The sequence below is a fragment of the Salvelinus alpinus genome, chromosome 27 (genome assembly GCF_045679555.1).
Source record: "Salvelinus alpinus chromosome 27, SLU_Salpinus.1, whole genome shotgun sequence".
NCBI lineage: Eukaryota > Metazoa > Chordata > Actinopteri > Salmoniformes > Salmonidae > Salvelinus > Salvelinus alpinus.
In genome coordinates this window covers 34,198,473-34,324,924 of record NC_092112.1, presented here as the reverse complement: position 1 = coordinate 34,324,924, position 126,452 = coordinate 34,198,473, and the positions used below count along the sequence as shown (strand labels likewise).

The following is a 126,452-nucleotide window of genomic DNA, read 5'->3' as shown; positions in this document are numbered from 1 at the left end:
AAAATACATGATTTAGGCATCAACCCTCTTTTATTTACACTTAATGCAGTTCAATGAAACAGTTAGTGCACATGCAAAATATAATATTTAAATATATATATTTGCACCAAGTGCCATAAGTAGGTTTTTTGAAATTGTGAAATATTTTAAAAAGAACAATTACGAAATCAAGTTAAACATATAAAACATGAAATATTACTCAAACAACACGGACCACAATGAATTCACTCCAAATAAAGCAGAAAAACTCTGATAAGAAACATTGACACTTAACTTTGTCGATATAATTTCTCAGAGAATAAATTCAAAGAAAACACTAATTCCGTGTAAGACACACAAAAAAATTCACAATTGAACAAATTGCTTTGCAGTATAACCGACAATAAATGCATAAACTAAAATAAATCAGGGGCGTTAAATAGAAATTACAATTTAAACCCCCTTTCTTGAGAACATAAGCAACAACTGATATTGTCACAACCTCGTTGCTTGTAATGGATACTGAAAATACTCGTCAAGCATTTGAATTGTCAAATAAAATGAAAAATAGATGTATTTTTTGTCTTGCTCTCATCTATCACAAAACAATATTCCATGCTCTCAGAAAGGTACTGTTGGAAGAAAAGAAAAGGTTGCAGTTGCAATTTCAAGACAGAGTACCCAAAAAAGTGGTATCAAACAAGTATGTATTGAAAGGGAGATATAAGATGCATTCTATCCCAAAGAGAACTCCACCGAAATTGACACTTCCGATATTCATGGAACGTTTGATATGTTAGTGCCTTACGGGCATGCCAGCACGCGCGAAATGCAGATTTTTGTTGTTGTTTTTTCTTCTTCACATAGGCCATCGATGCTGTATGCGCTACAATGATGCAGCGTGACATGCCTACTTGCCACACGGTGATGGAGGTATAATCGTCGCATGGTGTTATTATGGTAGTATCCAGCATTGACATGATTGAGAGACCATCAGTGCTGGCAATGTTTTTAAGAAATTTGGACTCTTCACCAAAAAACTGTTGATGGCTTATAGGTTTCAGTTAAAGGCGCAATCTGTATGTTCTGTCTTTCAATGGTCACTTCGATTAATGATATGTACCCAACTTGGTACAACTGTCTTACTCCGTCATAACCCCAAATCTACAATTTTATTAATCCATGATGTATCATCTTTGTCGTAAACAATGCATAGCTACAAAATATTTCCTATAATGATCATGTTGCTCTCACTGACTGTCGCTCCATGCATCTGTAGGTCAGTCTATGAATTTCAGAGGGGTTACTTCGAAGCCCCATCCCTCACTTTTCCAAACAAAGTGACTAGGCTGTTAAAATTACAGATTGGGCCAGTGAAAGGGTTTGATACCTTATGACATAAGGCACCAATGTACTGCTATGTAAACTTATACAGAGTATCAGTCCTTAAACACATGAGTTACAGCTGTACAAATCAAGACCATCCAAAAGGTAGGAGGTAAGCGCCAACAACTTTTGGTGGAGTTCTCAGTTAAGATTTTGTCTTAGCAGGGACAATGCATGGTCAATGAATCTACCAAAATCTAACTCATCTGGATTTGAATGAAGGCAGACATCAAATAAAAGATTGTCTCATAGGAACAAAGGCAGAGGGGAGAGTGTGTTCAAGTCTGGGGTTATAGATTTAAAGCTGGACTCCTTAATGGTTAAACAGTCACGTCCGTTTTTGATATTACAACAACAAGAAGTCACTGCAAACAACGAACACTGAACACTGTTTTTCCCCTCCGGACATCATTGCACGCACGATAGAACCTCAGAATATGTACTGCATTTTTTAAAACCACGTTGGGGCAACGCTACTTACCTCCACTTAGGCAACAAAACAATAACAACGTCCATGGAGCGGACAGTGGCGGACATCGTTTCCCCTACAGTGGACTCCATCTTTACGGGATAAACTGTAATGGTTAAGACAACTAAGTTACAATAGTTCCCTGATAACACGTTTAGCCTTTGAAGCCTAACCCAATTTCACTTTAGAAATACTTACCATGATTCAATCAGCGGCGCAAAGGAAGAACAAAACTCATACATGTTAAAGCCTTCAAGAGCGAAAGAGTAAAGAAAAATGTGTCTGTTCTGCTATTTGTATAAACTGTAAAACTATCTAGCTAACTAGCATGAGTATAGGGATATCTTTTTTTCCTCTAAAATCAATTCTAGCCATTCCAGCAAAAACCATGCAATCCTGATACTTGATTGACGAATGATTCCAAATAGAGGAAGAATAATTTGGGAAAACTACATGCTCAGGGGAAAGGGCCCACCTTGGCTATGGAAGACCGCAGTCAAGTCCTTTTGAGGTCAATAGGACTTTGATCAAGTCCCCCCCCCCTTTACAATGTTATGATAAAGCAAACACGCCTGGTTAAAACTATTTAACAGTTTACCTTGCTATCTAACAGCATCATCATTACTGATATACTCCATCTATCCACACACCATTATTAGAGAGGTCACTCATTTCAACTTGATATACCTGGGCTTTACTCTGATTTCCCCACAACTTTTCCTACACCCGGAATGCTCTGACCGACATGGATCAAGGTTGAGTTACCGTGACTAAATATTGAGTTTGAACAATGGCTGTTCTACTCACACGGCGAACATAGCAGTGGACTAGAGTGTATTAGTTGCATCTCAAATCTGTCAGGAAATGTATGGGTGATGTAACAGTGCAGTAAGAGCCTTACAGATTAATTGTTCATTCAAAAGAAACTGTGGCTTGTAACAGTTGGACCATCAAACCAGCTGGCTGGGCAAAAAAATACATTATTTTCTGGTGGTAAACTGGTTCTCTGTCTGAGAAGACATCAGATAAAGGCAATTCCATGGTGACGGAATTACGCTGAGTCTCAGATTTTTCACTTTACAATGTATGCCAAACAAAAACTATTGATATCAAAGTTTAACAAACCATACAACTCTATGCACAATGACTGCTTTGATTAATTTACACAGTACATAAAAAAAGGAAAAACTGCAGATTAAAGTTTGGTAAAAGAATTACAGTAAAATCTCCCTCAGTTTTACTCGGTTACCAAAATTTGTATCTGCACAGTTCTTCCTGTAAATGTGTTTTTGTAAAATGTTCAGTGGAAATTGTTTAAAGTAGTCCTCGTGCATAGAGTTGTGTTAAACTTTGAAATCAATGGTTTTTGTTAAGTATACATTTGAAAGTGAAAAATCTGAGTTACCCGTCATCATGGAATTGCCACTAACCAAATATAACTGGCCTCTTTTACAACTCTGGGAAACCGAGCCAGTCTTCCACAAATGTAAACAAAGCTCATGTATAATATTTTGATGTTACATCAACTGCTACGTTAAGACTTACGTGGCTATGGAATGATGACACCCAGAATGCAATTACAGGCCAATTCAGATAAAGCTTAACCCAATGTGATCAAAGTTAAACTAGGTAGCTAGCTGTACAAGTCCAAAACAAGTGAACGACTATGTATTAAGAACTTGCTGTTTCCGTATTCTACCAACTACTAGACCTTGCTGTTAAGCCTTCGGTTAGGAAGCCAAGAGTTATTTTCAAGCCAATAGTATATTTTCAAATCGTTCTGAAATTGAATTATAATTGCTAACTATTTGGTTTTGATTCTTATATTGCCAACGCTTCATTGATTTTTAACAACTTATTGTGGAAGGAGCCATGAATCCACACACTAATATGTTGCCAAAAGAAAGGTTTTTCATGAGAAGATGTGTCAATTTACCATTTAGGACTTCAACAGGTCATAATATTTGAAAACTATATAGAAATGTTACTACATCACCACCATACACAATGGTTAAAAAGTCTATGGCCAAGACGGTGCAGAATGGTGATCCCTGAATGTTACCTCGTCAAGGGGGGAAACCGTTTGGACCTGAGATGTTAAGCAAGTGCTTTTGAGATTGATTGTTGTCTTAAGCTCCATTTGTCCCAAATAGGGTTGCAAATCCCAGAACCATTCCCAAAATTCTCAGGGTTTTCAGAAATCCCGGTTGGAGGATTTCCAGTAAAACTGAAGGGAATCATCAAGGAGGGAATCCTCCAACCGAGATATCTGAAAAACCTGTGAAAACCTGTTTTGCAACCCTAGTTTCAAACCACCATAAACTTGGATAGCTGCTGCTGTTGATTTCTGTGGAAATGGGGGTGTTTTGAAGAGGTCTGGCCAAAACAGGCATAGGGAAAAGAGGGGTCTGTCTAACTGTTGGGCCATGTCTCTCAGATTCACAGGTTAAAAAGCGCAACCATTTTACTTCAAGCCTCACAGACGGTGCTGGTATCAACAAAACCCTTCCGCCCCTGCCGTCAGGTTCAAAACAACAAGGGAGATCACAAAACACAGCGCTAAGGGCTCCGGGTGCTGTTCCAAGAAGTTGGGTCAAGTAGCATGCTAAACTTCCTCTTACATGTTACAAGCTAGGTTTTCAGTTTCCTAAAACAAAACTCCCATTGACCCTGCTCAAAAACAAATGTCTGAGATATACATAACGCTCTTGATCTCGGCCAATATCGGTGAAGCCTTCCTGCTAACACGCACGTATAATTGTGAGAGCAATTGTCCACCAGAGGGTTCTCACAATTAATAATATAGTGGTTACTAGTGTTATCAAAATGCTCAGTATCATGATACTCAGAAGTATCATGATATTACAATACTTTCGAGTATTGTGATACTGAGTATTGTGGTGCTGGTATAGTGACAACATTAGTTGCTGTAATAAATCTCCCCAGTGTAGAGGTAGGTCATATTCCCGTGGTAGTTAAAAGAAGCCTCTATCGAACGTACAATTTAGTGTGACCTCGTAGGAGCACACAGTAGTGACACCCCTGGATTCAATGCAATGCTTACAACTTATCTAATCGCCTCTGCTAACTGAAATGTTGATTTGTTTTAAAATCAGACCATGATCAAACTACCAGCTATCAAGTATTGCTTAGAGAAGTGTTTCCCAATCCCGGTCCTGGTGGATCCAAAAGGTGAGCAGATTTGTGTTTTAGCCCAGCAATAACCCAACTGACCATCAAGCCATAATAACTAGTGGAATCAGGTATGTTAGTGCTGGGCTGGGATAAAATCGGCACCGCTCCAAGACTGGGGAACACTGGCTTCGAGGCTGAGTAGATCGTGAAGAAAGTAAGCAAGGCGCGCCTGGACCAGCTGCAGTAATCAAACAGACTCAGCAACGGCCATCGTATGTAATAAGCCCTGGCGCTGACTAAGCAACAACATTTTTGCATTCCTGGAACATGATCCAATCAACGGTAGATGAGCAGCTCCGAACGAGAGCGCTATCATGTAGCCATCTTCGTGAGATTGCACCCTGGACCTCTCAGTGAGGAAAAGGTAATACATTTACAGTGAAAACTAACAACGAAAAGTGCTGCTGGCCACCAGCATATGGCAAGTTTTAGAGGAAAAGTAGTAAAGACCAAGTAAAAATAAAAAGAATGAGACAAACCTCTGAAAAATAACAGTTAGTAACGAGAAAAAACAGTCGCCCTGGGGCCAACTTATATGGATAGGGGCAAAGGCGAAGGGATTGGGAGTAGATTGAAGTTGTCCCTAACCACTGACAAAGGGTCAGATTTTTCTCTCCATCCCCCTAATTGTATAGATTAGGCTTAGGGGTTAGGGTCATTGATCCCAGATCTGTGGTTAACTGCAACTTCCACCTCAGGCTGAAGGGGGCAGGGACGGGGACAGGTGTTGGGTGGGTTAAACGTTGGTGGAGATCTTGTACTTGGGCGACATGTTGTTGTGGAACCAGATGAAACTGAAGATGACGCCCATGGTCTTGGGGATGCTCTCATCATAGGCAAAGGTCATGGCCTCGTGGAGGGGCACCTTGACCACCTCGATCAGCTCGCCCTCCTGTGGCTCGCCGCCGCCCTCACCCACACAGTTCTCGTCCGACACCTCGGCGTAGAACATTGTCTGCTTGGCACCTGTCACGCCTACACCGGACCTGCAGAGAGAGGTAACACACACACACGGTCAAAGGACCGTAAATCTATTCGCGCCAGGTTAGCATTTCACACAGCAATGCGAAACAGAGAAGCATGCACAGCTAGGTCACTAGCTCTTCCGACAGCAATAACCCTACAACTAATTGTTTCTTCTTACCACGGCTGTATAAAAATGACCCCTACTATGCTGGTTCCTACTTCGCATACTTTCCCCCCCAGTCTTAGTTTGATAGCTGGTAGTTTGATCATGGTCTGATTTACAAACAAATCAACATTTCACTTAGCAGAGACGATTAGACAAGTTGTAAGCATTGCATTGAATCCAGGGGTGTTGTTGCAGAAATGCCATGTCCCTTAATTACAAACTTGTATGGGATCCGTAAATATGAATGTTAAATTATAATAGCCTAGTTTAGCCAAGGAGAAAGCGCTGCGCTATATAGGGAGAAAGACAGGGCTAGCCATGATTGTTGTTGAGGAACCAGATGAAACTGAAGATGACGCCCATGGTCTTGGGGATGCTCTCATCATAGGCAAAGGTCATGGCTGAGAATGGCGGGGATGGACATGATTTGTCGGTCATGTCTATAACTCCACGTCACAGGCTTCTGTCGCTCTACTGGCATTGACACTTTCCCCCCAATTTTTTTTATTTTTTTATATTGACACCATTTACATGTTTTATATTGATACTGCGCTGTTGAGGAAGTAAGCATTTCACTGTACAGTTTACACCTGCTGTATCCTGGTCATGCGAACAAATAAAAAATGTAATTTCATATACAGAGTGTGTTTATCAGAGACAATAATGTGAAGAAAAACATGACCTGCACCAAAGTCAGGTTAAAGGCTAAGGACTATATAAAGTGTATTTTTTACATGGAGTTATTCCTTATTTTAGGCTACTACTTTAAATCTTGAAATATTTTGGCTGTTTTCTACACTACCTCTGTTTAGCATATAGTCATAGACAGTCACATGTTTTACATGTGAATTCTTAAAAAGATGGGTGGACTAAAGGCATCCATCCGTATGCTTCCCATCCGAAACGTGCATATGACGACATTTTTGTTTGTTTTAGTCTTCGGCAAGGATTTTTTTCCAGCTGTTCGCGCACACAACATTTCTCCTCGAGGCAACCCGAAGTTCGGAAGCAGAAGTCTACTCCCCTTCGTCAGTGGTTGGTCAACAGTAGGGATTCTTCAATGAAGTGTTTGTTGTCATTCAACGATAGACGACTTGTTTTCATGCACATTTTCTCACTGGAGAAATAGTGCACCAAATATCTTAGTTGGTTGCAACATTTTAAATCTAAGACCACCTCGGCAAAAACGTAAAAAATAATGACAGATATCTTGAGTTCCCTTATTAATTCTGACGATTTTGAGGAAGTGTATACTGGCTACGGCGTCAAGATGGGCAAACAGCACTATTAACGCCTTTTTCTTGTTTTTCAAGCGAGGGTCTTTATACTTGCCATTCTAAGAAGATAGTCTCTCTCCTCCCAAAAATTCTGGTTGGTTTTTCTTTGGATTTTCTCCTACCATATCGTGTTATATTCTCCTACATTATTTTAACATTTCTACAAACTTCAAAGTGTTTTCTTAAAAGGTGTGAACGATGCTAAATGGGTGTAAACAAAGAAGAGCTCTCTAGCAAGTGTGAAATCACCGCACTGAATGTGATCAGGATGGCACAGGAAACAATATTATACTGGTTTAGGGGTAATTCAATCTCCATAACGCTTAAACAGAGAATGGTGTCAGCATAGCAAGAAAAATCACATCCTTGGAATAAAATACTGTAAAATATTTATTAAAGCAGTGTTACAAAAAGAAGTGTTACAATGTTAATTTAAATTTTACTACTCTGGAATCAATTGTCTCAGCTTACGGCTGAGACCTCACACACAGACAACATTCGTTTGTCTGGCTCTTGTTTTGCCACTATGGAAGAATTCAAACATCCATTGTTAGCCAGTCGTGCACCCAAGGGGGCTGGGGCCTGTGGGCGCCTGTCACCACGGAAGCACCCAGAGCACAGTGTTTCAAGCTAAGTACTTTTGTCAGGCACTCCCTCATAGGGGGCCATGGGGTTAGCCATGGGGGTTAAGACGATACCCATCTAATAAGACGGGAAGAAACCTACACATAACAATGCCGATAAACACACCGCCACAAGTCGTGGAGCTGGTGGGGTCAAATCAAAGGCATGTTTGGAGAACGGAAGTCTTCACTCTCCAGGTGGGGGAACATAGGTAGGGGGGGAGGAGCGGCTATGGATCTCAGCTGTTTTCCGTTGCAGTGTTCTACAGTGTCAGAGTACAGACCGTCGTTTGTAATTGTTTGAAACCGTCTTTGGAAATCATGATGGATGGATAGTTGGTACTCCAAAGGCCCTGGTTACCATCTCCTTTTCCTGTTAGTCTTACCTACATGAATAAATGAATCTACAACACTACCATACAAACAATATAACTGAGTGGATTTTAAAAAATTAACTAAGCTTTATATCACTTTATGAACAAGCTGGTGATGGCTCAAACATGCAGTTAAGGTCAAATAGCTGGTTACGGTTGGTGATAATGTACAGTGTGTTGTAAATGTGTGTGTTAATGAAAAGCGCGCTACAAAAAAACAATTTTATTAAGGCCCAATGCAGTCTTTTTAATTGTATTTTTAAAATCATCACTGTATGTCTAATAGAGCACTGTGTGTATTTAAAGAAAATAACTCCAAATATAGTTATCATTTTTCCATGAGCCTCCTTTTGCCATTTACTTGTTTGTTTTTTTGTTGATATTTTTCTTAAAACTGCATTGTTGGTTAGGGGCTTGTAAGTAAGCATTTCACTGTAAGGTCTACTACACCCGTTGTATTCGGCGCATGTGACAAATAGAATTTGATTTGGGCGTCTTGATACAAATTTTTATACACTTACATACACAGCCCTGATTGGCAGACAGGATCATCTAGACCCCTCAAACTCAACTCTGGACCATGAAGCCAGTTCCACAGGGTACACTAGGTGGGTGCAATTAATTATCAGGTAGAATTTTAAAAAAAACAGCAGGCTCCGGACCTCGTAGGGTAAGAGTTGAATACCCCTGGTCTAGACTCTAGAGCAGGACTGGGCAACCCCGAGGGCCTGATTGGTGTCACACTTTCTCCACCCCAGCAAACACAGCTGATTAATCAAATTGCATTGAAGATCATGATTAGGTGATTATTGGAGTCAGCTGTGCTAGCTGGGGCAAAACTGACACCAATCAGGCCCTCGAGGACTGGAATTGAACACCCCTGCTCTAGAGAGTACCATGTGTACCCTTTCAAAGTAGGAGGATACATATGCAAATAAAAGATGACTGGTCATTGTTCAGAATAATCAGATCAGATTGTGTTGTCATGCTGTGGGCCAAAAAAAAGTATAATTAAAGCTTACACTAAAAGGGCATTCTCATAATTTTCACAATTTCATTGTTAATTTCGACCTCATACAAAAACAGGAAAATCCCATTTCACTGGACTGCTCCTTTAAATGAGTCAACAAGGAGTCACCACTTGTACCGCGATAGACAACAGCGAAGTGGAAGGAGATAAAAGTGTAAACGAACACCATTGTTATTGACGCAGAAAAGCTATGTTACAGATGCAGATACGACTTCAGCAAGTTATTTTGCCGTAGGTTCGTGGGTGGACAGGGAAATGCAAGCAAATGCTCATGCAAATATCAAGGAGAAAGCTTGTCTGTCCTTTAAACTTGATGTGAACACCAAGGTTCCCGTCGTTCCGTTTTGTTTGGGGGGGGTGGTGAAGTCACTCTTTACGTATTTTAAGTGCTTTATTGACAGATAAATGTGAAACTAAGTGGGAGATGGGAGAGGAGAGACAGTCCGAAGGGAGCACACAGGGATTGAACATTGTCTCCAGCGGGGAGCCACACGTGCATGGAGCCAAGAGTGTTACCAACTGACCAAGGTTCCTCACCCCATGGCTCAGTTGATTGGATCGAGGTGCTTAAGCCGGGGTGGCGCCAGTGAATTCTTAGGGTGCGTTCACAACGAGCAACGCAGGGTAAAATGACAGCGCCAACTCAATGTACTTAAATGGGAAGGTGCGTTGGAGTGGTGAAGGGGTAGGGTCTTGCTTGCATGAGATTGCGCTAAACGCACATCAAACTACACATAGCACATACTCCTCCGTCAGCTCTGCATGCGACTGCGTCGCCAGTGTGAATGCGTCCTTACCCAAGATTGAGCTTCTCAGTTAGTCACATATTTGTCGATTGTGAAGAAAATTTGCCACGGAACATCTGGATGCATGCATGACTCCTTTCTACGCGCACCAAAATTACAATCCGTTTCTCTGAATTGCCCTGTGAAAGCCTAACACTACGATGGTATTTTATAACTGAGCTAGTCATGTTGGCAAAAGAACAAGCATTCAAATGATGCCCTACTGATAATAATGGTGTGATGACGGGGATGGAGGGCTGTGTTTCAAACAAAACAACTACAAGTCCCTCAACAGCACAGCTAGGAATGATCAAAAAAGCATCTTATAGTTGAAATCATAAAAGGAACTGTGCACACTTTGGAGAGGTGTGTGGCCACTTGGAGGCATCAGTTAGTCCTTGGTCTTATGTTGCATCTACTCCACATTCTTCAGGAATATTCTTATCATGTTACTGAATGTAATCAAGAGTATTTTCAGATTTCGTTATCAACAAATAGTGAAAAGTACAGAATATAAAATGCACAAAAAATCTAAAGTGCAATGGATTCAGTCTTATATCAGGTGAACAGCAGTGTCCTCAACCTTGGTCTAATAACTTCTCCATCTCCAAACTGTTCCTTTTCAATTGCTACCATGCGTATGCATTTTTCATAGGCCAATTCCCACGAGTTTAAAGGGTTACTGAGGGTCCTTTGGTCATATCAGAAGGGGTGCCTTCACTCAAGTAAAAGAAAGATTTTGAATGTTATATAATTTGTGGGCATCTCTGAGAGATGTTCAATAGATTCCCGGGGTCATTTCATGTTTCATGTGTATCTGAGCTCTTGCCGTTCACGCAGGCAGAAATACAACCGGTCTGACATAGCATTGTGATGAAGCCACTCTCACTATACTGGAAGTTAATAGGAAGATTACTCTTAGATTGTGAAAACTACTATCATACTGTACATGTCAGATTTCTGGCCAATGTCATAACGCAGGAGGTTGTCGGCTCTTGAATGAGCCATTGATCATATTTTTGCAATATTTCTACCTCGAGAAATTTGTAATTTAACAGAAGGTCTACCACATTTCTCCTATTTGTCTGCCTCTTCAGTCCAGGGTGCAAAATGCATTGTGCCGTTGGAAATGTCAGACTCAACTTTGAGAAGCACACAATCTGCAGGTTGAACATGGCGAGATTGTAGACTCCTAAATTGATAGTGCAGTTTGTTAGGTGGTTGTACAGCTAACTAGCTACTTCACATGATGATATTGACTTTAGCATTATTGTGTGTAGCTACGTTTGCTAGCTACTTATCTAGCCAGCCAGCCCATAGAGAGCATTGTGGGTTTTGTAGTCGACTTGATTGAGCTGCAACAGATTTCCACAACGATTTTCCAGTTGCAACCAACCTTATAATAACAACAAAATTAAACATTTGTAGCTTCCCACAATAAGTTGGGTGAATTTTGGCCTTACTTATGATGCCATCTATTTTGTGAAGTGCACCAGTCCCTCCTGCAGCAAAGCACCCCCACAACATGATGCTGCCACCCCCATGCTTCACGGTTGGGATGGCGTTCTTTGGCTTGCAAGCCTCCCCCTTTTTACTCCAAACATAACGATGGTCATTATGGCCAAACAGTTCCATTTTTGTTTCATCAGACCAGAGGACATTTCTCCAAAATGTACAATCTTTGTTCCCATGTGCAGTTGTAAACCGGAGTCTGGCTTTATGGCGGTTTTGGAGCAGTGGTTTCTTCCTTGCTGAGCAGCCTTTCAGGATATGTCGATATAGGACTTGTTTTACTGTGGATATAGATACTTTTGTACCCGTTTCCTCCAGCATCTTCACAAGGTCCTTTGTTGTTGTTCTGGGATTGATTTGCACTTTTTCGTACCATGGTACATTCATCTCTAGGAGACAGAACGCATCTCCTTCCTGAGCAGTATGATGGCTGCCTGGTCCCATGGTATTTATACTCGCGTACTATTGTTTGTACAGATGAACGTGGTACCTTCAGGCATTTAGAAATTGCTCCCAAGGATGAACCAGACTTGTGGAGGTCTACAATTTTTTTTCTGAGGTCTTGCCTGATTTCTTTTGATTTTCCCATGATGTCAAGCAGAGAGAGGCACTGAGTTTGAAGGTAGGCCTTGAAATACATCCACAGGTACACCTCCAATTGACTCAAATTATGTCAATTAGCCAATCAAATTTCTAAAGCCATTACATAATTTTCTGGAATTTTCCAAGCTGTTTAAAGGCACAGTCAACTTAGTGTTTGTAAACTTCTGATCAACTGGAATTGTGATAGTGAATTTTAAGTGAAATAATCTGTAAACAATTGTTGGAAAAATGACTTGTGTCATGCACAAAGTAGATGTCCTAACCGACTTGCCAAAACTATAGTGGTTGAAAAACGAGTTTTAAATGACTCCAACCTAAGTGTATGTAAACTTCCGACTTCAACTGTATGTTGCATAGCCGCACAATGTCTATAGGTATGCGCATGCTTGTATGCATATGTGTGTCTGCTTGTATGCGCCTGTATGAAGTAATGGGTGTGTTGAGCCACACTGTGTAGAATGAACACGGCCCTAGACGCTGATCTTGGCTCAGTTTTGCATTTTCCTCACTAACGGTTAACCTCTCTAGGCTAGGGGGCGGTATTTTCACGTCTGGATGAAAAGCGTGCCTAAAGTAAACTGCCTGCTACTCAGGCCCAGAAGCTAGGATATGCATATTATTAGTAGATTTGGATAGAAAACACACTGAAGTTTGTAAAACGGTTTGAATGATGTCTGTGAGTATAACAGAACTTATTTGGCAGGCGAAACCCCGAGGACAAACCAGAGGATTTTTTTGTTGTTGAGGTGACATTTTCTATGTGGATCTAGATTTCTAAGGCACTTGCTTGCAGTTCCTATCGCTTCAACGATGTCAACAGTCTTTAGAAATTGGTTGATGTTTGTCCTTTGAACAGCCCTACTTCTTCATTACACAGACTGAGGGTCGAGTCTAGTGTACTGTTGTGGTTGGGGCGCGCGACCTGAAAGCTCGCTCCACTTTGTTTTTATCCGCTATTAAACGCAGTTTATCCCGTCTTAAATTTTATTTTATTATTTTACGTAAAAAAATACCTAAAGTTGTATTAGGAAAGTTGTTTGAAATGTTTGGACAAAGATTACAGGTAACTTATTAGATATTTTGTAGTCATGTTGCGTGAGTTGGAACTGGTGTTTTTCTGGCTCAAACGAGCCACATAAATTGACATTTTGGAGATATAACGATGGAATTAATCGAACAAAAGGACCATTTGTGATGTTTATGGGACATATTGGAGTGCCAACAGAAGAAGCTCTTCAAAGGTAAGGCATGAATTATATCTTTATTTCTGAGTTTTGTGTCGCGCCTGGCGGGATGAAATATGATTGTCTGTGTTTGTTTGATGGGGTGCTGTCCTCAGATAATAGCATGGTTTGCTTTTGCCGTAAAGCCTTTTTGAAATCTGACACGGTGGCTGGATTAACAAGAAGTAAAACTTTAATTTGGTGTATTGCACTTGTGATTGTATGAAAGTGAAATATTTCGAATAATTTAATTTGAATTTGGCGCTCTGCCATTTCACCGGATGTTGTCAAATCGATCCCGTTAACGGGATTTGATCCCTAAGAAGTTTTTAAGGTTAAGATTAGGGGAGTGGAAGCTGATCCTAGATCTGTACCTAGGGGAAACTTCACCTCGAAGCCATAGGTACACACACACCTGTACGAGGTGATCCTCCGCAGCTTGGCGACTGGCACGTCGTAGCCGCACTCCTCCAGCACCTCCTGCCTGGCGATCTCTTCCAGCGACAAGTCAGCCTTGTCCACCAGGCCCGCGCATAGCTCGTAGGTCATCCCCACTGAGCCTGGGGGCGTCTCCTCGCCCCCGACCGCAGCCCCCTCTTTCTCCTCCGTCGCCTGCTCGCCCGAGTCAGGTGCCTTGGGCTTGGTCCTCTCCCACTCGCACATGTACACAGCTGCAAGAGGAGAGAGGGAGAGTGGGTGGAGAGAGTGAGAGGGTAGAGCTAGACAGCAACAGATGTTACAGTATAGTGACAGCGACTTGGGAGGCCTATATACCTTTTTCTCAGTGATGTATCGTTCCTTTCACTTATTGACAATTGAGACTGTGATAGTACGCAGTTCATATCAAAGTCTACATTTTAATCCTTCAAATAGGCCACAATTGAGATATAATAATTGTCTGAAACTTTGTTTCTGTGAACTGCATGTCTAGTAAAATCCTACCCCTATAAAATCATGAACAGCATAACCCCTAAACTCATAAAAAAACCTTACTGGTGGAAGGAAAAACCATAATAAGAGTGCGATAAAAATAGGGTGACACATTTACTTTATTCAAACAAATCAGCTTTCGACCAAAAACGCCTGTGAGCAATTTTGTCGCCTCACAATGGCCTCCAAACAAAGGCTGACCTTTTTAGACACATTGTTTCTCAAGCAATGGGAAAAAAGTAACTGAATGCATCCCAAATGGCACCCTATTCCCTTCATAGTGCACTACTTTGACCAGAGCCCTAAGTAGTGCACAATACAGGGAATAGGTTGTCATTTGAGACACACAGACATTCAATGCGAGGCCTTCCTTCCATTCTGTGGAGCGCACTGTCCCCAGCGCCTTAGCGGCGAACAAAGGACGTTCCCTGCCTCGCATAGTAACGGGGGCCTTTTGCGCACTATTACACAAGGAAGCATTGTGTTCGGAGGTGAGCTGGAGTAAACAAATGCATCCAATGCTTTTTTTCATAGAGTGCAGACATGAGGTGTGTTTGTATGAAATTAAACTGGAAGATAAAATCAAATCAAAGTCTACAGGTCGCGTACACAGTTTAGCAGGTGTTATGACAGTGTAGCGAAATGCTTATGTTGCAAGCTCCTAACAATGCAGTCAAATGTCATGCAATTCAAATGTTAAAAAAAAAAAAAAAAATCAAGAATACTGCACTGTAGCAGTATTAAAATGCAATCTATACATACAGTGCATTCGAAAAGCATTCAGACCCCATAACTTTTTGTTATGTTACAGCCTTATTCTAAATGTTTTTTATATTTTTTATTCCCTCATCAATCTACACACAATACCCCATAATGACAAAGCAAAAATAGATTTTTAGAAACTTGTGCAAATTTATAAAATATAAATAACTAAAATAGCACATTTACATAAGTATTCAGACTCTTTACTCAGTATTTTGTTGAAGCACGATTACAGCCTCGAGTTTTCTTGGGTACGATGCTACAAGCTTGGCACACCTACTTTTGGGGAGTTTTGCCCATTCTTCTCTGAAGATCTTCTCAAGCTCTGTCAGGTTGGATGGGGAGTGTCGCTGCACAGCTATTTTCAGGTCTCTCCAGAGATGTTCGAACGGATTTAAGTCTGGGCTCTGGCTTGGCCACTTAAGGACATGCAGAGACTTGTCCCGAATCCAATCCTGCGTTGTCTTGTCTGTGTGCTTAGGGTTGTTGTCCTGTTGGAAGGTGAACCTTCGCACCAGTCTGAGGTCCTGAGCAGGTTTTCATCAAGGATCTCTTTTTACTTTGCTCTGTTCATCTTTCCCTTGATCCTGACTAGTCTCCCAGTCCCTGCCGCTAAAAACATCCCCCAGCATGATGCCGTCACCACCATGCTTCACCGTAGGGATGATATTGGCCAGATGATGAGAGGTGCCTGGTTTCCTCCAGACGTGACAATTGGCATTCAGGCCAAAGAGTTCAATCTTGGCCAGAGAATCTTGTTTCTCATGATCAGAGTCCTTTAGGTGCCTTTTGGCAAACTAAGTGGTTTGTCATGTGCATTTTATTGAGAAGTGGCTTCTGTCGGGCCAATCTACCATAAAGGCCTGATTGGTGGAGTGCTGCAGAGATGGGAGTAACTTCCAGTAGGACAACCATCTCCACAGAGGAACTCTGGAGCGCTGTCAGAGTGACCTCCGTGTGTGTGTGCACTGCTCCGCTTATGATACATCAAATGGAAGATGGATGAGATCTGCATCTGCACCTCATTGTAACCTGCACCAAAGACATTACTGATGGGACCGCCATGGCTTTAGCAACCTTCCCTAGAATCTGTTAAGCAGGTGAGATATGGGCCCCATTCCATTTTGGTCCCAATCCCCTACCCTTTGACACAAACTCTTCAGGGTTTGCAGATCTAAGAGGATGGGATACATGTAAGCACCCAATCCTTCTACATAATATGGGGAATTCCCCACAGCCTACCACAAGCAGCCGAAAATAATATATAATTAAGCGCCTGTTTTCCCCCCTCATCAGTCCACACCAGGGTTGGGTTAAATTCCATTACAATTCCATTTACATTCACAAAGAAATCGCCCCCAACCCTGGTGAATACCACAGGGGTGGCGGGAGATGAAGGTAGGCGTTAGCTGATGGAATGGAACAGGGCCGCGTGCCATGGGATGACTAATGGCTTTTAAAGCCTTGATGGGGCGGTGCACCAGCCGGGTGGAGAGAGTCCATCAGCATTTTTCACAGTAGTAGACAAGACTCGACAGTGCCAGACAGATCCCAGGCCACGTGGCAGGGGCATATTGTTGCACTTGACACGCTCAAGTGGGAGTTCAGCATAATACACAGGTGTTGGGTAAGAAGCTTGGAATGTGACAATAGCAGGGTTTCCCCACAGGGATAAAGCAAGGTTGTGGTGGGTTCGAATCAGACCCACGCCCTTCTAATACACTTTCTCTGCCTTACTTTCCTGCCCCTCTTCACTCTCTTAATAAAAAAATATATGGTAAGGGATGTGAATTTCCAGTCCTTAGAAAGAAAGAAAAACTGTCCTTGTGGATGAAAGATGATTTGAGCAAAAAGGGGGTATTACCTGGGCGGAACTGCTTGACCAAGACGAAGCAGTGCGAGGTGGTGTTGAAGATCAGAACCGAAACACTGGAAAGAAAAGGGAGCAGAGAAAAAGAGTGAATTTATTCAGTTTGATTCAATCATTATGTTTCGGGGATGAATAAGTGAGAATCACAAAGGTTTATTGATTCAAAATTATATTGGTTGCTGTACCGGTACCCCCTGTATATAGCATTGATACTGTTATTTTATTGTTGCTCTAATCATTTGTTATTTTTCTATTTTTGTTATTTTTGTTAATTTTTTACTTCAGTTTATTTTAGTAAATACTTTAACACTTATTTTTCTTAAAACTGCATTGTTGGTTAAGGACTTGTAAGTCAGTGTTTCACTGTACACTACTGTAAGGTCTACTACACCTGTTGTATTCGGCGCATGTGACAAATACAACTGATTTGATTTAATAAACTAAATTAACTATATTACATGACATCATCATACGCAGTGGGACAACTTCCTGCTTACAGAAATCAACGAAATACATATCTACCCAGACTGCCCCGATTGCATGTTCCCAATGTAGCCATGTGAGGGCACAAAGTGGGAAGAATATTCACTACTTGAATTACGTTGTTCTAGTCTAAGTAGGTAAGAACCCTGCTATTTTGATGATACTGTTGAGTGTTAACCCTTTACACTCTTACCTGTATACGTGTTGAAAATGGCGCCTAAATTGGAACGTAGTGGTTGTACAGTAACATCCTATACATGAAGCCAGAGCTCGGTCTCTACGATTCACAGCGCTCTATGGGTTTTGACTGACAGCCGTTCTAAACTTGAGCACCATGCACAACAAGAAGTTACCCCCAATCCCTCCCGGTAATTGGGCAACTTTAGCAAATTTCTTGTTGTCCGAGTCAGGGAAATGCTGTAAATGAAGAGGACTCAATGTATTTTGAAAGATGAGATGTTGAGGCGCTTTGATGCCAAACACCCATGAGTCCAAATGTGCACTTCACAATTCCATATCATAAAACTCATGTCATATACACTTTCAACGTTTATGATCACCATGTTTGATGTACAGTTACAAAATGAAAGGTTATCATACCCTGGGTTGTTATGAACAGAATGAGCCTTTTTGTTTATTGTGAAGAAATGGCACAGCGGCACATGCACCTGAATGCACCCATGTCTCCTTTCTATGTGCCTCAAAATTACGATCTGTTTCTTTAAATTTCCTTATGAAACTCTCACACCAAGATCGTATTTTATAAACTTAGCTAGTCATGTTGGCAGTAGTGACGCTTTGAATTCCAATTTCGCCTAAATGGCACCAAAAAATGTATCCCTTTTTATTTTCCCACCACAATCTGTTCTTAAGACGAAACTGAAAAATAACTTGTGTAGAAAGTAAATTATGCCCACCTGACCCAGATTGTGATTATATAATGGACTGTATTTGGATTGAGTAAACAACAGTAATTGTGTGATGGCAGGGATGCAGGGTTGTGTTCCAAACAAAACAACTAAACCCAACAAAAAAAGAAACGTCCCTTTTTCAGGACCCTGTCTTTCAAAGATATTTAGATTTTTACAAATTAACGTCACAGATCTTCATTGTAAAGGGTTTAAACACTGTTCCCATGCTTGTTCAATGAACCATAAACAATGAATGAACATGCACCTGTGGAACGGTCATTAAGACACTAACAGCTAACAGACGGTAGGCAATTAAAGGTCACAGTTATGAAAACTTAGGACATTAAAAAGAGGCCTTTCTACTGACTCTGAAAAACACCAAAAGAAAGATGCCCAGGGTCCCTGCTCATCTGCGTGAATGTGCCTTAGGCATGCTGCAAGGACGCATGAGGACTGCAGATGTGGCCAGGGCAATAAATTGGTACATCCGAACATCACAACTGAGGGACAGGTACAGGACGGCAACAACTGCCCGAATTAACACCAGGAACGCACAATCCCTCCATCAGTGCTCAAACTGTCTGTAATAGGCTGCGAGAAGCTAGACTGAGGGCTTGTAGGCCTGTTGTAAGGCAGGTCCTCACCAGACATCTCCGGCAACGTCGTCGCCTATGGTCACAAACCCACCGTCGCTGGACCAGACAGGACTGGCAAAAAGTGCCCTTCACTGACGAGTTGCGGTTTTGTCTCACCAGGGGTGATGGTTGGATTCGCATTAATCATCGAAGGAATGAGCGTTACACCGAGGCCTGTACTCTGGAGGGGGATTGATTTGGAGGTGGAGGGTCCGTCACAGCATCATCGGACTGAGCTTGTTGTCATTGCAGGCAATCTCAATGCTGTGCGTTACATGGAAGACATCCTCCTCCCTCATGTGGTACCCTTCCTGCAGGCTCATCCTGACATGACCCTCCAGCATAACAATGACACCAGCCATACTGCTTGTTCTATGTGTGATTTCATGCAAGACAGGAATGTCAGTGTTCTGCCATGGCCAGCGAAGAACCCGGATCTCAATCCCATTGACCACGTCTGGGACCTGTTGGATCGGAGGGTGAGCGCCATTCCCCCCAGAAAATGTCTGGGAACTTGCAGGTGCCTTGGTGAAAGAGTGGGGTAACATCTCAAAGCAAGAACTGGCAAATCCGGTGCAGTCTATGAGGAGGTACTTAATGCAGCTGGTGGCCACAGATACTGACTGTTACTTTTGATTTTGACCTCCCCTTTGTCCAGGGACACATTATACTATTTCTGTTAGTCACATGTCTGTGGAACTTGTTCAGTTTGTCTCAGTTGTTGAATCTTATGTTCATACAAATATTTACACATGTTAAGTTTGCTGAAAATAAATGCAGTTGACAGTTTCTTTTTTTGCTGAGTTTACATGTGTGCTTGCTTAGAGTTCCTCAACGGCACAGCTAGGAGAGCGAAAAAAAAGTACCTTCTAGTTGAAGACTCTTCTTTGATTCATAAAAGTGCATTAGAATTGCTTAGGAACTGTGCACACTTTGGAGAGGTGTGTGGCCACTTGGAGACACCAGTTAGTCCTCTCACTCAAACCCTTGTAACTTTTTGGTCTTGTTGCACCTACCCCACATTTTCCAGAAATAGTCTTATGTTACTGAATGTATCCAGAATATTTTCAGATTTCACTATCAACAAATGCAGCGAAAAGTACAGTAAATGTAAAATGCTCATAAAATCAACAGTGCAATGTTTGGATTCAGTCTTGTGTCAGGTGAACTGTTGTGTACTTAACTTTGGTCTAATAATTTCCCCATCTACAAATTGTTCCCTTTCAATTGCTACCATGGTTATGCATTCGTTTTTCATATTTCTGTAAGAAACATTTCAATTTAGCCCTATCCATATAGGCCAATTTCCACAAGTGTAAAGGCTAACTGCACAAAATGAAAACTGATTTGAAACCAAAATTGTGTTACATAATTTTTTTTTACATCTATACATTTTGGCAGTGTAAAATGTCCATGGATAGTCCTCAATTCCAAACTAGTTGGTGTGTGTGTGTGTGTGTGTGTGTCTTCGTGTCAGTGCAGGATTAACACCTGGGCCAGTATCCACAAAGCTTCTCAGAGTAGGAGTGGTGATCGAGGATCTGTCCATATAATCTTATTCATTATTATCTAAAAGGCCAAACTGATCTTAGATCAGCACTCCTACTCTGAGATGCTTTGTGGATAAGGAACACTGCCGCTACCTAGCTCTTCAACCAAGGTGCATGAACTGAGGAGTAAACTGAAGAAGATAGGAGATTCAGCACATCTTGGAGGACAGTGGAAGTTGGTAAAAAATCATATTTATTGTTAAATGTAAAATTATTGCGTTTCAGCTCACCCTGATGAAGGCCAAGAGCCAAAATCATGTTGGTTTTACCTTAAACAATAATTAATTTCTCTCATCACCTTCCACTGTCCTCCAAGTTGGTGAAGCTCCTCTCTACTAAAGGGATAGTTCACCCAAAATCCATATTGGTTTCATTACCCTTTAACAGGAACGGAAACTGGTGAGGACTAAAAAAGGGAAAGAATATGATCTACATGATCAGTCTGTAAAATAAAAAGTGGCTAATGTGAATCTAACTCACAGCTAAAAATGTAAAGAAAGCAATCCAATGTTATTTGTTGCCTAGACTTTACTGCAACTGACACTCAAGTCTTGAGTAAAAACTATACACTAATATTGCAGTTAGCCATGACAGTCTTTATAATAGAATGCTTGTGACCACACACATCTAAATATTGCACTTGGGGAAAAAAGCATTAAATTATAAATAGAATGAAACAAACAGCCATTCTATTTTTATTCTATTATAGTGGCCACTACAGTAGACATTGATCAAGTGCAAAAGGCTACATGTGTGCAAAAATAACATTCACTGAGTACATTTTTTTAATAATCCACCCTCACTCACAAGTGTTACTGTCAAGTTCAACACAACAAAAGCAATATCTTTGGCCTACACTGTACATTATTACATTGTACACTTCCTGCCTGTGGACATCTGTTCTACAATGTGCCAGCAGAGCATGATACCCTTGTTTTTTCTTATACTTATTTGTTACAAAAAACACAAGGGGTAACATTAAAGTATTAGAACATGAAGGACAAACAATACAGCATCAAGACACTATCAAACACGTATCAGTCTTTCCACAACAGAGCCATCCTTATGTGTGAGGGTGCGTGTGCATGATAGTGATATAAAATGTCAGTTTCCTTTTTCATGATCACAATCTTGTGAAACCCGAACCCTCCAAGATCTCCCCACAGTTCCCCAATAGCTGTCCCTCAACCATTCGAGACCCCTTCCACGGCCCCCCCCCCCGAATTTTTATTTTTTAATACAATTAATTCCATTCCCCACCCCCAAGAACCCCCCAATGCACCAACAACCAAGATAATGAACTAAAGAGAAAAAAGGAAGACAGACAAAAACAGCAAACAACAATTTACCCTTTGTTGGCATAACTGATCTCTTTCAGGCAGCTACACCTGGCATAACCCTTTTTATCCACTGTATTGAAAAAGTGAGAAAGAGGGGAAGTGTGTGGTGTTCCTTTCACCTCTAAATTTTTTACAATGCTTCTTTCTGATCAAAAGTAGTTCATTGCATCCACCGTGGAGCCCAGTTTCATAATATTACCCTATGTCCCAGCTGCTTGCTGTAGTTTCAAAGTAATCACGAAAAATCGGGCCTTATTTTATGGCATTTTTCACCCTGCCAGCTCCTATTAGTTCTATTGAGCACCGTGGCACCAACTCGCCTTCCGAACGTTCTATTCCCAGCCTATTTTTCTACGCCACAATGCCTGCTTGCTATTGTTGGCAATGAGACCTGCCCACGTTGCTGGTAATTAAAATGTAAACAACAAAAAATTACCCATGGAACTCTGAGGTCATCCCACTGTTTCCTATAGGGAAATATAGGTATGTCTGTCTATTTTGTCAAATATTTCACAATGTGTATATTTAGATTTTTTCAAATTGGACACCATTTTAATCATGAGAATCTCCTCTTTCTAATTATGTAAGGCTGGGCAGCGTACTCTGTTGTCATCAAACGCTAGCCCCGAAATACAGTTTGCCCTTGGAACGATGAGCTCCCCCCATTGCTTTCCTATGGAGAAGCATGCTGGTATATTTCTGCCAAATATCTCGCAATGTGTATATTTAGATTTTTTCAAGTCGGACACCATTTTAAAATCAGGATAATCTCCTCTTTCTAATTACATAAGATTGGGCAGGGTACTCTGCTGTCATCGATCGCTAGACCAGAAATAGTCAAAAGTTGCAATTTCTTCCCTACTTCCTCGTTATGCAGACATAAGCACACTTGGCACCACCGAGGGGGGGATGTTAACTTTCTACACAAGTTGATATTTTTCAGTTTCGTCCTAAGAACAGGTTGTGGTGGTAAAATAAAAAAAGGGATACATTTTTTGGTGCCATTTAGGCAAAATGGAATTCTAAGCATCACTCCAGTCAGAAGAGGCTCTGCAAATGTTTGATTCCATTCATTTGCTATGTGCTCGTGCTAGTGTTCCAGCTTAGCCAACGTTATTTTGCCATTTTTCAGCCTTGGGTAAATTTTGACTCGTTCTGTCCAGCCTACTATAGTGGCATCCAGCTTATGCCAGGTCCAGCTCCAGCACACTTGATCCCTTAATCCACTTGTTTAACAAGCAATGCCTCATTTTCCCCTAATTATCTCATTCTGAAAATTAACCACATACTGTAGAGAGAAAACATTAGTTAACAGATAGTGGTTAGTTCGTTAACTAGTTAACATTTCACACAAATTGTTATGGTCCAGTAAGCAACTTTATTAGCAAGCTAATTTTCACACCATAAACTCAATTATTTGATCAGATAAGTTGGTTAATGTTGCTCAACATTTCTCAAACTAGCTAACGGAGAACTCGATCCAGCTAGCAAGATACTTAACAATGCTAACAATACTTGTTCCACCACACTTTCTCCCTCACCTCAAACTTTCCAAATGCCAGTTTTTTGGTTACAGCTCATGAAGTACGCTTCATCACCTTCTCACCACCATCTCCGATGTCAGGCTTATCACCTAACGTTACCTCTTCGTTATCGTTCAGGGGACGCGCTGCTGTAACTGGCAAGCTGCCTTTCCACTCAAGCGTCTTTCCAGAGCGCTCGCTGATGCTGTAACTAGCAAGCTGGTTGTCTCTTCTCTCTTCAGTCGCGTGCTGCGCTGCATTCTGTTATGTGAACGATTGGCTGAGCCTTGGATACAGCAGGTTTTGCTCCAAACGCGCATCACTCATTTGCTTACAGCCAGTAGTGATCAAAAGCCCCCCCCCCCACCCACACCACAAAAAAAACTTCTCATCGGCGCTACACGAATCACGTAGGTCAACTATTTCGGTTTCAAAACTGCGAATTTCGCCTAAAAAGGTGACTTGTTTGCATCCCTGCTTTAAACATTCTATGAACAAAGAAAGCAATAATCCATGTTTTGGTTTTGTTTACCAGGCCACAGTTTCTAAAACCATATTTTTTTGCCATTTGTGGCACAAAGTCAATATCCCCAAAATAAGCATTTTCCATCAATGTTCCCTCAAATTTTTTCATGCACCAAGCAAATGTCTGATCTGCTGACCACAAACTTGACCATTGTGAAAATTCTGTGCAACTTCCAGCGCACCTATACTGTGAACACAGAGGCTGTACCCCCTTTAAGTTACAGTTTTAACAGTGGCCATGTAGGCTACTGTGGCTATTTGATCAGAATCTAGGCCTACCAGAGTGGCCTACAATCAAAAACAGTGGAGAAAATCCATCCCATAACATTTTTACATAGAACAGCTATTTCCATCATTCAGCCTACAGTAGCAGCCAATGTGTGGTGTTCAATGTAGGCCTACATTCCATTAAACTTTCGGGGATAAACATGCAGGGCTTGTCAGTAACAAATAATGCTGTTGTGTTTGATGCAAGAAACCATCAAATGCATTATTCTCATACCATTATTACAGAGAATCAGATAAATTATGCTACCCTCTGCCTATTGGCTACTTAGCTTATTTGAAAATGTCTCAAAATACAACACTGCCCTATTTAAGACCAAAAAAAAGCTCTTTACCCTACTCGCTTTTCAAAGATGTCTAGAAATGTACACGTTTTGTGCTCTTGTAGGACGCAATCCTTCTCCGATTGCTGACTACAAATGATCTAAAACTGTGCTAATAAGTCACTAGCTAGCAAAGGATATGAACAAAACAAGCTCATCTACTCACGACCGCTCATGCTGTAAACACAATTCAGTTAAAAGTAAATGGCACAGATCCATATATGGCAATGGTCTATTTGTATATAGGCCTACTGCAGCTCTGATTGTTTATGCCGCACCAGTTTGTGTAGAGTACGGGCCGAGTAGTGAGTGGCAATGATTAGAATCCTACTCGGATGCGTTCTGCCTACAAAAGATTGAACTCTGACTTGAATGCCAAGCGTCACGTCTGGAGGAAACCTGGCACCATTCCTACAGTGAAGCATGGGTGGCAGCATCATGCTGTGGGGATGTTTTCAGCGGCAGGTACTGGGAAACTAGTCAGGATCGAGGGAAAGATGAACGGAGCAGAGTACAGAGAGATCCTGCTCCAGAATGCTCAGGACCTCAGACTGGTGCGAAGGTTCACCTTCCAACAGGACTACGCCCCTAAGCACACAGCCAAGACAACGCAGGAGTGGCTTCTGGACAAGTCTCTGAATGTCCTTGAGTGGCCCAGCCAGAGCCCGGACTTAAACCTGATCAAACATCTCTGGAGAGACCTGAAAATAGCTGTGCTCTGTCCAACCTGACAGAGCTTGAGGGGATCTGCAAAGGGAGAAACTCCCTAAATACAGGTGTGCCAAGATAACTTTAAAAAGCAGTAGGCTACACGCTAATGTTTGTTGCATAATGCAATTAGCGGGAAAACACCAGTCAAAAGCGCACTGCACATGCGAGCGTTCTCATGTGACAGAGATGGAAATATCCGTTAGAAATGTTGAAAGATCTAAAGATGCAACTAGCATGGGTTGCTAATATAACTAAGATTGTGCCTTTGGACAATGAAAGAATTACATGAGAGAAATATGTTAGTTGTTTCACTGGCATTTGGAAGTCTTCGAAAACAATGTAAGACATGCACCATCATACAGATGGGAGAAAATAGTAGCTCTTTAATAGTGACGTCAAAACCGTTTTTAACACACAATTGCATTTAGAATTGTTGCACAATGATTGCTGCTGGAGTGAAACGTGCATTTATAACAGGACCTGTAGCAGCAGCAGCTCTCGCGTTCTTACAGATTTTCCACTCAAACTAGACTATCTGTATGCTGTGTGATAAGAATCATAACGACTAATTAAAACACACACACTAATTTAATTTCACTCAATTATGCAAATTAACCTATAGACCGATAAGCTTGACCGGTCAAATGTATTTATGTTGACCTGTGGCAATTTTATTTATCGTTTTAAATTATTTATTTTTTAATCGTCCAAAAGCCAGCTGAAGGAAACCCTGCACATACAGTACACACATAACCATTATAAAAAGGAGCCTGGGTGGGGAAAGTTCTTTATCGCCAGACATGACGATTGATTTTGGCCTCAGGGCACTGATTAAGAAAGGCTATGTTCCATTTTAGGGCCCTCTATCCCTTCCTTCCTGCCTCCTTTCCATCATCCCTGCTCAAGAAGAGGAAGTCACTTCCTAGGAGCTGAGCCCCTCGCCCTCTCCAGTAGGAGGACGGGAGACTGAGGAAATCAATTCCATTTCAATTCAGTGAATTTAGAAAGTAAACTCAAAAGCTGCATGTTTTTTATTTCCAATGTGGATTTCAGATTTTTGTTGATTTTTTACAAACATTAGATCAAAGTTACCCCAGGCTCTCAGTCCAGTGATAGCAAAAGGAGGAAGGGACATAGGGGCAGTGTACGGTATGGCTAGGCCAGATCTGGGCTGAAGCGGGACAAACCAGCCTGCTGCTTTTACCTCACGGCAGGCCCGGGCTTGTCGACTGTTCAACGCCGCTTCCCCCCAAAACCTGTGCTAATGGTTAAACCGTGGGACAGCTAAATGGGCTCTCTGAACATTTCACGCACAGTTAGGCTTGTGGCCTTCTCCGTGGGGCTTCTGGCTAGCCAGTAGGGAATAGTATAGGGTGTTGAGGACAATCCTCTATGAAGAGATGCTTCAACTGGCTCAGTTGGAAGGTGCATGGTTGCTTATAACAGTAGTTGTGGGTTTGAATCCCACATGACCCACATATCCTACTGTATATGTGTTAATTGGATGTCCCTTCAGATAAAATGCAAAATCCTCTCCTAAACTACCAAAAGAACAAAAATAATTAAGACTCCAAGAAAATCTCTTTCAATTAATGAGATGGGAATGGATGCCCACTCCAAACTAAAATTTAAGAGTGTTCTCTCCCTTTCCAAGTCACACCATTACAACTATTCCACCCATTCCTTCACCCTTCAGATAGCCCAGAGTTGGTGTCAATCTCCCCTTGCCTTCCCAGGGCCCGTGGTGAGGACTAGTGCAGCACAAAGGACTGCAGTGGGGCCTGCTGTAGTGGTAGTAATGACATGAACAGATGCTACTTCTAATGGCTATACCCTTCACCGCTCCCCCATTAAAAAACACCCAAACACGCATGCAAAAGCCCCCACAAATACACTTTAAAAAAAACTCAGCACAATAAACACGTGCTGTTACACAAATACTCCAATAAACAAATGTGCTAACATAACACTGAGTTATGTAGGTAAATGCAGTGCATTCGGAAAGTATTCAGACCTTGACTTTTACCACATTTTGTTATGTTAGAGCCTAAATCAAAAATGTATTGATTTTTTTCCCCCCCTCAATGACAAAGCAACAACTGTTTTTTAGAAAAAAATATTGTTGATAAAATAAAATAAAACTGAAATATCAAGGAAGTTTATAGTGTTTATACAGGACGTACCGCCCCCACCGTCTGTCAACCAATTATGTCAATGTGGACCTATACGGAGAAATACAGTGCCCTCCGCATTGTTGCAAAATTTGGAAAGCACACGTCAGTACAGAGCGTGATTTAGCTTCTGCAAGCCTCCGGAGGTTCCGCAATTGCGTCACACCCTCTGTACAGAGCCTCCGGACAGCATTGTTAGATCAAGCATAAATTGTCTTTCAGCTAGCGCTAGTCGGCTGTACCTACGCCAAAACTCACGTAATTTTCATCCTATAGCTTGTTCTCCATCTTCTTTTTAAATAGTGAGCCAACACGTTTTCAGCACTTTTATTTTCATGACTGATCAAAACAAATTCTCTCTCATCTCGACATATAGTGAAAAATATGTTTGGAACATCAAAACCACTATCAAATCGCGATTTAATAAAAAATAAAAATGGGGAGATTCGTGAGAATCGCAATATATATCGTATCCGCACCTACAGTTGAAGTCGGAAGCTTACATACACTTAGGTTGGAGTCATTAAGACTCGTTTTTCAACCACTCCACAAATTTCTAGTTAACAAAACTATAGTTTTGGCAAGTCTGTAAGGACATCTACTTTGTGCATGGACACCAGTAATTTTTCCAACAATTGTTTACAGACAGATTATTTCACTGTATCACAATTCCAGTGGGTCAGAAGTTTACATACACCAAGTTGACTGTGCCTTTAAACAGCTTGGGAAATTCCAGAAAATTATGTCATGGCTTTAGAAGCTTCCGATAGGCTAATTGACATCATTTGAGTGAATTGGAGGTGTACCTGTGGATGTCTTTCAAGGCCTACCTTCAAACTCAGTGCCTCTCTACTTGACATCATGGGAAAATCAAAAGAAATCAGCCAAGACCTCAAACAAATAATTGTAGACCTCCACAAGCCTGGTTCATCCTTGGGAGCAATTTCCAAACGCCTGAAGGTACCATGTTCATCTGTACAAACAATAGTACACAAGCATAAACACCATAGAACCAGGCAGCCGTCATACCGCTCAGGAGGGATGAACGTACTTTGGTGCGAAAAGTGAAAATCAATCCCGGAACAACAGCAAAGGACCTTGTGAAGATGCTGGAGGAAACAGGTACAAAAGTATCTATATCCACAGTAAAATGAGTCCTATATCGACATAACCTGAAAGGCCGCTCAGCAAGAAAGAAGTCACTGCTCCAAAACCGTCATAAAAAAGCCAGACTACGGTTTACAACTGCACATGGGGACAAAGATCGCATGTTTTGGAGAAATGTCCTCTGGTCTGATGAAACAAAAATAGAACTGTTTTACCATAATGACCATTGTTATGTTTGGAGGAAAAAGAGGGAGGCTTGCAAGCCTAAGAACACCATTCCAACTGTGAAGCACAGGGCTGGCAGCATCATGTTGTGGGGGTGCTTTGCTGCAGGAGGGACTGGTGCACTTCACAAATAGATGGCATCATGAGGTAAGAAAATGATGTGGCTATATTGAAGCAACATCAGTCAGGAAGTTAAAGCTTGGTCGCAAATGAGTCTTCCAAATGAACAATGACACCAAGCATACTTCCAAAGTTGTGGTAGAATGGCTTAAGGACAACAAGGTCAAGGTATTGGAGTGGCCATCACAAAGCCCTGACCTCAATCCTATAGAAAATTTGTGGGCAAAACTGAAAAAGCGTGTGCGAGCAAGGAGGCCTACAAACCTAACTCAGTTACACCAGCTCTGTCAGGAGGAATGGGCCAAAACTCACCCAACTTATTGTGGGAAGCTTGTGGAAGTCTACCCGAAACATTTGGCCCAAGTTAAGCAATTTAAAGGCAATGCTACCAAATTCACTCAATTAGTATGTAAACGTCTGACCAACTGGGAATGTGATGAAAGAAATAAAACCAGAAAAATCTACTATTTCACATTCTTAAAATAAAGTGGTGATCCTAACTGACCTAAGACAGGGAATTTTCACTAGGACTAAATGTCAGGAATTGTGAAAAACTGAGTTTAAATGTATTTGGCTAAGGTCTATGTGAAATGTAAACTTCCGACTTCAACTGTAAGTACTGTGATATCATATCCTGATATCCCTGGCAATTCCCAGCCCTAATGAACTATCAAATACCCTTTTCACATTATTATGCCGACCCAAAATGCATTGGCTCAGCTTTTTTATTTTTACATTGTCCTTTCTAGCATGGTTCCAGCAACTATGGTGGATAAGTAGGCCTAACCAGGCCAGCACAGCAGTACAATTCAGCTTGGCTCAGCTCAGTGTGAAAATAGTTAAAGATACTGATTGCTCAATACAAAGCCCACCCATATAGATTATCCCATGCAGATAGATGTTCCAAATCTAAACATATCTATCCAGTGTAGGCTATTTGGGGTTTATGAAAGTATGAGACCCACCACCATCAGCCTCCTATTTTAAGATGCTACCATTTTCCGCTCCCTTTACTCCCTTTCTTTCTATTCCATCCCCTCTCCTCATAAATTTGGTCCCTTTCCCTGACCTTTTTTCAGAGAGGAAACCTGAAACAACCTCCACTTTTACCTTCACATCTCCATTGGAACCCACCCATGTCTTGCCTCCACTTTCAACAAGAATTTCCATACCGTTTTTTGAACACTGATTAAAGGTGCAGGCCAATATTTCTCTAATTATAAACATCCGTTTACCGTTTACAAAAAGGACCATTATACAAACCAACTCCTAGAGGTTAACCCCATGGTCCTGTCATCGTCCACTCTGGAAATGTCTGCAGAGGCACTTCGACTGAAGGCCAGATTCGGATGTGCCAGGGGGGCTTTTCACTGGGAAGTAGACCTGCATTTTTCAGTTTACTGCTCTTTTCTCCAGATCGCCATTCTTTCCCAGTAAAATGATCTCTCAGGGGTTGGTGGGGGGAGATGCAGGAATGAGGGCTTAAACGGCCCATGAAGTACCCCAAGGGCACAACACTACTGCTCTCTGAATAGCAGGTGGGAGCCTGGCGATGTGCTTTGACACTAAGGTGCGATATTACCCTTCCACTGGCCTTGTCGTTCGTCAGGATTTTATAGTCATTGTTCAACAGTGTAATAAGTCCACAATTAAGACCACCTTGTTTCACCCAGAATGTTACTGTATTTTGGCAATTTATAGGGTGGCCATTCTATGAGAAGTGATTGCTTCCTGAAAGGTCAACGACAGACAAGGGAGTCATGATTTGTCTGACACCGGGACCCTCAAAGGTGATACTTATTTGGTGAATTAAAGCTTCTTCGGTGGGAGAGTAGTTTCTACCTTCCTCTGTACTGGTAATGTGGATCACACAGACTTTTTACCCTGCAGTGGGCGGTATTACCATGTGCTTACCATCATCCTTACCATCATCCACATTCAGACTGATAAGACTTAAACGAAGCAAAGAGCCCCTTTCAGATATGCATAAGAGACTGACAGCATGCGACCAAAGCTGTGGTGATGGGACTGGAGTGACTTTACTCTGATATAGAAAAAGTGGTTACAATAGTGTCAACACACCTCAGTTTTTAAATCTCCACGATAAATACCCAGAGCTTATATCGACTGAAGGGAGAAATTGTCAGGATGTTGCCTCTTTCCCAAGCTCATTGAAATGGCATTAATATGATATTTTTGAGGTTACTAGGTAACATGTCAAAGTGAACGGTATGGGAAGGCATTGGGAAAAGCGACAGAGGGGAGCCATGTGGGAATTTAAAAGTCTTCACTTCTTGACCACTGACCATTAGGGACTCCTCCTCTCAGCTGACAGCGAGGGCGATGAAACAATTGAAGAGTGTGTGTGTGTGTCAAGCTCTGGCACAGAATTTTCTCTTACCAACAATGAAACAGGTCAATGGCAGATAGAAGCTCACCTGTCATGAGTTCGCATGAAGTCCCACGATTTCTTTGTCCCATTCTGTGAATGAAACAAAAACAGAAAACAACAAATGACATTCACATTCTGAAACCATTGTGCTAGGACTAGCTGTCCTACACGTCGGTGGGCTCGGATGGATATCAAATCATCCGTGAACGCATATAAAAGGCTCTTTTGTAAATCCAGGTGTAGACTGGGGAAAGGAACTAAACAAATAAAAACAATGGCTTCACACAAGACATCGGCCTCCTCTTCAGTGCGTCAAACATAGCTACCACATCAATAAACACACTAGCCTACTCCCACAGAAAACATCTTGACGGACAAACAGAAACCAGCATAGCACCTGCACCAAAAAAGTGCCTATTTACAAAGTCCTTTGGGCTATTGATGAGTCGACTTTGGCGATTGGCTATGCCAAGACTAATCAGAATTAATTTCCTCTTTTGCTATCAGTTTCTGGCTTGGACAGTGTTAAAGCTTGGCACTTGGGAGCCAGGTCCACCAACTGTAGAGCCAGGCCCAGCCAATCAGAATGAGTCTTTCCCCACAAAAAGCACCTCCGCAGGTGAAGAAGCAGGATGTGGAGGTCCTGGGCTGGCGTGCACGCAGTCGGGTGCACGCAGTCTGCAGTTGTGAAGCCGTTTGGACATACTGCCAAATTCTCTAAAACAACATTGCAGGCGGCTTATGGTAGAGAAATTAACATTCAATTCTCTGGACACCCTTCTGTTGGACATTCTTGCAGTAAGCATGCCAATTGCACACTCCCTCAAGACTTGAGTCATTAGTGGCATTGTGTTGCCTGACAAAATGGCACATTTTAGAGTGGCCTTTTACAGTCCCTAGTAGAAGGTGCACCCGTGTAATGATCATGTTCAATCAGCTTCTTGATAAGCCACACCTTTTAGGTGGATGGATTATCTTGACAAAGGATAAAATGCTCACTAACAGGGATGGCACAAAATTTGAGAGAAACACGTTTTGTGCGTATGGAACATTTCTGGGATATTGTATTTCAGCTCATGAAACATGGGACCAGCACTTTACGTGTTGCATCTATATTTTTGTTCAGTGTGCATATTCTGCCATTGAGCTGAGAGAAAATGTTTTAAAGCAAATTTCTTGCAATTCTATGCATTTTGCCATGGCTAATGCTCTGTTATTTTGCTCAATCATAATAAATACTGCTAAATTAAATAGTTTTGGGAATTTTAAATTCTCCCCGTCTAGCTTTTATTTTGTTGATTGATAGTTGGCAAAGATGATATTATAAAACAAAATAGGTCCATTATCTATTCTACATACTTTATATCTGGTTTTAGTCCTTTTAAGTTTACACTGAAAGTGTTTGTTTTTCATCCCGAAAATGTATATATTTTTTTACACTGCTTGGACTTATGAAGCCTGAAAAAACTCTTAGGTGGCTCGCCTAAGGATTTCAATCCCTGCCTCTCTCCGCTACAGTTATGTAAACCTCTACGACACACATACACACAGTCCCTTCTTAGGTAAATCTCTGGCATGTTTGATTACTTTGACGCCTAGGGATAGGAATTAAGCAGAGCAGAGCAGCACAAGATGGGGCATGTAGGAGAACACTACTATAATACTAGGCGGAAGGCATGAGTCTTGTATGTACATAAATGCTATTGTATAGCAACACACACCTAAAAACATACTGCAAAACATTGTCACCTAGCACCGGCTCACAATGAACTGTAGCCTACTATGTGAGCCGGCCAACAAAAGGGGCTTACTAGTGGGTGAGTAGGGAAATTAAAACCCCAGCGGAGGGAGGGCTGTGGGCCTTCACACCTGCAGACTGACAAAATGTCTGTCTGTGTATGTAATTTTTTGTCTCAATAGAAAAATGTATGACATACTGGCTCAGTGGCTTGCATCATGTCAAATTTCAAATATCTAAAATACTAATAGCAAGACATTGTAATATTGTGATGCTAGTTAAACTCCGCTGTGTAAGAATGGTAGACTGGATAAATAGGGGTTGGGTTGCACGATAAGCATTTTGCCCATATTTGGGCTTAGCAGATGCCCATCCTGCCACACCCATCTCAGACTGGACAGGCCCCAACAGAGAGTAGGAGGGTTGGAGGGAGGAAGAAACCCCTGTTAGCTCAGATGACAGGAGTTTACTAGAAAAACTGAAGTAAATGCCAAAGATGCCTCATGTGGGTGTATGCTGGCACTGGATTCAGAACCACCCAGGTTTTTTAAGGACTTTGCAGTGCCAGCACAGGGCAAAAGTAAAGGCCACATTCCTTCCCTATGTTGACTCAGATGACAGGCCATCATGGACTTACCCAGCATCCAAGGGCTCCATGCTACTAGTCCTGCTGTTATATGGCGCTATGGCAACCTACTGGACACACTGCTTTTCCTACGCAAGATTGTTGTTTTATCTATATGATTCTGTTAGTTATTGATTATCCATCTACCCACACTCTTCTGCTATACAGGAAACAAGCCTATGGCTGGCTAGTCAACTCTTCTGCTCCCGAGTGGCGCAGCAGTCTAAGGCGCTGCATTTCAGTGCTAGAGGCGTCACTACAGACCCTGGTTAGAGTCCAGGCTGTATCACACCTGGCTGTGATTGGGAGGCCGTCAATGTAAATAAGAATTTGTTCTTAACTGACTTGTCTATTTAAATAAAGTTACATAAAAAAATATATGTAAAAACACTGGTGATGTTCATTTCATCACAGGTTATAAAAAAAAATATATCCACAATTTTGATTTTGACAGGACAGGGCCTTTAATGCAAGTCGGGTAACTGACCATGCAATCTGATGGTTGGTTGGACGGATGGTCGATCCAGGCTGGTTTGGTCATTAGGTGATGATTACAGAAGTTACTTCTCGAGACAGAGACAGTTGACAGGCCATCGGCTCACTGAGCCAAACGAAGCTTTGCAATTTCAGAAACTTATCCCCATGTTATGGTTAAACAACTTCGGCATGACCTAACAAGTCCTTGGTCGTCAACATAAGAGGCTTGATCTGTTAATAAGAAGCTTGCATAATGGCCAATGTGCATCATTAACTGCTGGCTCTAGCGTAAAATGAGAGTGTGGAAAGTGAGTTTGCATACTGCTCCAGCAACCGAAGCGCAGCAAGAGAGGCCATCCGGGTCATGTTTGCTTTAGGGCCCCTTCCGTCATCCCTGATAATGAGTATTTTGGCTCCAAAATGTGGCGGGAATTGCCGTTCGTGCCAGCGAGAAGCACATCCAAGGGTTATTACCCCAGAGAGCCAACAAATGGCTGAAGACAAACAAACAAAATCTTCTGGCCATCACAACCTTGCGGCGCATTCACAAACCGAGAACGTGTTAAGGTGAACTAGTTCCTAGCGAGGCGCGCTCAATGAGTGGTTCAACATCAGCCCTCACCTTTCTGAAAATAAAGTCCTAATCAATTTCATGAGGGAAATTAGAAAGCACATTATAGGCCTGTCTTAGATTATACAGTACCAGTCAAAAGTTTGAACACACCTACTCATTCAAGGGTTTCTTAATTTTGACTATTTTCTATCTTGTAGAATAATAGTGAAGACAACAAAACTATGAAAAAACACATATGGAATCATATAGTAACCAAAAAAAGTGTTAAACAAAACTAAATACAATTGAGATTCTTTAAAGTAGCCACCTTATGCCTTGATGACAGCTTTGCACACTCTTGGCAGTCTCTCAACCAGCTTCATGAGGAAGGAGTTCCCACATATGCTGAGCACTTGTTGGCTGCTTTTCCTTCACTCTGCAATCCAACTCATCCCAAACCAACTTAATTGGGTTGAGGTTGGGTGATTGTGAAGGCCCAGTCATCTGATGCACTCTATCACTCTCCTTGGTCAAATAGCTCTTACACAGCCTGGAGGTGTGTTTTGAGTCATTGTCCCATTGAAAAACAAATGATAGTCCCACTAAGCACAAACTAGATGGGATGGCGTATCGCTGCAGAATGCTGTGGTAGCCATGCTAGTTAAGTGTGCCTTGAATTCTAAATAAATCAGACCGTGTCACCAGCAAAGCACCCCCACATCACACCACCTCCTCTATGCTTCACTGTGGGAACTACACATGCGGAGATCATCCGTTCACCTACTCTGCGTGGTGTCCTTTAGTAGTGGTTTCTTTGCAGCAATTCGACCATGAAGGCCTGATTCACGCAGTCTCCTCTGAACAGTTGATGTTGCGATGTGTCTGTTACTTGAACTCTGTGAAGCATTTATTTGGGCTGCAATTTCTGAGGCTGGTAACTAATGAACTTATCCTCTACAGCAGAGGTAACTCAGGGTCTTCTTTTCCTGTGGTGGTCCTCGTGAGAGCCAGTTTCATCATAGCGCTTGAGGGTTTTTGCGACTGCACTTGAAGTAAACTTAAGTTCTTGGAATTTTCCGGACTGGCTTACCTTTGTCTCACAATAATGATGGACTGTCGTTTCTCTTCAGTTATTTTAGCTGTTCTTGCCATAATATGGACTTGGTCTTTTACCAAACAGGGCTATCTTCTGTATCCTACCCCTACCTTGTTACAACACAACTGATTGGCTCAAACACATTAAGAAGGAAAGAAAATTCCACAAAATTAACTTTCAACAAGGCACACCTGTTAATTGAGAATAAACACCTCAGTATCATACAATTGCATTTTTTACTTAAATTTAACTAGGCAAGTCAGTTAAGAACAAATTCTTATTTACAATGACGGCCTACCCCGGCCAAACCCGGATGATGCTGGGCCAATTGTGCGCCGCCCTATGGGACTCCCAATCACAGCCAGATGTGATGCAGCCTGGATTCAAACCAGGGACTGCAGTGACACCTCTTGCACGGAGATGCAGTGCCATAGACCGACCGCTGCGCCACTCGGAAGCCCCACAATGGACAAGTAAAGTAAACACAAAAGCCAAGCTGAAGCAAAGCGGTTGAGTCTTTTGGAAATGAATAATCAGTATAGTTGCCTAAGAAAGCCAGGCTATCAGGTGTGTGCACACCTCAAAGGAATCTACACATATTTGTGTAGGTGTGGAAATATATTTTCTCCTGTATGAGACTGGAAAGGGGGAAAGGTTCAAAAGGCACCATTTCACTACAAGCACGTGCTTGCGTGCATAGTTGTGGAGGTGGGCATGTTTAGATCTGCGGGCCTGTTTGGAAGTGAGAAACTGGGAAATTAAAATGGTGACTGCCCCACATAATGACCTGCCTCAGAGGTCATGGTACAAAGCATGATCCATCAAAGCACACTTTTCCAGCTTCTCTACCCAATACAACTGAGCAAATTATTGCATACGCATGTACAAACCAATTACAAAGAAGGGGAAGAATCAGGTTTCTGGAGCATCAATGTCAGACTTAGCTTTTACTGTAAATGACAGTAAATACCCCAGCCCAAATTCAAGGGGAAATGAGAGTCCCGCAGAGAAGCTACAAGTTCAAGCAGAACAGACATGCCAAACGCATGAAAAGCGATGACGAGCACTGAAAGTGAAAGCAGGGTAAATCCACCGCCTCTGTACATGCGCCCTGACATGCTTACGGGAAACGCAGGTATTGACACGAGTTCCCGATTCAGTGGAGGCATGTAATTACTGACACAAAATCCTGCAGTGTCAACTAACAGCGCGAGTGTCTGACACGCTTGCTGCGGTTCCTCCCTGGGGCCAAGCCAACTGCACCCTTCTCACTTTCCCTTGGCGAGAGCAAACTACTGATGAGGGAGCCAATGATAGAGCACCTGTCACCATTAAGGTTGAATACGCTTTGCACTTGGGGGCTTTGCAAACATAGTAGGTGGGTGATCACGCAACATTTTAGCATCATTTTTGTAGTATACATTTGATTATGATCTTTTAGTAGCCTCACGAGTCCAGGAAAGGAATGAGTCAACTCAAAAGATAGAGAGCTGCCAAAGTGTAGGAAACACCAGGTGAAGCTATTTTAGTACAAGGCATTATGCTTTAGAAATTCATCAACCATTGATGATGGGTAACACTGCAATGACAATGCCCCACTGATGCGTCTTCAAAAGGCTTGTTCAAATCATGTAAAATGTGGGAATTAGGCTTGTTCTGTAAATGCCCTTTTATGGCAATGATGAAGGCAGCTTGTAGAAATGGGTTTTCTAAGCGACCCTCAGCAAAAGCTATCAAGGCACAGCCAAAGCAATCATCCCTGACCGTACACACTTCCAAGTGTTTGGTGCGCCACGTGCTGTTCCAACTCCTCTTGTCTCCTTCAGTGCCTCTCTGAGGGTTTTCTTTGGGGATGAGGGGACAGCTGGCAAGCTGAGAGGGGTGCGAAAGTGGCACTGTGGGAAGGGTCTTGGCTCAACTGCATGGGGCAACCAGTGGAAGTCGCACGGTGCTGGGAGGCAGGGGGAGGGTATCCGGGTATCAAAGAATGAGCCATGGTGACACAATGAGCTCTTTTGAGAGGCGCAATGGGCCTCTAGGAAGATCAAAGGCGACAGAGTCGAGACCTGTGTCAGCTCCAAGACAAATAGGCCAGGTCCATTGGGTGCCTCACACACACGACAGCCATGTGTTCGATTCAGTGTAGAAATTAGATACTGACTGTCTATTAATAAAAGTGCTTACCTTTGAAATATGTAAGCAGCATAAAAGCAATGAGCCTGTGTCTATACTGCAGTCAGAGTAACCCACCCTACTACAGATTCTAAATGTGCAGTATTGAGGACAACAAAATATAGCTTGGCCTACAGCAAAACTATCATTGTATTCAGAAACAAAAGAATACAGAGCAAGCTTCGTTTTCAGACAATCTTCACCTGCATCAACTCCACATGTTCCCTCTTTTTATGACTGGTCTCAAGGTGAGGAACTGATGTTCCCCTATGAGGGACAACCTGTTTGGGGCCCGCCTGCCTGTCACCCCCCTCCTCTGGTACCCTGTCACTACACCCAGATGGTGGCGGTCCCTCATTAACAGAGGCCACTTACTGGGGCAGCTTGAATAGCCCTTGGGGACCCCGAGAATCACCGGTGACACAGATTGCAATACAGATCACAGGGAAGAGGGGAGCGCAGGGAAGCTGCAGGAACCTTGAAGTTAATGTGGTCCCCCTGACTCAGGGCGCAATAAAGACAGATCCTCGTGTGAATGGGTATTAAAGGGAGGGGGAGCCTTGTTCTTTTAGGTGCTTAAAGTCTAATTACCATCGTTCCCCTAGTTTATAGTGCTTCGACCCCGGCAGCTGCCGAAAATTTCAATTGCTGTCACGCTGCCGGGTACAATGGCAGTCTTTAATTCCAACCATGTGCCATTCAATTTCCCAGGATTTAGGCCCCGCTCCTTGCCGGGCTCCCTGCGAGTGACAGTGGGTGTGTCATGTTTTGAAGCGCTTCTGACACCATTCATGTGTATTCTCATAGTGTGCATCAAGTTTCACACTGGCAAAGAGTGGCATGGTTCCTCACAACTTAATTGGGGATTCAAGCAAGAGGACACCGCAGCCCCTTGTGGCACTCAACCACAAGTAGCCTAACATGGGCAACAGCCTTAGTAACCATCTACATAAAAACTCCCTGCTTCTTATAAAGTCCAGCAAAATTAGAGATGACGACCTGAAAGAGGTTGTCACTTTGTGGAGTGACTACCTGAAAAACAAAAACAAAAAACATACTCCCCTCCGTATTCATTTGTACAGTGAAGCCCAAACTTTTTAATTTAGCTCTATACTCTTTTGGATTTGAGATCAAATGTTTTATGGAGGCGACAGTACAGAATGTCACCTTTAATTTCATACATATGTTTTATGTTTAAAAACTAAAGCACTTTATGTATCTAGTCCCCCCATCTGAAGGAATCATAAGTATTTGGACAAATTCCCTTGGTGTATTACATTCAGTCAAAAGTTTAGTATTCCTAGCACGCAATGCCTACATCAAGCTTGTGACTCTACAAACTTGATGGATGCATTTACAGTTTGTTTTGGTTGTGTTACAGATTACATTGTGCCAAATATAATTTAATGGTAAATAATGTACTGTATAATTTGTCACTTTTATTGTAAATAAGAATAGAAAATGTTTCTGGAAAATAATATTTTTTTATTTTATTTCACCTTTATTTAACCAGGTAGGCCAGTTGAGAACAAGTTCTCATTTACAACTGCGACCTGTCCAAGATAAAGTGCGACAAAAACAGAGTTACACACGGAATAAACAAAAGTACCGTCAATAACACAATAGAAAAATATATGTTACAGTGTGTGCAAATGTAGTAAGATTAGGGAGGTAAGGCAAAAAAATAGGCCATAGTGGCGAAATAATTACAATTTAGCATTAACACTGGAGTGATAGATGTGTACAGATACTGGGGTGCAAAAGAGCAAATAATAATAATATGGGGATGAGGTAGTTGGGTAGTGCTATATACAGATGGCTGTATACAGGTACAGTGATCGGTAAGCTGGTCTGACAGCTGATGCTTAAAGTTAGAGCGTGAGATACAAGACTCCGGCTTCAGTGATTTTTTGCAATTCGTTCCAGTCATTGGCAGCAGAGAACTGGAAGGAAAGGCAGCAAAAGGAAGTGTTGGCTTTGGGGATGACCAGTGAAATATACCTGCTGGAGCGCATGCTACGGGTGGGTGCTGCTATGGTGACCAGTGAGCTGAGATAAGGCGGGGCTTTACCAAGCAAAGATTTATAGATGACCTGGAGCCAGTGGGTTTGGCGACGTATATGTAGCAAGGGCCAGCAAACGAGAGCATACAAGGTTGCAGTTGTGGATAGTATATGGGGATTTGGTGACAAAACGCATGGCACTGTGATAGACTGCATCCAATTTGCTGAGTAGAGCGTTGGAGGCTATTTTGTAAATTACATCGCCGAAGTCAAGGATCGGTAGGATAATCAGTTTTACGAGGGTATGTTTGGCAGCATGAGTGAAGGATGCTTTGAGAAATAGGAAGCCGATTCTAGATTTAATTTTGGATTGGAGATACTTAATGTGAGTCTGGAAGGAGAGTTCACAGTCTAACCAGACACCTAGGTATTTGCAGTTGTCCACATATTCTAAGTCAGAACCGTCCAGAGTAGTGATACTAGGCGGGCGGGCAGCAATCGGTTGAAGAGCATGCATTTAGTTTTACTAGCATTTAAGAGCAGTTGGAGGCCACGGAAAGAGTGTTGTAAGCATTGAAGCTCGTTTGGAGGTTTGTTAACACAGTGTCCAAGGAAGGGCCAGATGTATACAAAATGGTGTCATCTGCGTAGAGGTGGATCAGAGAATCACCAGCAGCAAGAACGACGACATTGATATATTCAGAGAAAAGAGTTGGCCCGAGAACTGAACCCTGTGGCACCCCCATTGAGACGGCCAGAGGTCCAGATAACAAGCCCTCCGATTTGACAAACTGAACTCGCTGAGAAGTAGTTGGTGAACCAGGTGGTGAACCAGGTGAGGCAGTCACTTGAGAAACCAAGGCTATTGAGTCTGCCAATAAGAATGTGGTGATTGACAGAGTCGAAAGCCTTGGCCAGGTCGATAAAAATGGCTGCACAGTACTGTCTTTCATCTATGGCAGTTATGATATCGTTTAGGACCTTGAGCGGCTGAGGTGCACCCATGGCCAGCTCGGAAACCAGATTGCATAGCGGAGAAGGTACGGTGGGATTCGAAATGGTAGGTGATCTGTTTGTTGACTTGGCTTTCGAAGACTTTAGAAAGGCAGGGCAGGATGGATATAGGTCTGTAACAGTTTGGGTCTAGAGTGTCTCCCCCTTTGAAGATGGGATGACCGCAGCAGCTTTCCAATCTTTGGGGATATCAGACGATACGAAACAGAGGTTACGAACAGAGGTTGAACAGGCTAGCAATAGGGGTTGCAATAATTTTAGAAAGAGAGGGTCCAGATTGTCTAGCACAGCTGATTTGTAGGGATCCAGATTTTGCAACTCTTTCAGCACATCAGCTATCTGGATTTTTGTGAAGGAGAAGCAGGGGGGGCTGGGCAAGTTGCTGCGGGGGATGCAGAGCCGTTGGCCAGGGTAGGGGTAGCCAGGTGGAAAGCGATTATCGTAGATTTAATCGGTGGTGACCGTGTTTCCTAGCCTCAGAGCAGTGGGCAGTTGGGAGGAGGTGCTCTTATTCTCCAAGGACTTTATGGTGTCCCAAAACTTTTTGGAATTAGTGCTACAGGACACAAATTTATTTTTGAAAAAGCTAGCCTTCGCTTTTCCTAACTGACTGTGTATATTGGTTCCTGATGTCCCTGAAAAGTTGCATATCGCGGGGGCTCTTCGATGCTAATGCAGTAAGCCACAGAATGTTTTTGTGCTGGTCAAAGGCAGTGAAATCTGGAGTGAACCAAGGGCTAGATATGTTCTTAGTTCAAAGTTTTTTAATGGGGCATGCTTATTTAAGATGAGGAAAGCACTGTTGAAGAACAGACCAGGCATCCTCTACTGACGAGATGAGGTCAATATCCTTCCAGAATACCAGGGCCAGGTCGATTAGAAAGGCCTGCTCGCTGAAGTGTTTTAGGGAGCATTTGACAGTGATGAGGGGAGGTCGTTTGACCGCGGGCCCATTACGGACACAGGCAATGAGGCAGTGATCGCTGAGATCCTGGTTGAAGACAGCAGAGGTGTATTTAGAGGGCAAGTTGGTCAGGATGATATCTAAGAGGGTGCCCATGTTTACGGATTTAGGGTTGTACCTGGTAGGTTCCTTGATAATTTGTGTGAAATTGAGGGCATCTAGCTTAGATTGTAGGATGACCGGGGTGCTAAGCATATCCCAGTTTAGGTCACCTAACAGTACGAACTCTGAAGCTAGATGGGGGGCAATTAATTCACATATGGTGTCCAGGGCACAGCTGGGGTCTATAACACACGGCAACAGTGAGAGACTTATTTCTGGAAAGGTGGATTTTTAAAAGTAGAAGCTCGAACTGTTTGGGCACAGACCTGGATAGTATGACAGAACTCTGCAGTAGATTGCAACTCCGCCCCCTTTGGCAGTTCTATCCTGACAGAAAATGTTGTATTTGGGGATGGAAATTTCTGAAAGTTTGGTGGCCTTCCTAAGCCAGGATTCAGACACGGCTAGGATATCAGGGTTGGCGGAGTGTGCCAAAGAAGTGAATAAAACATTTAGGGAGGAGGCTTCTGATGTTAACATGCATGAAACCAAGGCTTTTACAGTTACAGAAGTCAACAAATGAGAGCACCTGGGGAATAGGTGTAATGCTGGGGGCTACAGGGCCTGGGTTAACCTCTACATTACCAGAGAAACAGAGGAGGAGTAGGATAAGGGTAGAGCTAAAGGCTATAAGAACTGGTCGTCTAGTGCGTTGGGAACTGAGAATAAAAGGAGCAGATTTCTGGGGGTGGTAGAATAGATTCAGGGCATAATGTACAGACAAGGGTATGGTAGGATGTGAGTACAGTGGGGGTAAACATAGGCATTCAGTGACAATGAGAGAACTTGCATCTCTGGAGACACCAGTTAAGCCAGGTGAGGTCTCCCCAATATATTGTCACCTTTATCGTAAATACGAATAGAATATGTTTCTGAACAGTTGTGCATTAATGTGGATGATACCATGATTACGGATAATCATGAATGCATCGTGAATAATAATGAGAGAAAAAAAAACACAAATATCATACCCCCCCCAACAATGCTAACCTCCCCTGTTATTGGTAATGGTGAGAGGTTAGCATGATCTTCGTGCATCTGTAACTTTCTCATCATTATTCAAGATTAATTTATGATTATCTGTAATCATGGTAGCATCCACATTAATGTGTTCAGAAACATATTCTACTCGTATTCATGATAAAGGTGAGAATATTATTTACCATAAATGTATATATTGGGCACAATATAATCCAAAACACAACCAAAATAGACTACAAATGCATCCAACAAGTCACTAGCTTTATGTAGTCATTGATTGCATGCTATGAACATGGGACTAAATACCAAACTTTTGCCTAAATGTATTTGTCAAAATACTTCTGACACCTTCAAATACGGATACAAAGTTAATAAACAGTAAAACAGATCTGTATGAAAATACTTTCAAATAAAAAGGTGACATTCTGTACTTTCGCCCCATAAAACATTTGAACTCAAATCCAAAATGCTGTAGTACAAAGCCAAATTAAAAGTTCTAGCTTTACTGTCAAACTAAATACATAGGGGAATGTACATTTAAGCCTAGGCTATATGAAATAACCGAATATTAGGCTACCCAAGTAAAACATTTTAATAGGTTCTGGAAATACAGCCTACACACTGCATTTTTGGGCCTGATGAGAATATAAACTCTGTGGATTGTCGAAATCTCTCGGTGTGCATTGCAATATTGGGAATTTTGCGATAATGATAATACACATTATAAACTGGGTGGGTCGAGGCCTGAATGTTGATTAGCTGAAGGGCGTGGAATATTAGACCGTATACCAGAGGGTATGACAAAACATTTATTTTTAATGTTCTAATTATGTTGGTAACCAGTTTATAATAGCAATAAGGCACCTCTGGAGTTTGTGGTATATTGGCCATATACCACACGTCCTCATGCCTTATTGCTTGAATATAAAATCATCCAGCCAGTCCCTTTAGTTCTGATGGCACACAGGGCATAATATAATAGGGAATACTTTATTAAAGAATTCAGATTGCCATGGTTAATTGGAACACAATGAACAATTAAGCACAGTAGTGCCACCTGACAAGAGACGAGAGGGGGTTTCTCAAATAGTCCACGGAGACAATCGGCTGCTTTGTGACGAAGAACTAAGGCGGCGACAAAACAAGCCATAAACACTAATTAAGGAGAGAGCCTCTTAGATTTGTCATTAGCTTCCTTTTTTGTGAGGGAGAGGGGGAAGAGGGAAGGGAGTAAAACAGAATAAGTGTTTGTGTGTGTATGTTACAGGGGGGAGGCATGGAGGGAAGGATGCAGATGCACTGTGGAGAGAGGGAAGCCTGGGAAGAGATGCCAGCTCCTTTCAATTGAAAGGGGTCCCCCCCCTTCGCGCTCCAGAAGACAGAGCTAGGATGAAAGAAACAAGAAAACAGAGGGAGCCTTCCATCCTCTTTTGTCTTCCATCTGCTGTCTTTTGCAACAGTAGGCCTAGCTCCCAAAAATTACCCCCCTGGTCATTCTCTATGCCCTACTTCAGCCTCTTAAGGGGACCTGAGGATAAGGCTACCCCAGGAGAGTTCAACCTCACACCACCACTGCTGGGCCTACCTTCAAACCTTCAATTACTCACCCAACAGGGTCCTCAATTACACAGCTGCTTGATGGGGACAGTCAGAACAAAAGCTTATCTCCTTTCCCACTGGAACAATGTGATGCATTATAAAACAAGTTCTGAGAAATCTGCAATCTGATTGGATGGAATTGGGTTCTAAGCCTTTAACAATTCCCCGTTATCTGCACTGTCTGAAGTAGCCTAATGACTCGCTGAATTAGTATGTTACGTCAAAATATCAATACACCAACTCCAAGCCTTGACCCCCAAAAAAACCTGACAATTTCTTTCGCCTCAGATCTGTAACCAGTAGTAACTACAAACGTCAACAAAGGTCATCATAAAAGAAATCTAATCTAACGTTCCCATCCTCCTCCCCCCCAAATAACATTGTGCTGAGGTGGCATTGCTAGCCAGCGTCAGGTTTGGAGATCTCAGCCGTTTAAAAAAAAAAAAAAAACTCAACTAGCAAAATAATTCACGATAGCTAGCTGTACTCGGAGCTTACCGGTATGCAGCTGGTTAGCTAGCTATGATTACACCATGGTCATGTATGTGACAAATAACCATCTAACTAGTGACTAGTTATTGTTCTGTAAACTATGTTCAATGGGGCTTTCTCCATTCTGATTGTTTTATACTGTTCAATCAAACGTTAATCTCATTTGCGATCATTTCCACACTGTCACATAGGGCTGGACAATATGGACAAAAAAATCTAGACCTTATTTTAACCAAATATTGCAAATTACTTATCATTTAGATCTAAACACGTAGGTGAACTGTTGGAATCATGGAAATAGAATGATTATTCTAATTCTATAGTTAGTGTTGTTTGACATGACAACTAATGAAAAGGCCAGGAAGGCTTTCATAGAATTAGGAATTAGAACACTAATAGGATCTCTATGGAGGCATTATTGTGACAAAGTAGTAACCAAAGTGTTGGTGAGCATTTCCCAGGGGAGTGGGACCCTATAGTCTTTGGCTACATTATAAATGTTCTCTCTTACTTCATGTATCTAATATATTCATGCTTATTCATCTCTGATTTAGAAGACACTGTTGTACTAAAAACATGCTGATTTAAGCCTACACCAGCACTGGTGCGCTAACTCAGTACATTTATTAGCTAGCTAGCGATTAACATTAGCAGCTTACACAATTTATTTTAGCCACAACTTGATAAGAAAAGAAACTAGCTGTTTGCAGACAGTAAGATACAAAATCTAAGTGTTAATATAGCTTGTGGATTTATATTAAAAAGCAAGGTGGAAAGCAACATCATTGACATTAACATATTGTTGTATCTGCTGCATTGACCATGCAGAGTGAAGAGTGAACGGTCTGCAATTGATCTTGTGGTCGAGCAATAACAACTGCGCTGCGCTCATTGAGTGACGGGGCCGGGGTTTGGTGAGGAGGGAGAGAGACGACTCAAGTAGACTATAAAAACGGAGGGGCGTATCACATTTAAGAAACCAAACATTGAAACACTGCTATAGAAGCTACAGTAAAAACCCAACCGGTCCATGCATCAAAACCAGTATATAGTAAAATACGGTATACAGCCCAGCCCTACTTTTTGGTGGTCTGAGCATCATTGTTTACTGGAACAATCCAGTCTCGCAGGGAAGTGCTAGACAGGATGTAGACACAATGCCCCCAAATGGCGGGCGCAGGAGGAAAAATGGCCCGTCGTCAGCAACATGTCTCCGTCGTACAGTGAGAAAATGTTCCTGCACTGCAGCCTCGTCACCCCTGCAGACAGGTCCTACAGTATGGGAGGCGGCGAGAGCTGGCCTGAGTGTGTGTGGGTGCGTGTGTGAATGGGTGCAACAGTGCTTCACAATGTTGGGAACATTCATGCTGAACAAAAACATTAAAACGCAACATGGTCCCATGTTTCATGAGCGGAAATAAATGATCCCAGAAATGCTCCATACGCACAAAAAGCTTATTTCTCTAAAATGTTGCTCTATTTTGTTTACATCCCTTTTAGTGAGCATTTCTCCTTCGCCAAGACAATCCATCCACCTGACATGCGTGGCATATCAATAAGCTGATTAAACAGTATGATCATTACACAAGTGCACCTTCTGCTGGGGACAATAAAAGGCCACTAAAATGTGCAGTTCTGTCACTCAACACAATGCCACAAGTTGAGGGACACATGTACTCAATCAAGGGTTTTTCTTTATTTTACCATTTTCTACATTGTAGAATAATAGAAGACATCAAAACTATGAAATAACACATATGGAATCATGTAGTAACCAAAAAAAGTGTTAAATAAAAATATACTTTATATTTGAGAATCTTCTTACAAGTAGCCACCCTTTGCTTTAACAGCTTTGCACACTCTTGGCATTCTCTCAACCAGCTTCACCTGGAATGCATTTCCATTAACAGGTGCGCCTTGTTAAAAGTTAATTTGTGGAGTTTCTTTCCTTCTTAATGCATTTGAGCCAATCAGTTGTGTTGTGACAAGGCAGGGGTGGTATACAGAAAACAGCCCTATTTAGTGAAAGACCAAGTCGATATTATGTCAAGAGCAGCTCAAATAAGCAAAGAGAAATGACAATCCATCATCACTTTAAGACATCAGTCAGTCAATCCAGAACATTTCAAGAACTTTGAAAGTTTCTTCAAGTGCAGTCGCAAAAACTATCAAGCGCTACCCTCTTAGACCCAGAGTTACCTCTGCTGCAGAGGATAAGTTCATTAGAGTTACCAGCCTAGGAGAGTTGAAATAACATACATCAACATCTGGGTGAATCAGGCCTTCATGGTTGAATTGCTGCAAAGAAACCACTACTAAAGTACACCAATGAGAAGAAGAGAAGTGCTTTGTCCAAGAAACATGAGCAATGAAAAGACCGGTGGAAATCTGTCCTTTGGTCAGAATTTTTGGTTCCAACTGCCGTGTCTTTTTGAGAGGCAGAGTAGGTGAACGGATGGTCTCCGCATGTGTAGTTCCCACCGTGAAGCATGGAGGTGGTGGTGTGATGATGTGGGGGTGCTTTGCTGGTGACACTATCAGTGATGTATTTAGAATTCAAGGCACACTTAACCAGCATGGCTACCACAGAATTCTGCAGTGATATGCCATCCTATCTGGTTTGCGCTTAGGACAATGACCCAACACACCTCCAGGCTGCGTATGGGCTATTTGACCAAGGAGAGTGATGAAGTGCCGCATCAGATGACCTGGCCTCCACAATCCCCCAACCTCAACCAAATTGAGATGGTTTGGGATGAGTCGGTCCGCAGAGTGAAGGAAAAGCAGCCAACAAGTGCACAGCATATGTAGGAACTCCTTCAAAAGCATTCCAGGAGAAGCTGGTTGAGAGAGTGCCAAGAGTGTGCAAAGCTGTCATCAAGCATATTTGAAGAATATCAAATATAAAATATATTTAGATTTGTTTAAGTTTTTTGGTCACTACATGATTCCATGTGTTATTTCATAGTTTTGTTGTCTTCACTATTATAGAAAAGGGTACAAATAAAGAAAAACCCTTGAATGAGTACCGGTAGGTGTTCTAAAACTTTTGACCGGTAGAGCGCGTATGTAATAAATATATATATATTATATACAGTGGGGATAACAAGTATTTGATACACTGCCAATTTTGCAGGTTTTCCTACTTACAAAACATGTAGAGGTCTGTAATTTTTATCATAGGTACACTTCAACTGTGAGAGACGGAATCTAAAACAAAAATCCAGAAAATCACATTGTATGATTTTTAAATAATTAATTTGCATTTTATTGCATGACATAAGTATTTGATCACCTACCAACCAGTAAGTATTCCGGCTCTCACAGACCTGTTAGTTTTTCTTTAAGAAGCCCTCCTGTTCTCCACTCATTACCTGTATTAACTGCACCTGTTTGAACTCGTTACCTGTATAAAAGACACCTGTCCACACACTCAATCAAACAGACTCCAACCTCTCCACAATGGCCAAGACCAGAGAGCTGTGTAAGGACATCAGGGATAAAATTGTAGACCTGCACAAGGCTGGGATGGGCTACAGGACAATAGGCAAGCAGCTTGGTGAGAAGGCAACAACTGTTGGCGCAATTATTAGAAAATGGAAGAAGTTCAAGATGACGGTCAATCACCCTCGGTCTGGGGCTCCATGCAAGATCTCACCTCGTGGGGCATCAATGATCATGAGGAAGGTGAGGGATTAGCCCAGAACTACACGGCAGGACCTGGTCAATGACCTGAAGAGAGCTGGGACCACAGTCTCAAAGTAAACCATTAGTAACACACTACGCCGTCATAGATTAAAATCCTGCAGTGCACGCAAGGTCCCCCTGCTCAAGCCAGCGCATGTCCAGGCCCGTCTGAAAATTGCCAATGACCATCTGGATGATCCAGAGGAGGAATGGGAGAAGGTCATGTGGTCTGATGAGACAAAAATAGAGCTTTTTGGTCTAAACTCCACTCGCCGTGTTTGGAGGAAGAAGAAGGATGAGTACAACCCCAAGAACACCATCCCAACCGTGAAGCCTGGACGTGGAAACATAATTCTTTGGGGATGCTTTTCTGCAAAGGGGACAGGACGACTGCACCGTATTGAGGGGAGGATGGATGGGGCCATGTATCGCCATATCTTGGCCAACAACCTCCTTCCCTCAGTAAAAGCATTGAAGATGGGTCGTGGCTGGGTCTTCCAGCATGACAACAACCCGAAACACACAGCCAGGGCAACTAAGGAGTGGCTCCGTAAGAAGCATCTCAAGGTCCTGGAGTGGCCTAGCCAGTCTCCAGACCTGAACCCAATAGAAAATCTTTGGAGGGAGCTGAAAGTCCGTATTGCCCAGCGACAGCCCCGAAACCTGAAGGATCTGGAGAAGATCTGTATGGAGGAGTGGGTCAAAATCCCTGCTGCAGTGTGTGCAAACCTGGTCAAGAACTACAGGAAACATATGATCTCTGTAATTGCAAACAAAGGCTTCTGTACCAAATATTAAGTTCTGCTTTTCGGATGTATCAAATACTTATGTCATGCAATAAAATGCAAATTAATTACTTAAAAATCATACAATGTGATTTTCTGGATTTTTGTTTAAGATTCCGCCTCTCACAGTTGAAGTGTACCTATGATAAAAATTACAGACCTCTACATGCTTTGTAAGTAGGAAAACCTGCAAAATCGGCAGTGTATCAAATACTTGTTCTCCCCACTGTATATATATATTATATATAATATATATTATATATATATATATATATAAAATTATCAGGGACCCAAGGGGATCAATACACACACATTGACAGGGTCAGAGGTCAACCCTACGGACCACCTGTCTATCAGAGAGGAACCCTCCTGTGCAAACTTAACGAGGCCCACTGCCAGCCACGATGCAGTCTGGTAGTAGCACCCCAGGACTGCACTGGGGCTTACTCTCACCCCATTTCCTCCAACTTCTCCAGTCTCCACATGGTCTTAAAGGCCCAATGCAGCTGTTGTTATATCAATATCAAATAATTTCTGGGTAACAGTTAAGTGCCTTACTGCAATAGATTTTCAATAAAATGGGCAAAAAAGTGGAGGGGGGAAAACTGAAGGTTTGGAACTCTTTGTTATTGGTCTATTAGCGAATTTACCGCAAGGTGATGTAACCATGGAAAGAAAACTTCCGCCCATGCAAACCTACTGATTAGAAGGTCCTGTGTAGTTTGTATTTTTAACCAGCAACTATCAGAAAATAACACTAATCAAATTTTTGGGTTTCATCTGTTGACTGCACTGGGCCTTTAACCATAAGCTACCTCTAATGAGCTCATTGGCAGACGAACGGTGTGGGAAAGAAAGCATTTCATGGGAAGCGCCACCTTATCTCGCTCATTGAGCCCCCATGCATTCATCACCTCCCGCCTGCCACATCTGCCTCCCCTCCCCGCAAATCCCATTTCCTGGGCGTCTATTGAGCGTGCTCAGTGGTGAGGGTCGCCACACGTTTTCCCATGGCCTTCTCACCCCTGTGCCTACCGCCCCAGATGAAAAAACACACACTACCCCCACTCACCATTGTCAGTGCCTCAACTGTTGTGCTTCCCCATACACTGCTGGATGCACACTGCGGTCCGCTCACCGGCCTTGCCTTAATCCAGCCCCCCACCCTATTTTCCACACACACACACACACATACTTGACATCCTAAATTCCAACACACACACAATCTTGAGAGCCTAAACCCCTTTGATAACCCCACTCCACAACACACACCCTTGCTCAGCTTTGATACCACCCCCCCACTCCCCCCAAGAACACCACTGCTGAAGCAGTAGCTGGTTCAGCCTAATCGCTGGGATATGTCGCCTCACGAGACGTAGGTAGTGTCTAACAGCTCCGAACGACCTAACCCACTGGCCGAGCCTCAGAGCTGTGGCCTGGGTTTCATTATTCCACTGGTTGCCTAATTAATGGAGTCTTAATCCGGCAGGCCCAACAGTGCCGGCGACTGATGATCAGGCTACCTGTGCCGAGATGGGCAGGGCGCACTGCATGTGTGAGAGAGTGAGGTGGAGAAGGAAAAGAAATAGGGAGAGAGGGTGTCACCATGAATATGTTTAGAATTCAGGATGGCACAAAGGCAGCTTAAATTTAGACACGTCTTTCACCTTGCTACCTTGCTACCGTAAGCAATTCTAACCAAGCATTTAAGCCTATTTTTGTTGCTAAACTAAACATTGATCCAAGATTGCTGCATTCTTACTCCAAAAAAATGTCATACAAAGAGACACAGAATTCCTAAAATGGGTCAGAATCTATACAATTTTACCATATCAACAATGTAGCACGTTCCATTTCACATTGTCCATTCTGTAGACCTAGAATAAGTTTTGTACTCCATCACATTGATATAAACATAGTTAGGTTACCCTTTCAATATTTCTATCCAAGAGTTTCGGCACAACACTTCTAAAGTCTCAAGGACCAGGTCAGTGAGGACTAAGCTCTACATGCTTTCCACATGTTTCTCAACTGCCTAAATGGCACCCAGAAATAGCAGGAGGATGTTGGTTTACTCTAACAAGGAAACTAGCAAGTCATCCTGGATTCCAGCATCTGTACGGCTTGGTTACGCTTCCTCACTGCGAAATTCAGCAAAAATCTTAGAGCGCGGAATTGGATCACGGAAAGCACCTGATGATGATGCTACCTGACAGGGGACACACAAGGGGGCAGAGGACCTATCTAGGAGGGCTCCTGAAGAGAGAGGCTGCCTACAGGTGGTGAGGAGTGTGAGTGTGGGCAGGAAGGCGGGGTGGGGGAGGCTTCTCAGTGGCAGTGCCAGCAAAGAGTGGGTGGCAGAGCGCTGTGACTCAGTGCTGCGGCTGTGGCTATTGAGACTTAGACTCCTTGGAAGGAAGGAAGCTGGAGAGAAATTGATAAGGGCCCCCTTGAAGCTTTGGTGCCGACTGCCAACAAAAGGAGTAAAACCCCATAGGCCTACATGACCACTCTCTAGGTAAGCCTCGCGTCCCACCAAGGCCACATAGCCGTCACACTAGCAGCAGTGTGAAGCACACCGCATCCGTGCATACACACACACTCCAAAAAAACATGATTTTTGGTTCTTTCAAAATGTGATCAATGGAAGGAGGATTATTGACATACAGTGGGGAGAACAAGTATTTGATACACTGCCGATTTTGCAGGTTTTCCTACTTACAAAGCATGTAGAGGTCTGTCATTTTTATCATAGGTACACTTCAACTGTGAGAGACGGAATCTAAAACAAAAATCCAGAAAATCACATTGTATGATTTTTAAGTAATTAATTAGTATTTGATACATCAGAAAAGCAGAACTTAATATTTAGTACAGAAACCTTTGTTTGCAATTACAGAGATCATACGTTTCCTGTAGTTCTTGACCAGGTTTGCACACACTGCAGCAGGGATTTTGGCCCACTCCTCCATACAGACCTTCTCCAGATCCTTCAGGTTTCGGGGCTGTCACTGGGCAATACGGACTTTCAGCTCCCTCCAAAGATTTTCTATTGGGTTCAGGTCTGGAGACTGGCTAGGCCACTCCGGGACCTTGAGATGCTTCTTACGGAGCCACTCCTTAGTTGCCCTGGCTGTGTGTTGCGGGTCGTTGTCATGCTGGAAGACCCAGCCACGACCCATCTTCAATGCTCTTACTGAGGGAAGGAGGTTGTTGGCCAAGATCTCGCGATACATGGCCCCATCCATCCTCCCCTCAATACGGTGCAGTCGTCCTGTCCCCTTTGCAGAAAAGCATCCCCAAAGAATGATGTTTCCACCTCCATGCTTCACGATTGGGATGGTGTTCTTGGGGCTGTACTCATCCTTCTTCTTCCTCCAAACACGGCGAGTGGAGTTTAGACCAAAAAGCTCTATTTTTGTCTCATCAGACCACATGACCTTCTCCCATTCCTCCTCTGGATCATCCAGATGGTCATTGGCAAACTTCAGACGGGCCTGGACATGCGCTGGCTTGAGCAGGGGGACCTTGCGTGCGCTGCAGTATTTTAATCCATGACGGCGTAATGTGTTACTAATGGTTTTCTTTGAGACTGTGGTCCCAGCTCTCTTCAGGTCATTGACCAGGTCCTGCCGTGTAGTTCTGGGCTGATCCCTCACCTTCCTCATGATCATTGATGCCCCACGAGGTGAGATCTTGCATGGAGCCCCAGACCGAGGGTGATTGACCGTCATCTTGAACTTCTTCCATTTTCTAATAATTGCGCCAACAGTTGTTGCCTTCTCACCAAGCTGCTTGCCTATTGTCCTGTAGCCCATCCCAGCCTTGTGCAGGTCTACAATTTTATCCCTGATGTCCTTACACAGCTTTCTGGTCTTGGCCATTGTGGAGAGGTTGGAGTCTGTTTGATTGAGTGTGTGGACAGGTGTCTTTTATACAGGTAACGAGTTCAAACAGGTGCAGTTAATACAGGTAATGAGTGGAGAACAGGAGGGCTTCTTAAAGTAAAACTAACAGGTCTGTGAGAGCCGGAATTCTTACTGGTTGGTAGGTGATCAAATACTTATGTCATGCAATAAAATGCAAATTAATTACTTAAAAATCATACAATGTGATTTTCTGGATTTTTGTTTTAGATTCCGCCTCTCACAGTTGAAGTGTACCTATGATAAAAATTACAGACCTCTACATGCTTTGTAAGTAGGAAAACCTGCAAAATCGGCAGTGTATCAAATACTTGTTCTCCCCACTGTATATCTCAAAGCAAAATTGAGAAAAAAAATATTGAAAAATGTGGGCCTTACCCAGGCCTCCATGTTTCATCTGTAGGTGCTCTACAGCAACAACAAAAAATGGTCATATGAAGCTTTGCCGCTTGCTCTGTAATATGAGTAGCAGGCCTATTTCGTTAAAAAAATACGAAATAGAGATATTGTTGAACATAATATGTGCTAGTTCCAAAGTTATGATGACATTTGCAGTGAATGGGAAAACGGATCATAGTGATTGATCACTACTTGGAAATAACCAGTTTTTGGATGGACATTAAATAGTGGAAGTCCTCAATGGCAAAGTAGTCAACTGGGTAGGACATCCTATGGGTTAAGGAAAGCTCACACAATGCCATCCAGGTCATCAGGAGGGATCAGCCAATGAATTATACTCATGCGCCAACATTCCACAAGCTCAGTTGGCAGTGGCAATATGCACCCTTTCAGTTTGTTTACCAACACAAAGTAGAAGGGGAAAAATGTACTACTTCAAAATGGAGATGACCTCAATGGCGCTGCCCATGCCCTCAGACGCCATAATAGAGAGTACCACAGCATTAGTCATAATGCCCTTGAAACCTAGCGGTCCAACAAGGAAATTCTTTCCACCATTTTTCCCATAAGGGATTTTAGAAATACATAAAATATTTATTTAACTAGGCAAGTTAGTTAAGAACAAATTCTTATTAACAATGTCAACCTACCAAAAGGGAAAAGGGATTAAAAATAAATACAATATAAAATATAGGACAAAAACACACACCACGACAAGAGTGACAACACTACATAAAGAGACCTAAAACAACATAGCAAGGAAGCAACACATGACAACACAGCATGGTAGCAACACAGCATTACAAAATGGTAGCAGCACAACATGGTACAAACGTTATTGGGGACAGACAACAGCGCAAAGTAGATACTGACAGTTGTGGCTGCTTTGTGTGATGTAAGAGTGTCCATGATTGAGTCTTTGAATGAAGAGATTTAGATAATACTGTCCAGTTTGAGTGTTTGTTGCAGCTCGTTCCAGTCGCTAGCTGCAGCGAACTGAAGACGAGTGACCCAAGGATGTGTGTGCTTTGGGGACCTTTAACAGAATGTGATTGGCAGAACGGTGTTGTATGCGGAGGATGAGGGCTGCCGTAGATATCGCAGATAGTGGGGAAGTGAGGCCTAAGAGGGTTTTATAAATAAGCATCAACCAGTGGGTCTTGCGACAGGTAAACAGAGATGACGAATTTACAGAGGAATATAGAGTGCACTGATGTGTCCTATAAGGAGCATTGGTGGCAAATCTGATGGCCGAATGGTAAAAAACATCTAGTCGCTCAAGAGCACCCTTACCTGCCGATCTATAAATCACGTCTCCATAATCTAGCATGGGTAGGATGGTCATCTAAATCAGGGTTAGTTTGGCAGCTGGGAGGAGAGAGGAGCGATTACGATAGAGGAAACCAAGTCTAGATTTAACTTTACCCTGCAGCTTTGATATGTGATGAGAGAAGGACAGTGTACCGTCTAGCCACACTCCCAAGAACTTGTATGAGGTGACTACCTCAAGCACTAAACCCTCAGAGGTGGTAATCACACCTGTGGGAAGAGGGGCATTTTCTTACCAAACCACATGACCTTTGTTTTGGAGGTGTTCAAAACAAGGTTGAGGGCAGAGAAAGCTTGTTGGACACTAAGAAAGCTTTGTTCTAGAGCGTTGAACACAAAATCCGGGAAGGGGCCAACTATTATCTGCATATAAATGGATGAGAGAGAGCTTACTACTGCCTGAGCTATGTTGTTGATTTAAATTGAGAAGAGTGAGGGGCCTAGGATCGAGCCTTGGGGTACTCCCTTGGTGACAGGCAGTGGCTGAGACGGCAGATTTTCTGACATTATACACTGCACTCTTAGAGAGGTAGTTAGCAAACGAGGCCAAAGACCCATCAGAGACACCAATACTCCTTAGCAAGGCTATATACAGTAGCGAGGCTATAATACAGGCACCGGTCAATAGGGCTAATTGAGGTAGTATGTACATGAATGTGTAGTTAAAGTGACTATGCATATATAATAAACAGAGATTAGCAGCAGCGTAAGAGAGGGGTTGGGGGGGACGACGACAATGAAAATAATCCGGGTAGCCATTTGATTAGGTGTTCAGTAGTCTTATGACCTGGAGGTAAAAGCTGTTGAGAAGCCTTTTGGTCCTAGACTTGACGCTCCGGTACCGCCTGCCATGCGGTAGCAGAGAGAACAATCTATGACTGGGGAGGATGGGGTCTTTGACAATTTTTAGGGCCTTCCTCTGACACCGCCTGGTGAAGAGGTCCTGGATGGCAGGCAGCTTAGCCCCAGTGATGTACTGGGCCGTACGCACTACCCTCTGTAGTGCCTTGAGGTCGGAGGCCGAGCAGTTGCCGTACCAGGCAGTGATGCAATCAGTCAGGAAGCTCTCGATGTTGCAGCTGTAGAACCTTATGAGGATCTGAGGACCAATGCCAAATCTTTTTAGTTTCTTGAGGGGGAACAGGCTTTGTTGTGCCCTCTTCACAACTGCCTTGGTGTGTTTGAACCATTCTAGTTTGTTGGTGATGTGGACACCAACAGACTTGAAGCTCTCAACTAGAGGTCGACCGATTAATCGGAATGGCCGATTAATTAGGGCCCATTTCAAGTTTTCATAACAATCGGAAATCGGTATTTTTGGACAGTTTTTGCACTCCACGAGGAGCCTGCCTGTTACGTGAATGCAGTAAGAAGCCAAGGTAAGTTGCTAGCTAGCATTAAACTTATCTTATAAAAAACAATCAATCAATCATAATCACTAGTTAACTACACATAGTTGATGATATTACTAGTTTATCTAGCGTGTCCTGCGTTGCATATAATCGATGCATTCACGAAAAAGGACTGTCGTTGCTCCAATGTGTACCTAACCATAAACATCAATGCCTTTCTTAAAATCAATATACAAGTTTATATTTTTAAACCTGCATATTTAGCTAAAAGAAATCCAGGTTAGCAGGCAATATTAACCAGGTGAAATTGTGTCACTTCTCTTGCGTTCATTGCACGCAGAGTCAGGGTATATGCAACAGTTTGGGCCACCTGGCTCGTTGCTAACTAATTTGCCAGAATTTTACGCAATTATGACATAACATTGAAGGTTGTGCAATGTAACAGGAATATTTAGACTTATGGATGCCACCCGCTAGATAAAATACGGAACGGTTCCGTATTTCACTGAAAGAATAAACGTTTTGTTTTCGAGATGATAGTTTGGACCATATTAATGACCTAAGGCTCGTATTTCTGTGTGTTATTATGTTATAATTAAGTCTATGATTTGATAGAGCAGTCTGCCTGAGCGATGGTAGGCACCAGCAGGCTCGTAAGCATTCATTCAAACAGCACTTTCGTGCGTTTTGCCAGCAGCTCTTCGCAATGCTTCAAGCATTGCGCTGTTTATGACTTCAAGCCTATCAACTTCCGAGATTAGGCTGGTGTAACCGATGTGAAATGGCTAGCTAGTTAGCGGGGTGCGAGCTAATAGCGTTTCAAACGTCACTCGCTCTGAGACTTGGAGTAGTTGTTCCCCTTGCTCTGCATGGGTAACGCTGCTTCGAGGGTGGCTGTTGTCGATGTGTTCCTGGTTCGAGCCCAGGTAGGAGCGAGGAGAGGGACGGAAGCTATACTGTTACTGGCAATACTAAAGTGCCTATAAGAACATCCAATAGTCAAAGGTATATGAAATACAAATCGTAGAGAGAGAAATAGTCCTATAATTCCTATAATAACTACAACCTAAAACTTCTTACCTGGGAATATTAAAGACTCATGTTAAAAGGAACCACCAGCTCTCATATGTTCTCATGTTCTGAGCAAGGAACTTAAACGTTAGCTTTCTTACATGGCACATATTGCACTTTTAATTTCTTCAACACTTTGTTTTTGCATTATTTTAACCAAATTGAACATGTTTCATTATTTATTTAAGGCTAAATTGATTTTATTGATGTATTATATTAAGTTCAAATAAGTGTTCATTCAGTATTGTTGTAATTGTCATTATTACAAATAAAAAAATATATATATTTTTTTTTTAAATTATTATTATTTTCTTTTTTATCGGCATCGGCTTTTTTGGTCCTCCAATAATCGGTATCGGCGTTGAAAAATAATAATCGGTCGACCTCTTGTATGCGTGTGCCGACACTTTCTCCAAATGGAATTCTCGAACCAGGGTTTGAACCTGTTTTTAATTCTCAATTTGTTTATCGGGGTGTGTTTGTTAACAATACCACAGAAAATATCAAAAAAGAAAGTCCAAGCATCTCCGACAGAGGGGATCAAGCAGATTCTATACCAATTTACAGAGGCCAGGTCATGAAGGAAGGCTTGCTCATTAAAGTTTTTTTAGCAAGCGTCTATGACAAATCAGGAAAGGTCATGTCACTGAGCAGCCATTACGAATTAAAGGACGTAGAATTGAATCCAAAGCGATTCAACTGCGACATGAAGCATGAAAGAAGTATTCCTTTGTCAAATCTTAACCAAAAGCATCTGCCACTAATTAGGCTAATACAAAGAATACAGATCCCATTACAATTATTAGTTTGATTACAACTAAAACATGTCATACAGTAGTTTTTGTATTTTTGTCATGATTTTAGGTTGATCCCTTCCATTCTGTAGTGTTTGATGCATTCTGAGAAATGTATTTTGTTTCATATTTAACATGTAAGTGAATTATACATTTTAAACCTACAAAGGGATCTTAGAAAATGTCCGGAGAACTGTAATTATAAAAAAAATCCCTTTAAGGCTTGCTTTAAAAAAAAAAGTTTTTAAATATCTGAACAGCTCTGAGATTGTGAGGAAGGGAGTTCCAAAGGCGTGGTGCATTAAAAAAAAAATACTACTCAAATGACACCCATTTTTGCTTTGTAGCACCTTCAGATGAAACATGATGGAGTCTTACAGGCCCAGTGCAGTCAAAATTCAAGTTTTCCTGTGTTTTGTATAACAGATGATTTTTTGATCAGTGTTATTTCCTGATAGTTGCTGGTTGAAAATACAATCTACACAGGACTTCTAATCAGCAGGTTTGCATGGGCGGGAGTTTCGGCTTTCAATGGTGACAACACCATGTGGTAAATTGGTTAATAGACCAATCGCAAAGGGAGTTAAAAACCTCTCTGCAAATAACCATTAGTTCAGTTTGACCCTCCCCACTCAGACCACTCCCAGACAGTCCTAGAAAAATTCTTGCTTGAGAAAGTTTTTTTTTTTTTAAAGCAATTTTTGCCCATTTTAATGGAACAATTACAGTAGCTAGGTTTCCCTCCAATTGGCGACAAATCCAAAAATCCAGTAAGAAAATATGCAGTTTCCCACCAGTGGTGTGTTTCCACCAAACTGAGTTTTTCAGTGCATGATGATATAGTGCACAAAAATGTACTTTTTCGTTTAAGTTTTCATGTACAAAAAAAAATCTGAAGTTCAATGCGTTTCCTTAGCATGGCCTATTGATTAACGAGACACGATGTCTTATTATTTTGTGTTATAATTTTCCTTTAAAACATATAATTATAATTGTTTTACATTGTTGTGTGAAATGGGCCACTAGGCTATAAATAGGAGCTAAGTGCAATGGTCAGGTAAATTTGAGGAAGACGTCAAGTCGAAAAGTCAGTCACCTGTTCGCATCCTGTACAATGGGTAGTGCTTAACCCTAGGCTGGCAACAGATACATTTAAGTTATTTCAATTGGTCTTTCTCTATTTGGATTGTTTTATACTTTTCAATTCAAGTTCAACCAAAAAAAGATGTCTGCGTTTTCATCAATTTTTGAAATTGTTGCACTCATTTGAGATAATGTACACACTGCCATGTAGGGCTGCACAATATGGGCAAACAATCTAGGCCTAATTTTTAACCAAATATTGCAATTTGACTTGCACTTTAGAGCAAAACACTTGGTTGAACTGTTGGAATCATGGAAATATAATTATTGTTCTAATTCTATAGTTGCCAGAGAAGTCATTGTGACAGTAGGAACTAAGTGTTTCCTAGGGGACCTTATAATCTGGCTACATTGAATGTTTTCTCTTAGCTACTTCATGTAGCCAACATATAATTTTTTCCACTATTCCTCTTTGATTTAGAAGATACTGTTGCACAAACATGCTGATTTAAGTCTACACCATCACTGGTTTTATCAGACTGTATAGCTAAATACATTTGCCCTGACTCAGTACATGTACTAGCTAGCGATTAGCATTAGCAGCTAATAATTAGCAGCTAACAAGATTTAGGCCCAATTTTCTAATTAAAGACAAACTAGATATTTGCAGATGTAAGAAACACAAAACTAAGTGCAATTGTAGAACACTAGTGGATTTATATTAATAAGCAAAGTGAAAACGGCATCGTTGTCACCAACATTGCGGCATATGCTGCATTGACCATGCAGACTGAATGCAAGTGCGTCTCGGTCAAGGAACAACAAATGCACTCCTTGAGTGACAGGGGGCGGGGCTAGGTCTGTGTGGAAAGCTGTATGAGATAGAGCGGATAGAGATCACTCAAGTAGCGAAGTAAACTAAAAATGGACATTACACAAGGCTTATCACATTTAACAAACCAAACATTCAAATACCATTATAGAAGGTAAAACCCAAACTGGTCCGTGCATCAATACCTGTATATCTAAATACAGTATACACCCAGCCCTATAAAAATGCCAACTTTGATTAATTATTTCCCAATTAGGCTTATAGATATAAATGGCAAATATATTCTGGGGTCACGTTAGAGTTCAGAAATCTGCATTTTCAAAACACTTACCATAAAAAAAAAAGTTTTTTTAAACCATTTCACCTGAGTTTTATATTGAAAGTCAACAGTTATATTTTTTTTACTTCAATATAGTGGTCAGGGGGGGTGCAACTATAGTTTTCCTTCACAAAAAAATACATTAGTGAAACACATACAGCAGAAAATAGCTTAATTTTCATCAGATGACAACAGAAGTGCAACGCTATTTGGCTAGCCACTTAAGGACGCATCTCTTTGTCCAAATAGCAGATTGCACCCACTCGTAAACTACTAAATAATATGCCATGGCCATGACCCCTGACCTGGCCCCAACTCTCACCCTTGACCCCATAGCCAAAGGGAACATTTGTTTAGTGGGAACAATGGCACTCCAGCAGCAATCAAGCTCCAGAACACGTGAATTAATGGAGGGGACTTTGATTTCGATCATCCTTGAGATATCACTACAACTTGATTGAAGTCCACCTGTGTCCAATTCAGTTGTTTGGAAATGATTTAGAAAGAAACACCTGTCTATATAAAAGGTCCCACAGTTGACAGTGCGTGTCAAAGCAGAAACTACACTATTAAGTTCAAGGAACTGTCCATAGATCTCCGAGATAGAATTGAGATGAGATATACATTATATCTGGGGAATCCAGTTTAGGGCTCCAGCTAGGCATTTGGTTAGCTAACTTGTTGGCTAAGGGGCTAGATGGCAAGATCAAGCTTTTTGGTTACAGCAGAGACATTAAATCCCCTCCTGGATCAAGATCCCTGTTGTCTAAATTGTTTTGTGCGTAAAACAATTATATAAAAATATTTAATAGCAGCCCTTGTGCGCACATTCGTCAATACAATATACCCTGGTGTGGTACAGAAACTGTATGAAAATCTGGATACTGTCCAACTCAATTGATTTCACTCTTTGGCCTGAATGCAAAGCACTTTTGTCTGGAGACAGACAGGTGGTGAGCTGTGCCTGGTTAACACCATCCCTACCATAAAGCATGGTGGTGGCAGCATTATGCTATGGGGATGCGTTTCAGTGGCAGCGACTGGGAGACTGGTAAAGATAGAGGGAACAATAAATGGAGCCAAATACAGGCAAATCCTTGATGAGAACCTCCTTCAGAGTGCAAACGCCTGATTTACATTCCAACAGGACAATGAGTATGGTTACATGCACACACTAATGCGATTATTGTGAATAGTCAGATTAATAACAGTTCAGGCCTAATAATCCTGTTTACATGCACACATTTGAAAATCAGGCTACCTGATGGCACTGATAACTGCTGAAAATCGGCATTCAAAATAAATGTTCTACCACAGCGACCATTGTAATTTTTGGGAAGCATATTTGTTCGGACATATACAGTTTGTATGTGAAAACTATTTCTAAGAGGCATAGATTCAGTTGTTTTCCGAACTCTCACGTCACTCACACTAAAGAGGGAGGCTTGCTCAGCTGGTGCTAGAACATGCAGATCAAATTAAGGTGCTTACATGTCCAAATAATTTGAAAGATTTGAAAACAGGTGTTTTAAATCTGTATGCTTACTTTAATCTTACATGATTAAGATAAGCAGACAGGTGTTTACATGACTATTGCATAATCTGCCAACATTACAGCATTACGACCAGGAATACGACATTCCCGAAGCGGATGCTTTGTTTGCACCACCCAGGGGAATTGAACTGATTCCAGAGGCAGACCCAAAACAACACCGGCGGAGAAGAGGGATTCGGAGCAGTCTTCTGGTCAGACTTAGGAGGCGCGCACACCACCCACCGCTTCCAAATATATTACTTGCTAAATGTTCAGTCCCTGAATAACAAAGTTGACGAGATCAGGGCAATGGTTTCTTTCCAGAGAGACATCAGGGATTGTTACATACTCTGTTTCACGGAAAGATGGCTCACTCGGGATATACTGTCGGAGTCGGTCCAGCCATCTGGTTCTCAATTCATCGTGCCAACAGGAATAAATATCTCTCCGGGAAGAAGGGCGGGGGTGTATGTTTCATTATTCACGACTCATGGTGTAATTGTAATTAGAGGTTGACTGATTATGATTTTTCAACACCGATACCGATTATTGGAGGACCAAAAAAAGCCGATGCCGATTTTTACACACACACACATATATTTGTAATGACAATTACAACAATAATTAATGCACAATGAACACTTATTTTAAAATAATACATCAAATCTATTTAGTCTCAAACAAATAATGAAACATGTTCAATTTGGTTTAAATAATGCAAAAACAGTGTTGGAGATGTAAAACTGCAATATGTGCCATGTAAAAAAGCTAACGTTTAAGTTCCTTGCTCAGAACATATGAAAGCTGGTGGTTCAATATTCCCAGTTATTCAATATTCCCCGTTAAGAAGTTTTAGGTTGTAGTTATTATAGGAATTATGACACGTCGACTATTTCTCTCCATACCATTTGCATTTCATATACCTTTGACTATTGGATGTTCTTATAGGCACTTTAGTATTGCCAGCCTTGCCAGCCTTTATAGAACGGGTGGCAACCCTAAGTCTAAATATTGCTGTTACATTGCACAACCTTCAATGTTATGTCATAATTACGTAAAATTCTGGCAAATTAGCTCACAACGAGCCAGGCGGTCCAAACTGTTGCATATACCCAGACTCTGCATGCACTGAACGCAAGAGAAGTGACACAATTTCCCTAGTTAATATTGCCTGCTAACATGAATTTCTTTTAACTAAATATGCAGGTTTAAAAAATATACTTCTGTGTATAGATTTTAAGAACAGGCATTGATGTTTATGGTTAGGTACATTTTTCACGAATGCACTATTGTTAAATCATCATCACCCGTTTGGCGAAGTAGGCTGTGATTCGATGATAAATTAACAGTCACCGCATTGATTATTTGCAACGCAGGACAAGCTAGTTAACCTAGTAACATCATCAACCATGTGTAGTTAAATTCAATGTTCTAAACAAACTTTGCAGTTGCAGCCAAGGCTTATTTCCATGTAAAAATCCCCATGAGCACTAACATGTGAAGTTTATAGGAGCACATCAAATTGTGTTAAATTAATCTTTAGGAAATTTGTGGCCAGTTCACAAAAATGGTTCGCTCCTACAGAAAGTGAGTCACATGGCAGTGGCTTGCTATATAAAGCAGGTACAGGCATCAAGGCATTAATTTACTGTTCGATTGAACATTGGGCAAAACGAGTGGGCAAAGCGAGTGACCTAAGTGACTGAGGGTGTTATGATCGTCGGTGCCAGTCACGCCGGTTCCAGCATCTCAGAAATGGCCGGCCTCCTGTGCTTTTCACGCACCGAGAATGGCGCGACAAACAAAAAACATCCAGTCAGCAGCAGCCCAACAGTGGTGTGCAGAACGGCATCTCAGAACGCACAACTTGTTGGTCCTTGTCACGGATGGGCTATTGCAGCAGATGACCATACCGGGTTCCACTCATATCAGCTAAAAACAAGAAGTAGTGTCTCCAGTGGGCACGCGATCACCAACACTGGACAATTGAGGAGTTGAAAAACATTGCCTGCTCCAAGAAATCCCGGTTCCTGTTGCGTCATGCTGATGGCAGTCAGGATTTGGCGTAAGAGGCATGAGTTCATGACCCCATCCTGCCTGATGTCAACGGTACAGGCTGGCGGCGGTGTAATGGTGTGTGGAATGTTTTCCTGGCACACGTTAGGTTCTTGGATACCAATTCAGTAATGTTTGAAGCCACACCTCGTAAAATCCACGCCCTGAAGAATTCAGGCTGTTCTGGAGGTACCGACCTGGTACTAGATTGGTGTACCTAAAACCGGCCACTGAGTGTATATAAATGTTTCAACCATTTTACATCCTAAAAATGAGCAACAAACAAAGCCTTTGATTTCTGGTCAAATGGATGGAAAAGGGGTCTTAGAAAACATCTAGCAGAAAAAGTTAAGGAATTAGAAACACTTCAAGTAAAGACCCCTGCCAACTAATATGAATATTCATATTTAGCTTTGCAGAAATGTTTTGCTTTGTGTACGTTTAAGAAATATAGCCTAGTGTCTTGCCATTGTTACCAAAAACCCACATATCTTTAAGACACTATATTTTCTAAATGTTGTTCACAGAAGTAACAAGTTAGACCTACCAATCAGTTATAGGCCTTGTGTTTTTACTGATAATTTGGTTTGGGTCACCAGCTACTGTCTTCCCTTCCACTGGCATAGTGTTATGTTCAGCTCATTTGCTTTCTGCTGTGTGGTGGCAAACGTTCTCTCCCATGAGCCCCCTCTTTCCATTTACTGTAGCCAGCCCCCTCACCCACTAAGCATCGACAATCACTGGACGTCCATGGATGTTGAAAAGTAGGCCTATTTGAAATTTGGTCAGTCCAAATTTTTACCAATCATGGACGTCTCTTTCACAAGTTAAGACAGGACAGTGGAGCACAGTATAGAAAAGTAGAGATATGTCCGTACAACACTGTAGAGTTCAGTACAGTAGAGCACACTAGACTACAGCGTTATTGAATGTATTGTACTTTACAGGACTATACTGTGCTGTCCAAATTTGTGAAACATAGAAGTCCATGATTGGTACATATTTGGTCCGGTTCAACAAAATGTGGTATTGTTCGGGGCGGAGCTCATTAAAATAATAGCCAGTGTGTAGAATAATACCCAACATGCATTTTTCTACCTTTGCGTACCTAGTAAGGATGCATCACCATGAAGAGAATTACAATAATTCTGCATTTTTGTATAGTACAGATCAGGGACCCATGATGTCATTCTGTTACCTGGTGTTAATCCACTTAACTTACTGTAGTTCAATAACCAAAATAGATTTTCTTCAAACTCAAGGTGTAATATTTCACATTAAATGTATCCTAGCTGACATCCCGTTCTTTCTACAGACATCTTTGAATCTTAATTTTGAGTTCTTTGGAAAACGTGGTCACAAAAAACTGAGGGAGATTTTACCGTTGTCATTCTGTTACCAAAAACGTGTTAAATCCAAATATATTTTATAATTTGAGATTCTCCAAAGTAGCCACCCTTTGCCTTGACAGCTTTTCACAATCTTGGCATTCTCTCAACCAGCTTCATGAGGTAGTCATCTGGAATGCATTTCAATTAACAGGTGTGCCTTAACTGTTAATTTGTGGAATTTCTTTCCTTCTTAATGCGTTTGAGCCAACCAGTTGTGTTGTGATATGGTAGAGGTTGTATATAGAAGTTAGCCCTATTTGGTAAAAGACCAAGTCCACATTATGGCAAGAACTGCTAAAGTAAGCTAAGAGAAACGACAGTCCATCTTTACTTCATGACATGAAGGTCAGTCAATCAGGAACAGTTCAAGAACTTCTAAAGTTTCTTCAAGTGCAGTCGCAAAAACCATCAAGCACTATGATGAAACTGGCTCTAAATGGGGACTGCCACAGGAAAGAAAGACCAAGAGTTACCTCTGCTGCAGAGGATACGTTCATTAAAGTTTCCAGCCTCAGAAATCGGCAATTAACTGCACCTCAGATTGCAGCCCCAAAGAGTTCAAGTAACAGATACATCAACATCAACTGTTCAGAAGAGACTGCGTGAACCAGGCCTTCATGGTTGAATTGCTGCAAAGAAACCACTACTAAAGGACACTAATAAGACTTGCTTTGACCAAGAAACACAAGCAATGGACATTAGACTGGTGGAAATCTGTCCTTTGGTCTGATGAGTACAAATGTTTGATTTGGCCATGGCGGCGAGGTAAATACAATATAGCAAGTAAAACATTGGAATGGTAGATTTGCAGTGGCAGAATGTGCAAAGTAGAAATAATGGGGTGCAAAGGAGCAAAATAAATAAATACAGTAGGGGAAGAGGTAGTTGTTTGGGCTAAATTATAGATGGGCTATGTACAGCTGCAGTAATCTGTGAGCTGCTCTGACAGCTGGTGCTTAAAGCTAGTGAGGGAGATAAGTGTTTCCAGTTTCAGAGATTTTTGTAGTTTGTTCCAGTCATTGGCAGCAGAGAACTGGAGAAGGAGGAATTGGCTTTGGGGGTGACCAGTGAGATATACCTGCTGGGCACGTGCTACAGGTGGGTGCTGCTATGGTGACCAGCGAGCTGAGATAAGGGGGGACTTTACCTAGCAGGGTCTTGTAGATGACCTGGACCACACTATTGATTGGACTCGTAACAATACGTGTGATGACCACAAAGTCTGAAGCCCATGTGAAGAACAAGGAAAAGCACCGTGTTAGCCAGAGCATGCCTCTTGAAAACGACCATTACTAGTGCAAGCGCATCAGCAGATTCAAGACGAGAATTTATTCAGGACTTTGTGTCTGTGCGCGCCGAGTCTGACATCCCCTTAGAAAAACTAAAGAAAGCTACGGACGTTTCTAGTGAAGCATTGCAAACAGGATGGAGCGTTGCCTGAAAATGAGAGCAGCCGCCATCAAACTCACCTGTCCCGTGTGTTCGACTAACATGACTGCCGTTCTACAAAAGATCCGTGGGAAGAAGTTTGTGGTGGTTGTTGACGAGACAGATGCAAGGGATTGCAGAATTCTAAACATCATCATTGGCGAGTTAATTTAAGAGCCTATTAATATACCATTGCAATAGCCTACATTTATATTCTGAAATGTGAATTGTCCGCATGCAAATTGTGATATTCCAAACGATGAGCTATCGTGGTGAAATATAGCGATGCATAATGTCAGCAGCTCTCTGCCTCTCCATCTAGCTAACTATCGCTGTACCTGTATTGTGTTTACACTCGTGTAAATAACACTTGTCGCAATATTATTTTAGGTTAATACATAATTAAAATGTCCTTATCTTTCATTGTAGGTGATGAAAACCAGTACTTTCTGGTGGATGTCATTGTCATGGACAGATGCAACTACTCAACATTTTCCCAAGCTATTCTAGCCTCCCTCCACAGCAACCATCTGAACCTGAATGATGCCTGGGCAGTGGTCACAGATAATGCCTCCTACTGCCTGAAGACATACAAGGAGGATCTGAAAGGAGTGATGCCCAACAGTGTCCATGTAACCCGTCTCTGCCATGTCAATCTGCTGGGTGAGAAATGGCAGCACTACAAATACTTCTCTGAAGTTGCATCACTTGTGACATGGATGAGATCTGTCTTCTTCAAGAAGCGTGCCAGAAAGAGAAGATGGGTGAGCTTCCTCATTATGAACGAGTTTGTGCAGACCAAGGCTCCTCCTGAAGCAGTGATCTCCAGATGGAATAGCTGGTTTGAGGCAGTGAAGTACCATGTAGGGCATGTTCATCTGTACAGAGTTTTTGTTGGCAGAAAAGTAATCATCCCAGGCAGTCACTAACATCCTCAGCCAGCTGGAAACAGAGAAGGTTGCTGCATCGTTGCATTACTTTTTTCCCCCATTTAAATTGAAATACTTAGAACTCTTTATTGAAGCACTCGCCTTGATAAACAAAAAAAATTGTGCAATGTGCTGCATCATTACAAATGTACCTGTTATATCTTATTAAATTGTTGACGTTAATTCATTCACATTATTAGACACTCTTTCTGATAATTTTTTTTATCTTAAATCGTAAAAACACAAAATTCAGGAAAATTCAAACGAAAAAATTATAATTTGGGAAGGGGAAAAAATCGAATGGCTTTCATAGGGCCCTACGTACAGTTGAAGTCGGAAGTTTACATACACTTAGGTTGGAGTCATTAAAACTCGTTTTTCAACCACTCCAAAAATGTCTTGTTAACAAACTGTAGCTTTTGCAAGTCTGTTAGGACATCTACTTTGCGCATAACGCAAGTAATTTTCCCAACAATTGTTTATAGACTGATTATTATATCACAATTCCAGTGGGTCAGAAGTTAACATACACTAAGTTGACTGTGCCTTTCAACAGCTTGGAAAATTCCAGAAAATGATTTCATAGCTTTAGAAGCTTCTAATAAGCTAATTGACATAATTTGAGTAAATTGAAGGTGTACCTGTGGATGTCTTTCAAGGTCTACCTTCAAACTCAGTGCCTCTTTGCTTGACATCATGGGAAAATCAAAAGAAATCAGCCAAGACCTCAGAAATAAATGGTAGACCTCCACAAGTCTGGTTCATCCTTGGGAGCAATTTCCAAAACGCCTGAAGGTACCACATTCATCTGTACAAACAATAGTACACAAGTATAAACACCATGGGACCACAGAGCCATCATCCCGCTCAGGAGGGACACGCGTTCTGTCTCCTAGAGATGAACGTACTTTGGTGCGAAAAGTGCAAATCAATCCCAGAACAACAGCAAAGGACCTTGTGAAGATGCTGGAGGAAACAGGTACAAAAGTATCTGTATCCACAGTAAAACGAGTCCTATATAGACATAACCTGAAAGGCCGCTCGGCAAGGAAGAAGCCACTGCTCCAAAACCGCCAGAAAAAAGCTAGACAACGGTTTACATGGGGACAAAGATCGTACTTTTTGGAGAAATGTCCTCTGGTCTGATGAAACAAAAATAGAACTGTTTAGACATAACGACCATCGTTATGTTTGGAGGAAAAAGGGGCTTGCAAGCTGAAGAACATCATCCCAACCGTGAAGCACGGGGGTGGCAGCATCATATTGTGGGGGTGCTTTGCTGCAGGAGGGACTGGTGCACTTCACAAAATAGATGGCATGATGAGGAAGGATAATTATGTGGATATATTGAAGCAGCATCTCAAGACATCAGTCAGGAAGTTAAAGCTTGGTCGCAAATGGGTTTTCCAAATGGACAATGACCCCAAGCATACTTCCAAAGTTGTGGCAAAATGGCTTAAGGCCAACAAAGTCAAGGTATTGGAGTGGCCATCACAAAGCCCTGACCTCAATCTCATAGAACAATTGTGGGCTGTCCTGAAAAAGCGTTAGCGAGCAAGGAGGCCTACAACCCTGACTCAGTTACATCAGCTCTGTCAGGAGGAATGGGCCAAAATTCACCAAACTTATAGTGGGAAGCTTGTGGAAGGCTACCCGAATCATTTGACCCAAGTTAAACCATTTAAAGGCAATGCTACCAAATACACTCAATTAGTATGTAAACTTCTGACCCACTGGGAATGTGATGAAAGAAATAAAAGATGAAATAAATCATGTCAGGAAATGTGAAAAACTGAGTTGAAATGTATTTGGCTAAGGTGTATGTAAACCTCCGACTTCAACTGTATATGGATGACTTAAGCCAGGCACATTTAACAGTTTGGATATTGAGTATAGACGGAATTATGTTGGGGTTTCCTCTCCTCAATTTTCTTTGACAATTAGGCTAAGGAAAGGGCTGTTTCCTCATCTCTGCTGCTGCCTCCGCCGCATCGTTCTCAATACCAATACGGTGGTTAACTTTGCTATTATTCACATAGCAACATAGGGAAAGGCGCCAATTCTACGGCGCACTTTAGATCATGTTTCAGAACCGCGGACTGTGACCGTATCCAACCCGGGAGAAAGCACATTTGTTATAAAATAACACTAGATGTATTAGTGTTGCACCATTGTATTACATAATATAACCATATTCAAATTTCAGTTTCACGTCTTAGAGTGGACTGTGCCATCCCTGTGGCCTCCGCAATGGATTAGTCCACTGAGACAGGGGTGAAACAGACAGGTGTCTTGTGCACCATAAAAACATATATTTTTTATATGCGACTGCTCAACTAAAGAAATCTTGGGTCGACCAAAAGCCTATGAACCAAACAATCGACCAGTCAACTAAATGGGGTCAGCCCTAGTAAATATATTATAATGCTTGCATAAATGTCATGCTGAATATATGTTCATGTCATTATCACCAATCAACTGCAATACACAAAAACAATGAATTTAGATGCTAACTAACTACAGTAACCATAACAGAGTTACTGTGTTTAGTTAGTACGCTAGCTAGCCCGACAGCTACATCCAAAATAATAGTGCTTGTAACAATAACAGCCGAGCTTCGTCTTATCGACTGTGTTAAACATTACAAACAACATGTAGGCCTGTTATAAGAACAACATTTATTATGAAATGTACAGGCAAATCATTATGGAATCCTGGTCTCTCAGCCTGTATCTTTGGTGCAACTTTAGCAATGCTAGCTAGCTAAGTAGCTAAACCTGCTGCATCTGAAATAAAGCGTTCCCCGATAACAGAAATATAAAGCCTCAGCGACTGTCCATGCAACCATCCAACACTGGAGGCCTATTGGAACAAAAAAAAGTATGATGTTTACAAGTAATTCAATACGGAAATATAGGCTATTTGGAAAAGGCACAATAGCTGGTGGGAGTGGTTTTGCTGAATAGAATCATGAGAGTTTGAACATATTTCATAATAACAACCCAAATGTTAAAAGTCGGCAGAATTGTTCTTTAAGGTACTTTGCATTGGGCAACTACTGCACCTTGTCAACAAGGACCTCAAATACTAATCCGCACTATACTGTATTCAGTGTTTCCCCTATATTCCCACTGTAATCAGCATATACTGTTCAGATATTGTAATTCAGTATGATGTCTATGTCTGTATTTTGTTTGTAAACTCAGCAAAAAAGAAACTTCCCATTTTCAGGACCCTGTCTTTCAAAGAGGATTCGTAAAGATCCAAATAATTTCACAGATCTTCATTGTAAAGGGTTTAAACACTGTTTCCCATGCTTGTTCAATGAACCATAAACAATTACTGAACAATGCACCTGTGGAACGGTCGTTAAGACACTAACAGCTTACAGACGGTAGGCAATTAAGGTCACAGTTATGAAAACTTAGGACACTAAAGAGGCCTTTCTACTGACTCTGAAAAACACCAAAAGAAAGCTGCCCAGGGTCCCTGCTCATCTGCGTGAATGTGCCTTAGGCATGCTGCAAGGAGGCATGAGGACTGCAGATGTGGCCAGGGCAATAAATTGCAATGTCCGGACTGTGAGATGCCTAAGACAGCACTACAGGGAGACAGGATGGACAGCTGATCGTACTCGCAGTGGCAGACAATGCGTAACAACACCTGCACAGGATCGGTACATCGAACATCACACCTGCGGGACAGATACAGGATGACAACAACTGCCTGAGTTACACCAGTAACGCACAATCCCTCCATCAGTGCTCAGACTGTCCGCAATAGGCTGAGAGAGGCTGGACTGAGGGCTTGAAGGCCTGTTTTAAAGGCAGGTCCTCACCAGACATCACCGGCAACAATGTCGCCTATGGGCACAAACCCACCGTCGCTGGACCAGACAGGACTGGCAAAAAGTGCCCTTCACTGACGAGTCGCGGTTTTGTCTCACCAGGGGTGATGGGCGGATTCGCATTTATCGTCGAAGGAATGAGCGTTACACCGAGGCCTGTACTCTGGAGCGGGATCGATTTGGAGGCGGAGGGTCCGTCATGGTCTGGAGCGGTGGGTCACAGCATCATCGGACTGAGCTTGTTGTCATTGCAGGCAATCTCAACGCTGTGCGTTACAGGGAAGACCTCCCTCATGTGGTACCCTTCCTGCAGGCTCATCCTGACATGACCCTCCAGCATAACAATGCCACCAGCCATACTGCTCGTTCTGTGCGTGACTTTCTGCAAGACAGGAATGTCAGTGTCCTGCCATGGCCAGCGAAGAGCCCGGATCGGTTGGATCCGGGGGGTGAGGATTAGGGCCATTCTCACCAGAAATGTTCGGGAACTCGCAGGTGCCTTGGTGGAAGAGTGGGGTAACATCTCACAGCAAGAACTGGCAAATCTGGTGCAGTCCATGAGGAGGAGATGCACTGCAGTACTTAATGCAGCTGGTGGCCACACCAGATACTGACTGTTACTTTTGATGTTGACCCCCCTTTGTTCAATTTCTGTTAGTCACATGTCTGTGGAACTTGTTCAGTTCATGTCTCAGTTGTTGAATCTTATGTTCATACAAATATTTACACAAGTTTGCTGAAAATAAAACGCAGTTGACAGTGAGAGGACGTTTCTTTTTTTGCTGAGTTTATATTGTCTATTGCATGCTGGCAGCACATTCTCACTAGGGAAAATTCTGGGTATGTGTAAATGTACTTGGCAGAATGAAGGTGATTCTGATCTCAGAAAAGGTTGAATGAATCTATTGTAAAGTGGTTGTTCCACTGGATATCATAAGGTGAATGCACCAATTTGTAAGTCGCTCTGGATAAGAGCGTCTGCTAAATGACTTAAATGTAAATGTAAATGAAACATTGCCCACCCCAAAGGTAATCACTGCTAAAGAAATCACAGCAGAAAAATGTAACATTCCTAGAAAGGTCAAAGTAGAGGCTAGAGGCCAGACACTGTAATCCTACATGTCATTGACCTGAGTATAGCTTTCAATTCAGTGTTAACTGCCTAGTCAAAGAATGGCAACCATGCAAAATCTGGTTCCAATAGGGTTATTATAAGTAACTAAATATGCATAATTGCCTGTGACCAGAACTATAGCCTAATCAATGAACACAGTCAACCACAAAGATACAGTCATCTTGAACATCACATGGTCGTTTAAGTGTAGCCAATCCATCTTCCAAACGATGTAGCTAGCTACCCAAATAGTGCAGTTACTAGTGGAATCAATATACCCTAACATGCATTTTAATACACGAGGGAATTTAGCTAACTACAGTAGCTACATAGGTAGCTGCCCTTTAGATTTAATATTTAGGGAGATCAACATTTGAACATCATTTGTGGGCAATAAAATACTGGTGGGTTCGATTCATAAAAGTGGACTTGTGGGTTTCCTGGTTATATCCAAATCAATCACTGGAAGTCGAATATGTTTGCATGCTCAGCATAGCACCCAAATGCTGCATAAACATCCGACCTCAGTCCCACAACAAGCTAGCTAGTTGACTAGCCAGGCTAGCCATCTCTCCGTTTGACACATCTCAAGGTCTTGCCCAACTAGCACCAGAGCTACTGTGCCACTCAACCTACAACAACCATCACCAACAGGGGAAATTCAGATATTGTAGTGGTCAGGTTGTCAATTTCCAGCAAGCTAGCCAGCTAGCTAACTAGCCTGATGTAAAGCATGTGCTCGACATGAGACAGCAACTGATATGTTAGCTAACTACTATACTTGCTTGAATATTTACATTTCATGCAATTGATTTGAGTAAATATTTGGTGGCAGTGGTGATGCAGAGTTAATAAAGACGTTAAGTCGATAAGTATGGTCATTTAAATATGGTGTGCCATCTTTTTATGAAGGTTACGACGTTGATGCTGCACAATAAGGCAAATGCAAAATGAATGGGGGTTGGGCAACTAGCAATAAAAATACATGGTGTCCGCAATTCATGCTGGATGATATAACGCGAGTGGGCTATTTGGACTCACCTGGCTATAGTGCACCCTGAATGGTTTTAGATAATTGGAGCTGGTGCACGGAACGACCTGGATATCATTTATCTGCTCCATAGTTCAGACTGCTAGCTGCCCACCGGTGTTTCTCACCACAACAGAAAGCACAAACCGCAGGTCGTAGTGGAGAATGAGACAAATGCCTACGGATGCCTAGTAAGGACAAAATACTATTTTTTTTACATAATTAATTTTTTAAAAGTCGCATAACAGGTTAATGAAAACTCATTTGATGATGATGAATATTGCATAAACCAAAGTAATAAAAATAAATATAATAATTTATGACAAGTGAGTGGGATTAAAACGATATGCAGTGCTTCATATAGTATAATAGAAATTAACCTATAGGTAGAGGCACAGTGGTGCCTCTACCTATTGTTGGCTGGTGTCCCTTTCCCGCCGACAGAAGTTCTTCGCGCACTTTGCATGCAGAATGTTTGCCGCGCGCGCCTGGCAAGTGCAAGTGTCCTCAACGCGTGCAGCTATACCGCAACTTTCCCGCCGTGAGCGAAGGATTATAGATTAATTTCACTTGACTCACCTCCACCTCCGCTTTATGTCTGAAATCATCTCATAGGAATTTGTAGAGAACTTCGAAAGCTGTTCAATTTAAGTCACGGGGAGCACACCTGGCTACCGCTGCTTGATTGCACAGCGTTTAACCTCTTGGCTGTGGCAGCTATCAATGGTTATGTTCTTTGGCATGGTCTAAAGTGTAGGAGGCTTTGTTTCACCATAGAGACATTTTGCCCAGGGGAATTTTTATTCAATTGCTACAGTAGCCTAACAAGTAATAGAAAACAAACCAGACTGATGCACAAATCTGTCCCATCCAAACAGAATTAAGATAGTGACTTAATGGAGGGGCTTAGCGGGGCTGAAGCCCCTGGGCCCAGGCCCGTGGGGTGCCCAAGAGACAGTAAAAAAAGTATATATATTAGGGAAATATATACTGTATATATTATATATACAGTATATATTATATATGTAGTATATATTGTATATTTTTTCACTGCAACCATCAACCACAGGAAGAGTGTAGACAGCCTGCTGCTGCAGCTCTGCTAATCTTCAGACGGGAGGTAGGGGGCTCACGTGGGTAATTGGAGGGCCCTGCCTTAATTGGGTAACTGATTAATAAAACATTTGTGTCTGGTCAATTGTGTGAGTCAGGGGCTAGGCCCAAGCCCGTAGTGGCCCAAGAGGCATTCCCCCCCCCCCCATAGTTTAGCCACAAAGGATAAAAGTGTATAAAAAAGTTCTCTGGATTAAGTTTTATCACAAGCGCATACAGGTAACACTTATTTTTCTTAAAACTGCATTGTTGGTTAAGGGCTTGTAAGTAAGCATTTCACTGTAAGGTCTCCTACACCTGTTGTATTCGGGCACATGTGACAAATACAATTTGATTTGTTTTGATTTAAAAGGGTGTTTCGCCACCACGAGCTGTCAAAACAGGTTCAATACGCCCTGCATTAGATTCTTCAAGTGGACCTAAACCATGCCAGAAAAATGCACCCCACACCATAACATATACTTTGTATCCCTTGTTTACTCAAGTATTTCCTTTATGTTGGCAGTTACTGGTACGACCACAGTCGGGAAGGCCTCAGTTTGGGCAGAATGTGTGCCAAATATAGGCTACAGCTTGTTGCATTGTGGCCATAGGGATATAATACATAGAAAGGTTTTGTAACCTCTTACCCTAGCAATTTCACTGATAAACTCATTGGTACACTATCAATGGATGCCAGTCCTGACTTGAAAAGGGAACTGCCATCTATTTATTATATTTATAATGTTGGTTGCTGCTGTCGGTTTGCCTTTTGGAAATTTCAAAATAAAATTGTGGGAAAAAAGCACAGTTTGGAAAGCAAATGTCTAATGCTGAAAAGAGAAGATTAATCTGTCTCTAGAACAATTTTTTGTTCTCAACAACTCCCTATTTGTATCGAAATTCAGCACTGTTTTTCAAAGTAGATAATCTTGAGATAGGCTATTGCCACGACGAGCGCATCGGCCATCACCGTGAGTAGCCTATAGCCGTTTTCTTCATCCTTAGGTGTGTCAATGTGCCACTGGAAATGTTATTTAGTAGTCTACTGTAGCAAGGGTTTTTCTTTATTTTTACTATTTTCTACATTGTAGAATAATAGTGAAGACATCAAAACTATTAAATAACACATATGGAATCATGTAGTAACCAAAAAAGTGTTAAACAAATCAAAATAGATTTTAGATTTTAGATTTTTCAAATAGCCACCCTTTGCCTTGATGACAGCTTTGCAAACTCTTGGCATTCTCTCAACCAGCTTCAACTGGAATGCTTTTCCAACAGTCTTGAAGGAGTTCTCACATATGCTGAGCACTTGTTTGATGTTTTTCCTTCACTCTGCGGTCCAACTCATCCCAAACCATCTCAATTGGGTTGAGGTCGGGTGATTGTGGAGGCCAGGTCTTCTGATGCAGCACTCCATTACTCTCCTTCTTTGTCAAATAGCCCTTACACAGCCTGGAGGTGTGTTGAGTTATTGTCCTGTTGAAAAACAAATGATTGTCCCACTAAGCGCAAACCAAATTTGGACTCATCAGACCAAAGGACAGATTTTCACTGGTCTGATGTCCATTGCTCGTGTTTCTTGGCCCAAGCAAGTCTCTTCTTCATATTTGTGTCCTTTAGTAGTGGTTTCTTTGCAGCAATTCGACCAGGAAGGCCTGATTCACGCATTCTCCTCTGAACAGATGATATTGAGATGTGTCTGTTACTTGAACTCTGTGAAGCATTTATTTGGGCTGCAATTTCTGAGGCTGGTAACTCTAATGAACTTATTCTCTGCAGCAGAGGTAACTCTGGGTCTTCTTTTCCTGTGGCGGTCCTCATGAGAGCCAGTTTCATCATAGCGCTTGATGGTTTTAGCGACTGCACTTGACATTTTCCGGTTTGACTGAACTTCATGTCATAAGTAATGATGGACTGTCGTTTCTCTTTGCTTATTTGAGCGGTTCTTGCTATAATATGGACTTGGTCTATAGGGCTATCTTCTGTAGACCACCCCTACCTTGTCACAACACAACTGATTGGCTGAAACGCATGAAGGAAAGAAATTCCACAAATTAACTTTTAACAAGGCACACCTGTTAATTGAAATGCATTCCAGGTGACTACTTCATGAAGCTGGTTGAGATAATGCCAAGAGTGTGCAAAGCTATCATCAAGGCAAAGGGTGGCTACTTGTAAGAATCTCAAATATAAAATACTTTTTTGGTTACTTCTTGATTCCATATGTGTAATTTCATAGTTTTGACGTCTTCACTATTGTTCTACAATGTAAAAAATCCTTGAATGAGTAGGTGTGTCCAAACTTTTGACTGGTACTGTGCCTTCGGAAAGTATTCAGACCCTTTGACTTTTTCCACATTTGTTACATTACAGCCTTATTCTAAAATGGATGAAACAATTAAAATAATCCTCAGCAATCTACACACAATACATAGTGACAAAGTTAAAACAGGTGTGTATAATTCTTTTTCAATTTTATAAAAAATAAAACACAGAAATACGTTATTTACATAAGTATTCAGATACTTTGCTATGAGACTCGAAATTGAGCTCAGGTGCATCCTGTTCCATTGATCATCCTTGAGATTTTTCTACAACTTGATTGGAGTCTACATGTGGTAAATTCAATTGATTGGACATGATTTGGAAAGGCACACACCTGTCTATATAAGGTCCCACAGTTCACAGTGTATGTCAGAGCAAGGATTGTGTCGAGTCACAGATCTGAGGAAGGGTAACAAAATATTTATGCATCATTGAAGGTCCCCAAGAACACAGTGGCCTTCATCATTCTTAAATGGAAGAAGTTTGGAATCACAAAGACTCTTCCTAGAGCTGGCCACTCGGCCAAATTGAGCAATCGGGGGTGAAAGGCCTTGATCAGGGAGGTGACCAAGAACCCGATGGTCACTCTAACAGAGCTATAGTTCCTCTGTGGAGATGGGAGAACCGTCCAGAAGGACAACCATCTTGTCAGCACTACACCAATCAGGTCTTTATGGTAGAGTGGCTAGACGGAAGTCACTCCTCAGTAAAAGGCACATGACAGCCCGCTTGGTGTTTGCCAAAAGGCACCTAAAGACTCTCAGACCATGAGAAACAAGATTCGCTGCTCTGATGAAACCAAGACCGAACTCTTTCACCTGAATGCCAAGCGTCATGCCCTACAGTGAAGCTTGGTGTTGGTGGCAGCACCATGCTGTCGGGATGTTTTTCAGCGGTAGGGACTGGGAGACTAGTCAGGATTGAGGGAAAGATGAACGGAGCAAAGTGCAGAGAGATCCTTGATGAAAACCTGCTCCAGAGTACTCAGGACCTCAGACTGGGGCGAAGGTTTACCTTCCAAAAGAACAACGACCCTAAGCACACAGTCAAGACCACGCAGGAGTGGCTTTGAGACAAGCCTCTGAATGTCCTTGAGTGGCCCAGCAGGAGCCCGGACTTGAACCCGATCGAACATCTCTGGAGAGACCTGAAAATAGCTGTGCAGCAACGCTCCCCATCCAACCTGACAGAGCTTGAGAGGATCTGCAGAGAACAATGGGAGAAAATCCCCAAATATAGGTGTGCCAAGCTTGTAGCATCATACCCAAGAAGACTTGATGCTGTAATCACTGCCAAAGGTGCTTCAACACAGTACTGAGTAAAGGGTCTGAATACTTATGTAAATGTGATCTTTTTTAATAATTTTTTTATTTTAAATTTTCAAAAAAAAATCTAAAAACCTGTGTTTGCTTTGTAGATTGATGAGGGGAAAAACTATTTCTTTAATTTTAGAATAAGGCTTCATTTGGCTATTGTTTTAATTCAAGACCAGATTGATCTCAATTTGTCAGTGCCAGAGTAGCCACTCATTTTGGTCATATGTGTCATATTAGAAAATATTCAACTAATGTCTTCTGTCATGTAAATTAAGTTGTTTTGCATGAAATGTGTTTTTAAAGGGCTGGGGAGGGGCCTATAAATAATCCAAAGGTGCATGGATTTGTTTACAGTAAATTATGATGTGCCGGGAGAGGTGCTATAAAAAAACAAAGCCCCGGGGCCTATGATTTCTTAATCTGGCCCTGGGGTAGCCTAGCGGTTAAGAGCGTTGGGCCAGTCTTTAAAAAGTCACTGGTTCGAATCCCCGAGCCGACTAGGGGAAATATCTGTGGACGTACACTTGAGCAAGGCTCTTAACCCTAATTCCTTATGTAAGTCACTCTGGATAAGAGCATCTACTAAATGACTAAAATGTACAATTATGTAGCTTATATAAACCCTGGATTGCTGATGCTATGTATTGGCCATTGAGAAGCTTTGAAGACACCTGTCAGCCATATTGGCACTCCCCAGTATGAGCAGTCCTCCATAGGAATGAATGGAATTTTGCAGTATTTCAAATAAATGTTTCAAGAACAAAATTACATGTCTTTAAGTAAGTTTTGTTGTAGTGGGGGCAGTAACATTAGTAATCGAAAAAAAATCTACTTCAAGAAAATGTTTTAATATACAGTAGGACATTTTCTATGTATTATTTGTGTGTTTGGCCCACATAATATAAATATTTGAAAGTATGCATTAAGGTGTCTGTAATATAATAAATGTGGCAAAAACGAATGTAGACATTAATAAATGCATTTCTATAGCTTCCAAAATATATTTTTTTACAACAGTGAGGGAATGCCAAGATGGAGGCACAGTGGCTTCAACACAGAAGTCACACATAAGTCATCTAGTGTATAGACAAATCACTGGCAGGGTATAGGCCCTTACAATACTGTAGACTGTATAGCCTACAACCAGTCTACTGTTTTATTTTGTTGTTGTCTACTGAGTAGGCATACTGTAGTTTCTATACGGTTTGTCATTACTTTAGCATATAGATAATATGGATCCGTCAGTGAAAATCCCACTTTTAAAAGTTCATATACGTTAACTCATACCCAAATAATGTTGTTGACTCATCCTAAAATTGTATTTGTGGCAAAAGCATAAATTGGAGGAAAAACATTTAATAAAAAACAACTCAAACTTGTATCTCAAACAGACCGTTTAAATAATGGTTGCTATTTCCTCATAGAGGCTGACGTCATCCTCCTGAGGAGGGTGAGCTGGCCAATCAGCGGTCTACTTGGATTAATATTTTTTATGACCGGTATAGGCCCACACCATTCTGTTGTTAGGGTACGCCCTCACCATTACAACACAGAAAAGCTGATTTTTAACATATTTAATTACCATTTTTGGAAGGAAAATTATTTCATTCATATTGTAATTAATAATAGGTCATATTTAATAGAAATCTGGAAGCACTGGACAGTTACTTTAATAGTAATACATAATGGTTGCATTTGTGTGATTGTTATTTTGGTCCTGGCCATAATGAGCTTATACTAAACTGTAATTAATTAGGCCTATTATCATTATGCCAATGCAGCCAATATAATGCAGGCACGTCTAAACAAAAAATTAACAACTACACCTTTATAAATCCTATAGTATACCTTATTGTAAAGTGTAGCTTAGATCAGAATGTGCCTAATGCCTCTGCCTGACTGAAAAAACCCAAAATTCCGATATTTACAGCACCACACAGGCACACTGTTAGGCCTATCCTACATGAGTCACACTATCCTGCAGCACTTTTGAATCACGCAACCAAAATAAAGTCTCTCCGTTTCCAGCTGATCTGAGCACGTAATTTGCAGCCGGGCAGTCTGAGATATCTCTGACTTCAAAAATACAGAACGATAACGACAATACTGTCTGAGGCCACTAAAGAGATTACTGCTGCGTGAAACCGTCCCTGCGATAGATGAAGATGTTATCCCAAATGCTGTTATTTAAAATGGGGGAATATCTTCACATTTTATCACCACACTTGTTCTCTCCACTTCAAGACCCAATAGCATCAACTGTGCTCTCTCGTGCCAGCTCTCTCTCTCTCTCTCTCTCAAAATATAATAAAATAACAGAATATAGTTATCTGATGCTTGTATTACCGTTCAAATAACATATTTCTGTGATGTTCAGGTCAAAGGCAATACATCTGGTTTAAATCGATCTGAGAGGAAGGAAGCCATTAAGTTGTGTGTTTTATCTGACTTTGGGGGTAAGCTGGGGTGTTTAATGGTGACCTCCATTCTCTTATCTGCCCATGCGCCTCAGCTTATAATATATTCAAACCAGCTGAAGAAGCTTACTGACTTTCACTGTCTTTCTATTACTCTTACTCTTTCTCTCTCTGTCTCTCTCTTTCCCTCTGTCTCTCTGATGGTCTTTTTCTTCAGAACAGTGATTGACTTCTGTAGATCGTGAGTGTATGTCCTTCGTTCTACACCAAGGTCAAAGGTGAAAACCATCTCTCATTGTTAAACTACATTTTTTTGTGTGCTCAGACTCGGCATTTGAAGCTTTGCAGCATTGCGATGCACTCTAATAGGTGCCTAAATTTGACTGTCACTGCGTGCTTAGGTACTCTGTGGACCACCTCTCAGAGGGAGCGACAGAAATAGGCGGTAAATGTCCCAGTTTATCTTTGGGAAAATTAAAGCTAAAAATGAGAATGTGATTGGCTCAAATGCCTGGTATGCTGAAGGGCACTTAGTTTGTCTGTTCTCTTCTTGTACTTATCCAACCTAAAATATTTTAGAAATACCATCAGGAAAATTCTTATATTTTGGGAAATCCCTACAATGGGAAGTCAAACATTGTAAGTTATACCGTGATGTAAACTATCCCTGTTATTGACATCATCTGCGCCAATGGTCTAAATCTCCCGGGTGTTTGATTGAGATTGACATATTTTCAGATTTAAGATTCAGAAGTAGAGCGTCAAGCTAAATTGCTCGGTGAAGACGCTGCTGTTAAGAGACAGTTTTTCTCTCAGGTCAAGGTCACACACAGAGAGTATGTAATTGCCCCCTGATCCCTAGAGCATTGTGAGAAATCGGATATCCCCTCCTCTCCTGAAGCAGGGGTAGGGCAGACTCCGGACTTTTCTCATTTGGGCAAAAGCCTGTCCTCTGTCCTCTCTCCTCTGTCCTCTCTCCTCCGTGACCCGGAAACCGATAAGTGGTCGAGGAGATTTCAATTCGTTAGTAGACAAACGGAACAGTGTCCTCTCCTACTTGATAGCCACCTTTCATCGAGGCTAGCAATGTGTATCCTACCTGAGTCCTTTGTGGAAGAATTTTGAAATCTGCCACACCCCATTTGAATTAGCTTTTGTTTTATCAAAGGAGAAAAGAATGCACACATTTAAAGCGATAAGTAGCACATTGGTTTTATCTATAAAATGTATTGCACAACTAACTTAATTCCTTTTGATCAGTTTACACATTTATTTTGGGTACCACACCTGTAAACGTAATATACCTGATGACGCTCGAGTGGAGAAGGAAGTCTCATTGCATACAAGCGCATTATGTCTATGTTCCCTCTCCTCACCGCCTTTCCTCAATGACTTTTGACCTTCAAAAGGAAGCAAAGAAAAGATTGAATAGAGAGGACGCAGCAGTTAAGCAAATCCAATTGAGAAAACGCATCCATCCCCGTCAGATCCAGGGCATATATATTCTCTTCTTTTTTCCCCTGAGTGGCAGACCAAAGATACAACAGAGATATATATACGTATATGGAAAATAATAAATGAAAATGTGATATGAACTGAACATATGAAAATACATACATTTTAAGATTGTACCTGTAACAGCCACCCCCCCCTACGAAAAAATGACAAATAATTAAACATTTGCTCACCAAAAAAATAAACAAATAATACTGTATTAACCAACGTGTGTATTTTGTTGTCTTTGTCTTTTGTAGTTTCTGTAAACAAGGAAGATGTTGGCCATTACACGTCAAAAGAAAGATGTCTTCTATGTATACCAGGTGCCAATTTCACACTTAGAGCTGTCTCTCCATGCCCTTGCTGTACCAGTAGTACTCCCATTTGGATGTATTCTCCCAAAATAACACACAGTACTTCCCAAGGGTCCCTGCTCTATTTTATAAATGGCTATTCTTTATGCCATGCTCTGTCTCAAGCCAAAGCCAAGTACCAGCCCTTCCTTTAAATATTCATCTTCCCGCCAGCCATTTTATCCAAAGGGGTTAACAGATTGATAGTATAGTAAAGAGTATACACAAACCCGTCAACACCCCACACTTTGTCAACTCTCTTCAGTCTCAGCAAAACAATCACACTTTTGAGTAACCACCCAGCCAAGGCACTTAATCCTAATTCGTTCATGTAAATTGCTCTGGATAACAGCGTCTGCAAAATGACTAAAATGCAAATGTAGTTACAAGATGACATGGACTCACACCCTGGGTTGTTTTGAACAGAATAAGCCTGTGTTTGTCTATTGTGAAGATAATTTTCTGCGGAACGTGCACCTGAATGTACGCATGACTCCTTTCTACTGAGATTGGTTTCTATTTCAAATGATGCCCACCTGACCCAGATTGTGATTTATAATGGGTCATTTTTTTATTGCGTAAACACCAAATACAAGTGTGCTTTCTCTAGTCCCTCAACGGCACAGCCAGGAGAACTCAAAAAAGCACCGTCTTTGAGTCATAAAAGTGCAATGAATTTACTTTGGAACTGTGCACACTTTGTAGAGGTGTGTGGCCACTTGGAGACACCAGTTAGCCCTCTCACTCAAACCCTTGTCATTTTTGTGGCTTATTTTGCACCTACCCCACATTTTCCAGGAATATTCTTATCATGTTACTGAATGTATCCAGATTATTTTCAGATTTCATTATCAACAAATGCGGCGAAAAGTACAGTAAAGGTAAAATTGATAAAAAATCAACAGTGTAATGTTTGGATTCAGTCTTGTGTCAGGTGAACTGTTGTCAACTTTGGTCTAATGATTTCTCTATAATCTCCAAACTTTTCCCTTTCAATTGATACCATGCTTATGCATATGCTTTTCATATTTCTTCTGTAAGAGACATTTCCAATATAGCCCTATCCATATAGGCTAATTCCCACAATCGTAAAGGGTTAGCACATGAAACCAAACATGCCGAGAGAAAACAGTGGTTTCGAAAACATGTCTACTGGCTTGGTTTGAATATGGCAAGAGATCTATCTTTATGGACTAATTCAGTGTTCCCCAACTGGCGGCCCGCCGGCTGAATTTAACCCACGGGTGGTACCCCCCCTCTGTTCCCAAGTATTCCCACGCATAATAGAGATACGCGTGGTGGTATACAAATGTAAGCAAGATTTGAAATTATTGTCTTAGTCAAATGTTATATCTGTTTGGGCTTCTTATGGTCTATTTGCAGTCGACAAATGATTTGTAATTATGTTCTGGCCTCCCGACATCCATGCAACAAAAAAATCGGCCTGCGGCTGAATCTAGCTGATGATTCCTGCACTAACTGATCTATCATACTGTAGTAAGATGCAGTGTTGGTTCACTCAGAGATGGCAAGGTTGTAGTATTGCGCAATGGTGTAAAGTACTTAAGTAAATATTACTTTAAAGTACTACTTAAGTAGTTTTTTGTGGTATCTGTACTGTACTATTTATGTTTTTGACAACTTTTACTTTTACTTCACTACTTAAGTATATTTAAAACCAAATACTTTTAGACTTTTACTCAAGTTGTCACGCCCTGGCCTTAGTTATCTTTGTTTTCTTTATGATTTTGGTTAGGTCAGGGTGTGACATGGGGGATGTATGTGTTTTGTCTTGTCTAGGGGTTTTGTATGTTTATGGGGTGTTTACTAGTCTAGGTGTTTGTATGTCTATACTAGTCTAGGTGTTCGTATGGCAGCCATATTCCGTTGGGTATTTCGTGGGTTATTGTCTATGTATTTGTTGCTTGTGTCTGCACTTTATATATATAGCTTCACGTTGTTTTGATTAGTTTGTTTAAGTGTTCTTCGTTTCGTTATTAATAAATAGAAGAATGTATTCGTATCACGCTGCGCCTTGGTCCTCCTCTCTTCCTCCATACAACGAACGTGACACAAGTAGCATTTTACTGGGTGACTTTCACTTTTTCTTGAGTCATTTTACTTTACTTTACTTTTACTCAAGAATGACAATAGGGTACTTTTTCCACCACTGATATTGCGTAGTAAATGGGCGGTATTAATGATAATGTCTTCCACAATGAATGACATACGCAAAGTCTGAGTTGCGTTCCCTTATCTCAACTCTGACTCAAGCCACAAGTGTTCAGGTAATACAGTTTTAATGACATTTGGACAATAACAAATTATTCTAAAAACTCTATCATACATGATCTTAATTTAGCCTCAATTTGGCCTTTCCCACCGTTTTTCCAGAGCTGACACCATATAGCGTGGCCAGCTCGGTGTTCGTGCTAACAATAATACTAATCAGCGTAATCACAACAGTGTTAAGGTGGGCCCGTTCCGAACGTGTTGAGTAACGAGGCAGGAGAGGTGGCCAACCCAACCTTGGGATGCGGACGGATGATGTCACCTGTCCGAACATTCCCAATCTCGGCTAGGCCGGTTTCCTCCTCCTCTGGCGGAGCCCGGGACTCCCACCCTCCATATGGGGACAGGATGTAACACTTTTGCTGGCTGATTTACATCTAAACAAACACAGGCAGACCAAACAATGTTCAGACTGAAAGGGAACGCATGCCTTTCTCCTCGGCCCGGGCCATTTGATATTGGCATATAGGGCCCAGCTGGGAAGGCTGATAAGCGGGGTGGGAGGGGAATCGCTGGCCCAAAAGGATAGCATTGTCCTGGAGCCGCACTGGGCCAACGTAGTGTGAAAGGAGGACCCTTCAAGTTCAAGGAGTATTCACATAAGGATGGAGGGTAGAAGTGGCAAGCGGGCCAGCAATCTGAGAGGTTTGCCAGTTTGAGTCCCAAGTCCGGCAGGAAGAATCTGGTGGATATTTTTTTATTTAATCTTTATTTCACTAGGCAAGTCAGTTAAGAACACATTTGTATTTACAATGACAGCCTACCGGGGAACAGTGGGTTAACTGCCTTGTTCAGGGATAGAACGACATATTTTTACCTTATCAGCTCGGAGATTCAATCCAGCAACCTTTCGGTTACTGGCCCAATGCTCTAACCACTAGGCTACCCCACCTGCCGCCCCGGATATCGTAGATGCCGTCTCCTCCTGTTCTGCTCCAGGGGTGCGGCAACGTGGCAGTTCTCTGAAAAGGAATATGGGGCAATCAAGTATCTTTTTTCAGATCTTCAGAAGATGGCAGGAGGAGAGAGTTATTCACTGTCTGACGCAGTCCCCTGAATTGGCCTTTGAATATGCCTTTCGCAATAGTTTTGAGGATGTTACATAGTTTCACAATCAAAACATACAAAAAGATATGCATTGACGTGTTAATATGCCTGTCTTACACTAGAATTTTTCTGTTATAAAGAATATGTGCAGAACGTTTATGTACATTTATTTACAAAACCTAATTCCATATTTATTTACATGTACAATTTAATCATTTTAGACAATACATTTCTCAAGAGTGACAGTCAGTGCAGTATAGCCTTTATTAAGAGGACTGAACGAGCAAAGAGCATAGAGAAAGCAGTCTACTTCATGTGCAGTGTAAATGTGTTTAAGCGTTGATATTAGGAGCATGTGAGAGGGTGTGTGTTCTATGTTATAGTCATATGGTATGTGTCTCCGTGTGTCGAGATATTTGCTATCTCAGGGTAGCAGTTGATTGACGCACCCAGACATACTCGTGATACCTGGAGTGACCCTGAGCTTGGCACTCATTGGTGGGTGTGAGGGATTGAGATTTATAAACTGGGTGGTTTGAGCCCTGAATGCTGATTGGCTGACAGCCGTGGTATACGGTCTGCTATACCACGGCTGTCAGCCAATCAGCATTCAGGGCTCAAACCACCCAGTTTATAAATCTCAATCCCTCACACCCACCAATGAGTGCCAAGGACTGTCACTCAGCCCTGAATGCTGATTGGCTGACAGCCATGGTATAGCCTGGTATAACCGTATACCACGGGTATGACAAAACATTTATTTTTACTGTTTTTATTTATTATTTTTACTCTTTGTTGCCTCTTTGATTAATGCCCTCCTTGCCTGGTCTGTGCGTTTTGGTGGGTGGCACTCTCTTGTCAGGTTTGTTGTGGTGCCATATTCTTTCCACTTTTTAATAGTGGATTTAATGGTGCTCCGTGGTATGTTCAAAGTTTCGGATATTTTTTTATAACCCAACCCTGATCTGTACTTCTCCACAACTTTGTCCCTGACCTGTTTGGAGGGCACCTTGGTGCCACTTGCTTGGTGGTGCCCCTTGCTTAGTGGTGTTGCAGACTCTGGGGCCTTTCAGAACAGGTGTATATATACTGAGATCATGTGACAGATCATGTGACACTTAGATTGCACAAAGGTGGACTTTATTTAACTAATTATGTGACTTCTGAAGGTAATTGGTTGCACCAGATCTTATTTAGGGGCTTCATAGCAAAGGGGGTGAATACATATGCACGCACCACTTTTCCGTTTTTATTTTGTATAATTTTTTGAAACATGTTATTTTTTTCATTTCACTTCACCAATTTGGACTATTTTGTGTATGTCCATTGCATGAAATCCAAATAAAAATCAATTTAAATTACAGGTTGTAATGCAACAAAATAGGAAAAACACCAAGGGGGATGAATACTTTTGCAAGACACTGTACCACACCCCCCCGTGCCTTATTGCTTAAGTATAGCGCTGGAACAGAGCAAAGTGAATAACTCCTGAAAGTAACAGGGTGGTAAACTTGCTTTCACCTATCCAATTACTTACTTACAGTGCTTACTTCAAGGAAGGAAGGATGCAATTCTGTGCGGAGCATACTTTGCAGAGCCATACCCTTTACTTCTCCTGGAAGGCATATTTAGTAGTAGTGCCTAGTGGTTCTACAACATTTTATAACATGGTTAGAGTGGAATCGTTTACCATGCAATGCACTGATCTTTAAAGGGCCCCATTTGGACAGTCCCCACAGGGGCCCAACGCCTTATCTTCTTGCTGGTTCGACCCTGGGACACCCTTCAATGTGCTAATCCCTCAAGCGAGCATCCTGGTTTGAGACCCTTTTCAGGGCCCTTTCCATCACCCCAAATTAGGGCCTGCGGCCGCCTGACGCTAGCCTGGTCCCGACAGGCTTAGCCAGCATGCCAGACATGGAGCCTGCCCGCATCCCATAAACTCACACCCTATTCCTTTCTCTTCTATCCTGTTTTTCTCCTTTTGTTCTTTCTCTCGTTATAAAGCGCCAAGCGTAGTTGGTAGCGTAGTTTATCAGTAAGGGGTCAAGCAGGGGGATTTGAGCTGGGCCCTGGATGAGAGAGCCAGGGCCCCTGGGAATGCACTTAGTAGAGGTGCCTGCTGCACCTCTTGTTAAGAGGCCCGGGGTGTGGAGCTGGACAGTCCGAATCGCTTCAACCTATAGTCTGGACACTCGGTCGCCAGTCGCCGCCGCCGGCACAGGAGATGCTCCAGAATCCCAAATAGCACTGTGTGTCATCAGTTGCGATAACATATAATCGAATCCCCATGTTCACCTTCTGTGGTGTGTGGTGTGTAGGGTATTTCAAGAAAGACTGGACTGAAATCATATCTGACTATTTTTGTGTGTGCAAATGTGATCACTTAAAGGCAAGGAATGTTTGAGGACAGGTCCACCATCGTCCAAATTCCAAAATGACACCTGACTAGATGCCTCTATGTGATATAGGATACAAAAAATGATGTAATATATTTTATGTTTGATGGCACTGTAGAGGAACCATGGTGAATATTCCCAGTTTATTTTGAGCGGAAGTGGTTAGTGGCAGAATAGATTGTGTGGTTGTACCAAGCAGTCTGCCGCCACCTCTCACTTCAAACATGCCTTTCCCTCTCTCTTCTTGTCCGTTTCCAGGTAGGGCTTAAAATAAAGGGAACCTGATCCGTGTGTGTAACTCGTGTTTCGTGGATAGAGGCCCCCAAAGAGCCAGCCCCCATCCCCACTCCCCCACTTTCAACCAGAGGCCTTTGTAATGGAAAACCTCCACTGTTATTTCAACCCTCATATTTTTAGGCAAGGCTACTATTGTTCTCCCTATAGCCTAAGCCAGGATGTGTTAGCCGGAAAGTTCTGAATTCTTGTTTTGTCGTCTTTATTATACTGGAGAATGGCCGCCACACCCACAACCCTTTTGGCCCCCCTGGGTTCTGGGGGGAGAGGAGCAAGGACCCTACAGAGGCTTGTGGGGATTACTAAGCCCTAAGGCTGACGGGACCAATGATCCTTGATCTCTCTATCAATTTACTGGAGGACAGCTGCCCACGTCCAGTCCCCCCTGCGGAGAGAGAATGGCTATTTTATCTGCCCCCACCCCCTAACCCACCCCAGTCCTATTGTCTTTACCCTGAGCTGGTTAAGGAATGTTAGGTAGTACCACACACATTCCGCCTCTCTAGGGTTGGAGGTCTTCATTTGTGTGTGTGTGTCTGTCTGTCTGTCTGTCTGTCTGTCTGTCTGTCTGTCTGTCTGTCTGTCTGTCTGTCTGTCTGTCTGTCTGTCTGTCTGTCTGTCTGTCTGTCTGTCTGTCTGTCTGTCTGTCTGTCTGTCTGTCTGTCTGTCTGTCTGTCTGTCTGTCTGTCTGTCTGTCTGTCTGTCTGTCTGTCTGTCTGTCTGTCTGTCTGTCTGTCTGTCTGTCTGTGTGTGTGTGTGTGTGTGTGTGTGTGTGTGTGTGTGTGTGTGTGTGTGTGTGTGTGTGTGTGTGTGTGTATATATGAGTGCACATGCGTGACTATGTATCTCTATGTGCCTGTGTGTGAGTGCGTATGCGTGACTGTGTGTGTGTGTACATGCGTGTCTGTTCATCGTAATGGGAACCCATGTCGCCCCTCATCGTTATGGGAACGCATGCCTGCTTGAAAAGTCAAATTGAGAGCTCTCTCTGTAATGTCACGTAACTCAATCTCTGAACTGGGCAAACAGTGGGGGCGTGGCTTGGGGGTGGTTTGGGGGGGTACGGAAAAAGTGACGGATGGGAAAGTTAAGTGTGACACGCGTAACCAACTGAGCAAATGAGATGGCTCTATGGATGAATGTCCCCTACAACTCCAATTCAAGAGGCCACACAGCCACACGCACGAACGCATGCATGCACACACACCACCCAAAACCCAGCCCCTAGTGCATCTCTGAGATCCACTGGGTGAATAGGCACTTGGAGCTCCTAAAGTTCTTTGTGTTGGAACTGCAAGCTGATTTGGCAAGTGTTGGGACTGAGGAAGTGTGTGTCTGTGTGTCTGTGTGTCTGTGTGTCTGTGTGTGTGTGTGTGTGTGTGTGTGGGTGGGGGTTGAGGTGTAATGACATAGGGGCCTAGCTGCAGCTGGGGTCTTTTACCCTAGCTGTAGAATAATAATTAGTGCTTTGTCTTGTCACCACAGAAGTACGTTAATAACATACCCAGCTAAGGTTGCCTGTTCAGTGTGTGTGTGTGTGTGTGTGCATACAGGCCCGTGTGAGATATAGGGAGAACGAGAGTTCATGCTTACTACATTGAGGATTGGGTAGAAGTCACTGTATTGCCCCATCTACAGTAAATTATAAACTGGGTGGTTCGAAACCTGATTGCTGATTGGCTGACAGTCGTGGTATATCAGACCGTATACCACGGGTATGGCAAAACATTTATTTTTACTGCTCTAATTACATTGATAACCATTGTATAATAGCAATAAGGCACCTCGGGGGTTTGTGGTATATCGCCAATACACGGCTAAGAGCTGGACAGGCACTCCACGTTGCGTCGTGGTTAAGAACAGCCTTTAGTCGTGGTATATTGGCCATATACCACACCCCCTCGTGCCTTATTGCTTAAGTATATCATCCATGGCACACACACACACAGCCTCCTCTTTTTTGTCTACCCTCTCAACAGTATATGAGCTGTCACTAAAAAGAGGAAAAGAAAATAGAACCATGAGCAGCTGGTGGGCCTTCGCACTGACTGTGTGAGACACTTCTTCAGTAAGAGGGAGAGAGGAGGAGAGAGAGAGAAGAAGAGGATGGATCATTTGTTTCCAGTGTGTTTAAAGGTCGTGAACAGCCAAAATCATGTTTTTCATGAAATTGGATGATGTTTGAAGGAAACCAGATCCTTTGGAAGATTACCCGTAGCTGTTCTGATGAGACATCCATACATCCATAAGCCAAGTACAGTGTTTCAAAATATTGTGGGCTATTACATCCCTGTCTCTTGGTTTGTCGCTCATTTTGGGTGTGTAGACTAAAATGTTAGATTTTTCTATTCTTATTATACAGTACTTATTGTGTGAAGGAGTTAAACTATTCCCGTCTGCCAACGCATTATTTGCATTTTCATGTCGTCGAGAAATAAATGGCAACCACATTCTCAATCCATTTACTGACCTGTGAAAATATACAATCAAACAATTATGTGTGCAATTATATTTATTTTCATGGCTGAAGCAGATGCGTCTGGCCTATGGGACGCACCTATGGGACGCACGCACACACACACACACACACACACACACACACACACACACACACACACACACACACACACACACACACACACACACACACACACACACACACACACACACACACACACACACACACACACACACACACACACACACACACACCAGAGGAGGCTGGTGTGCGGCTAGAATGAATGGAATAAATGGAACGGTATCAAACACATGAAAATCACATGTTTGATACTATGCGTTGGATACCCTTCTATCCATTCCAGCCATTACAATGAGCACGTCCTCCTATATCTCTGCCCATCAGCCTCCTCTGATGCACACACACACACACACAATACGAGGACTGCAGACAGCAGGCGCAATGAAATCCTTTTGCTGCTAAAGTGAAGAGGCTATGAATGCCATTCAAGTGTGATTATTTTTAATGGGAACCCAATTCAAAAATAGACTCTCTCTTACCAAAACAGAGTTCCCCTGCCCCCACATTGTGCTACCAACTCCACCTCTTCTCCCTCTTATTCCAGGCTGGCTTGGCGTCACTACAGTGCAAGTCCTAGGCCCGTGTGTTTCCACAGAACTGTGTGAGACTCTGTAATCCCAGTGACATCACTTGCATGTTCTCAAAACATAGGGTGAGAGTGATTTCATGTGTCGTAGTGGTGACTAACATCTATGTTACACTTTCTTTTCAATCGCTCTTGTGCTATTTTTACAAGTATGTGGTGAGTTATTGTCACGATCGTCGTATGGTGGAAGAGAGGAGGACCAAGGCGCAGCGTGATAACAATACATCTTCTTTTAATTATAACGAAGACGAAACGAAGAACACTGACAAACTATACAAAACAACAAACGAACGTGAAGCTATAAAACGAAAGTGCAGACACAAGCAACTAACGTATAGACATAGACAATCACCCACGAACTACCTAATGAATATGGCTGCCTAAATATGGTTCCCAATCAGAGACAACGATAGACAGCTGTCTCTCATTGAGAACCAATCTAGGCAACCATAGACATACATACACCTAGACTATACACTGCCCCATAAACGTACAAAACCCCTAGACAATACAAAAACACATACATCCCCCATGTCACACCCTGACCTAACTAAAATAATAAAGAAAACAAAGATAACTAAGGCCAGGGCGTGACAGTTATCAAAAGTCTTTGTACAAAATTACAAACTGGTAACACTTGTAACGCAGCAAGTATTGTATTCAAAACACTTTATTGAGCATTCAATTTGTTTGGAGAAATCTTTCACCACACAACCATTGATCCAAAATATACATTTACTGTGAAATACCATGAGAACAATGATTTAAACACTAATACACAAGATAATGATACACAATTTATTTATTTTAGAATCTAGATTAATCCAATAGCAAATAAATGCAAAATAAGTGTTTCAAAGTTGCCCATTTATTGTAATATGCTGAGTATTGTAAAATACAGACATTGCACTGTTTTTTTACATTAGGTAATACACTTTCCACCTGTATTGTCAACATGTATTGTATTGTTGTGGTCGTGCGTGGCTTAGTTAGTAAAATCCTGGCACTAGAAACACCAGAGTTGTGGGTTCTATTCCCACTGGGGTCACATATGAAAATGTGTGGACTCATTGTTGCAACTTAATAGTAATGTAACACCTGTGGTATTACAGCACTGCATTGGCCCATCAAAAAGAGCCCAGCAACTGGATGCATGTTTACTGTATAGGGGATGCATTTTTTATAGTACTTAGTAGTATAGTACTGTGAAGTAAAATCATAATAGTACATTACAGTATATATCATACTTAACATGTTTATACTTTACAAACATACAGTTGAAGTCGGAAGTTTACATACACCTTAGCCAAATACATTTAAACTCAGTTTTTCACAATTCCTGACATTTAATCCTAGTAAAAATTCCCTGTCTTAGATCAGTTAGGATCACCACTTTATTTTAAGAATGTGAAATGTCAGAATAATAGTAGAGAGAATGATTTATTTGAGCTTTTATTTATTTCATCACATTCCCAGTGGGCCAGAAGTTTACATACACTCAATTAGTATTTGGTAGCATTGCCTTTAAATTGTTTAACTTGGGTCAAACGTTTCGTGTAGCCTTCCACAAGCTTCCCACAATAAGTTGGGTGAATTTTGACCCATTCCTCCTGACAGAGCTGGTGTAACTGAGTCAGGTTTGTAGGCCTCCTTGCTTGCACACGCTTTTTCAGTTCTGCCCACAATTTTTCTATAGGATTGAGGTCAGGGCTTTGTGATGGCCAGTCCAATACCTTGACTTTGTTGTTCTTAAGCCATTTTGCCACAACTTTGGAAGTATGCTTGGGGTCATTGTCCATTTGGAAGATCCATTTGCGACCAACCTGACTGATGTCTTGAGATGTTGCTTCAATATATCCACATACTTTTCCTTCCTCATGATGCCATCTATTTTGTGAAGTGCACCAGTCCCTCCTGCAGCAAAGCACCCCCACAACATGATGCTGCCACCCCCGTGCTTCACGGTTGGGATGGTGGTCTTTGGCTTGCAAGCCTCCCCCTTTATCCTCCAAACATAACATTGGTCATTATGGCCAAACAGTTCTATTTTTGTTTCATCAGACCAGAGGATATTTCTCAAAAAAGTACAATCTTTGTCCCCATGTGCAATTGTAAACCGTTGTCTGGCTTTTTGTGGCGGTTTTGGAGCAGTGGCTTCTTCCTTGCTGAGCGGCCTTTCAGGTTATGTCAATATAGGACTCGTTTTACTGTGGATACTGATACTTTTGTACCTGTTTCCTCCAGGATCTTCACAAGGTCCTTTGCTGTTGTTCTGGGATTGATTTGCACTTTTCGAACCAATGTACGTTCATCTCTAGGAGACAGAATGCGTCTCCCTCCTGAGTGGTATGACGGCTGCGTGGTCCCATGTGTTTATACTTGCGTACTATTGTTTGTACAGATGAACGCGGTACCATCAGGCGTTTGGAAATTGCTCCCAAGGATGAACCAGACTTGTGGAGGTCTACCATTTTTTTCTGAGGTCTTGGCTGATTTCTTTTGATTTTCCCATGATGTCAAGCAAAGAGGCACTGAGTTTGAAGGTAGGCCTTGAAATACATCCACAGGTACACCTCCAATGAGTCAAATTATGTCAATTAGCCTATCAGAAGCTTCTAAAGCCATGACATCATATTCTGTAATTTTCCAAGCTGTTTAAAGGCACAGTCAACTTAGTGTATTAATTATAAGTGAAATAATCTGTCTGTAAACAATTGTTGGAAAAATGACTTGTGTCATGCACAAAGTAGATGTCCTAACCGACTTGCCAAAACTATAGTTTGTTAACAACAAATTTGTGGAGTGGTTGAAAAACGAGTTTTAATGACTCCAACCTAAGTGTATGTAAACTTCCAACTTCAACTGTACATTGTCATGTAGTTCTCCAAATCTGTAGAAGACAAACCAATTTAAAATCCATAGGTTTACCAAATGTTTAAGTGACTATCAATTATGAGCAGTCGGATTAAGTAATAGTAAAATGTATTTTGAAAATGAAAAGATAATCATATCAAAAGTAATGTGAGCATTACATTGCGAAAAGCAATTACTTTATATGAAGAAGTATTGCAATGTGTGTAGATGAAACACTTATCAAGTTTGGCGAAAAAAGTGACTGTATGATTTTGTGTATTATACTGTGAAAATGTGCTTAGTGTTTTGAAACAACTGCCTTTTAATGATCTGCTTTGAGTTGTGTACTCAGCGTTGTGAAATGTACCACATACTTGTGAAAATTGCACCAAGTCGATAGAAAAAAACTGTAATCTCTCTCTCTCCCTCTCGCTCTTGCTCGCTAACTCTCTCTCGCGCTCTCTCTCTCTCTCTCTCGCGCTTTCTCTCTCTCACACATACAAACACACACACACACGCACGTGTATTCACACTGACACATCAAGCAACTGCACACGTAGGACCATTGTTTTCTCTCACGCCATCGACAATTAGTAATAGACTACAGAGTTAAAACCCAGGCTTTAGCTAATAAATAATAGCACACTATGAAACATATCTTCAGAAAGCATTGCTCTTTGACTAAGCCGAAGAAGAGAGAACTAAATTGATGCATTATATTTAGTAATACTTGGTTGTGAGGCAATTGTTTATTTGATATTCTTGATGAAAATACTATTTGTTTTGATTGAAAATATGAGCTGGCCATTTTACATGTATTTGTTAGTACCGCTTTGTTTTACATGTTTTCAAGGCAGATACTGGCCTCCACGCTCTCAAAATATCACTCAATGTGGTACAGTTTATTGTTGAATACTGAAAACCTAATAACAACCTACTATGAACAACTACTATGAAAAGTGATTATTTTGGTTTCCAATAAGTAGGCATCAACAAATATCAAATATTGCTGAAAGACAGATTGTGACTGCCATGAAGAAGACACTGCACCTTTTGCTTATTGAATCAAAACAATACATTGCCATTGTTCTAAAAGTCTAACATTGTCAAGAAGGACATTGGGCAATAAAAACCTAATGTTCCACATCTCTGTCTGATAGATGAGCATTGGAAGCCATGTTTGAATGTGTCAGGCACAAATGTGTTTACCGGTGGTTCCAGGTGCTGTATTTTACAGCAGTAATGACATCAGCGGGCCCTCTGACTACGGCCGCAAGGACAGCGGCGTCCATCAACCGCAGGTGTTTACAATTCCTGGGATTCAAAACAACAACAAAGCCGACACACGACCACTTTTTTGATAAACAGCTGAGGGATGGGCCTGGAGAAAATGTATTGTAACCACTGAAATGTATAGATGGGACTACGGATGAAGGACTGAAAACCCATGAGATCAAAATGATAGTTGTAACCATGTTTTGAAGCTATACAATATTTGTTTACAATTACATCGTTTACAAACCATGAAGTAAAACAAGCTTATATTTTGGGTTATATACACTGAGTGTACAAAACATTAAGAACACCTTCCTAATATTGAGTTGTGTTCCACAGGGATGCTGGCCCATGTTGACTCCAATGCTTCCCACAGTTATATCAAGTTGGCTGGGTGTCCTTTGGGTGGCGGACCATTCTTGAAACACACGGGAAACTGTTGAGCGTGAAAAGCCCAGCAATGTTGCAGTTCTAAACACAAACCTGTGCGCCTGGCACCTACTACCATACCCCGTTCAAATGCACTTAAATCACCATCTTAATGGGAAAGGAAAGGGGGATACCTAGTCAGTTGTACAACTGAATGCATTCAGCACACACAATCCATTTCTCAAATTGACTCAAGGCTTAAAAATCCTTCTTTAACCTGTTTCCTCTCCTTCATCTACACTGACTGACGTGGATTTAACTAGTGACACCTATAAGGGATCATAGCTTTCACCTGGATTTACCTTGTCAGTCTATGTCATGAGATGTTTTGTACACTCAACATATTTTTTTTTATGAAAACGCAGATATCAGATCCAATTGTGGCCAGTTTATTGGCTGGGAGGTCAAAAAATGTTGGGCCAGTTGACCCTCACCTTTGACCCTCACATCAGACTGGCACTGTGTGTGAGCATCTGCTTGAGTCACGGCAAATATGACCCTGTGAACAAACACTTTGCGCTGACACTTCTCACAAGTATAAACCAGAATCACACTTGTTACGAAATCAATTAAAGAGATAATTAATAATTCACTTTTTTATTACTTATTTGTTTCCTTGCCCTGAAAGTAGTCTATGGATAAGGAAGGATTAGGAAACATATACTGTAAGTAATTATGTAATTTGGGTCAACTATCCCTTTAAGAGGGGTAATGTATATTATATTTTGATATAATGTGGATCTCCTTTGGTCCACCACCCAAAGGACATCCAGACAACTTAACACAACTGTGGGAATCATTGGAGTCAACATGGGCCAGCATCCCTGTGGAACGTTCCTGGCATTTACTACAAATTCGACCAGAAAACCATTTGATTCTGTTCACTGCCATTTCCGTTTCATGAGGTCCTCTGCCAGGAGTAGAATGTGATTATTCTCAGTCCAGCAACAATGACACAGCACAACCTCAGCACCAATTCATATGGTCATCTGTATTGTGCGACAGCAAGACCCAAAGACCAAGAAACATAGCCCTTGCACAGGATATATGATCTGAAAATGACATGTTGGGCTTTATGTTTCTTTTGGGAAAAGGATTACACAGATTGACAGTCATACCAAAGACTAAAGAAATGGGAACCAATGCCTCTCTGCTTGATACTTAGCATTAAGGAGATTGATTGGGAATAAGTGACCGACTAGCGTCCTGTCCAGGGGGTGTACATGTACATCAAGCTGCCTCACGCTACAGAAACAGGAGATAGGCTCCTGCCCTATGGGCCGTTCTGGCTCGGACAAGGCTATACTTATTGCTTACTTTACAGATCAACTTGACCAAAAGGGTTGTGTAGCAGTTTTAAAAAGCTGTTGTTTAGACATCTTTTCACTCTGTAAAAAATCTACAGCCTTCATTCACCCTGGTCTTTTATTCATTATTCATGTATTTCATCCGTATTACTTTGTGTGAATCTTTTCCTGAAAGTCAGCATCTTTACTTGAGTTGTGGTTTCAAGAACCCCTTACCAGTTCATGACTTTGTATGATGGGATATCTTTTACAGATGGTTTGGGGGAGATCATTAACAGGCCCTGTGGTTACAGTAAGTGTCTGTTTAATCAGTATGTGTGTGTGTGTGTGTGTGTGTGTGTGTGTGTGTGTGTGTGTGTGTGTGTGTGTGTGTGTGTGTGTGTGTGTGTGTGTGTGTGTGTGTGTGTGTGTGTGTGTGTGTGTGTGTGTGTGTGTGTGTGTGTGTGTGTGCGTGCGTGCGTGCGTGAGTATGCCTGTTACACCTAGGAAACACAAAAACATGCCTTTCTTTATTCTGGTTGTGGTATTATCATGTGCTGTGGGTTGATTAGCTTAAGAATGCTGGGCAGGCATGGACTGGCTCTTTGACCTCCCACTGACTCCTGTAGGCGCAGGCACTGTAACACATGCACACACACACACACACACACACACACACACACACACACACACACACACACACACACACACACACACACACACACACACACACACACACACACACACACACACACACACACACACACACACACACACACACACACACACACACACACACACACATTAACACAAACAGTGGTGTAAAGTTCTTAAATTAAAAATACTTTAAAGTTGGGGTATCTGTACTTTACTTCTTTACTAACTTTTATACTTTTAATAAAATATGTACTTTTTACTGCCATACATTTTCCCTGATGCCAAAAAGTATTTCTTACATTTTGAATGCTCAGGCAGAACAGAATTATGGTCCAATTCACGGATCTATCAATATAACATGTTGTTATCCCTCGAGGTTCTGCTCACCTGAGTTAGAATACCACATGATAAACTGTAGACCATATTATTTAGCAAGAGAGTTTTCATCTATATTTTTCATAGCTCTCTACTTACCACCACAAACCGATGCTGGCACTAAGACCGTTGTCCCCTCCTGTACTCCATGTTCACCCACAACCGTGCATGTCTCCAACACCATCATTAAGTTTGCTGACGACACGATGGTGGTAGGCCTGATCACTGATGGTGATGAGACAGCCTATAGGGAGGAGGTCAGAGACCTGGCAGAGTGGGCAAGACAAAGGGCAAGACAAAGGAGCTGATCGTAGACTACAGGAACGCAGGGCCGAGCCCACCCCCATTCACATCGATGGGGCTGAAGTGGAGCGGGTCGAGAGCTTTAAGTTCCTCGGTGTCCACATCACTAAGGACCTATCATAGTCCAAACACACCAACACATTCGTGAAGAGGGCACAACAATGCCTTTTCCCCCTTAGGAGGCTGAAAAGATTTGGCATCGGCCCTCAGATCCTCAAGATGTTCTACAGCTGCTCCATTGAGAGCATTATTATTTAGTTTTTCTCCCCAATTTTGGAGTCATGCGTCCTCCGAAACATGACCCGCATAACTCGCTCCTTAACACCCGCCAGCCAGACTCACCAATGTGATGGAGGAAACAAGATTCAACTGGCAACCGGGGTCAGCCTGCAGGCACCCAGCCCACCACAAGGAGTCTCTAGGGCGCGATGAGCCAAGTAAAGCCCCCTCGGCCAAACCCTCCCCTAACCTGGACGACACTGGCCGTCCTATGGGACTCCCGGGCCATGGCCGTTTGTGGCACAGCTCCGGGAATGAACTTGGGTCTGTAGTAACGCCTCTAGCACTGCGATACAGTGCCTTAGACCGCTGCTCCACTCTGGAGGCACCATTGAGAGCATCTTGACTGGCTGCATCACCGCTTGGTATGGCAACTGCTTGGCATCTGACCGTAAGGCGCTATAAAGGGTAGTGTGTGGCCCAGTACATCACTGGGGCCGAGCTTCCTGCCATCCAGGATCTCTATACCAGGCGGTGTCAGAGGAAGGCTTTAAAAATTGTCAAAGACTCCAGCCAACAAGTCTGGGAACAAAAGACTCCTGAATAGCTTCTACCCCCAAGCCATAAGACTGCTGAACAGTTAATCAAATGGCTACCATGACTATTATTATTGATCTCCTTTATATTTGCAATGACTCTCTTGCACTGGCTCTATGCTCACCCACACACTCACACATACTACACCGACACTACAACACACACATACACACACACACTACATGTGCACACACACACACAAAATACACATACATGCATATTGATGCCACACACACACATACTCACACATATTACCTCAATTACCGCAACTACCTCGTACCCCTGCCTATTGACTCTGTACCGGTACTCCTTGTATATAGTCTCGTTATTGTCAATATATTGTTACTATTTCCTTTTTTATTTATTGCAAATATTTCATACTTTTTAACTCTGCGTTGTTGTGAAAGGGCTCGTAAGTGAGCATTTCACTGTAAACTCACCACCTGTATTCAGCGCATGTGACAAATAAAATAGTATTTAATTTTCCTCTGATTTGGTGGACTGACTAAACAAGATTACTGCATTTATAAATTATGTCTGAGTGTTGGAGTTTGCCCCTGTCTGTCCGTAACAATAAAATCGCCCTATCGGGTTTGCTTTATATAAGGAATTTAATGCATAGCATTTACTTTTTACCTTTACTCAAGTATGACAATTGCTCGCATTCGTGCTCATGTTGATTTTGTCCATCCACACCAGACGTGATCATGACATGCAGGTTAAAAATATCAAAACCAACTGTGAACCAACTATATTAATTTGGGGGGCAGGTCGAAACACACACAAAACTTTCATGAACATTTAGCTAGTGTTCCTAGACCTCAGTACAACCTCTATTTTTGATTTACATTTAAGTCATTTAGCAGACGCTCTTATCCAGAGCGACTTACAAATTGGAAAGTTCATACATATTCATCCTGGTCCCCCCGTGGGGAATGAACCCACAACCCTGGCGTTGCAAGCGCCATGCTCTACCAACTGAGCCACACGGGACCTGTGGCCCAGTTTACATTTGGTTGAGTTGTCAACTAATGTGAATTCAACGTAAAATCAACAGAAATGTCACCATGTCATTGGATTTAGGTTAAAAGTTGGGTGAAAAAAAGACAAACTTCCTTTATGTTGGCGACTTTTTACAAATCCAATCAGTTTTCCACGTAGATTCAACATCATCACATTGATATTTTATGTTTTGTAGAAATGATGTGAAAACAATGTTGATTTAACCAGTTCTTGCCTAGTGGGTAGCTAGTTTGTCCTGGGAGATGGTTGTTATTTTACCTGACATGCATATGATCCTCTTTTCAGCTGGTTCTTTGTAGAATTGTGTGTTTCTCTACTCTGACGATGAATCCACAGAAAAAGGGAAACCTGGTTAGTTTTTAGTTAGTTATCTTTAATTAATCTCTCCTTATTTGTCTTTCAAGAATCCACGTGGATTCGTATCTTCTTAAACCAAGTTCTATTTTAACGCTTGGCTACGCAGATGCTCGTTCACTCGCGTGAGCGGTATGGATGAAATGACTGAATAACATGTATGTGTGCATTTATTTTGCAAAGCTCACGCACACAACAGGGCAAGTGACATTTGCATGTTAGGCTTGAAATGATTGAAATGCTTTCTAAATATAGTAACAAGCAAATTCTAAATGGCTTACTATAATTACTTAATATAATATTTCACCTTTATTATAACTGTAAAATAAATATGATCATACTTTGTAACATGGGCACCATTTCACATAACTGATGACATGTAACTTTAGCTTTAAGCACAAGTTGATGTCGTCCCTCTGACCAAGAGAAAGTGGTGTTATTTCAATTCTAAGAAATGATTTTATATTTTTGAGAACATCACAGAGAGATGAGACTGAGTTTGCTGCAATCACTGGAGTCTCCCGTTCTACATGCCATGTTGGAAGCGGAGCTGCGAGGTTCACAGACAGGGGAGTTCAATGCTTTGTCGCTCCCTATGCAACATCTCATATGAGAGCAGAGAACGGCATGTGAAGCGGGACAACCAGAGCTGTTGCGGACTTTGATGTTGCGCTGTTCACAGAGTGCTCTGTACACAAAAAGGTTGGTCGGAACAGGTCCAGAACTGCTCAAAGACACCTAAATAGGGGACTAACGTTTAAGACATTTAAGAGGTTTAGACTTTTACTCAAGTAGTATTCTACTGGGTTACTTTTACTTGAGTTATTTTCCATCAAATATGACAATTGAGTACTTTTTCACCACTGCACACAGGTGTGTTGGAGTACAAGAACTAGCCCTGCTTCGTTCCCAGGCCAATGCTACCGTTATAGCGAACTAAAACAACATACAAGCAAAAGGCCATACAGAGTGTAGCTCTTTACTAAAGAGTAAATGAACCTATTGAACCTATGATGTGTGTGTGCGTGTGTGCGTGTGTGCGTGGATTTGGGGTAGCTCTATCTTACTTCAGGTATCCAATCCTCTCAGAACTACCTAGGGGCTCAGGGACTAGGTGTTGATTTGAGATTAGAGGGTTAGTAATGGAGGAAGCTTGGACGTCGGCCATTTTTGGCCAAGTGACAGTTTCTGTGATTGTCACAAGGAAAAACCGCCAAAGCGGCCAGCCTTTTTTAATACCGCTCCATTGTAGACTCCACTTCCCCTGGCTTCCCTCTCCTTTGAGAAAACTGCCTGGCCTACCCCTCTTTTCATTTTCTACTGTATCTGACAGTATTGGCAGGGCCCGACTTGTACAACCCTGCAAGTACAGTAAGACCAAGATAAAGTGGGCGCTGTTTAAATAAAGCGGAGGAAAGGACGCATTGTAGCCCCAGCACAATGGACTAATTCATCAGGACCAGGGGGCACAATAACATTGACCCTCTAGTGGGCGGGTGGCACAGGAAAAATAACTTTGAGAAAACCCCTGTCAGTGCACACATACATACACACACAATAAGCACGAGCATACACAAATAAAAACGTTCTATCTCACACACACATGCAAACACAGCTCGCAAGGGAGTTACCCGAAACATGTGCTTTATTTACAGTAATCCGTTGCTTTCTTAGGGGCCCCACAGGGAATAAAACACTCAATAACTCCATCGCACCACCCACAAGCATAACAGACTTCCATCACTCTGTGCCAGAAGTCCCAAGGCCTTGTCAGTAACACTGTCATTTGACTTGATTGTTCTGCCCCCAGCCGGCGTCTCTCATTGGGGCGTTTTCATGCAAGATATCGAGGTATTTTTAGTCAGTGGAAAGTGTTAGTGGGTATGGACCAACTTGTTTTGTGTTTGCGGTGTGTTGTTGCAGTAGTATATGAATGTGCTGAGGTATGTCAATGACATCATAGAGTTCATTCTTTGTCAGAGGTCACCTACGTCACACTGGAAAAAGCAAGGATATGATACCATCTAGTAACTACCCCTCACAAGCCTGTTCTTGAACCATGTCTATCTGGGATCAATTTGAGGGTATTTCTATCCATATAGGGTGAATTGTACTTTTTGTACATAGTCTCCCCATTTTCTTTGCACGCAATGACTATTATTATTTGTGACCCGTGTCAAGAAGCTAGGCGTATGTCGCACGTCACTACTTCACAGGAGAGGAATTTGAACTTAAAACATGTTTTTTTATTAAAATGCGTTTTGGGGCAGAAATACCTTCTAGAACATGTGAACTTCCATGTGCCTTAATAACAAACCTCTATGCAATCTGTAAATATGAATACAATTGTTAAATTACGAGCATAGTTGGCTTAGCCAAGGAAAAAGTCAAGAACCTTCCCGCTAGCCATGATTGACTGAGATAATGGATGGGCTGGACATGCCGAGAGAAGAGTTTGGATTGGTCTGCCATGTAGCAGGCTTCTGTCTATAACATCAGCTGCTCAGTATGTGTAGATAATTCTTGCTATTGCGGCTTTTTTGAAAGATATCATAGAAAACTGCAAAAGTGTTGCTACTGCTCTCAACATTGCTGCCCTGAATTTAACAGGCACTGGGGACAAAGATCAGTGGGAAAAAGTTGTGATGGACTACTTTCTGTAGGATGATTGTGCCATGCTGACTCTCTCTGACTTGATGAGGAAATGCCTGATTTAGCTAAAAACATTTTCATTGAACCAGACATTGTAAAGTCTTCTCATGCCAGTGATGGTGAAGAAACGGCGATCCACAGTGTTGTTGTGACAAAAGGATTTGACAGAGTTTTGATATCAGTGGAATGCCCCGGTAAAAGTGGAGTATGATTGTAAACGCAGAGGGAGTCGAAAAGAAAACACAGAAGGCTGTTGTATAAAACACCTGTCTCCGGATTACATCTTCAAACTAAGGGCAACCATGGCATCCATGACAGAGAGGGAGAAGTTCATCCATGTACTGTATACGGGTAATAGTCTAGCTACATTTTCAGATATTATGCATTTCAAATTTTGTCAGAAAGTTGTTTTCATTCCAAGTTAAAGCGTACTGTTAGCTAGCTAGCTAACATTAGCTGGCTCGCTAGCTAACGTTACGTGTATGATCTGTGCAGTAATATTATTTGTATCTCAGAATGCCATTTGCATTGCTAGTTATAGCCTAATGTTAGTTATCTAGCTAACATTGAAACTAGTTTGTTAGCTTTAGCTACCAGCAGACTCATGCATGGTGGCTAGCTATGACAATCAGTTTGTATTGCTAGTACTATGGGTTGGGATCATGGTTCATTGTTTAGCCCACTCTGTTTAGCACATGGCCTCACATGTGAATCCTTAAAGAGATGGGTGATACTAAGGCTTAAGGGTGTGTGCATGATGCTGAATGGGTGTAGACAAAGAAGAGCTCTCCAGTAGGTGTACCAAAACATTCAAGGGCCATTTTATCAAAAGTGGGGTTAGAAGTTTATCAACTTTCAAAGCAGAATTACTTTCCCATTGTTCCTCAACTGCAGTGTATGATATACAATTTTCCAACTCTGAGTCTCTACTTTTATCAAATGTGAAAAACATCATTTCAAATGTTGCTACATAAGACCGAATCGAGGTGGTGGGTCACATTTACCATTCATTTCTATTGGGCACAAAATAATCTGAAACACAACCAAAACCAACAGCGAATGCATCTTACAAGTTTGTAGAGTCACAAGATTGATGTAATCATTGTGTGCTAGGAATATGGGACCAATTAATACACTTTCGACTACTTTAATACACATAAAAGGGATTTTGTCCCAATACTTTTGGTCCCTTAAAATGGAGTATGTAATTTCTAAATGGTTCACCTGAGTCTGCACTTTAACCTCATAATCATTGTATTCTTTCAAAGTTCTGAAGTACAGATCCAAAACAACAAAACATTTGTCAATGTCTCAATACTTTTGGAGCTCACTGTATTTGGACAGTGAGGCACATTGTTTTTAAATGTGGCTCTATACTCCAGCATTTTGGATTTCCGATCAAATGTTTCATATGAGGTGAAAGTACAGAATGTCATATTTTATTATTTTCACATATCTGATTTATCGTTTAGAAATCAAAAGCACTTTATATATCACTTATAGTGTATTAAAGTAGTCTAAAGTTTAGTATTTGGTCCCATATTCCTTGCACACAATTACTACATCAAGTTGGATGCATTTACACCTTGTTTTGGCTGTGTTTCTGATTATGGTTTGTCCAATAGGAAGTGAATAGTGAATAATTTCTTGTAATGTGTCCCTCAGTTTTAAGCCCCTCATAGTGTATGCTTGCACACTCGCACACACACACACACACGCATACGCACGCACGCACGCACGCACGCACGCACGCACGCACGCACCCACGCACGCACGCACGCACACACACACACAAAGGACAGGAAAATACCTTGTTCCTGATGTCTTGTTCCTTTCTGATCTTTTTAGATTCACATAAAAAGTCTAGAGGTTGGGGAAAGGGGTCATTTTGGAATTCCTCAGTAAGCTGGAGCCCTCTGCAATATAGTGACTATCCTGATGTTCTGACATCAGGCTATTTCCCTCCTGAGTTCGAGGTGCTTTCTAGGGACCCGCTCAAGGATGACAGGGTGGAAAGTAGGGTGTGACCGCTGGGACACTCCAGCGTGGGAGTTTGCTCCATCCTCCCCGTCCCTGTCCGCGTCTTAGTCTCCGGCCATTTAACTCCTGGTGACCCCCAGGCACTGTTGACGTCAATCAACCCAAAAGGCCCTGTGGGCCCTGGACAACAACAACAAAAATAGTGATGAAGACAGATTTTTGGGCAGGACAGGGGGACATCGAGACGAGCTTAAAACCTTGGCAAAGGTCAGGGTCCTTATTTATCAATCGTCTCAGAGTAGGAGTGCTGATCTAGGATCATAATGAATGAGATTATTATAGACAGGGGAGACCTGATCCTAAATCAGCCCTCCTACTCTGATACGCTTGATAAATATAAACTCTGGTTAGGTTATAAGGCAGTTTTATCGTATCAATTGATTCTGCACTGAAATGGATGTCCTTGTGGGCAGATTGCGATTCAAGATTCACAGGGGAAATCTGGTAAAAAAGGCACCTGACTCTTGGTCAGACTGCTACTAACTCTAATTCACATACAACAGCCAACAAGTGCTCAGCATATGTGGGAACTCCTTCAAGACTGTTGGAAAAGCATTCCTCATGAAGCTGGTTGAGAGAATGCCAAGAGTGTGCAAAGCTGTCATCAAGGCAAAGTGTAGCTACTTAGAGTCTAAAATATAACATATATTTGTTGGTTACTACATGATTCCTTATGTGATATTTCAGAGATTTGATGTCTTAGCTTCACCTGGAATGCTTTTCCAAAAGTCTTGGCGTTTCCATGTATGTTGAGCACTTTTCCTTCACTCTGCGGTCCTACTCATCCCAAAACATCTCAATTGGGTTATGGTCGGGTGATTGTGGAGGCCAGGTCATTTGATGCAGCACTCCATCACTCTCCTTCTTGGTCAAATAGCCCTTACACAGCCTGGAGGTGTGTTGGGTCATTGTCCTGTTGAAAAACAAATGATAGACCCACTAAGCGCGAACAAGGTCAAATCAAATTTTATTTGTCCGAATATAACAGGTGTAGACCTGCATCGAATACAACTGGTATTACAACCTTACAGTGAAATGCTTACTTACAAGCCCTTAACCAACAATGCTTTAAGACATTTTATGAAAAATAAGTGTTAAGTAAAAAATAGAAGATTTATTTTAAAAGTAAATAATTAAACAGCAGCAGTAAAATAACAATAGCGAGGCTATATACAGGGGGTACCGGTACAGAGTCAATGTGCGGGGGCTACGGTTATACAGGGGCGGCAGGTAGCCTAGTGGTTAGGGTGTTGGCCAAGTAACTGAAAGGTTGTTAGATCGAATCGCTTAGCTGACAAGTTAAAAATCTGTCGTTCTGCCCCTGAACAAGGCAGTTAACCCACTGTTCCTAAGCCATCATTGTTGGTAGAGTTAAAGTGACTATGCATCGATAACAAACAGAGAGTAGCAGCAGTGTAAAAGAGGGGTCTGGGTAGCCCTTTGATTAGCTGTTCAGGAGCCTTATGGCTTGGTGCTAGAAGCTGTTAAGAAGCCTTTTGGACATAGACTTGGCGCACCGGTACCGTTTGCCATGCGGTAGCAGAGAGACCAGTCTATGACCAGCGTGGCTGGAGTCTTTGGCAATTTTTAGGGCCTTCCTCTGATACCGCCTGGTATAGAGGCCCTGGATGGCAGGAAGCTTGTCCCCAGTGATGTACTGGGCCGTACGCATTACCCTCTGTAGTGCCTTGCGGTCGGAGGCCGAGCAGTTGCCATACCAGGCAGTGATGCAACCAGTCAGGATGCTCTCGATGGTGCAGCTGTAGATCCTTTTGAGGATCTGAGGACCCATGTCAAATCTTTGTCGTGGCCTCTTCACGACTGTCTTAGTGTGTTTGGACCATGGTAGTTTGTTGGTGATGTGGATGCCAAGGAACTTGAAGCTCTCAACCTGCTCCACTACAGCCCCGTCGATGAGAATGGGGGCGTGCTCAGTCCTCCTTTCCCTGTAGTCCATGTTGAGATGTGTCTGTTACTTGAACTCTGTGAAGCATTTATTTGGGCTGAAATTTCTGAGGCTGGTAACTCTAATGAACTTATCATCTGCAGCAGAAGTAACTCTGGGTCTTCCTTTCCTGTGGCTGTCCTCATATGTCCTCATAGGAGCCAGTTTCATCATAGCGCTTGATGTTTTCTGTAACTGAACTTGAAGAAACTTTCAAAGTTCTTGAAATGTTCTGGATTGACTGACCTTCATGTCTTAAAGTAAAGATGTCATTCTCTTTGCTTATTTGAGCTGTTCTTGCCATAATATGGACTTGGTATTTTACCAAACAGGGCTGTCTTGTATACCAACCCTACCTTGTCTCAACACAACTGATTGGCTCAAAACATTAAAAAGGAAAGAAATTCCACAAATTAACTTTCAACAAGGCACACCTGTTAATTGAAATACATTCCAGGTGACTACCTCATGAAGCTGGTTGAGAGAATGCCAAGAGTATGCAAAGCTGTCATCAAGGCAAAGGGTGGCTACTTTGAATAATCTCAAATATAAAATATATTTTGATTTGTTTAACACTTTTTTAGTTACTACATGATTCCATATGTGTTATTTCATAGTTTTGATGTCTTCACTATTATTCTACAATGTAGAAAAAAGTAAAAATAAAGAAAAACCCTTGAATGAGTCGGTGTGTCCAAACTTTTGACTGGTACTGTATATGGAGACCATTTAGTGCAAAAAATACATGTAAAAAAAAAAGTACAAATGTTTCCTCATCTTTTTTATATCTCTCAGATATGGGACAGACACTTCAGAACAAACTTTGTTTTGATTTGTTTTTGGGGACTATCTGTTCTTCCATGTAGTGAATCTGTTATTCAGTGCATTTGTATGGGCTAATAGCAGTAAGGCCAAATAAAATGTTTCATCAAATAATTTATAAATATTTGGGGGGGATACTTCAAGGTGTCTTAAAATTCTAAATCAAATAGCAAGTTGGATGAAGTCCCTGAATACTGGTCCAGGGTCAGGTGTTTTTTCTTTGGTCAGTGACAATTTACAGCTCAAGCTTTCTGACACGGTCATTCTGTCTCAGTCAGAGTCTTTGTTTGCATTTGTTGTCAAAATCTGTCACCTGCTGGTCAAAAAGAGAAGAACACATCAATGTCAGGGCATTTCGTATTTTTTTCACCCAATGTTTTACCTAAATACAATGACATAGTGACATTTTCTGTTGATTTCACGTTGAATTCACGTTAGTTGAAAACTCAACCAAATGTAAATCAAAACTAGACGTTGAACTGATGTCTGTGCCCAGTGGGAATTAACTGGTGTACCCTTGGCCAAGGAGCTTCACACAGCTATGCACAATACAATTCAACAAGCACGGAACATACAACCAATAAGAAACACAGGCTATTCTGGTAACACTTTATTTGACACCTAGCGTCTGGTAACACTTTATTTGACACCTAGCGTCTGGTAACACTTTATTTGACACCTAGCATCTGGTAACACTTTATTTGACACCTAGCGTCTGGTAACACTTTATTTGACGCCTAGCGTCATAACATGTTATGACACAGTCATAACAATGTCAAATATGTCATAACACTGTCATGACACATATATTTAGACCAGTTGTGACATAATACTCAGTGCCCAGTGTATTAAGTACACCCATCTAGTACCAGGTCTGACCCCCATTTGCCTCCAGAACAGCCTGATTCTTTCGGGGCATTAAAAAAGCGTTGCTCTATTGGTATCAAGGGACCTATATGGACTCATGCTGCTTACACCAAATAAAGACCTCCATTCCTGTCATTATTGAAAGAGATTGTGATATCTCACATCGCAAAATAGGGCTACTTAATGTTAGATCCCTCACTTCCAAGGCAGTTATAGTCAATTAACTAATCACTCACTGATCATAATCTTGATGTGATTGGCCTGACTGAAACATGGCTTAAGCCTGATGCATTTACTTTGTTAAATGAGGCCTCTCCTCCTGGTTACACTAGTGACCAAAGGCGGAGATAGCAAATTTCAATTTACAAAAACAAATGACTGCATTTTCGTCTTTTGAAATCTATGTAGCCTATGCAGGAAATCTATGTAGCCTACTCAATTACTTTTCATAGCTACTGTTTAGAAGCCTCCTGGGCCATATACAGCGTTCCTCACGGAGTTCCCTGAATTCTTATCGGACCTTGTAGTCATGGCAGATAATATTCTAATTGTTGGTGACTTTAATATTTACATGGAAAAGTCCACAGACCCACTCCAAAAGGCTTTTGGAGACTTCATCGACTCAGTGGGTTTTGTCCAACATGTCTCCGGACCTACTCACTGCCACAGTCATACTCTGGACCTAGTTTTGTCCCATGGAATAAATATTGTGGATTTTAATGTTTTTCCTCATAATCCTGGACTATCGGACCACCATCTTATTACGTTTGCAATATCAACAAATAATCTGCTCAGACCTCAACCAAGGATCATCAAAAGCCGTGCTATAAATTCTCGGACAAACCAAAGATTCCTTGATGCCCTTCCAGACTCCCTCCACCTACCCAAAGACGTCAGAATACAAAAATTGGTTAACCACCTAACTGAGGAACTAAATTTAACCTTGCGTAATACCCTAGATGCAGTCACACACCTAAAAACAAAAAACATTTGTCATAAGAAACTAGCTCCCTGGTATACAGAAAATACCCGAGCCCTGAAGCAAGCTTTCAGAAAATTTCAATGGAAATGGTGCTACACCAAACGTGAAGTCTTCCAACTAGATTGGAAAGATAGTACCGTGCAGTATCAAAGAGCCCTCACTGCTGCTCGATCATCCTATTTTTCCAGCTTAACTGAGGAGAGTAAGAACAATCCAAAATGTATTTTTGATACTGTCGCAAAGCTAACTAAAAAGCAGCATTCCCCAAGAAAGGATGGCTTTCACTTCAGCAGTGATAAATTCATGAACTTATTTGACGAAAAGATCATGATCATTAGAAAGCAAATTACGGACTCCTCTTTAAATCTGCATATTTCTCCAAAGCTCAGTTGTCCTGAGTCTGCACAACTCTGCCAGGACCTAGGATCAAGGGAGACACTCAGGTTTTTTAATCCTGTATCTCTTGACACATTCATGAAAATAGCAATGGCCTCTAAACCTTCAAGCTGCATACTGGACCCTATTCCAACTAAACTACTGAAAGAGCTGCTTCCTGTGCTTGGTACTCCCATGTTGAACATAATAAATGGCTCCCTATCCACCGGATGTGTACCAAAAATACATTTTTCATTAGTGAATCCAAGATGGCGTAGCAGTCAGATGTCCTTTGTCCTCGTCCTGTCCCGTGTATATATTTTTTATATATTTTTCTTCGCATTTCTTTTTATATATATATTTTTTCTTCTTAAAAACTCAACTTCAAAACACTCTCCTGCAACCTACCTCACCAAATGTGGTGCGGATGTGTTTTTTTTCTCCTCAAAGGTATTATTCACCTCGTATCCGAAATCTACAACAGAAGCTAGCCAGAAGTTAGCCAGCTCACAAGCTAACGTGAGTAGTTCAGCTAACCACAGCTAGCGCTTATCAGCTATCCTTTAGCTCGGAAAACTATTGCCAGTTTTGTACAACGCGACTCAGACCAGAGCATACCAGACCTATTTTCTCTCCATATCCCCGGATTTTTACCGCAAGCTCTGGACATTTACACCTGGATCTTGCAGCTAACTAGCTGCTATCCGAGTGACTATTGGCTAACATCAATTCCGGAGCAAACACCAATTATCCCGGAGCTAGCCAGCTGAAGAGTTCCATCAGCCACTCCTGGGCTACAATCACCTATCCGGACCCGTTTTACTGCCGATGCGGAGCCCCACCGGGCCTTCACGACTGGGATACCGACGTTATCTGCCCGAGGGAGTTATTCAACTGGCCCCTCCATCGCGACGTAACCTGAACGCCCATATGCTAACTGCGGCCCGCTAATCGTTAGCTGTCTTGAGCATATCGGCTGCTATCTGAACAGGTCTATCGAACAATCTTACGCCGCGGGCTAGCTTAGTGGAGGCCTCACTGCTCCATCTACGGCTGCCCCCTGGACACTATGATCACTTGGCTACATAGCTGATGCTTGCTTGACTGTCCATTAATTCACGGTACTCCATTCCGTTTATTTGTGTTTTATCTGTCGGCTCTGTGCTTTAACTCAGGATCTGTGTGTAGTTAATCCGACCCTCTCTGCCTAGCCGTCGCCATTTTTACCTGCTGCTGCTGTGTTAACTGACTAGCTGCTGTTATCTCACCTGTTGTTTTAGCTAGCTCTCCCAATCAAGACCTGCAATCACTTTATGCCTTATTGTATGTCTCCCTCAAATATCAATATGCCTTGCATACTGTTGTTCAGGCTAGTTATCATTGTTTTGGTTTGCAATGGACCCCGTAGTTCCACTCTCCGTACCTCCGATACCTCCTTTGTCCCACCCCCCACACATGCGGTGACCTCACCCATTGAGACCAGCATGTCCAGAGATACAACCTCTCTTATCATCACCCAGTGCCTGGGCTTGCCTCCGCTGTACCCACGCCCCACCATACCCCTGTCTGCACATTATGCCCAGAATCTATTCTACCATGCCCATAAATCTGCTCCTTTTATTCTTTGTCCCCAACGCTCTAGGCGACCAGTTTTGATAGCCTTTAGCCGCACCCTCATCCTACTACTCCTCTGTTCCTCGGGTGATGTGGAGGTAAACCCAGGCCCTGCATGTCCCCAGTCACCCTCATTTGTTGACTTCTGTGATCGAAAAAGCCTTGGCCTCATGCATGTCAACATCAGAAGCCTCCTCCCTAAGTTTGCCTTACTCACCGCTTTAGCACACTCTGCCAACCCTGATGTCCTTGCCGTGTCCGAATCCTGGCTTAGGAAGGCCACCAAAAATTCTGAGATTTCCATACCCAACTATAACACTTTCCGTCAAGATAGAACTGCCAAAGGGGGAGGAGTTGCAATCTACTGCAGAGATAGCCTGCAAAGTTCTGTCATACTTTCCAGGTCTATGCCCAAACAGTTCGAACTTCTAATTTTAAAAATTAATCTCTCCAGAAATAAGTCTCTCACTGTTGCCGCCTGCTACCGACCCCCCTCAGCTCCCAGCTGTGCCCTGGACACCATCTGTGAATTGATCGCTCCCCATCTAGCTTCAGAGTTTGTTCTGTTAGGTGGCCTAAACTGGGATATGCTTAACACCCCGGCAGTCCTACAATCCAAGCTTGATGCCCTCAATCTCACACAAATCATCAAGGAACCCACCAGGTACAACCCTAAATCCGTAAACATGGGCACCCTAATAGACATTATCCTGACCAACCTGCCCTCCAAATACACCTCTGCTGTCTTCAATCAAGATCTCAGTGATCACTGCCTCATTGCCTGTATCCGCCACGGGTCCGCGGTCAAACGACCACCCCTCATCACTGTCAAACGCTCCCTAAAACACTTCTGCGAGCAGGCCTTTCTAATCGACCTGGCCCGGGTACCCTGGAAGGATATTGACCTCATCCCGTCAGTTGAGGATGCCTGGTCATTCTTTAAATGTTACTTCCTCACCATATTAGACAAGCATGCTCCGTTCAAAAAATGCAGAACCAAGAACAGATATAGCCCTTGGTTCACTCCAGACCTGACTGCCCTCGACCAGCACAAAAACATCCTGTGGCGAACTGCAATAGCATCGAAGAGCCCCCGCGATATGCAACTGTTCAGGGAAGTCAGGAACCAATACACGCAGTCAGTCAGGAAAGCAAAGGCCAGCTTTTTCAAGCAGAAATTTGCATCCTGTAGCTCTAACTCCAAAAAGTTCTGGGATACTGTAAAGTCCATGGAGAACAAGAGCACCTCCTCCCAGCTGCCCACTGCACTGAAGCTAGGTAACACGGTCACCACCGATAAATCCGTGATAATCGAAGACTTCAACAAGCATTTCTCAATGGCTGGCCATGCCTTCCTCCTGGCGACTCCAACCTTGGCCAACAGCCCCGCCCCCTCCGCTGCTACTCGCCCAAGCCTCCCCAGCTTCTCCTTTACCCAAATCCAGATAGCAGATGTTCTGAAAGAGCTGGAAAACCTGGACCCATACAAATCAGCTGGGCTTGACAATCTGGACCCTCTATTTCTGAAACTGTCCGCCGCCATTGTCGCACCCCCTATCACCAGCCTGTTCAACCTCTCCTTCGTATCATCTGAGATCCCCAAGGATTGGAAAGCTGCCGCGGTCATCCCCCTCTTCAAAGGGGGAGACACCCTGGACCCAAACTGTTACAGACCTATATCCATCCTGCCCTGCCTATCTAAGGTCTTCGAAAGCCAAGTCAACAAACAGATCACTGACCATCTCGAATCCCACCGTACCTTCTCCGCTGTGCAATCCGGTTTCCGAGCCGGTCATGGGTGCACCTCAGCCACGCTCAAGGTACTAAACGATATCATAACCGCCATCGATAAAAGACATTACTGTGCAGCCGTCTTCATCGACCTGGCCAAGGCTTTCGACTCTGTCAATCACCATATTCTTATCGGCAGACTCAGTAGCCTCGGTTTTTCTAATGACTGCCTTGCCTGGTTCACCAACTACTTTACAGACAGAGTTCAGTGTGTCAAATCGGAGGGCATGTTGTCCGGTCCTCTGGCAGTCTCTATGGGGGTACCACAGGGTTCAATTCTCGGGCCGACTCTTTTCTCTGTATACATCAATGATGTTGCTCTTGCTGCGGGCGATTCCCTGATCCACCTCTACGCAGACGACACCATTCTATATACTTCCGGCCCTTCCTTGGACACTGTACTATCTAACCTCCAAACGAGCTTCAATGCCATACAACACTCCTTCCGTGGCCTCCAACTGCTCTTAAACGCTAGTAAAACCAAATGCATGCTTTTCAACCGTTCGCTGCCTGCACCCGCACGCCCGACTAGCATCACCACCCTGGACGGTTCCGACCTAGAATATGTGGACATCTATAAGTACCTAGGTGTCTGGCTAGACTGCAAACTCTCCTTCCAGACTCATATCAAACATCTCCAATCCAAAATCAAAGCAAGAATCGGCTTTCTATTCCGCAACAAAGCCTCCTTCACTCACGCCGCCAAACTTACCCTAGTAAAACTGACTATCCTACCGATCCTCGACTTCGGCGATGTCATCTACAAAATAGCTTCCAATACTCTACTCAGCAAACTGGATGCAGTTTATCACAGTGCCATTCGTTTTGTTACTAAAGCACCTTATACGACCCACCACTGCGACCTGTATGCCCTAGTCGGCTGGCCCTCGCTACATGTTCGTCGTCAGACCCACTGGCTCCAGGTCATCTACAAGGCTATGCTAGGTAAAGTGCCGCCTTATCTCAGTTCACTGGTCACGATGGCTACACCCACCCGCAACACGCGCTCCAGCAGGTGTATCTCACTGATCATCCCTAAAGCCAAAACCTCATTTGGACGCCTTTCCTTCCAGTTCTCTGCTGCCTGCGACTGGAACGAATTGCAAAAATCTCTGAAGTTGGAGACTTTTATCTCCCTCAACAACTTTAAAAATCTGCTATCCGAGCAGCTAACCGATCGCTGCAGCTGTACATAGTCCATCTGTAAACTACCCACCCAATTTACCTACCTCACCCCCCATACTGCTTTTATTTATTTACTTTTCTGCTCTTTTGCACACCAGTATCTCTTCTTGCACATTATCATCTGATGATTTATCACTCCAGTGTTAATCTGCTAAATTGTAATTATTCGATTTATTGCCTACCTCATGCCTTTTGCACACATTGTATATAGATTCTCTTTTTTTTTTTTTTCTACCATGTTATTGACTTGTTTATTGTTTACTCCATGTGTAACTCTGTGTTGTCTGTTCACACTGCTATGCTTTATCTTGGCCAGGTCGCAGTTGCAAATGAGAACTTGTTCTCAACTAGCCTACCTGGTTAAATAAAGGTGAAATGAAAAAAAAAAAAAAAAAAAAAAATCACTAAAAGTGGCAGTAATAAAGCCTCTCTCGAAAAAGCCAAACCTTGACCCAGAAAATATAAAAAACTATTGGCCTATATCGAATCTCCCATTCCTCTCAATTTAAAAAAAAGCTGTTGCTCTGCAACTCACTGCCTTCCTGAAGACAAACACTGTATATACGAAACACTTCTGTCTGGTTTTAGACCCCATCATACCACTGAGACCGCACTCGTGAAGGTGGTAAATTACCTTTTAATGGCATCAGACGAAGGCTCTGCATCTGTCCTCGTGCTCCTAGACCTTAGTGCTGCTTTTGACACCATCGATCACCACATTCTTTTGGAAAGATTGGAAACCCAAAATTGGTCTATACGGACAAGTTCTGGCCTGGTTTAGATCTATCTGTCAGAAAGATATCAGTTTGTCTCTGTGGATGGTTTGTCCTCTGACACATTTGGTTTGACACATTTGTCCTCTGACACCTCTGACACAAGTTTCAGTGTTCCTCAAGGTTCCGTTTTAGGACCACTATTGTTTTCACTATACATTTTACCTCTTGGTGATGTCATTCGGACACATAATGTTAACTTTCACTGCTATGCGGACAATACACAGCTGTACATTTCAAGGAAATATGGTGAAGCCCCAAAATTGCCTTCCCTGGAAGCTTGTGTTTCAGCCATAAGGAAGTGGATGAATGCAAATGTTTTACTTTTAAAATCGGACAAAACAGAGATGCTAGTTCTAGGTCCCAAGAAACAAAGAGATCTTCTGTTGGATCTTGATGGTTGTACAGTTGTCTCAAATAAAACAGTGAAGGGCCTTGGCGTTACTCTGGACCCTGATCTCTCTTTTGACAAACATATCAAGACTATTTCAAGGACAGCTTTTTTTCTATCTTCGTAACATTGCAAAAATCTGAAAGTTTCTGTACAAAACGGATGCAGAAAAGTTAATCCATACTTTTGTCACTTCTAGATTAGACCACTGCAATGCTCTACTTTCCGGCTACCGGGATAAAGCACTAAATAAACTTCAGTTAGTGCTAAACACGGCTGCTAGAATCTTGACTAGAACCAAAAAATGTGATCATATTACTCCAGTGCTAACCTCTCTACACTGGCTTCCTGTTAAGGCTAGGGCTGATTTCAAGGTGTTACTGCTAACCTACAAAGCATTACATGGGCTTGCTCCTACCTATCTCTCCCATTTGGTCCTGCCGTACATACCTACACGTACGCTACGGTCAAAAGATGCAGGCCTTCTTTTTGTCCCTAGAATTTCAAAGCAAACAGCTGAAGGCAGGGCTTTCTCCTATAGAGCTCCATTTTTCTGGAATGGTCTGCCTATCCATGTGAGAGACGCAGACTCTGTCTCGACATTTAAGTCTTTATTGAAGACTCATCTCTTCAGTAGGTCCTATGATTGAGTGTAGTCTGGCCCAGAGGTGTGAAGGTGAACGGAAAGGCACTGGAGCAATGAACCACCCTTGCTGTCTCTGCCTGGCCGGTTCCCCTCACTCCACCGTGATTTTCTGTCTCTAACCCTATTACGGGGGCTGAGTCACTGGCTTACTGGTGCTCTTCCATCCCGTCCCTGGGAGGGGTGCATCACTTAAGTGGGTTGAGTCACTGACGTGATCTTCCTGTCCAGGTTTGGCGCCCCCCTCGGGTTCGTGCCGTGGGGGAGATCTTTGTGGGCTTTGGCCGGGGGTATTGGTTGGCTCTGTCCGGGGGTATTGTCGGACAGGGCCACAGTGTCTCCCGACCCCTCCTGTCTCACCCTCCAGTATTTATGCTGCATTAGTTTATGTGTTGGGGGGCTAGGGTCAGTCTGTTATATCTGGAGTATTTCTCCTGCGTTATCCGGTGTCCTGTGTGAATTTAAGTATGTTTCCTCCTAATTCTCTCTCTTTCTCTCTCTCTCTCTTTCTCTCTTCTCTCGGAGGACCTGAGCCCTAGGACCATGCCTCAGGACTACATGGCCTGATTACTCCTTGCTGTCCCCAGGCCACCAGGTCATCCTGCCTCTCCAGTTTCAACTGTTCTGCCTGCAGCTATGGAACCCTGACCTGTTCACCGGACTTGCTACCTTGTCCCGGACCTGCTGTTTTCGACTCTTTCTCCCTACCGCACCTGCTGTCTCTAACTCTGAATGATCGGCTATGAAAAGCCAACTGACATGTACTCCTGCGGTGCTGACCTGTTGCACCCTCTACAACCAATGTGATTATTATTATTTGACCCTGCTGAACATTTTGGCCATGTACTGTTATAATCTCCACCCGGCAAAGCCAGTAGAGGACTGGCCACCCCTCAGAGCCTGGTTCCTCTCTAGGTTTCTTCCTAGGTTCCTGCCTTTCTAGCAGGTTTTTCCTAGCCACCGTGCTGCTACATCTGCATTGCTTGCTGTTTGGGGTTTTAGGCTGGGTTTCTGTATAGCACTTTGTGACATCGGCTGATGTAAAAAGGGCTTCATAAATACATTTGATTGATTGAATAAGAAATCATTTATCCTCTAAGATAGGCCTTAAGTGATTCCCATAAGAGAGAATGAGAGGTTGAGCTTGTCTGATTTGAAAAAAGAAAATTATCAATAGAAGTGGGGATAACGTTAGAAAAGTCTCCATCAGACAGGAGAAGAGAATTGAATCTCCAGAGAGGAGTACGAGTCCTGATAGGACTATGTCGAGGGCTAAAGGTCCATGGTCAGAAATTACAATGGGTAAATATTCAGAAGAGGTGACATTTGGAAGTAACTTATGATCAATAAAGAAATAGTCAATATGAGAAAAAGAATGGTGTACATGTGAAAAGAAAGAATATTCTCTTGCCTGGAGATTCTGAAATCATCAGGGATCTGTACACCCATTCTGAACCAAAAAATCTGAAAAGGACTTTGACATAGCAGAAGGAGACATAGTTCTGGGGTTGGAGCGGTCTGAAGCCGGGCTAATAACACAATTCAGATCCCTGCCAAATATCAAAAGATGGGTGTTCAGAGAAGGGATTTTCCCCAGCAACTCATTGGCAAATACAACATCATCAAAATTGGGTGTATATACACTGACCAATACTACAGGTGTGTGCCAAATCGTGCCAGTTACGATTAAATATCTCCCATTACTGTCTGAAATAACATTAGTAGTAAAGAAATGTATTAATTTACTAACTAAAATTGCAACCCCTCTGGCTTTGGAGTTAAAGTCTGAATGGAAAACCTGACTAAACCTGGAGTTTTGTAGCCTTGAGAGATCTTTAATGCGTAAATGGGTCTCTTGTAAAAATACCACATCTGCTTTCAGCTTTTTCAAATGGGAGAAGATCCTAGACCCCTTGACAGGATTGTTCATTGCCTTAGTATTCCAAGATAAAAACTTTATAGGATTAGGCCTACCTATTCCAATATTACTATTATTAGCGTTGTTAGCCACCTAAAATATTGAAAGGAAAAAGGTGTGGAAACAGACCAAGCGTTTGCAAAGATAACAGCGAAAACGGATGAAAAAAGCAAAGAAAAAAAACAAACAACAAAAAAAACAAATAGGACCAAAAAAGGTTACTTACCCTCCCCTCCCACCCAAACCCAAAGTCTCCTTCCCCAGCGAATGAAGACAGCAGGTTGAAGTTTGAGCAGCTTCGGTGCATATTAACAGAAAACCTTCCTATCCTAACACGGAGAGGCTCCATAGCACGAGTAATAAAATACATTTGAAAAGGCATTCACAAAACAGTAAAGTAGGTCTACAGATAACCAAAACAAAGACAGAAAACCCCGTAACAGTAAAACGTAACTGTCCTGACTCAGGGAGTCCTCAATCAATGCAACACGTACAATGTGTCTTAAGGATGGCCAAATAATTGTCTCTCAGTATGTTCCCCTGTTACAAAAAAGAAAAGGGGCCGAGTGTCTGTACATGTACGAATGATCAATAGAGCGTAATAAAGTGGTGAAAAGTCCTTCAGTAAGTAACTAGATGAAAAAACAAAAAAGGAAAGCTCCGCAAAAGCCTAGCCAAATAAAAATAACCGTGTAGCTTAAATAACAACCACACAAGACAATATTAGTTATTTTTTATCAGAGTTCAATAACGTTAATGTTTCTGCCGCGTAGAAAAGGAATGGCAACAGGGGGAAAAAAGACCCTGCCGTAAAAGTCAAAACATACCAAGGCTAGGCTATACATGCTACCTGGCAAAAGAGTAGGTCATAGATCCAAGATACGGCTCAGAAGTGACGAACCAACGCTGGGCGTCCTCATGGGAGTCGAACTATAGCTTTCCCCGGCATGTTCAATGTGGAGACGAGCGGGGAAGCGGAGTGAGAATTTAACTTTCTTCTCATGAAGGTTGCGTTTCACATCGAGGAATTTAGCTCTTTTCTTGGTGACATTCGAGCTGAGGTCAGGAAAGATGAACACCTTGCTTCCGCAGAAGTGTAGCTGGTCTCTGTCCTGCCTCTGGAGGATGCGCTCCTTGTCACGGTAGTAATGAAAACCGACGATAAACACTCTAGTCTTGGAGTTGTCATCTCTGCCCGCTGGGGAGGGGCCAATGCGTTGGGCTCTATCCAGCTTCGGGGGTGATCAAACCATGGCTGGACCCAGCACCTCCGCAAAGAATTCTGACATGAACTTTACTGAGTCCCCGGCGAGAACGCCGAGAACGGGATTCCAGGTCATCGGTCTATCGGTCTTGTCAATCAGCTTTTGGTTTTTGGAGCTCAGACGGGCAACCGTTTTCTCAAGGGCTACTATGCGGTCACTGTAGTCACACAGGTCATGTTCAAAGCCGTCAAGTCGGCGGCCTTGTTCATCCGCAGCGGCTCGGACACCATCCAGGACGGCAGAGAAGGGGCCAGAGTAGCATCGATGGCAGTTTTGAGCTGAGTGGCAATAGTAGCTGTAATTTAAGAGACCAGAACCGTACGGAGGTTCTGAAGATCTGTGGGGAGTGTGATCGCATGGGGCTCTGTAACGGTTGGAACGTTAGTTACAGGTCTCCTGCTCCTCAGGTCATGTGACATTTGAATCGAAAAGGTAACTTATGAACTTACCAATCAAATATGATATGTAAGAAAGTCGAATGCAAAGTACAAATTTGGCAAAAATGAACTAATGCGTAGGAGCCTCATCCACGAGCTTCTTCTCCATTCACATGCAAAACCGGAAGCCATGTGCCTTGAATTCTAAATAAACCACTGACAGTGTCACCAACAAAACACCCCCACACCATCACACTTCCTGCTCCATGCTTCATGGTGGGAACCACACATGCAGAGATCATCCGTTCACCTACTCCGAATCTCATAAAGACACGGCGGTTGGAACCAAAAAACCTCAATTTGGACTCAATAGACCAAAGGACAGATTTCCACCGGTCTAATGTCCATTGCCCGTGTCTCTTGGCCCAAACAAGTCACTTCTTCTTATTGATGTCCTTTAGTAGTGGTTTCTTTCTAGCAATTTGACCATGAAGGCCTGATCCAAAATCAATCAAATCAAATCACATTTTATTAGTCACATGCGCAGAATGCAACAGAATGCAACCTTACAGTGAAATGCTTACTTACGAGCCCCTAACCAAAAATGCAGTTAAAAAAAATACGGATAACAATAAGAAATAAAAGTAACAAGTAATTAAACAGCAGCAGTAAAATAACAATAGCGTGACTATATACAGGGGGTACCGGTACAGAGTCAATGCGCGGGGGCACCGGTTAGTTGAGCTAATATGTACATGTAGGTAGAGTTATTAAAGTGACTATAAATGGATGATAACAACAGAGAGTAGCAGTGGTGTAACAGAGGGAGGGCAATGCAAATAGTCTGGGTAGCCATTTGATTAGGTGTTCAGGAGTCTTATGGCTTGGGGGTAGAAGCTGTTTAGAAGTCTCTTGGACCTAGACTTGGTACCCCGGTACCGCTTGCCATGTGGTAGCAGAGAGAAGAGTCTATGACTAGGGTAGCTGAAGTCTTTGACAATTTTTAGGGCCTTCCTCTGACACCGCCTGGTATAGAGGTCCTGGATGGCAGGAAGCTTGGCCACAGTGGGACACTGGGCCGTTCGCACTACCCTCTGTAGTGCCTTGTGGTCGGAGGCCGAGCAGTTGCCATACCAGGCGGTGATGCAACCAGTCAGGATTCTCTTGATGGTGCAGTTGTAGAAACTTTTGAGGATCTGAGGACCCATGCCAAATCTTTTCAGTCTCCTGAGGGGGAATAGATTTTGTCGTGCCCTCTTCACGGCTGTCTTGATGTGCTTCGACCATGTTAGTTTGTTGACCTTGGTGATGTGGACACCAAGGAACTTGAAGCTCTCACGATGATCCACTGCAGCCCTGTCGATGAGAATGGGGGCATGCTCTGTCCTAATTTTCCTGTAGTCCACAATCTTCTCCTTTGTCTTGATCACATTGAGGGAGAGGTTGTTATCCTGGCACCACACGGTTAGGTCTCTGACCTCCTCCCTATAGTCTGTCTCGTCAATGTCAGTGATCAGGCTGTTGTATCATCTGCAAACTTAATGATGGTGTTGGAGTTGTGCCTGGCCGTGCAGTCATGAGTGAACAGGGAGTACAGGAGGGGACTGAGCATGCACCCCTGAGGGGCCCCTGGGTTGAGTATCAGCATGGCGGATGTGTTGTTACCTACCCTTACCACCTGGGGGTGGCCCGTCAGGAAGTCCAGGATCCAGTTGCAGAGGAAGGTGTTTAGTCCCAGGGTCCTTAGCTTATTGATGAGCTTTGAGGGTGCTATGGTGTTGAACGCTGAGCTGTAGTCAATGAATAGCATTCTCACATAGGTGTTCCTTTTGTCCAGGTGGGAAATGGCAGTGTGGATTGCAATAAAGATAGCATCATCTATGGATCTGTTGGGGCGTTATGCAAATTGGAGTGGGTCTAGTGTTTCTGGGATAATGGTGTTGATGTGAGCCATGACCAGCCTTTCAAAGCACTTCATGGCTACAGACGTAAGTGCTACGGGTCGGCAGTCATTTAGGCAGGTTACCTTAGTGTTCTTGGGCACAGGCACTATGGTCGTCTGCTTAAAACATGTTGGTATTACAGACTCAGACAGGGAGAGGTTGAAAATGTCAGTGAAAACACTTGCCAGTTGGTCAGCGTATGCTTGCAGTACACATCCTGGTAATCTGCCTGGCCCTGCGGCCTTGTGAATGTTGACCTGTTTAAAGGTCTTAAAGAGCGTGATCACGCGTGATCACACAAAACAGTCCTGTAGCTTAGCATCTGCTTCATCTGACCACTTATTTATTGATCTAGTCACTGTTGCTTCCTGCTTTCATTTTTGCTTGTAAGCAAGAATCAGGGGGATATAATTATTGTCAGATTTGCCATATCGAGGGCGAGGGAGAGCTTTGTATGCGTCTCTGTGTGTGGAGTAAAGGTGGTCCAGAGTTTTTTTCCCTCTGGTTGCACATTTAACAGATTTAAGTTTCGCTGCATTAAAGTCCCCGGCTACTAAGAGCACCGCCTCTGGGTGAGCGTTTTCTTGTTTGCTTATGGCGAAATACAGCTCATTCAATGTTGTCTTAGTGCCAGCCTCTGACTGGTGTTATGTAAACAGCTATGAAAAATACAGACGAAAACTCTCTAGGTAGATAGTGTGGTTTATCTCAGGCGAGCAATAGCTCGAGACTTCCTTAGATATTGCGCACCAGCTGTTATTTGCAAAAATACATAGTCACGCAGTCTCCTCTGAACAGTTGATGTTGAGATGTGTCTGTTACTCAAACTCTGTGAAGCATTTATTTGGGCTGCAATCTGAGGTGCAGTTAACTCTAATTAACTTATCCTCTGCATCAGAGGTATTTCTGGGTCTTCCTTCCCTGTGGCGGTCCTTATGAGAGCCAGTTTCATCATAGCGCTTGATGGTTTTTGTGACTGCGCTTGAAGAAAATGTCAAAGTTCTTGAAATGTTCCGGATTGACTGACCTTCATGCCTTAAAGTAATGATGGACTGTTTCTCTTTGCATATTTGAGCTGTTCTTGCCATAATATGGACTTCGTGTTTTACCAAATATGGCTGTCTTCTGTATACCACCCCTAGCTAGTTACAACACAACTGATTGGCTCAAACGCATTAAGAAGGAAAGAAACTCCACAAATTAACTTTTAACAAGGCTCACCTGTTAATTGAAATGCATTCCAGGTGACTACCTCATGAAGCTGGTTGAGAGAATGCCAAGAGTGTGCAAAGCTGTCATCAAGGCAAAGGGTGTCTACTTTGAATAATCTCAAATATAACATGTATTTTGATTTGTCTAACACTTTCTTGGTTACTACATGATTTCATATGTGTTATTTCATAGTTTTGATGTCTTCACTATTATTCAACAATGTCAAAAATTGTAAAAATGAAGAAAACCCCTTGAATGAGTAGGTGTCCAAACTTTTGACTGGTACAGTATGTACACATAGATATATATAAACATCAGTGGCGACCCCGTCATTCAGGGCAAGTGGGGCAGAGCACCACCTGTTTTGAGGCCCACATTTTTAGCAACCCCCCCCCCCCATAAAGAGCATTAATACGTGTCACATATCAGTTTGCAAACAATGTAAAAAAAAAATATATATATATATATCATTGTGTTAATAAAGCTGCATACAAACATGGTCTCTTTTTTGTTTCCTTGAGTAAGGCAGCTCCAAAATGCAGGTGTTTCAGCCCAGATCAGTGCTCTTTGTGGTGGTGGGGCAAGCCAGCAGAAAATTTAAGATTGTTGCGCTGTGATTGGCTCAGTGTTCTGTCAGTCATCGGGAAACTACGTCACCGCGAAGTCTAAGGGACGACCTCGAGAATTCAAGCCCTTTGGGTATTGACAAAGAGATACATTAGAAGTGCCCATCCAAGATGGCTCAAGGTCATTGGCCACAGATAAAATGACGTCAAATCACGTTATATGTGCAGTAGCTTTGATTGGACTGATCATGTCAAGATCATACTTTCAAAATCTTATTTATCCTATGGTTCTGACTTGATGTACAGGGAGAATACTGTAAGACCGGCCCATGTTTTGAATTCTGTCGCTGTACCTTTCAAAAGTGCTGAACAAATAGTTACATTGCCAACATCCGTCCTAGCTCACTCATTAATGTCTTAATCGAAATTACGGAACGCCTCTTATCCGCTCGTCGTTCCCTTATGCCATCTCAATTGTCAGTAGAAACCACATTTGTTTAAACAAGTCAGCCATATCAGCTATGTTTTTTAAAAAGGCAGTAAATAAGGCTGAATGAACTGTTTCGCTGCCATACAAGGCTCCGCTGATAGCCAGGTGTAGCAGTGGTAAGGTGTTGGGACTGCTGTTGGGACTGTGCTGTTGGGACAGCTTTATGTAGGCCCTAACAGTTGGTGGGCACCGTTTGTCACCGTTATAGTTCAATTAATGTATTGTTTTGTGTTGTGTTGCGTAGTGGCTTTTCTGGCATGCATCATTATATATATATTTTTTTTTTTGCCCCAGCAAGATTTACATGCTAAAATCACCACTGAAGCGCACACAGGTGTGTACCCAGAAAACCTTCCCAGGATATTAGCTAACATTCCTATTAAAACCTCTTGAAGCTAGGGGACAGTATTTTGATGTTTGGATAAATAACGTTCCCAAAGTAAACTGCCTATTTCTCAGGCCCAGATGCTAGAATATGCATATAATTGGCAGATTATGATAGAAAACACTCTAAAGTTTCCAAAACGGTCAAAATATTGTCTGTGAGTATAACATAACTGATATTACAGGCGAAAACGTGAGGAAAATCCAACCAGGAAGTGCTATTTTTCTGAAACTACTCTGTTCCATTGCCTGCCTATCCTCCATTTAAAGGGATATCAACCATATTCCTTTTCCTATGGCTTCCACAGGGTGTGAACAGTCTTTAGACATAGTTTCAAGCTTTTATTCTGAAAGATTAGCGAGAATGATCACATTGCGTCAGTGGACAGCCAGATGTCCTTAGATTTGTTCATGCGCGCGACACAGGAACGAGACATTTTCTTTCTCTCTTGTATTGAAAAGTTTACCGTCCGGTTGAAATATTATTTATGTTAAAAACAACCTGAGGATT

The 126,452-nt window shown here is 42.3% G+C and overlaps 1 protein-coding gene across 1 annotated transcript; it reads right to left on the bottom strand.

Annotated features, from left to right (window-relative positions):
* Window positions 1–5,278: 5,278 nt before the first annotated feature.
* On the bottom strand, window positions 5,279–74,352 carry nudt14 (nudix (nucleoside diphosphate linked moiety X)-type motif 14). The gene is made up of 5 exons (XM_071370398.1): window positions 74,184–74,352; window positions 31,498–31,541; window positions 17,145–17,209; window positions 14,004–14,259; window positions 5,279–6,015 (listed from the first exon to the last, which is right to left on the bottom strand). The coding sequence occupies exons 1-5, from the start codon at window positions 74,262–74,264 to the stop codon at window positions 5,766–5,768; spliced, it is 696 nt and encodes a 231-aa protein (XP_071226499.1). The 5' UTR covers window positions 74,265–74,352; the 3' UTR covers window positions 5,279–5,765.
* Window positions 74,353–126,452: the final 52,100 nt, after the last annotated feature.

What these genes read in the sequence shown, in the direction of transcription:
- nudt14 (XM_071370398.1), bottom strand. Translation starts at nt 74,264, where the DNA reads ATGGAGCAGATAAATGATATCCAGGTCGTTCCGTGCACCAGCTCCAAT. An exon ending in GGTCAAGCAGTTCCGCCCAG is followed by an intron (nt 14,260 to 17,144) that starts GTAATACCCCCT and finishes CTCCTCTTGCAG; the next exon opens with CTGTGTACATGTGCGAGTGG. An exon ending in CGGAGGATCACCTCGTACAG is followed by an intron (nt 6,016 to 14,003) that starts GTGTGTGTGTAC and finishes CTCTCTCTGCAG; the next exon opens with GTCCGGTGTAGGCGTGACAG.